The sequence below is a fragment of the Boleophthalmus pectinirostris genome, unplaced genomic scaffold (assembly GCF_026225935.1).
Source record: "Boleophthalmus pectinirostris isolate CB_2022bp ecotype Guang Dong unplaced genomic scaffold, ASM2622593v1 HiC_scaffold_22, whole genome shotgun sequence".
Taxonomy (NCBI): Eukaryota; Metazoa; Chordata; class Actinopteri; order Gobiiformes; family Gobiidae; genus Boleophthalmus; species Boleophthalmus pectinirostris.
The window spans coordinates 22243621-22387799 of NW_026571190.1; the positions used below are offsets into that span (position 1 = coordinate 22243621).

Below are 144179 nucleotides of genomic sequence, written 5' to 3' on the forward strand. Positions count from 1 at the left end.
GTACCCCTTTCTTTGTTGTACTGTATATAGTGTTGTCTATCTCCCTAGCACACTGTCTGAAGCCTCACGTCAGTGTTGTGTAGTAGTGTGTAGCAGTACTTTTTACTCTGCCACCTTCAGTGTCTTGCATGCCATATGTCTTGACATGTCTGTTGTGTGAGTATGTAAAGTCACTCTCCCTGATATTGTTTTGTATCATGCAAAATATAAGGCAATAATGCTTTGAGTTTGAGTGTGTTTCCACAGTTGTATGTATAAGAACAAAGATTAAATATGTATGCGTATTGTATTTATAGATTTGCTGGGTTTTGTTTTGTTGATTCAATAGAAATGAATTAGACAAGTGTGCTGTAGTTTGCACAACAGTACATAGCCAACAGATTTCAGCCATAAAGCCAGAACTCTCAGTGTCACATTTTATTAAATATAAAATTACTGGAAGATCGAGTCACTTATGATATATTTTTTTTTATTTATAACCTACTATGTTACATGTAATGTTAAAAACTGGTCTCTTTGTCGCACACAATAATTCAAAGATCATGTACGTTGGTTGAAGGAAAGTCACATGATATGAAATAAAATGCCATGAGCAATAAAGGGTTGGTTATCTTTTATGATTTTGCCTGAGAATAAATAAAGGGAAATCTTGATCACAAAATATTGCATTTTTTTTTCAAAAATATGCTTTATCTTTCACTGTAAGTGGGACACTGCAGCAGTTCCATTCAGTACATATAGCTAGAAAAAAGTGAATGCCTTTCATAACATTGACAAAAAATTGCAATGTCCACCCCTAACCAGGGGGTGTCACTGTTGAAGTTTAGCGAAGGACACTTGAAGCACTGTCCTGTAGACAGACATAAGACAGGAGAACATGGGTCAAGCAATCCTCCATTTATTGCTTACAAATGTTTACATCCTCTATATTCATCTTAAACAACACATGTAAAACACAAGCTGTGACAATAAATCAAGGATATGTTACAATGTAACCCTCAGTCATGCATCAGAAGTATTGTCTCTCAAACTGCATACTTTGACTGTCATTTGAGCAAATATTTGCTCATTTTGTATTGAGAGTACCTAGAAAAATAAAGATGATAAAATTACCTTTGTTTAACACTTAAATGCACAATGTTCATTTTAATGTATTACCCATGAGTATTTTAAACCACAACTCCAAACATGCATTGATTGCATTAGATCTAGCTGATTGTGACAACAAAAGCAGCACACAGTTTGCTCCAGTAAATTAACACAACAAACCTGCTTTAAGAACAACGCCTATATCAACTCTCGTGGTTGATATACAATTTGAGGATAAACTGCACATGTTACACGTGATGAAACTCAAGTGATTCTATTTTCAATGTTTTCTATTGTATTCTATAGTGCTGTAGATGTTCTGTGCAATCTTGTTTTTGTTTACTAGTTTTTACTTAATGTTTATATGTCTACAAATAAATACACCTGTGTGTGCAGTTTGTGGCACACATCCAAAAGGCACAATATAGCATATTCTAGAGTTGAAATACTTTTAATGAGGCTATGTGAACATTGTGATTGTATAATGGAGAATAAACCCTGCTATGTCACAGGCAATAAGTCAAGTTTTCGCTCCATTAAAATAACTCAAACAATGACACTTAAGTCGACTAAATGAACACTGCACAATACACAAATACAACACTTCTGTGTGCTACACTTAAAGACAATGTTTAAGGCACCGTTGGTAAGTCATCAGAAACCTGGAGAGTTTGAAACATTTGGAAAGAGGTGGCACAGGTCTGGAGTCCTGATTTTTAAACATTTGTCCGACATTTGGGAAAAATGGGTCCTCCCTCAAGCCTTCTCTTTCTTACTGCAAAGAAAATACAAAGACATATTTGGGTAATTAGTACAATCCACATTGTTGACATATCATTTTGCAAGATGACAGGAGAATATAGTGCAGAGAGGAAATATGCAGCACTGTACAAGATTAGATGGTTGAAATAATTAAAGTCTTAAAAGAATAAACAGTGGACGCTCAGGCCAGCAAATAGTTGAAACAGTGAAAAGCACACAACTGCCAAGGCCATATCCTGCAATCGAAGCTTATTCAAATGCATGTGTCCCCGTTTGTGGCTGGAGCTCTACTTTGCTAGTGAACAAAATACTTGGATCTATTTTGGGAGCTGTTCTTTAAACATAAACAAATAATTACTTATATTTGAATGTAATATTAATATTGCAATTATAATAAGAACATTTTGCATACTTTTCTATAGGAAACCAGAGCAATCAACAAATGGCATCATATACTTAGGTTATATACTTAGGATTGAATCTAATATTTGTTTAAAAATGCGAGTCTGATGTGTGTTACCTTTTATGTAAATAGTATAATTTTGAGTTAAAACAAAACAAAAACAAACAAAAAAACCTGCTTCTTGGCACAAGAGTCACCCAGACGCTCAGAGAGAACAGATGGTAGAAAAAGAGAGAAAATCTGTATCATTGTGCGTTGAGGAGAAACAGTAATCTGACAGGGCTGGAGGTGGCAGCAGATCCAGCTCAAGATGTTGGCAGAAAGAGAGAAAAAAAGCGATTTATCAGAATATTTTTTGTACTTAGTTTTAGACTTGAACTTTTTTCCGAAGGCTTTCTCCAGCTCTGGGACAGACAGAGTGAACGTGATGGAGCCGTCTGACTCTGACCTGACGACCCGGGCTTTAAACGACGAAAGACAAATCAGGATGCATCCAAGATAAGACACATTACCTCACTTTATTCTGTCATTTATAAACCCAGCTATTCCCCCTCTAAGTGCTGATGTCATGAGTGGAGAAGGCACTGTTTTGTTGTCTTTGGCTGGGTTTTCTGGCTCAAAACAAAAGTTACAGACCGATGAGATCACTGCTGTTCTTCTGTGAAAAGCTGATTAGGGTGCACTCAACAAGATGTAGTGAAGATTGAGAGTCCAACTTAATAGAAGTCAAGGCCAAATACATTACAACCAATACTATATATGGATATCTGGAGTGAATAAGATCATAATAAGTGTTTTGTAAGAAAGTAGAACTACGTACCCAAGTCATTGTTGTTCATCATAGCATTGGATCCTCTGAGGCGAGGGCCTTGTTGAGTGAAGTGGTAGCCAAACTTTAACAAAGTAGTGTTTTTCTCCAGCATGGCAGCGATCTCCATCTCCACCTTGTTACCTAATGGTTGGCTCTGGTGTAAGAAAGAAAAAAAGAATACACATGTACAATTACATAATGTGACAGAATACGTCCACTGTTACAAAATGCACATAAATGGGTATTGTGTGTGTATTCCCTCTGTCGTCCAAGTAGGGTCCATAGCAAAGGATTTAACAAACCATTGTTTACCATAAATTAAATCCTCTCTTCTGAGACATATTTAAAGTGCCTAAATGACACTTTTACACATTTTCTGATCTGTTATAATGTTGGTTCCTCATCACAAACATACATAGAGTTGTATTTTGTTTCACACATGTTGAACACACAAACCCTGCATATTTAGGCTGTGTCCTTCTTTCAAACAAAACACATTGTTCCACCTTGTGATGTCATGCGGTAATATAGGAAGTGTTCCACTATGTTTTTAAACTCCACAAACCTTCACTAGAATCATGTTGGATAATTTCAGAAGTGGGATTATCAGTCTCTAGTGAACAAAAGGTAAAAGACAGAAGTTAACTTGAAAACTACTACTACTGCTTCATGACATCACAAGATTCCTAACATTCTGAGGGGGCAGTTGCTCTAGAAACTAGAAGTCAAATTAAAACAGCATTTACCTGATTATCTATCTTGAGCTCCTGTAGTGTTGTATTGAACTGCAGTGACTCGACTAGTGTGATGATCCCAGCCCCCGTGATGAAGTTGGATTCCACATTGAGGCTTTTTAGGGTAGTGTTTACTCGTAGCATTTCTGCAAGTGCCTGGAAAAAAAAAAACGCACACACACATTTGAGTTAATAAAGTTCTTAGCGTTTTATATTGGTTAGTGTGTATTAACTGCGTGACCTACAAATGCTACTGGGTCATTACTCCTGGTACCAACGATGCTAAACCTCTCAACTACAGTGTTCTTCATCAGTGCCTCAGCATATGCCTTGAGTGTCGGGATAGGGATATTCTGGGTAAAGAAATAGAATAATAATAACATAATCTTATTAGGTTATTGGCTCTATTTTGAAGCCTCATGCTGTACCACTTACCCTGATGTTGTTGAGGTTGACCTCCACTAGCTCAGGGTCGTTCCTCTTCACTCTCATCAAAGTCTCCTCCACATCAGTCGAGTTGGGTTCCTCGTCTGGGACAGGTTTATACTGAGTGCACTGGATCACACCTACAGACACATTACTGTTAGTCAAATAGAAGCAAAAATATTCAGTAGTCTCACTAGTTCTACTTATCATTATTAAAAGTACTCCAAATTACCTGCTAACTATTAATAACTATGACACTCCAGTCGAGTCCGCCACATGTTGTCTTAATGTTGCTTTACCTTAATGTTCCACAGTATGGCTTTAACTTCTATCTCTATTAATGATTTCACTTCCTTTTAGGTATTTGACCATTCAAAAGATATATAATTTTGTTTTGAATTGTTAATTGCTGTGGCATTGGCGCTTTTTTCCCCATCACTCTGAATTCCATGGATAGAGTCAAGCAAGTGATACCTGGGGCTATTTACGGGCAAGATCTGTGAAAAGTTGAGCTCGTTCACAGTAAAGAATGCATTTTTTTTAAGTTTTTTTTTTTTTAAAGTATTTTTAAACATAAATAAATGCAAAATAATAATAATAATAATAATAATAATAATAATGTGGATTTATATAGTGCCGTTCAAGACACCCCAAACGCTTTACAATGCATTATTCATTTACTACACACTCAGTGGTGGTAGTGGTGTAGCCACAGCTGCCCTGGGGCAGAAGTGTCTTATCTCAGGACACAGTTTTCTGCCACTGGTGCCCCACTGTGGTGGTGTGATTTTCCCAGCGGTCTCCCATCCAAGTACTAACCAGGCCCGGCCTTTCTTAACTTCTAATATCTGAGGAGATCAGGCTTTGATATGCTGGTATGGCTGTGGATAGATAAGTTTAATGCCATATAGTGAAACATTTCAAAGACAAAGACGATAGCAGAGCCCACAAGAAAAGTTACATAGTGCACCTTTAAAAGACAACATAGGAATAACAAAAAAGTAAAAAAAAAATAATAATAATAAGTTTAAGAAATAACAAAATGTTCATAACGTGCAAAATTTTGATAAACATAAAAAGGAATATGAGACTATAAGTACTGCCTCTTGCATCCACTTGTAAAACAGGGCACACACAGTGACTGGATAAAGCTGTAAAATGTGTTTAGATAATCCAGACAAAGTGTTCTGTACATCAATGTTTCTGTTAACGTCACCATCTTTGTTTTTGTATCTGCCAATGTTTACACGAACTGGCCCTGTCGCTCTCCCTGTTTAGACCACAACTAGTCCTATAGCCGCTGTGCTGTGTAAACCAGTGCCTCATTAAAATGGGATGTGTGTGATAGGGCTCACTATTTCAATTCACAATTGCTCTATTTAAAGAATGGGTTCTCAGAAACTCTTCTATTAAGTGGACACAATGTAATTCCCAATAATATGATGTTAAGATAGCCTAGTTTTACCATTTTAACAAGCTGTGTACCTTTTGCTTAAAATACTTAGCTTCACAAATCAGTGTATGCTCCTGTATATGTGAAGATTTATATGATCGGCAAAGACAGCCCCAGAAGAAAAACATGCTGCCCTACAGTCTACAAAGTGTTACCCTGTTTTGGGCAAGGGCTACATACAATTGCCATATATAAGCTTGAATATATGGGTTTTCAATCATACATGTGTTACATACTGTTCAGTCCTTGTTTGTTCACAATGGTGCTGCTGGCCAAGGCTTCGTAGTATTGCTGATTACTCATTAGAGTGTGCATGCCCAGGATGGCTGCAAGAAAGAGAAAATTACAATGTTGTGGACCTAATGCAATATTAATGAAAACAAAGCTTATGTGCAGAGAAAGACCACCAACATATGAGCAAGCAATACATCTATTTCAAATTATCATCAGCTACTAATTTGTGGGCAATTAAAATAACAAATGTTCTCCCCTACATGCAAATGATTTTTGCTAATATGACTATAATACAAGTTACACAAGCAGTTTGCTTACAATTAAAGTTATCATGCTACATCTAATAACACTTTTTAAAGGTCCTATATTATGCAAAACTCTTGTGAGCTTTAAGCTATGGCAGGATGTTGTTACCTCATCAAAAACATACCTGGAGCTGTGTTATATTTCATCCACATATGTTTGAGTAACACTTTATTATCTGTTTCCATCTCCAAAGCTCAAAATACTCTGTTCCACCTTGTGATCTCATGAAGGGGTAGTTTTCAAATTAAAAGCTACTTTTTACATTTTGTTTAGTAAAAATTGGCAATTCAGCGGGTTAAATTATACAGTTGCTGATTCTAATGAAGGTGTATGGCTTTTAAAAACACTGTATTTTTACATAACATCACAAGGTGAAACAGTTTTTTTGCTTGAGAAAAGATCTCAACCTAAATATGAGTTTGTGTGAACATGGGAGAATGAAACAAAACACTACTCCTGGTATGTTTTGGATGAGGAAATAAGATAACATAGGTCAGAAAATGTCATATGGGCCCTTTAAGAATTCAACTTCCCTTGATTCGTGCTGATTCGTAGTTTTAACATTTTGTATAATTATAATCCTTTCTCATGCACATACTAGCATTTAATATTTAATTTACATTCTAGTTAGAGGTGTACATGCAAGTGTGGAGCAGACGGGATGAGCAAGGCTAGGCATGCAAGTGGAGCAGTTGATGTGCAGAGCTGATACCAGAGTGGTGCTACCAAACACAGGAGGGGGGATGGTATGAAGCAGTGAAGGAGGGTGGAGGTGAAGCTGGAGGACATGTACAGCAGGTTAGATCACATGGAGAAGGTGAATTTAACATTAAGAGCTGTTGAGAGGATCTTAATACTTAATACTTGCAATTATAAAAGTGATATGGGGATAAATAGTGGACAATGATTGGTTATTTTCTCTATATATGCAATAATAGAAAGTTGTTTACTTCATGATGTCTAAAATCTAACAGACTATAGTGTTATCATATTGCTAATTACACTTGATTTTGATACTAAGAAAAAGGCTTGATGCTTGATACAGATTTCAGTACCACAATGATAGCAACATATTATTTCTATACATCAGTGTCTTTAATATCACCATGCAGAATTACAGTAGTTCTGAAATAGATTCAAAATCATAAAAACTTCTCATGAAAGGTAAAATTTTGTCTGTAAATAATGTTATTCTGTACTGATACCTTCTCAAATGAGTTCTAGTTTTTGCATCAGTATTTGGGTATCAATTTTTTGACAACCCTAGAACAAAACATAATACGTATTATATTGTACACTGATTTACCACAACCTGTGTAGTATAAAAGTAAATTAGACTGTATATTGTGTAGTTTTTACCTGCAATGTCACATAGTTCTGCATCAGTAGCACTTGCGAGGGCCTCCTCCAGCTCTGGCTCCAGCTCCACAGACTCTATGATGGGATCCACTATTTTCTTTGGAACCCAGGCTTTCCCTGTTCAACCCATTAACACACAAATATACTTTACAACAGTGGCAGGCAAAGCTTGAATTGTAAAAGCACATAGTAAATCCCCAGCTTCTGTTGGCATTGCCCTGTTACATAAGAGTTACATGGTCTGAACACTTCCCACGTTTGACCACTGTCTATTATCACGCCCTGGCTGACAGGACTGCACCGGGTGCCTCTGTTAAAGATTTGAGTTAGGATGAAACAACTCAATCTTGATTTACTTCAGCAATATAATGCACTTCAGAATTTGTTATTGTGACAGGCCTACTGTTTGGGCAGTTTTCCCAAGAATATTAGTGATCACTGTGCCTGATTGGATGAAGTACTTTCTCTATCAATTATTAACCCAAAAAAAAACCTGTAATTTTTCCTCCTTTAGCTGTTCTTACAATACAATGCATGACGTAAAGAGCATTTATATTGACTAGAAAACATTAAGGCTATGCTATAGGCTATACACTATAATATTTGTTCCTCAAAACAATAAACTATATTTTGTTAGAAGAACTTTTTAATGAGCTGTCTCTCCCACTCCCACTTCTTGTTATCCATCATTATTATGTTACTCGGGGAAGATCCTAAGTTTTAGACATTCATTTAATAAACTCTTCCTGCCACATTGAAAAACGTGGCAGGTCCAAATTGAAACTGTATAGTGAGGCATTACTTTGTGAGATTGTCTGCAATTGTTGTCAAAATATTATTTAGCTGGTGACATGCAATTAAATACTGCAAAATTGTGCCTAAATGTGGAAATTTTGTCTGAATTTGAAGGAGATTTTTCAAAACTACAAAAACGTGAATATTTTAGATTCCTACACATTTGCATATAGTATTTGCGTGGTTCTGATGGTCACACCTCTTTTCTCCCCAGTGAAGGGCACCAGGTCCTCTCTGTCTGGATGCTCTTTGGCCTGTTTCTCCAGATGAGCCAAAAGATTGTCTCTCTGAAATGTTCCTGTGGGAGCTTTCTTCGTCTGGTCTTTTTGCCGTAACCCAGCTGGCAGCAAGGCATTCTAGGAAAAAAATAAATGGCTTTGAAAAACTGTTTGTTTTTTCCCATTTTATATTTTGAAAGATGAGTCAGTATTCCATAGTTGATTAAAACAGTGGCTCTCAAATTTTTCCATCTTGAGTCCTGCCAAAGCTTTGTCTCACACTCCAAGTATCCCCTCACTCAAAGAAAATATGCTTTTTAGCATATTCTCATTTACTATTATATATTTGTTGTCATGTCATTGGTGTCAAAAACGTGAAAAAAAAAATTCAAGAATTCACAATTCACATTTTATAACCTGAAACCGCTCAGAGAACCCCCAGTATCCCCATATCCAGTGCCATGCTGCTGGTACTATGCTTCACCTACATTAAATTCATAAGATCCACATAGTACAAAACATTTTCGGTAAGTGCTCTGTCTGTTATGAACCTGTTACAATGCTCAAATCTAAAAGGTGTCACATATAGCTTCAAATCTTATCTGTTCACTCAATACTCTCAAGACAGCTTTTATATTAGTGTTAATGTCTAAGTTTGTTTTTGCTTATCCCAAATACATTTTTTTTTTTTTTTTATGTTTTAAAAAACAATTCATAAGTAAGGAAGTAAAGTAAAGATGTTTTTGCAGCAGAATCTTTGTGTCATGTTGATAATTTCAGAGGCAGTTGTTAAATGTTAAAAGTATAACAGTATACGAGTTATTATTAGCAAAGCCCAGAATACAATCATGTTGTTGCCAAACGTTTCATGTCACATAGTTACTCTATCTCTACTCCAGACAACACTGCCACCATGTTATTTTTAACACGAGACACTTGTAGTTCTCTGACAGAAATCTAGGCTATTGTACTAGCCAAACAATATTTAGGTATGTATTCTATACAACATATCTGTATAGCATAGCATTATGTTTTGTTTTTTTCTACATTTTTTAAATTAATAATTTAAAATTTTAATTAATTAAAACTAAACTAATTAACTAGAAGACATACTTAAAATAATAAAATTATAAGATATCCCACTCCAAACAAAATACTATTACTGACAGAGGATTAGCTTTAGTCTTCTCATTAAAAAAACCTGAACTGATCAATCCTTAAAGATTTGAAAATACTGGATCCCTGAATTGCACAGCTGTAATTAGACTCATAAATGTACAAATACATTCATAAAGGCAATATGCAGTGAAAAACTAAGACAAACCCAAGCACTTCAAGTGAGACCAGTGGATGATGCTAAATCCAGCTATGACTGAACCCATCCTAAACAACAGCAGCTGAATGCTCTGTTCTGAATGACTGGACTGTTTTCAGAGGCTTACTGGAAGTGATGTGGGCCACTCTGCCAAAAAGGTTCACGATGCTCTAAACGAAATGGGCACTTAGCTGTTGTGAAATATAGTATGCATAGCCCATAAACACACACACAGAGGGCACAGCTGGGTTTACTGTATGCACGTCACTAAGGTCTCCACTAGCCCCGCTCAGTGTTGGCATCAGGCACACATATACTATGAGCTAACACATGCACTAGTCCTGCTTTCCCTCACTCATCCTGTTGGCATTGGGGGGGATTCCAAACTCTTCAGAGTGAGTGGGCATCCAAACAAAAGATATTACTACCACCGATTATGAGTTCTGCATTGGACACATCTGAACTACTGAATAACGCACAAAATGACATAAATTTAAAATGTTAAGATTGAGGTTAAGGAAGGTGTACTTATTGTGTTGTATAATTTTATTTTCAGTATTTTTAATCAATTTGGTATCTTAATTTTATTATTTAATGTCCATTTTAAATAGTTTTTTTATCTTGATCTTTGACCAATTTGAAAATGTTTGGTTTGAAGTGTGTAATGTACCACATTCTCTCAGACAACGTTAGTATTCAATATGAAAGCATTAAAACAACGAGGAGCCATGCGTTATGCAGTTTTAGATTTTTTTGTATAACACCATGACGCACAGCAAAATTTATATCATGGCTACAAACTGAATTGTCTCACCTGTAAATGAGAAAAGCCTCACATTGACTGTAAATAAAAAATTATTTATGTGTTTTAAATTAAACTAGTCCCAACCACCTACTCAGAGCCTCTGATCATTTGTGTACCTGTTGCTATGGTGATGGCAGCAGAGCAGTGATATAGAATGTGATTTAACTGTTGCCGGACTACTTGTGCGTTATGCAGTATTAATGCAATTCTCACAGGACCGTGGTATAAATATAAATGTTTATAGTTTAAATTAATTGCCTAAGCAAACTTAAAAAGTGATAAGACATATCTAGTTACTATATTGATATTTCTAAAGATTTGTTCTGGTGGTAAACGTATAGAGAATTAGGGTCAAATGACATATCAGCTGCCACTGCACTAATAGCGGAGAAACTATTTACGCTACTGCCATTCGTTATTAAGGGGCTTTAGGGGAATTAAAACATCTTTCGCCTGACACAGTTTGACAGGCTTTAAATAACCAGCTCCCTACTTTCACAAAATAACAACTCAACTTACTCCATGCAATGTAAAATATTGTTTCCTTATTTCTCACTCACATCAGGATCCAGCTCCTCTAGTTCGTCCTCTAATCTCTGTAGCTCCTCCTCTGACAGTTTCTTCAGCAGCTCATCTTCATCGATATCCCGGTATTTTTCCATCTCCTTCCTCATCACCGACATGATGGACGGTGCACCTGGAAACACAAGGTTTAGCTGAAAAAGTGGAATATGGATCTAATATACACCGCAGAGACCACCTAAGACACTAAAATGATTCTCTTACCTCGGTAACCCCCTGTGAGAAGATAACACTATAAATATGGGGGTCGGAAGAGGGCCCCAAGGATATCTGAAGGTGGAAGAAGTGGAGAAAAATAAATCAGATTTGGTGTAATGGAAAGTATGAGTTGAGAGATGATATAAAAATGGTATGGATAGAACTCACCCCCCTCTCGATGTGCAAAGGCAGCCAAGTGCCTGAAGCTCTACAAAACATAATAAAAACATATAGTGGGCTCTGTGGACTCCAAGGTAATATTTTTTCACGTCTAGTGTTATTTGTTAATAGTTACATGTATTACTCTGTTCAGTTTAGTATCTAAACTTTTTACAACAAAAAGTTTATACACATTTACAACAAAGAGTGTGGACTCTGTGGACTTTGAAGTGAATTAGTAATGAACTAAAATAAAGTGGTATAGCTTGTATTAATTATGCTGTGTGATTATAACTTGAAAACTATCTCACATACATGACATGGTACATTTGTGCAAGGGCGCAGTCATCAATAAAAAAAAAAAGATTCATGAAAAAGGAAGGATGCTTTAGCTATTGCACTGTTTTCAACCTTTTTAGGTATTCAACACACCAGTTGGAAAGATGCTATGGTACACTGGCTAAAACTGCACTAGCAAATTTGCAGTTTGGTGTCTTTTTTGATTCAGAAGTTTGTTCAGGTCATTCAAAAATGTGAAGTTATTACAGAGAATACATGTGTGAATATGTTAACTCAAACAATCTATTCTCTTATAACAAAACAGTTAAACAGTCATTTGCCTTTTACTTTCTCCAAAAGTGACAGGAGCTAGCACGTAGCCCATCCACAATTGGCAATATAAACGAACTCTCCATTCTTTGGGTTGTATCCTGACCTCTTCTCTCTTGAAAAGATGTCAGAGCGTCTCTGCTTATTTTCTCACAACACTTCAAGTCAACCAAAGATAAACCAAATATCTGGTTCAAATGCATACTTTGACTGTTCCAGATTCTCAGCTGCTGGTGTGTATAGATCTGTTATCTGGTTTGTCAATCGCCATTGGTCAAGCATTTGTGGGTCAAAGAATCAAACCCAGGGCAATTACAATGTGTCCAAACAGTCCACAAGGCCTAGACCTACTTTTTCAAATACCAACTCTATTGTGCAATAAAGCCACAGTACGGAACTTGTCTTGTGGAAGGGTCCATCACCTGCTTGTCTCCGTGAAGATGTTGCTTTGCCAAGCTTAACACTTTCACAGAGGCATTAACTGTCCTTGTATGTATACATGTTTATTCAATTATAGGTAATACAGGTAGATTTTTTTTTGTTATAAAAACACCTCAAATCAGTGGGATTGCCTGTTTGTCTCCATGGAGATAGATAATGCTATAGTCTGGAACATTCCAGGAAACATCATAACATCCCCACAGGGAATCAGGTGGCGTTCCCCCCACCTTAAAAGTTACATACTGCACTTTTTAGCTTTATACTACAGAGTTTAAAGTTTGCTTTAGCTCACCTCCTAAGTGGAGAGTTTGCGTGCTGTTGTTGTGCTCTGCTTTGTCTTAGCTTCACAAGAAGACAAACTCAAAAGATGAAGAGGTGGGCTGAGCGCCAGATAGCACAGCAAGTCTTCTGGAAGAACCTCTGATGAAGTCCAACAGACCTGCAACATTTCAACAAGTCAGTGCAGCGTTACAATGTCCACAGGTCACAAAAGAGCACAGCACCCTCACACAGACCCTTACAGATTGGTCTCTAAGAATAGCACACACATTATTCAAGTCAGTGGTGTGTGAAAGGGATGTAAACGAGTGCAACTTAGAGATAAGACATTTGCAGATAAAGTTTAATTTGTGTCCAATGAAATCTATTCTATAAGTACCAAAAGAACAAGAGAGAGAAAATATAAGTGCTAATACACAGAAAGGAACAACTTGGGTCAAATGCAAGAATTTCACTTTTGCCTCCTCTCAAGCATTGATTGCAAGCAAGTTCACAAGCCAAAATTCAAGATCACCTATTCCAAACCATAAAGTAGGCCATTTGTGTAATTTGATTTCTAATAGCCTATAATTCAAACGCTGGTGACACTTCTGTACTGAGATCATAAATTAGAGAAATTAGGTCACATGATATGACAGGCCATAGGCTCAGTGTCATTTGGCTGAAACGCATTCGATTAGGAGGCGGCATTAATCACACTGTAAGGGCAATCTGAGTAAAGGATTAAGTGTGCACAGAGGGCATACGACTTTAAAAGGGAAAACCACAAAAGCCAATAAAACAAAAATCATCCTTTGTTTTAAGCAAATGATGCCTACGCACAAACTTTAGCCCAGAGCATTTGAGCAACTTTTTTTCAACGTTGAAAGTTACAAACACCATGTACAAAAGTCTACTATGTATTTTTTCTTCATTGTAAGTTGCATGCGTTTCCGTACCTCCTCCAGCACTATTTATAGCCGGGCGTCCCGCCGGGTGACAGGACGAATACTTTGACCAGATATGGTTTCCTCCAGAGCCGAGAGGAGTCCGGACGCTAAAGCGGCTCTTCTTCCAGTGCACAAACCAGTGTTTCAAAACTGCGCAAGACGAGTCCCAGGCCGCGCTGTGGTCCGAAATTCAACTAGTAATACCGGTCATATCAGTGCTGTTGTGCTTTAGATGGGAGCGCAAGGACTGAATCTCATCTCCCACTAAGGGCAAACTAAACTTACGGAGGCGAAGATCCTCCTCCCGCCTGCCCCCCGCGCGGCTGCCCTGTCACTCTGCTGATGTCATCGAGTGAACCTACGGCCGAGCAAAACCAGAGCAAAACAACGCGACAGGAACAGCCAAAGCAGGCTGAAAGCACGATAACAGCAACTCAATCAACTTCAACGAATTAGTTTTTTTTTTTTTTAATAGAACGAGTTAATTATGAACTTACATTAAGTAAACTACTTTTAACAATTTTGATTCAAATAGGACTCAAGTATAGGGATTAGTTTAGTTACCTTGAATAACACTATTTAGACAAAATTAAGAGCCACACAATTGCATGCAAAGGACCAAACAAAGTAAACCAAAACATTCAACACACGGGTGAGCAAACATATGCAAAAGTCACAATACTTCGACAATTTACAGCAAATGGCAAAACAGAAAACATTATAACTGGTCTAAGTTTCCAAGGAATAGTAGTAATTACCTTTTTTTTTTAAATAGAACATTAAATTTACAAACAAGTAGCTGCTTATCAGTAAAATGTAGGTCTGAATATTTTGAACTGTAAATAAATCCTAAGCTGCCATGGTCAATTCTCCGCCAATACCAGCCATGACAGTATGAATCCACAGGTCTCTGTCCCCCGCTGTTGTGTCCACCAGGTACACAGTGAGCCTGCGCTCCCACGGTGCCGCCCTAATGTCTGGAGCCTCCTGGACACTCTCCACCTGAGCAACCAGTGCACGCTTCTCCACATGATTTCTGAAAACCATGGACGCCTCTTCAGACCACTGGAGCTGTGACAACCCTGAAGAAAAGAAAATGTATCACAAACAAGGGATGCTTTGGGCCTGGCATACATTTGAGATCCAGTAAAATGAATTGTGATTAAACCGACCTGCCAGTTGAGCTGTTATGGCTTGAAAAGGCAGCTGTCGAAATTCTTCAATCAGAGGTTGAATTGCTGTGCTTCGGACCAACTCATGTTTACCGTGGTCCAACTCATAGATGGAAATCAGCCCGTTTGATAAAATTCCTTTGACAAGCACTCGATGCCAGCTTTAAGGAAAGCAACAAATGTATGTATAAATGTGTGTTTTTCTGTAATGTCAGTATCAAGTGGATAACTGCAATTAACTTACTTTTTGTTAATTTTAGCAGCATAGACCTCTCCTTTCTCAATTTCTGTCTGTGAGCTAGTCTTGGATTTGTTGTAGTAAAGAACCATTTCACCCATCAGCACCACAAGTTTGTGCAGATACTGCCATGGCTGCAGCACAAAGTAACCTGGGTGACAGGCCACAGGCACAAACACATCCATGTTTTGACCACACTAAAAAAAAAGTTTAGCTTGTATTTATACACGTATGCACATTATTCTGTGTACTAAAATGTATCTGTTACCTGGGGAAGGTCCAACAGTGGAGGCATTGACAGGAAGTCTGTTTTGGAACTTGTATACTTTACAGACAGATCCTCTTTTTCTAATCCAGTTGTCGTTTGGTGGGCATTAGCTAAAGCAGGTGAACTGCTGAGAGTCCATCTCTCCACAAGTGCACTCAGCCCTACATGTATATAAAAAAGCTTGACTGATTGACTAAGGTTATTTTCACACCACAGCTAGCTATGTCAATGTAAAATGGCATTAGATTTGAGGGCAGTGCGCTTGGGCCGATGTGAACCCAACACTGAAACGGCCGCTCCAAGAGCACTTGAAACAGGTGTTTACAGAGCAGCTCCTCACGTAATCTGTAGTGGGGCGGGGCGAGTGTTGCATGAAAGACTGAATTGACATACACATTTCGTGGTGCAAGTGAAACTGCTTTGAATGAATATTTGCATGAACAGTCAATGCAAAGTTAGCAATTTGACACATTTGTCTGACAAAGCAATTTGGATCAACTTAATACCAGCGACAGTTCTCCCTGTTGAACAGGTGAGCTGGGGTCTGTCCGCATTTAGACACAGGTGGAGGAAAAAAAAAAAAAAAAAAGACCTCCACATATAGCACCAGTGAAATGAGTATATGTATTCACAGGGCTCTGTTTGCTTGAAGCTTGTTGTCATGGAAATAAATTTGGCAGTCAGCTGATGGTCTCTGTGGCTTATGGTGCATGTTTGGGGTGAATGACACATGGTCAAAGTGAAAAATGACTGACCCAAAAGTGAAGTAAACAGAACTAAGTCTAGTGTGCACTGGGACTACATAGCAGAATGCAGTAATGAGTGAAAACAAACCAAAACATTACCTTTGTCTGTCTTGCAGTTGTTTATCTGTTTCATCAGAAGCCTCTGCCAGAACTCTGACAGGGCGATCTGATTGTTGACACTGTTTTTTAAACCATCTCCAAGGAACAGGTGCATGTAGACAAGTCTGTTTCCATTATGATAACCTAATTTGCGGATCTAAATGTGAAGTAGTAGTCAATAAAGATAACTCTGTAGTATAATTATACATCGCCATACCGTCATTTTAGCAGCTTCGGCACCAAGAACCATTTCCTTTATCCATTTGACAGCCTCTGGATTCCAGCCTCCCTCTGGCACTTGAACATCCTCAAGGCTACATTTGATGGCCTAAAGACCACAAAGTGTCTCATTTTACTGTCTAATGCTAATTAGACAAGGAATGTAACAGTTTCGGTTCATAGATTCAGTGTTAAATCAGCGTCATTTACTTAAAAGCCCTCCTAGTCTTTTCACTGCTATTGGCATGTTTCCTACAGATGACATTTGTGTGTTGGATGTAATTTAACCAAGAATTGTGCAGATAATTGTGTAACATTCTACTATTCAGCTTAATCAGTGTTTTTTAACTCTTGTACTTCAAGCTTTATGTTATGCAGTTACACTCCTGTCACCTCTGTACTTTATCACCATTTTTAGTGCTGATTAAGGAGATGTTTCAACAAACCTGAGGTGGGATGATGATCAAGTCTTTGAGTAAAGGTGTGGGGATCTCTCTAAGCTCAGTCACTTCAATTGTAACAGTCACTCCAAAGTCAATGAATAGAACCTCTAGAACCCTGTTGCCATAAATATTGGTGACCTAAATAGAAACATTTCACATAACCTTTTGTTAAAAGATTATTGCAGAATTTACTTTTTTTTTTTAAACAAAAAATGCTCAATACCTCTACTCTTGACCATTTCCCTTTGTAACTTGCAAGACATAGCTTTCCAGTGAATGGTCTGGAGACCAGAGATTCTGTTGTTACCTAAAAAAAAAAAAGCAGATACATAGGAAAAGTATAGTGGATTTTTAGAGGCATCTACCTGAATTTTGAAGAAAGCTTCAGTTTCCTCCAGTAACTTAGTGAGCCTGGCCATTCCTCTGGATGGTAGCTTGCAGTAGATAATGCCATCAGCACATACATTTGTGACACTCACATCCTGATATGTGTCATTTATCTGGGGATGAACACTTGGTATAGTAAATACATTACAAATTATTTTAATTCAGTTTTGTTAAGTGCACTTTTGATGCTAACAGTGAGAGGGTTGTTCATGGTCTCGTCCTGCAGAGCTTTCAGACAGCTCGAATTTATGTTGATGTCTTCATCCTGTGAAGTGTCATACAACACCACAAGAGGAGTTTTATCGTGTTGACAGGGTTCCAGTGTCTCCATCAGAAGAATCTTTCCAATGGCCAGTGTCTCCAGGCTGGAGCACTGAAGGGTGTGAGCTAAAATGTTCAAGACCTAGAAAGACATTTACTTCAGTGTTTTTCACGGCAGTTTGAAAATTGCACTGATGCTTACCTGCCAATTTAACATTGATAGCTTGAAATGGCAGAGAGACAAAGTCTTGATGTAGCTCGCGGAGATAATGTGTGCTAGTCTCTAACGAGCAGCCATAGTCCAAATAATACACCTAAAATAAAAAATACAACGTTTTAGAAATGAATGTAACATACCATCAAATACTGACCTCGCTAAACTCACCTTAACCTTTTGTGGATTTATGACCTCCATGACCTGTGCTCTGGCCACTTCATCATCATCTTCTCCTTTAATGGCTACAAGCTGCCCAATCATTACCTTATTCAGAGAGTAGCCAGTCAATCTTTCACCATAAAAGCTGCGCATTGCTTCCTCCATGGCTTCCTGGGCATTTGAGTAGTTTTTGCCAACATATCTGAAGAAAGGCATTTTTGAGTGCATGCTCTATAAGTGGAATTTTCAATTTGGTCTAGCAACTTATTTTGATCACTGCATTATAAACTTGTTACAACTGATTTATAGACCAACTGCAGAGGGACATGAAAGTGTATGGATTTATATTCTCTGGCTCTGTCATTATAAACTCTCAGTATTAATTTACATTCTACATATAATCTATGGCTGTCAATGTTAACTGTGATTTATCTTAATGTTTTAAATTATTGACAGCATTAGTTAATACTATTACATTATTAACTAAAAAGTGTTTGAGTTCCTAATTTATAACGAGTATAAATAAGCTGTATCCATTATTTTCTACCTGACAGTAACAGCATTGCTGCCTTTGGCATCAGTAATGAGAACTGATGGGTACTGCTCTGAGGGAAAAGTCAAACGTGGAGGAGCGATGGATCCCACAACCTCCAAGCCTGAAGGGAGAGGGTGGGCTTGCTCTTCTGGGGTCTGCAATTCATCTCGGGCAGAGTAATACAAGATTGCCTAGTACCAAAATAAAAAATAGAAGTGGTTATATACAAGTGATATGAGTGGAACCTGATTTTATCATATTTAAAATTTTACCTTCTTCTTGTCATTGGGAAAAGGGTACTCCACACTGCAGATGTCCAGCCAGAGAGACAAGTCATCAAGAGCATGTTCAGGGAGTGGCATTTTGTATGTGTCTTCAAAGAGCTTTGGCACAGCCTGAACCCAAAGACCACTGCTATACTTGAAGAGAAGTTCCTTTACTTTTTGTCGTACATCTTCTGAAATTGTGCTTGCAGAAGCTACTTGGGGAGTCTGAGGTGGTGGATCTGACTTTGTGTTGAAAGTAGCCTTCAAGAGAGAGAGGATGCCAGGACTAGGTTGGACCAAAGGAGTTGGGCTGGGAGGTGAAGGCCGGGTCCATGAGATTTGGCCAAGAGTTTTAGGTGGAAGATTAGAACAATCCCCCGCACCAGAGTTGATAAATTGAGGAGCCAATGCTGGATTCGGAGGACTGCGTAAACCGACATCATGCAAACCTTCTCTACTGGCCACAGGAGGAAAAACAAAGGTGGGTTTTGCCATATTAATTTTGGGAACAGGCGCTGGAGGCTTCTCTGGAGTTGAAGCATGGGATGAAAGAGGTGTGGAAACTGGGCTTTTGGGTGATACAATTGGAGCATTGGTATTTCTGCATGTTGTAGAAGGAGGTAGTGGGGGGTATATCAAACGATCAGCTCTGTTGTTGACTGAAGGTTTCTCAAGCTGTTGATAAGGGTATATATATATATATATAGATATATAGATAGATAGATAGATATATATATATATATATGTGTGTAAACTGTTATTTTAAAACCTGTGACACTATACTACTACTGAGCTATATTGCAGACTTACTGAGCAAATGTGTGTCCACTTTTCCAGCTCCAGAAGGGTCTTGGGATGGGGAGCCTGATTAAAGATTTTATTGTAGACTGCTTCTAATTTGGACATCCACAGTCCACTGCTATATTTGTTCAAGACTTGAGAGAGTCTGCTCTGCTCCCGCTCCAAGTTAAAATCATTTGGCTGCATGAAGAGATAGTATTTATTATTTAAATGCTTCTTTCAGTGGGAACATTATTTTTCTCTGTTTCTTACATTTATTTCAACAATGTAGTCTTTGTTGACTTGTGTTGTTGAGGTAATTTCCTGAGTGGGAGATTTGACTTCAGAAAAGACAAACAAATAATGGTTTTACAATACAATACAAAAAAATTAACTTAAATGTGTATAAAAGAACTTAGCAACCTGGGGGCCTTTCGTTTACTTGAAAGCCGTTTACTGTGCTGAAAAGGTGATTATGTGTTACATACTAGTTTTATATGCATTTCATTTAAAGTTACCTGTGAAAGTAATATGTCAGTAACTCACTTGTCCATTGAATAATTTGCTCTGACTAGTTGTTCAACAACTGGAGGTCTCTGGTGCACAGGGAAGACTGAGCTCCACCGAGGGTCCTGCTTTCTATCATTAATAGAGTAAGAAAATTTTTTTATAATATGATATGATATATATATATATATGATATATATATATATATATATATATAATATATATATATATATATATATATATATATCATATATATATATATATATATATATATATATCATATTTATTTATTTATATTTATATAAAAAAACAAAACAATCCCTCCACTCAACCTGACATCTCCCGACGTGCTGAAGCCTCCATAACCTTGAGCTGGCCGTCGGTTACTGGTCCAGTTGGATGGCTGCCGAAGAGATGTCTTGGGTTTCACTAAACAATCACAATCAGGTCAGGGTCATTCATTTGATATATTATTTAAGATTACTTAAAATTATATATACCACAGCATAAAGTGCAGAACATCCAGAGAGTAAACACTGCTAACAGACTACCTACCATTGAGGGCGTAAGGGTTAGAAGGTTTAAATCTCATCTTGCAGTTGACAACTTGAGATCGTCCAGCTTTTTTGGAATTTTTTTGCCGTGCCACCAATTCAGCAATATGTGCAGTTTCTTTGCACACAGTTGCAAAACATACAAGCTACAAAATATGTATACATTTTAATATATTTTGTGTTAATATGCATTTCGTTATTTAGTCTTCTTGATCAAGTAAAGCCCTCACAAAGTCCTGACGAGACTCCAGGCGGACTACAGATGGGATGCTGCGGAGATAGTCCTCCAGGTTGGAGAAGCCCAGTCTTTTCAGAGGGATGGTCTCCCCACAGAGTGACCTGTACTCTTCCTGCAGGCTGTTGATGGCCACACCGTTTTTACTGGACTGCAGCACAGACCTCAGCAGTTTCTTTACGGATTCACTGTCCGCCATACTAAAAACACTTATGTTAAAATGACACAAAATACGTTTTTATGAGGGAGAAAAACACGTTATTTTTCAAAAGGCTTAAATAGATTTTACACATTATGGAAATAATTTATTTGTATAAGCAAGGTGTTGTTTAGCATTGCCATGAGTAACGTTAGTACATAAAAAGCACACTAGCATAGGTATGCTAAGGCTATCTTCGCTGCCGTTGACACGCGGTACGGTTTGATCGGCACTTTCAATGCACATCACCAAGCTCATAAAACAATAGATGGAGAAAACAGTTAAATTAAAATTTATGAATTCAAAGTTTTAGATCAAAGAAGATAACAGCAAAAGACTCTCACCTAAAATGATGTTGATATCGCGCCACCCGCTCGAGTTGAGTCGGAGTTCAGACCGCGTTCATTTGACATCGGAAGGACTAGGGAGGGGTACGTGAGCACGTGATCACCCAGAGACTTATTCATTGTATTTCTAATTTGACCAAAAATATAGCAAAAATGATTCTAATCGTATAATTTCAAGTGACCTTCTAATCATATCACCATGTAATTTTGAAACTGCTAAATATATGAGATATGTTTGTGTACTGACAACTGACCTGTGGGTGCTGCTGGAGACAAACAGGGTCAACAACATGCAACATGTCAATCATCTGTAAATCGAAAAGTTATGGTTTTCAAGATGTTTTTTGTAACAGTAAAGGAATTGTAGGGTAGGCAAAACAATACTTTCAAGCTGTATAAATGCATATAAACAGGATACATTTCTATTTTTTATTGAAAGTCTTTAGCCATTTGACCATGAACTGGAGGCTATATATGGCATAGGTCCTGAAAGGTTCTATATTAATTCAATGCATTATTATTATTATTATTATTATTTGAGTAAATTTGTGAAATACTGAGGTCTGCTACAAATTAACTGTAGATTAGACAACAGACAACATCGGCAAAAACAACTTGGCAACATGCTTTATTTAGCTACAGAAAGTAAAGTAAATTAAAAGTGTCTGTAAAATTATTAGCCCATTAAAAAAAAAAAAAGAGAAAAAAAAATCTATTGTAAAATGATGCTCTGCTTTTTGTATCACACCCATTGCTTGTTTGTAAAGCAATGATGCCCCTTTAGACTGATGTGTGACCGACCAGGGAACAGGCCAGAGCAGCTGCATACACGCACTATCAAAGAGCATATAATTGTCTCTGGGATTGGTCAGGCTCTTCAAAAAAAATAAAATAAAAATCCTCTAATTAGGAAAAATGGAATAACAAACAAAACCATGTGGTTAGTTGTAGCGGTGCTTGTGTACTGTATGGATTATCTAGCGTTTGTCTCTGGTGCAGAGTCTATCTGTGTATCAGCTCCACTCTTCTGAGTTTGAGAGGCCAGGACCACGGCCTTCACCACTGTGTCTGTACAGGAGGAGGAGGTGAAACATGAAGCTGTAGAAAGGTGATGTTTCCTCAATAGAATTAGGTGCGGGTTTCTCAATAAAGTATAATATAACGTCCAACGTCTACGAGTCCTGTTGTTCACCAATGGATCTGGAAAATGAACTGATATTTATAGACGCAGGAAGCAATGACAATGGCTGGGTTTCAGATGACATCATACAGTAACTTACTATAGGCCAGTATTATTTAATACAGATGGGGGGGGGGGGCAGCTAAAATGAATGTTGGTAAAATGTAAATTATATTGTAATAAAGTGTTTACCTTTTGGCTATTTCATGGCAAACAATGTAATGAACCGGGACCCCACCCCACCCCCCCATCTGAGACTATGACATCATCATCATGTCATACTTCCAGATGGGGGACAAAAAACTGTTTTTCCTATTAATTATTTTGTATTTTGCCATGAAATATCAGAAAGGTAAATTCCCAAATGTCAAACCTTATCACTTCTATTACTGACTAATCCCAAGACCTTGCTATATTACAAGCAAAATCTGAAGTTCAACAATAATATTTTTTATCTGTATTAAATAATATTGGCCTATAGCATGCTGTGATGTCATCTGAAACCCAGTAATATACCAATATACACGCCCATACAGACAGTACTGACCAGATGGCGTGTTGCTGAATGTGGAGTATGCCGATAAGCCTTGTCTCTCCAGAGTGTGGGAGACCAGCAGCTGACAGAAACATACTATCACTGGGTTGGTGTGGTAGTGATCAGCAGTGATCATTCCAACCCAAGTGCTGTAACCTGTTATTAGAAATCAATAGATTATTAGAAAGGACCCTATAAGCAAAAGGCTGCAGTTTTGGAACTGCCATAATGTCCTCTAGAAACAAAATATTCTGGTTATTATTAGGGATGTAATGATATCCAAATCTGTCAGTATGATATCATCACAATATATTAAAAAGATTAATACAGAATTGTATGTGCTACTTTTTGCTTTTAAAAATGCCTTGATGAGACTTTGTAAATCATTACAGTCATATTCCAAAGAAGTACAATATAAAAGTGCTTAATTGCTGTTGTTTCTTTGAGAAGTCTTTTTTAGCTGATGTTGCAACAAAACTATTCTTTTAAGCCAAAGAAGCTTGTAGTTTGCTGTATTGTGAAGGCCCACCTCATTATTGTGAGATTTTTGACTATACATTATCATGATATTTCAGTTTATAGTTACATCCCAATTTTTACTATATGCATAAAAACAACTAACTCTTTTGTTAGATACAACAAACATGTTCTTGAATGTGATTCTTGTATTAGTCTGTAAGTTCATATTTCATTTGGTAGGCTATTCAGATGAGTCATAACATTATACCATATTTTTTTCTAATAATGTGTAGCCCATCTCAACAATTTGTCATACTCCAAATGAACCAATATAAATTGCTATTCTGATTACTGTGCTTATGTACAAGTTTTCTACCTGGGTCCATATGTTCATATCCTCTCTGCATGATGGTGCGGTCAATACGAGACACTAGCCACGTCCCCACTATCACACTGGTCATGAGTCGGCTGATGCAGTTACCCACTCCCATAATCACGTTATAGAAGAAAAAAAAGTAGTTGAAGCAGTGGAATGCTTTCCTGGGAAAAAGAGAATCAGAAATAGTATTTGATTATTATTGTCCTTGGAGAAAGGCCTTATCAGCTTGAGAGGTATTTTATAGGTGTACTATGTAAGTTTTTGTTGAGAGTCTGTCCCCTGCTTTCTTCTATGGATATGTCATTGCCCTGGAATGTTCCACAGTAGACATTTAACATCTCTACCTTACATTTAGTTTATTACAGGTGGTTTAATAGCTCAAAAACAAACTTTGACTGACTGTGAACATGGTCACTGATCCACAGATCTGATTGATCTAGTGTGGTCTCCACAAAGATAGAAATGTTTAATACTATACTGTGAAACATTCCAGACAAAGCAAAAACATCTCCATGGAAAACCTCCACCACAAAAGTTACACAGAGCACCTTTAAATAAAAATGTTACCCACCTGTTATTTAGTGCAATGGGCTTCTGTTTATCAGTAGGAGACATCTTGTCTTGAAGAAAAAATATTTGAACTAACACCACTTGAATGATCACAAGGAATATAATGAGACCTAATGTCAGCCTAGATGACAGGAAAAAGACAAATTATAGATTTTCAATAATAATTATTATTTAGATCATTTCCAGTATAGATCATTTACAGTATGATTCCAATATTCTTCAGCAAATGCAGAATGTGTCCATGTTGAATGGGGAGAATGAAGATGTAAACAAACGCCAAGGCAAACAGGAAGTGGACAAAATGAACTATCAGGTAACCTGATAAGAAAATGTAGGTTAAAATGGCAAGGCTGGAACTACAAAAAAGATGTGAATGCGAAGATCGTACCCCAAAGTGTGAAAGCAATCTGCCACCCTGAGTATCTCGTAATTGAAGCCTGTACACACCCGAGGCATGTGTAAATAACTTGAATAAATCTTTAGAAAACATCACTTAATCCACAGGACCTGTGTATTCCTCAAACTAGAGTATATCTTACCATGCTTACAGCTGAACCAGGACTGTGGAATTTTTCAGGTAGAAAATTCTTCTGTCCTTTCCATAGTCTCTTCATTTGTTTCCTGTGAATATTCAAGCCAAGGCAAGGCAATTTTATTTGTATAGCACAATTCATACACAAAGTAATTCAAAGTGCTTTACAGAATAAGAAATACATTAAAATCATAATAAAAACAAATCAAAACATAAATAATCATGAAGATTAAAATGAAAAAAGAGAGACATAAATTGGAGAGAAGAGTGCGGAATGATAACCTTTCAGTTATATGCACAGTCACACAGAAATGTTTTGAGCCTGGATTTAAACAGCGTCACAGAAGAGGCCTGTCTCACATGTTCAGGAAGACTGTTCCAGATTTTAGCTGCATGAACCTGAAATGCTGACTCCCCTTGTTTAGTCCTGACTCTGGGCACCAGCAGGAGGCCGGTCCCTGAGCTCCTCAGAGTGTGAGATGGTTCATATGACACTAACATGTCACAGATGTACTTTGGTGCTTGGCCATGGAGAGACTTGTACACAAGCAGAGCTGCTTTAAAGTCTATTCTCTGAGCCACAGGAAGCCAGTGCAGAGACCTGAGCACAGGACTTATGTGCTCGTACTTCCTAGTTCGAGTAAGGACCCGAGCTGCAGCGTTCTGGATGTTCTGCAGCTGTCTCACAGCTCGTTTGGAGAGACCAGTGAGCAGACCATGTAGTCTAATCTACTGGAGACAAACGCATGGATAAGTTTCTCCAAGTCTGATTTAGACGGTAAACCTTTGATTTTTGCTATGTTTTTCAGATAGCAAAAGGCTGCAGATGTTATTGATTTGATGTGGCTGTTAAAGTTCAAGTCTGAGTCCATTATTACCCCTAGATTTCTTGCCTGATTTGAAGGTTTTAGAGACAGAGACTGGAGGTGACTGCTGACACTGTCCCTTTGTTTCTGTGGACCAAACACTATGACTTCAGTCTTGTCAGAGTTTAGCTGGAGAAAGTTGTTTTGCATCCACACACTGATCTGTTGGATGCAGTGACAAAGTGAGTCCACTGGTCCATAGTCTCCTGCTGTCAGAGAGACGTAGATCTGAGTGTCATCTGCATAATTGTGGTAGGACACATTATTGCTGCTTATTTACTGGCCTAATGGCAGCATGTAGAGATTGAACAACAGGGGGCCCAGGATTGACCCCTGAGGCACCCCACAGGTCAGGGCCATGTCATCTGAGACACAGTTTCCAATTTCAACAAAATACTTCCTGTCTTCTAGATAGGACTTGAACCAGTTCAGTACCAGAGATGCCCACCCAGTCCTCTAGTCTCTGTAAGAGGATCCCATGATCGACAGTGTCAAAAGCAGTACTAAGATCTAACAGGATCAAGACTTAGACTTTGCCTGCATCAGTGTTCAGGCGGATGTCATTTGTCACCTTGATAAGAGCAGTCTCGGGTGCTGTGATGGGCTCTAAAACCTGACTGGAAAACATCAAAGGAGTTGTTCATTTGGAGAAAGTTTGTAAGCACAGCTTTTTCAAGGACTTTGCCAAAAAACAGCAGATTTGAGATGGGTCGGAAATTGTTCAGTACTGTGGCATCAAGACTGCTCTTCTTTAGGAGAGGCTTAATGACCGCAGTTTTCAACGCGTTTGGGAATGTTCCAGATTTAAGTGAAATGTTAACTATGAGAGTGAGTGGTGAAAGTAAACTGTTGAGGACGGACTTTAGAAATCTAGTGGGTAACATGTCCAGGCAGCAAGTAGATGAACTCAGACTGGTAACGATCTCTAAAACAGTTTTGTCAGTTACAGGTGCAAAGTGACTCAGCTCTAAGTGTCTCTGTGGCTGCATGCTTGTTATTTGTGTTGTGGAATTGATGGCATTTTTGATGCCCTGAACTTTGTCATTAAAGAAAACTGCAAACTCATTACAATTAGATGTGGAAATTAGTTCTAGTGGCAGTTGAGCTGGAGGGTTTGTTAATCTGTTCACTGTTGCAAACAGGACATGAGAGTTGTTACTGCAATTACCAATAATGTCCGAAAAATACTTCTCTCTTGTTTTACTCAAAGTGTAGTTGTACATATGCATTGTTCCTCTGTAAATCTCATAATGAACCTGGAGGTTTGACTTGCGCCATTTCCGCTCAGCCTTCCGGCACTCCCTTTTCTGTGCTCTGACTGAGTCATCATTCCTCCACGGAGCTTTTTGCCTATCTTTAACCATTTTAACCTTTATCAGGGCGATGGCATCCAGAACATTCAAAACACTCAAAGTCACAGACTTCAACACATCATCAACATTAGAACATGAGGCAATTTCAAAATTGATCATTTCCATGAACAGTGCACCTGTGTTATCATTTAGGTGTCTTCTTCGAACAACTGTAGGAGCAGCCGGTGGTTTGGGAATAACAGAAGACACAGAAATGATCAGACAGAGCAACATCAACCACACTGACATTTGAAATATTTACACCCTTTGTAATGAGCAGGTCCAGAGTGTGCCCTCTGTTGTGAGTGGGCTCACTGACATGCTGAGTCAGACCAAAAGTTTCAAGGACAACACTAAGCTCTTTGGCATTTTTGTCACCCACATTATCCACATGTACATTAAAATCACCTGTAATGACTAAACCATCAAAGTCTGTGCATACAACTGAAAGCATCTCAGTAAAATCATCAATAAAACTTTGACAGTGCTGAGGAGGTTTGTATATGACTATGTAGAGTATGGACGGTGATTGTTTTAGCTCCATTTTGAAGGAAACATACTCAAATGATGAAAACACCCAAGGTCTCTTAAAATCTACCGGCATATATTAGTACATTGGAGAAAACATTAAAATAAAAGTTTACCCACCTGTAACATACAAGCACATGGCAGGTGTAGGCCACTGAGTTGAGACTTGCAAAAATAGTAGTTGCCAGCCAGCACTCTGCCCCAAACACAAAGTTCAATGCAAAAGTAATTTACTGCAGTCACACTTTGACACTCTATCTACTCACTTCTTGAAACATCAATAAGCTCCTCAAATTGTGGAATCAAAGCCCCAAACGAGTCAGTTTCATTGCATGAAATTGTCAAATGCTTCAGTGTTTCTTTCCATCTGTCAATTTGGTCAAAAGCTACATTACTGAGGCCGTAATCTGCTAGCGTCATCTGAAAAATTAATTAGCAAAAACAAAAAAAACAAAAAAAAAACAAAACAAAAAAACAACAACAACAAAAAAAAACAACTATTAATTAAAAAACTAAACAAATAATAAAAAAAACTAAAACAAATCTATAACTACTAACATCTCATATTACCGTGTATAGTCCAATAAGTGATATAATGGCAGTGCCGATAAGCCTGTTGGGAAACTTGAAATGTGGGTCCCACTCATAGACATTTCTCTGGAGCCAACTCAGTGGTTTACTGCAACAAAGTTCAGTAAATAAATGCAACATTTTATCAAGGTAATGTAATAAGCGTTTGTTTGTAATACAATAATGGATGAATACCAACATCTGCCCAGTTGTTTTTCTAAAAAGTCTTTTAACATGCTGCATTTGGTGAAGATGCATTAACTCCTCTGTCTCCTGCCAGAAAAAAAGATTAACAGTGAAAGTTACACATTAAAATCAATTTGACACATACAAATTCAGTGGGAGTAGATACCAGATACCAGAGCAAAAAAGTAAAAGTGTAAAAGTAAAAGTATCATATAAAAAAGTACTTAAGAAAAAGTATTACCTGTTTAGAAAATGTACTTAAAGAAAAAAGTAAAAGTATTTTGTGTAGATTTTCAGATTTAATAAAGTTTCAAATGTAATGATTTTGATAAAGATTTGTGCTGAAATTTGTTCAACAAAAACAATTAAATTTTTTTTTTTTTTTAGATTTTTTTTTTCTAGCTGTTTATTTTAATTTATATGTTTTTTTGTTTTGTTTTTGTTTGCTCACTTTTACTTCTTACTTCATACCTAAAACATGCTACATAGGTCTCCAGGAAGAACAGCTGATAGCTGATAGCTAAGGTTAGTTAAATACAATCAATTTAGCACGGGTGCTATAACCTGATATAATGGATCTGTCCTGTAAAGGTTAATGTATATTGTGTACTGTTCCTGTCTCATTAAATATAAATAAACTAATATTCCACCACTGTACAAATTACACTGAATGCAGGCCAAATGTGTGAAGTTACCTGTTCCATCTTAAGGTGTATCCGAAAAGCTTTTACCAGAATATACACAAATCGTCCCAACAGGAAGATGAGGGAAAGAATGCAAGGCCACTGGATTATAAGATTTTGGTATTTACCCAAAATCTAATGCAAAAACACATGCACAGTCAATAATGATATTTAAATAAATATTAGTTTGTTTTAGAGACCTACCTTGCCATCAGGACAAGTGTATGTGTCCCAAATTGTGACAATAACCCTAAAACATGAGAGTTCAATATTTCTTATCATCAAGTTTTAAACAAGAAATGACAAACATTGTATTAAAGGTGCAATATGTAACTTTCTGGTGGGTTGTCCGCTACTTTCTTGTCTCTGTCATTATTGTAACAAGAAGATATCTTTATTATAGGTGGTTGCTAAAAAAAAATACCTTGAAAAACATTTTTCACAGATCTGACCCGTCTGTGTTCAATGCCTGATGAGCCAGACCCTTCTACATTCTGTTAAAATCCACAAGTCTGGAATCAGACAACAGAGCACAAATAACCTCTGTCCAAACTGAAGACGATTCAAGTGTAAGTAACCATGTTTGTTTTTGATGCAAACAGAGCATGTATCTCTCTGATTGGTTAAACCGCCTGTCAATCGTGCCCTGTGAAATAAGGAGACAGATCCACTAATCTTTGTAAAGTTTTTTCAAAGCGTGTCGTTCTGACTGGTCAGGCAAGTTTAATGCCATACTGTGGAACTCCAATCCAATAACATCTAATGGAGACAAGAAGGTGATGGACCCTCTGCCAGGAAAGTTTCATAGAGTAGATTACTTTTAAATAAAATAGAATTTGTAAATTTTACCAGCTGAGTGAGTAGAGTATTCCAAGTGAAGCCCCCACCGCTCTAAAGTTTGTAGATAAACAGGCAAAGAAAGGAAAAAAGGCCAACCCCACTTCCATGGCCCCAATCAAGTACACTACAGCTGATAGCAAAGAAAAAAAAAAGTGAGAATTGTAAATACTACATTTCACAGCAATGTTAACCATGCTGCTGACTTACACCATCTAGTTATTGATTTTGTCTAATCCTTATGAAATGTTGAAATAAATAGGCCTAATTACCTATGATGGTATTTTGTTTTACATAATTTTGGTTATTAAAGTTATGTAAGAAGGTAGTTTATTGAATTTACAAAACCCTAATAATTAGACCTTTTCCTACCTCTGGCCCAGGTCGGGACAGTAAACGGGATGTAGTTCTCAGAGAAGAGAAGAAGGACACTTGAGGACACAGCACCAAACGCAAAACCATAAGACCAACGATTACTGAAGCTGCCAATGGTGTCCAAAGGCCTGTCACAAAACCCAGAATAATTAACAAGAAAGCAAAATAAATAAATTACAAATATTTTATACTAAACTTACACCACAATCCCAAATCGTCCATCTAAAAAAGGGAGTTTGTGGTCAATGGACAGTTTTTGGGCTCGCTTCTGAAGAAAAGACAGTGCTCCTAAAATTATCACCTATAAAATAAATAATCTTTTAAGCAATCAGATTATCACAGTTCAAAAGATCATCTTAACACAGATGCGTGTCTCTTGACATTTGACTCACTGCTGGTAAAAGAGAAATATGAAGGAAAAGCTGCATCGAGATCATTTTCTGACAATCCTCCATTATAAGTCTGTGAAAAAGCAAAGATTAATTCATTTAAAAAAAACATCTACAGGTATATGTTTGCATGGACTGAAAATGAAAAAAAATAAAATAAAAAATAGAAATGTTGAAAGTGAAAATTACATACAACATACAGAACTATTTAATTACAACCAAGTCTTGACCAGTGTTAGGAAGTAACTAAATAAATGTACCGAAAAAACATATTCTGAATACTAATTTTTAATAACCGCATTCCAGTACAGACTTTGTGTCTCAGTGCAGTTTAACAGGAGGACTGGTCAGGTGTCCCTTCTCTGTGTCCTCTGTTATATACGTTTAGATTAAGATTTATACATTTGTGCATCTCCTAAAAAGCAGATCCTTCTTATTTCTTGTATCAAAATTGGGAGTGTTACGTAACATTACAAATAACAAGCACACTCTAAACTGAGACAAGATAACATAACAAAATGTACTTACACAAGCTCCTCTTTGTTCTTCATTGTGATGGATTGGTAAGTGCATAGGACTTCAGTGTTGTGCGAGTCTACTCTAGAGCTAGAGTAGTAGATGTAGAGGCTCATTTCCTGGTTTTGAAGTGAACTTTGATCCTTGAATCATTGTTTTCCTTCTGTGCGCGGTCTAACTGAACTTCTGCTTTTTGCACTTCCCCTTTGAGTGCACTGTTTGTCTGGATTACATAGTGATACAGGCATGTTCCATTGACCACAGTTAGTGCAAATGTGAGATAACCTACAGTACATTCACCTCAATGGATCTTTTGTCACATGATTGTATTATTATCAATATTTAAACCACACTAATGATGTGGTTGTAGTGAAATACAAGCTTACTTAGAAATACATTTGATTTTGTGGAATAAGAGTGGTTCTAATGGTACCAAAACAGATCATTCTTTTGAAGTAAATAGGGATGTAATAATAACCAGAATATCGAGATATTGTATTGTCCAAAATGTCACAATAATATTGTGGGCCATCACAACATCTTGAATTATAAATCTCTGCTTAAATTCATTATTTTGGTGCAACAATAGCTTACAAACAGATGGAACAACATACAACATGCAGACTACATGAAGAGATAACTTTTACTAACTACCAACTTTTAGACCTCAATTCTTTGGATTATGATAGTAATACAGTACCAAAGGCTTGTTAAGGTATGTTAAAAGGAAAAAGAAGTAGCATATTTAAATCTTTTTTGTCAGCCTCTACAAAATATCTCAATAAATATCATACAGTGAGATGCATACTGTGAAAGTATCATATTTATCAAGATGTGAAATAATCACATTTGTTCCAAAAATTTAGCAATTTCAAACAATCACAAATGCTTTTTAATTCTCTTTATTTTGGCTCATTGTCAGTCATCTTCTGTTGGGAAAAAACTGCCCATCTCTTCTCAGATCAATTGCAATGTAAGTGACCTCAGCAGCTCTCCTCCTTGACAACCAATATCTCCTGCTTTGTCATTCTGTAAAAGTGATGTTATAGTCTCAGACTAATGACATTTATAAGAAATATCAAACATGTTATTTCAAATGTGACTAGAGTTTGCCTAGAAAATACCATCTGCATTTTAACTATGTATAACCTATTTTAAATGCCCCTAATATGTATTATATATCATTGGCCAAATAGATAATGTAAAATGAAAACCAGCAATATCTATTTGTCATTCAATTTAAAATGATAAAGAAAAAACAGTATTGAGACCATGAGGCTAAGGAAGCTTCTCCAACAATTTTTTGAAATAGAACTGTCTGTACAATATTAGTATTTTTAAAGTACACATTGTCCCCTAGAGGGTGCCATTTATCATTCTCACATGCTAAATATAATCAGTATACTCCTCTTGATGATGTTTTTTTGGCAGATTAATGACAACTGCTTTACTCACTGTTTCTCCACACAGAGGGCACACTCATTGGCATAAGTGTTTCCATCGCTGCCACAAACAGGAGCAAGGTTCATGGGACATGCCATGATCTCCTCCATCTCAGGGCACGAGGCCTAAATAACAAAAAACAACATAAACACAGACAGTGGACTACTTTGCAATAATAGTGTCCTACATGATTTGGGTTTCATACTGCAAAACATATTACAACAGTCACCTTTCTCAGACCAGATTTCTTGGCATCATCATCTGGTGGAAACAAGTGAAGTGAAATCTTAGTTAATTAAGGTTTTACATAAAGAACTTTTCAGTCGATATTAAACGACAGGGAAAATATAGAATCGTATAATCTCATACCTGCCGTTGTCACACAGACAAGCAGGAGCCCGAGAAAAACAACCTTCCAAGTCATGGTGGTGAAAGAATAACCCAGAGACTGAAACAGTGCAGCTCTGTTATCAGCAATAAAACTGCTGTGGGAAAAAGGGCAGGTGAAGTGAACACACCCCTATTTAAAGCCTCAATCAGCTGTGCACAAATATAGAGTTATTAGATGGCAAGAGCATATAGGCATACCACTATTTGAAATTATAATGGATTTCTTAATATCTAGTAATTTGTCCACTGTCCACAACAGCTTTTAATGATATTTATGGACTGGTTAAAGTTGGAAAACACAGAAGACAACTCCCTTTTTTGTGTTGTCAGAAATTATGACATAGCTTACTTGAATCAGAAAGAACACAGTATCACTAACCTGGTATTGAAGGCCTATATTTCCTGTGAAATAAAATATACACTTTAATAACAATTAATAACTGTTTATTTGCTCTTTGTACAAAAAGAAATGACAAACCTCGCTTGTAAACAAAACAAAAACAAAATCCCATTCAATATTGCAGGTCAAATTATAAAAAATAAAAAAAATAACTCTGAAAAAATAGTTGTTTCAAAGATTACAACATTGGTATAGCACCATTTACAGCCTTCTGTGCAGTAGAATATTTGGTCTTTCCCCAAAAAAGAAAAGAAAATTATCTTGATAATAAGATATGACGATAATATACTAAAAGTACGAGTTAAGATTCATAAGATCCAAATCTCTAACAGGCAAACAAAGCGTGAGAATGTGTGAACAGAACTATTATACAACAAACATTCAAGTGCAAGTGTAATAGTGCATTTAGGTATGTAATAGTGACTCGATATGCTCCTATCATTTTTTACAGTAGGTTTTCTTGTAAAGCAGGTTTTGGGGCTGGTCAAAATTTCAGCATTTGTCTGAGATCATCTCTGTGGCTGCCTCCGAGCGCATGAGCCAAGCCCGCACCACAAGGTCGGCCTGAGGAGAGGAGGATACCTTCAGAGGAACATTAGCATGGAGGTGCTGCTTCCGGAGTGGGATGAGATGAGGGTTCTTCAGTAAAGTGTAAAACAGTCTCCAGCGCTTCTTAACCCGGCTCTGTGCTGAATCTGAGAGGAAGGCAAAGAAGAAGAGTTGGAGATTGAATATGAGCCACAGGGGAAATGGTAATAGGCATTGTTGTAAATGCAATAATATAATATAGTAATATACAGTATCTATCTTAATACAAAAAACAAAAAAAAAGTGCATACAGATTTGTTTTCCTCATGTTAAACTGAATCTTTTTCAGAGCACTTTGGAGCACAAACAGATGGCTGGACTCTGTGAAGATGAGGCTCTGTAGTTTTGGCCTCTGCTGTCTGATCTACTCTAATTTTAAATGAGCTCTACACAGAGGAAAGTCAGATTTCAAATTGCATGTGAATTATTAAATATATTGAATATAAGAATAGGTATATTATTAAATATAAGAATAGGTATAGTTGATGTCCCTGGGGATGATGTGGTAGACAGCGAATTGAGCATTTGTTGGATCTTGACAATTCCCATGTCAAAACTGATTTAGGGACTTATAATTAGCCAAGGAAAGTCCAGGTGGAATAAATATATGAGCCCCATAAATTTTTAGGCAGAATTAAAATACAAGTCCTATTACATTTTTGTGAATTTGTCAGTTATTTTTTTTATTTGCACAGTTTAGAGTACAAACTGGTCCAGACTGAAAATAAGTGGGTTACAGATTTCCCTTAATGTTTTACATGTCCATGAGATTGAAGGTGGACAAACAGAAGTTCTCTCAGAATGGTAAGGGGTGTGAAATAAAAGCACCAAAAATGTAATCAAAACTTGTCTCTGTTGCGTCATTGGTAGCACTTACCACAGGGGGCGTTGTTGAGTATGGAGTAGCTGGACTCATGTTGCATATACTGAATGTGAGAAAGCAGCATCTGACAGAAGCACACCATCACTGGGTTGCTGTGGTGGTGGTCAGCAAAAATCATCCCAATCCATGTACAATAACCTATGAAAAAAAAAAAACAGGGAAGAGCAACACAGAAAAGGCACATACATTTAAAAAATTTTTATTATTATTTTTGTAATTATTTAAGGTGTACTTTTTAAAATAAAGTTAGTATTGGCAAGTGGGCAGGTATAGGGGTAGACATTTTTTTTAATCACTCAAGCCTTCAAGCTGTATTGCAGGACAACACAGGATTACTCACACATGCATAAATCATTCAAAATAATTGTGAGTAAGCTAATAATGAAGAAATACAGTATCTTTATTTCCAGCCTAAAAGCTCTTAAATATTGATTCTGCATGATGCATCCTTTAAGCAAATTCATTGACACTAAGTATTGGATAAAACTTCTGCCTCTCATTTGAAGCCATACCTATAGTTGTGACATTATAATGATTTTAATTGTACTGCATTTCCAAGTTAAAAGAGTTTTGCATCCTAGCATTATCAATGCACTAACCTCTGTCTAGAGCTGTAACGATATGTAAATCACATGGTATAATACAATTACAATATTCATTTAATGATATGATATTAGATATTAGATAGAGATACTAATAGAAATGAAGAAATGCTACTTTTTACTTTTAAAAAGCTGTGACTTGGGGCTATATTAATATAATAGTCCAAAAAATTGGGATTAAAAAGTTCTTTATAACAGTTATTATCTTGTTTTCTTCATTGAAGTGGAACAAAAGATTGTGGTCTGTGTAGTTTCCTCCATTTTTCTAGCTGTTGCTGCTCTAAAACAATGCATTTAAGCAAAGAAGTATATAATTCAATAAATTGTGACAGCCCAGAATAATATTGTGTGAACTCTGAAGGTACGATATCACGAAATTTTGATTACTGTAACATCCCTACCCCTGTCAAGCGTCTCATATCCTTTCTGCATGATGGTGCGGTCAATGCGAGACACCAGCCACGTCCCCAACACGAAGCTTATCATCATCCGGAGGAAACAGCTCGTTATTCCCATCACCACATTGTAGAAGAAGAAGAAGTAATTGAAGCAGTTAAAGGCATTCCTGTAACAATGACATAGTGTGGATCAAATAATTAAGGACAAATATTTAATATATACATTTCTCTGGTAAATTAACCAAGTTAGTAGTGAGACATTATCTGCATTTATAGATTTTTTTCATGAACAACTTCACCACTATTCATTTATTTCAGAGTTTCTATTGGCCCATGGCTTTCCTCAGGGGACAAACAGATTTGTCACAAACACTGTTTGTCCCCTGAAGAAAAGCCATGGGCTGAAACGCGTTGGGACTTTTTAAGTTGTCCATTAAGACATGCCGTAAACTAATAAAGGCATTTTATTTTGAACCAGTGAGTGCCTTGGGTTTTTTTGCGTTTTTTTAGAGCATTTTGAGTTTTGGAGATATAGACAGACTGATAATACAGGATTACTCAAATGTGAATGAACCAAAACTACTTCAGCTTTTTACTAGGTAACAACATTCCACATGACTAAAAGCTAACTACAATCAACTGGGGATAATACGTGACCTTTAACTGAAACTGGACTTTACTCTAAGTCCACCTGGTAATACCTCAAGACACACTAGTGTCCCCTAGTACACTCATTGAAAATCAATGGATTAGACCAATTTATTTTTATCAGTGGATTGATGTCAAAGTCAAAAACGTTTAAATGTGATAACTCCAATCATTTTAACTGTCATTTTTTTAACCATTTAAACCTATCCAGACTAACAGGTCTTATTTATTTTTATGTAAGTCAAATCACCAACCTGTTATTGAGGGCAAGAGGCTTTTGGTCATCAGTTGGAGATATTTTGTCTTGAAGGAAAAACCACTGAACCAGAAAAACTTGAAGCTTGAGGAGGCCCAGCAGTAAGCCAAACGATATACTGCAGAGTATAAAAAAAAAATCAATATATCAGTATCAATTAGTGTATCAAAACATAGACAAGTAGGAATAACAGTCTTACAGAAGGGTTCCCAATGTTGTGAAAAGCATCCACCCTTTACCATCTATTATTGGTATGACAATTGCATAAGCAATTACAAAGGCAACCAAAAACTGAACAATCCGGATAATCACATAACCTAAAAAAAAAACAACCAAAGGAAAAAAAACAAAAACAGATGGAAATAAAGAATGCACAAATAAATAGTGTACACAGTCTAAACCAGACAGGCTTACCCCAAAGAGTGAATGCTATTTGCCAACCAGAATATTTTGCAATAGAAGCCTGCAAATAAAAAAACAAAAAACATTCTAAACATTGCAATCTAATATCAAATACAGAAAGGTATATTTTATTCATCCCTTGTGAAATTAATTCTGCATTTGACCCATCCTTCAGTCAATACGGCATGGGCATCCTGTCAAGAGCAGTGAGATGCTGTCATACATCTCCATGATCCTGACTAGGCTTGTTCAGAGTTAACTACACTGGAGAATTTGACCTGTGAGGTATATTTTGGCTATTGATCTCTATAACAAATACAGAGAGATATCCTTTTGGATTTCCAAGCAATATTTTGGGTTGTCTGGAGGAAAACCCTGAATGGAAACCAGAACGTTTCTGCTGTACAAAGTGCGAGTGCCTATGGAAATACGCCATTGTGGCCATTGCAATACTAAAATATAAAAAGTTAAGATTTGAGTTAATTTGCCTTATCTCATATATGACATATCATATTCACAGTAACATCTGACTAACAAACAATAGAACCTTTAAGAACTTTTTAAGTGAATCACAAAATAAAATGAAATAAAATTAACTCTAAAACATACCACACTGACAGCAGAACTTGGGTTTTGTAATTTCTTTGGCAGAAAATCCTTGTGCCCTTTCCAGAGTCTTTTCATTTGTTTTCTGCAGAGAAATAAGAAAATAAGACATTTTCAAAAAAATAAAATAAAATCACTCATGCCAATGACCTCTATATTAAAGGTTGTATAGAGGATTTTCCAAGGAACGAGAAATCCAGCGACTGTTTGTCCTTTTTCAAATGTTGCGCATGCGTGAAACCACCCCCCCCTCCCCTACAGCTCCCTACGTAGAAACGCCTTCTCCCGCCTCCTCATACGCCAGAAACAGGTTTGTTTACAGCCGGTGAGCTGCACATGACTTGTAAACAACTAACTACAGTGTTGGTTAGGCACGGAGAAGTGAGGAGCGGGGGAGCGGGTGTGCGACATTTCGTTCGCGGACGAGAAGTGAGGAGCAGGGAGAAGAGCGGAGCAGGGAGAGAGGAGAGAGAGAGAGAGAGGGGAGCGGTGCGCGGAGATTCCGTGCCCGTAGAAGTGAGGAGAAGGGGAAGAGCGGAACGGGCAGCGGGACAGGAGTAGGAAAGGGGAGCAGAGAAGGTTGCGCGGAGATTCAGTGCGAATGAACTAGCTACAACACGCAGCAGCAAGCGGACTCTTTCTTTGCCTTGAAAATTACGTTTTCAGACATAGGATATCGCTTTCGTGTCCTGAAAAACGTTTGACTAGCTCTTGGAAATAAAGTACGTTTTCATAATAAGCAGAAGTTACCTGTCCAGGAGTAATTTGGCGACCAATGCGTCAGTCTTTAGACCCTGCGTCTGCTTCAGTCGCGCCATCGCTGGAATGAATCTACAAGAATCACCTTAGTTTGGCTTCGCTGCTTTTCCCCTTGTCTTCTTCTTTCAGACCTCTCAAAAACGGACTTTCTTTTGCGGCTAACTGCTCCTGGATTCTTGTCTGCCATTGCAACAAAACTTTGTGCTAACTGCGAGGAAGATATAGGTCAAAAAAAGCCGCTAAGAACTGTTGCATTGGTGGAGTAAACAGCGTCTGTGCGTCTTGCGTCTGTGGACTGCGTGACAGGCGTACGTAAACCACGTACCGGCGGCGCGCAGGCAGGTCAGTTACGCTAGAAACGTAGGGAGTTTGATTGATAGCCTGTCAGCTAACAGATAACGAGGCCGTGTCGTTATCTATTGGCAAATGTTTAGCTGGCCCCACCACGTCCAGAGTTGATGAATTTTTATTCTCTTTTTTTGGTCATCATAATTACAAGGCTACTGCACCTCTATAATGCTATCATTGACAACTTGAAACAAAAAAAAAAAAAAATCCTCCATACAACCTTTAACTCGTACCTGTAACAGACTAAAACATGGCAAATGTAGATCACCATGTTGAGACTTGCTGATATAAGAGTAACATGGTGACACTCTATGAAGACAACACAAATTAAGATTTCTAAATTATAGCAATCACTTATAACAAAACCAATGTCTTACTCCAGAGGACATCCAGCCACTGTGGTATTTGAGTAGAGTACATTCCGCTGTTCGTAAGTTTCTCAAACCATTTAAATAGAGCAGAAAACAATCCAAAGTCTATTAGCACCATCTGTGTAAACATAATGACATAATTATAGTTATACACACAGACTGTATATGGAGTGCTGAAACAGATAGCATACTAAAACTATTCAGAAAAGGCTAGATTTTGCCCTTTGTGTTAAAAAATTGTCCAACTTTAAGCTATTTTATTTACAACTATTTTATTTATCATTATGTTAATTTGGAAAATGCTAAAAAACTCTGGGAGGGGCAGGATACGGATCTGGTTTAGTTTAGTTTCCCGAGGTATGGTGACTACTCCCAGTCTGTTTATCAGTCTTCAAGCTTATCAATCACTTTGCACAGCATGCAATATTGAAATGTAAGATATGCGAATCTAAATTTGGTGCATTTTGTTTTGCAGGAAATAGTCCACCTGATGTTTTTGCATTTTAGATTGTTTTCCAAAAAACGCCCCACCACAAGCATAAACTTGAACAGTGCTTGTGCCTAAACATGTCTAATAATTCTTATGTAAACCCTGATGATCTTTCAGTTCAATGTTTTACAGTTTACGGTGCTGCGTTTTAATACAGGAGCAGTGTTGCCAAGTTAAAGTAAAAAGTAAATATCCAAGCACAAGCATTCTAATAGGAGACATTTTAATCATTTTTACTATAACTAATAACCTAATTACAATTACCGTATAAAGGGTTAGGAGAGATACAATGGCAGTCCCAATGAGCCGGTTGGGAAACTTGAAGTGAGGGTCCCACTCATAGACATGTCGCTGGAACCAGTTCAGTGGGTTACTGCAGAAAAAAGTCCCAAATACCAGAATTACAGTAAATGTAAGTTCAACATATTGCAGTGAAAATGTCTTCTACCTGTACACAGCTGGCTTCCTCAGTAGTCTCCTCACATGTTCAATCTGATGAGTGTGCATGAGATTCTCACAGTCCTAGCACAGAATTACACAGAGTTACACAGTTAGAATACAACTGAAGGGCATTATCATAAGACGGAAAAGTGGTTCACCTCCTGCTCATCTTTACACTGTCTGCGCACAGCTTTTACCAGCAAGGAAAAAAAACGTCCCAAGAGGAAGATAAGAGAGAGAACCCGGGGCCACTCGTAAACTGGCTTCTTGTAGTTCCCCCATTTCTGCCAAGCCAATAATAATAATAATAATTACAATAAATCACGTGTTACAAACACACATTTAATCAAATTAAATTCCATAACACTTAAAAGAGAAATGTATCCCACCCAAACATAGAGGCAAGTGAACCAGTCCCAGCCAACAACAGTAATCCTGTAATAAACACACACAATTTCCATAGAAAAGGAAACCAAAAGAGGACAAAGGTCAGGACAAAATCTGTATGCTATAATTTGTGATTCTACACTACAAACATATGCATTTACCAGAATAAGGAATAGCATATTCCCATCACAGCCCCAGTTGCTTTGTTTGGCGTTGACAGACAGGCAAAAAAAGGGAAATATGCCAGACCCACCTCAAAGGCGCCAATCAAATAAGCTATAGCTGAGAAGAAAACAGAAAAAAAAACATGATAAAAGAACTAAAACTGATCTCAAAAATAAAAATAAAGGTTACAATTGGCCTTGAAAAGCAGAATGATATCTCTCTGTATGTTTTAGTCTGGTAACCACTCCCTCGTTAGCGCCTTGAGCCAGACTCAAACATGGCCATGCAATCATATTTGTTCATTTCAGTGACACCTATGAAAAGAAGAAGCTCATTGGTCACCACCTAGTAGAGCAAAATCAAATTCCTCTCACCTCAAATTAATAGAGTTCACTCAGTGATTCAGCAGAAATATTTCTTTTGATAAGGACAAACCATGTGTGTCCCTGGCTAATCTACCTGCCAATCACACCCATCTGAACTCTGGGAGATTCAATGGTGACCAGACTCACATCTTCGTGAAATATTGGAAAAAGTGTGCATTCTGGATCCCTGTCAGTGTTACAATACCTTTGGCCCAATTTGGAAAAAAATTTGGAATATGCTGTTCATAGAAGAGCTCCAGTACACTATAGGAAATGGCCCCAAAAGCAAATCCATATGACCAGCGATTACTGAAGCCCATAGCGTCCATGGGTCTGTTAACAAAGACAATCACAATATATATGTTTTGTATTAAAACTGAAGGAACAAAAGCAATTACTATGAAAATAAATGCATGTTTTTTTTTTTGTTTTTTTTTAATATAAGCTCTTACATGACAATGCCAAAACGTCCTTGTAGTAACGGAAGTCTCTGGTCAATGACATGTTTCTTGGTTCTTCTTTTGAGGAATGAAAGCACTCCCACAATGAACACCTGGAACCAACCATTCAGATCAATGTAGTGGGAAAGTGGTATGTCAGATATTGTTTAATGCTTTGTTGAGTTAAGGAGAGCCTCATAGTCCATCACTTACAGCTGGTATGAGGGAAAAGTGCAAGAAATATTCAGTTGAGAATGAATCGTCACACCCTGACCTGGTTGAGTTCCTGGAAAATAAAACAATTAGAAAAGCATTGTATTTTTATGTCTTAGTTAGCATAAAACATAAATTTGAGAATGAAATTTTGTTGTATGTAATCTTCTGTTTTTACACTTTGGTGAAATTTTCTCTCACTATGTTCATTTGGAAAATGCTAAAAACTCTGGGAGGGGCAGGATACGGATCTGGTTTAGTTTCATTTCCCGAGGTATGGTGACTACCCCCAGTCTGTTTATCAGTCTTCAAGCTTATCAATCACTTCGCACAACATGCAATATCGAAGTAAGATGTGTGAATCTAAATTTTGTGCATTTTGTTTTGCAGAAAATACTCTAATACTCTGTTTTTGCATTTTAGATTGTTTTCTAAAAAAATGCCCCACCACGAGCATAAACTTGAACAGTGCTTGTGCCTAAACATGTCTAATAATTCTTACGTAATACCTGATAATCTTTCAGTTCAATGTTTTACAGTTTACACGTGGTGCTGTGTTTTAATAAAGGAATAGTGTTACCAAGTTAAAGTAAAAAGTAAATATCCAAGCACAAGCATTCTAATCCTTTTTACTATAACTAACTGTTTTCAGCAGGAGACACACATGATATATACAGTATTTTATTTATTATTTACTAATGCAACCCTTTGGAAGTATTTGATATTCAGTTAAAGTTAAAACTCTCGATACAAAGACTTGCCTTTGCTACACTAAATTTGTTCCAGTATCTAAGCACGCCGTTTACAGTCAGTACTTACTGATACACATATTCTTGCATCCAGCCCATTGTAGAAGTTAATCAGGTTACGTTTAATCCTTGAATAGTTCTGTTTTAAACAAAATAACAAAGGCAAATGCATTATACCAGCAACGACACTGATAGTGTAAACGCAGTCTCGTTTTACCCCAGGAAACAACTGTTCTGATGTTTTTAAATTATTTTTGCATGTTGGTACCTCCCCCTCCCTTTCTGCAAAAAACTATTTCCTGTTACCTGATTTAACCCTCATTTAACCCTTTTATTCCCACTTTATTAATGACATTATACGTTCCATTTTGTTAACTACATGGTTTTAAGCAAATTTCAAGAAATAAACTAAACAAAAAGTGCGAATATTTGCACGCGAACTGTTGTTTGATTGACATCGCGTGTCTTGGTCTGACAGCGTGCTTCAAGGAAGAGTACTTCACGTCAAACTTCCGCAGAAATGAACAAAGATTTCACTCGCTATTTTTCACAAATCACTGCTCGTGTTGACATTACGCACCACTAGAGGGCGCACTTTGCTTAACTCAAGGTTATTATGGGTCGTCGTCATTGTTTGCTAGTCAATTTCAAGACATAACTTTGCTCAACTTAAACAGGTTTTAGATTACATGATTTTGCATATTTAGCCGTACTACAGACACTCTCCCAGAGCATCACCCAAATGACACATCTTTTTCAGCGAGGCAGTCAGTAGGCCGTTAGTGCAGGAGGCCCTGGAGCATGTGGAGTATGTGTATTACAGCCTTTGGCCAGCAGAGGGTAATGTTTGGCCCACAATGACCCAAAGTGTTGTATAAAGTAAGATAAACCTTGCCTTAAACTTGTACAGGTTTGCAATTCAAAATGTAAGAACAGTAGGAGAGTAAGAACATGCAATCGAAATCAAGATCAAAATAAAGAAGTAGAAGCCTCTAAGTATAGTTGACAACAATAAATATGGGCTAAGGCCTGCCTCTGTAATGGTGGTGAACTATACATGGCTTTTACCTGCAACAATATTTCATTTTCTGGTCATGTCTGTTCATGGGAGAAAGCTCTACCTATAACAACATTTTAAAAACAAAAAAGACAGAAAGTATGCTATTTCCATAACATATTCTGATGACCAAATATTGATAGAAGCTGGTAACAAGTATCAGTCCTTTCTCATCCTCTTTCACATTCTTTTTCTTTTTTTGTTGTCTTCCTTCCTGGCTAGTTGGCTGTTGCCACACACGCAGATCACCTCCCATTTCTTCAAATGCTACAAAGGTAAAATGAGGAATCTGGGCATCAGACTACAAACATTTACCAAAAGGTTTAGTAGGACACAGCTTTCTCAAAGACTAGTTCTAACTACCAATTCTTTTTCGTAGATGGTACATTGGACATCAGATAAGTATTGTAATTTAAATGTATTTAGTAGTGCTGTCATGTGATTAAAAAAATTGAGAGATTAATTAATTATGATCTGTAATTAATTAATCTAATTAATCTCATTTTAATCTCACCTAAAAATTGCTGAGAAAAGCCTTCAATTTGAGGTATTTTCATTTAAATTCATTATTACATTATTGTGGCAGATCAAAAGACTGATATAGATTAAAAAAAGTGACTTTATAAAGTCATTTATTGTTTAACAAATCTCTTCAATTTGGCTGTTGAGCCCAAGTCTCCATGAATAAGAAACTGTTTGCTGTAAAGTAGCAAAGACAAGGAAATCTGAACATAATAACTTTTGTCTACTTAAAGACAATAAAAAGTCCAGTCTTTCCTTAACCATATTAAAAATATTATTGATAGAGAAATGCTTTATATATGAGATCACTGGTTTTAGTCCTGGTTTAGACCTGCTTTAGTCCTACTTTAGTCCTAGTTTAGTCCTGGAATGGATTAATCCTGGTTTTAGTCCTGGTGTTAGTTCTGGTTTAGTCCTGGTTTTAGTCCTGGTTTAGTCCTGGTTTAGACCTGGTTTAGTCCTGGTTTAGTCCTGGACTGAATTAGTCCTGGTTTTAGTCTTGGTGTTAGTTCTGGTTTAGAGGCTCACAGGAGGAAGCGCGGTTTACGCAGCGTACGCGAGAAAACACGATCCACACGCGGCTCACGGGAGCACGTCGGTGTCCGCGCAGTAACTACGGAAGGAAACGTGGTCCGCGCGTTCTCAGGTTAATGACGATGATGAAGGTGTGTGTTTGTGTTTGTGTGTGTTTGTGTTTGTGTGTGTTTGTGTGCGTTTGTGTGCGTTTGTGTTTGTGTGTGTGTGTTTGTGTGCGTTTGTGTTTGTGTGCGTTTGTGTGTTTTTTGTGTGTGTGTTTGTGTGTGTTTGTGTGTTTGTGTGTGTGTGTTTGTGTTGTGTGTGTGTTTGTGTTTGTGTGTTGCGTTTGTGTTTGTTTGTGTGTGTTTGTGTGCGTTTGTGTTTGTTGTGTGTGTTTGTGTTGTGTTTGTGTGTGTTTGTGTTGTGTTTGTGTGTGTTTGTGTTTGTTTGTGTGCGTTTGTGTTTGTTTGTGTGTTTGTGTGTGTTTGTGTGCGTTTGTGTTTGTTTGTGTGTGTTTGTGTGTGTTTGTGTGTGTGTTTGTGTTTGTGTGTGTTTGTGTGTGTGTCCCCTCATGTGGCAGGTCACTATAGGACAGTAGTGCAGACATCATGAGTCTATGCAGGTTGTTTTCACCAGTGACATTTAAGTTGTAGGCGATTTTATATTTGTTATTTTCTTTTATATTTCACGTCGGGAGAATAATTTCCAAGACACGAATGCGTTTTTACCTGTGCACTGCTGCCTCTGTTCTACTGGCTCTACGACCTCGTCCATTGTGCGACTGACGCCGTAAACGTCGCTCTTACTGCGCGTGTTTTGTGCGGGTTTCCGACAATGAGTGGAATTGCCGAAATTAAAAAATTTATAAATGTGTTTTGTGTGTGTGTGTGTGTGTGTGTGTTGTTGTCCCAACAACACATAAAAACAGGTTTTATAATAAAGCAACTCACATACAGAAACACTAAAGTTAGAGATTAAAAATGAGATTAACGCGATTAAAAAACATAACGCGCTAAATATGACTGTAATTAATTAATCGCAATTAACGCGATAATTTGACACCCCTAGTATTTAGCTGATTTTATTCTGTAATTTTCATTCAGATAATTGGTCATTGTACTGAAGTATCCAACTTTGCAAGACTGAAAAGTCTGAAGAGATCATTGTCACAAAATGTTTGAACTTTATTAAAAGAGTAGCTGTACATAATCAGTAACAGACTTAAACAGCTGTTTAATACTTATAAATGTAAACAAACAATAACAATGACACAATAATGAGCATGAGGAGAAAGAACACCATGTCTGTCCCATATTTTTCTCACAGTTTCTCTGCATTTCAGATTTTAATGTTGTTTCACTTTCAAGTGACATCTGATTATCTGAGTTCCAGTGCAGAGTATTGTACTTAAATATTATTTACTATAACTTATTTGAAATAATAGGCAACTAGGCCTTTAAAGTGCTCAGTACACAATTGAGAGACTGTGACTATGGCCCTAAATTGATGCTAAGCTGAGCCAAATAAAACCCCACAATCTTCAGAACAGAAATGCCTCACTGATATTCCAAGATACGAGCACCTGAAGTGACATGACTATGCCATTCATATACACCCTGAAAGGATTTTTTAAAAACATACTCTAGAGTGCTAAAAGCTATTTTAAGTCTGTGGTCCCTGTGGAGGTTAGCCTGGGTTATCCCTGGAAATGTTCATCTTTTAAATTTGATAGCTGGTTGTGTGTGGTCAATAAACTGAAATATCTGAATTTGGGAACTCACTAAATAACAAAAGTTTCATTTAGAAGAATAAATACAAATGTACAATGTTGTGCTTTTTCAAAAATTCAAAAATGAGTAGGAGGCTAAAATAATGTGTGAGTTAAAAGAAAGTAAAGCACAAATTATAACAGTTATAAGAATGCTCGTTGATACATAGTGAGCTCCATTTGGCACATGTACTAGTTTTTTACTCCACTGTTTTTTATATAGTTGACAACACAAATTTGCTACAATAACTAGAACATCCAAACATCTGAACTGGCTCAGGTCTGCCCCTGCAATGATGGTGAACTGTACAGAGCATTTACCTGCACAACAATATCCCATTTTCTGTTCATGGGAGAAAGCTTTACCTACAGCAACATTTTAAGAAAGAAATAAAGTACGCTCTTTCCACAACATGACCAAATATTGATACAAGCTGGTAACAAGTATCAGTCCGTTCTAGTCCTCTTTCACTTAAACACACACTGACTGTCGTGTGTGTGGCCCATTGCATGCAATATACTCCCAAGATGCATCCAAAATCTCGTTTGAGTCTTTCATCCTGTCCAAGCGGCTGTGGCCGCCGGAGCAGATCACCTCCCATTTGTTCAAATGCAACAAAAGTAAAATGGGATCTGGACATCAGAGTACAATTATTTACCAAAAGCCTGTTTTGTAGTAGGACACAGGTTGGTGTTAATACATTCCTTGGCAGCATACATACATTGTTGTTTAATGGAGTGCTGGATATATGTCTCTCCATGACAGTATAGGCACTGTGCTGAAAATGGGCAGGAGAAAGATTAAGAACAAATAAAAAAGACTGAAAATCTTAGAATAAACAGAAGCCAGTGGCCCATAGGAGCCTGTACAGTAAATAAGAATTGAATATACTAAAAAAAGAAAACTATAAACAAAAAATGTTGCCACAATTGAGAATTCTAACAGAAATCAAACAGATTTTAAAGTAATCCGTGAATACTTAATATAAAATAAGAAAACTTCTTAGTAACAAAAAATTTGAAGTTTGATCCTGAACTGTCTGTTATGTGTAATTGGCAGTGAAACATCACCTAAATTTGCACTAACAAAGTCCCACAGACAAATAGCTACTAAAAAATCCAAATCTTCCTTCAAATCAACCTCCAGATTTGTTTTCCAGAGTGGATAGCTCTGATCTTTCCAGGCAAAAACAGAATTTATGCCTGCTTTTTCTTCAAGTTCCATTCTTCTTTCTCTTCTGCGTCTTGTGAAGGAGAAGCACCAGTCTCCCACCTTCACACATCTTCTTATTTTAAATATATGTTTGCATTGATTTGCATTGTTTCAGTGTCTGTCACGACACCTGCAGTCTATGCCTCACGTGTATCACAAGGCTGTGGCTTTGTGCAGGTTCACTGAGAAATGTTGATAATTAAAAAAAACTAAAAATATAAAAGGAACATAGTTGGCCTCTGAGTGAGTCCGAGGCTCACTGTGTAGTGGTGGAGGCTGGTGAATCTGTAGAGTTCACACACAGCTCTCCTTGGTCTTACTGTCCATGAGGAAAGAGCTGAGTTGTGAAATGTCCACTACTACAGCATCTCGCTTATTCAGATGGACGTGGTCCTCATCACTTTGGTCCTTGGCAAAATTAACAAAAACCTTCAGAGATAAGAAAAGAAGAATTAGGATCATTATTACCCAACATTTCACATTTGTTAAAAGATGTATCATCGTGTTCAAGGGGATTTCAAAATGAAATAAAATGCAAAAACAAAACAAAAAACAAGGACATAGGAAGCAGTGTCTTACTTGGTCTAAAGTTGTCTGGGACACGGAGTAGTCCTCTATGCTGAGTGTCTCCTTGTTCTTGGAGAGTAAGGAGAAGATGCGGGCGAGTGAGGTGAGGGAGGAGGGGAGCTGGTATTGCAGCATGTTGCGATGTTTCTCTTTTAGAGTACTTCCTGGAAGCTCCTGCTCAATAAACTCCATCACCGGCCTAAGGTCGGGGTCCGGCCCCGCCACGCGCAGAATAATAGTGTAACCATCACCGAATCTGTAACATACACGCACATTAAAATTTACATGTATATAGTGTATTTATGGGTACTTAATGAGCATGCACTGGTAATTGCTTACTTGTTTTTAAGGTGTTGCACACTGCCCAAACAGCGGAACCTGCCATTAACCATGATGGCCATTCTGGTGCAAAGTGCCTCACACTCTTCCATACTGTAAAAATATCAACCACAACATGTCAGGGCACTAAGGGCAAGGATAACTAAACTACTTAAACTTAAACTACTAAATGACTTACCTATGGGAAGTCAGGACGACTGATCGTCCTTCTTTGATGATACTAAGTATAGCATTCCACAGGGCTCGACGTGCTTTGGGGTCCATGCCTGTTGTTGGTTCATCCTGTGAAATGAAAACACATTGCTATAGTAACTCAGGACAATGTATGTGATCAGTATGAGCAGAATCATCATTTACCAAAAACACAACAGGAGGCCCTCCAATCAGAGCGATGGCAGTGGAAAGTTTCCTCATATTTCCTCCGCTGTAGCTGCCCGCTGACTTATCCACATATTTGACCAAGCCCAGCTTTCGAATGCCCCACTCCGCAACCTTAAAATGAGAATATTATTTTAATATAGAAACAAGATTACAGCTGTGATATTATGACTTGAATGCTGGAACATGAAAGCATGTTCCAGGTTGAAACACAGACCTCACAAACTTCCTTCTCAGGCACTCCTCTCAGAATGGCATAAAACTCCAGGTGCTCTCTGCCTGTCAAAAGGTCGTTAATGGCATCAAACTGAGGACAGTATCCCATGTTCTGGTGCACCTCGTCAATTTCTGTTGTCACACTGAGAGGAAGATAAAAGACAGAAAAGTCAACGCATGAATACAATACATACACACATAACACACATAAAATACATTAGACAACATCAGACTTCTTACCTCTTTCCAGCCAGGTAGGCTTCCCCGCCAGTGACCTCTGAGTCTCCCGTAAGCATTTTAAATGTACTTGTTTTTCCTGCTCCATTCACTCCCAGCAAACCAAAGCACTGCAGAAAAGATGGTCCCCAAATTAAAACTTGTGATGCCTTATACAAATTCTTGTGTGAAAGTTGTTGAAATAGGCTGAGCTCTACCTCTCCAGGGGGAATGCCCACACAGAGCCGGTCCACTGCAGGCTTCTGCTTTCTCTTGTAAATCTTTGTGAGCTGCCGGAGCTCCAGGATATCTGTTTGTCCTCCTCCACTCAGGATCCTCTGACGCTCCCTGGCCACATCTTCATCCTCTTCTCCAATAGGCTTCAAGTGACTAGTGGATGACCTGTTATGTTAGAGTGGAAAACAAGTTGTTTGAGAGTTAGTGATTCTTAAAACATTTGTCCATATTTGGTTAAGTTAATTATTTTTCTTAATTTAGGGCAATTTGAAAATGTGTGATTATATGTAGTCCAGACTAAAAACAAGTTTCAAAATCACTGCACTAGATAGATGCAATATTGCAGTATTGTGTACCTGGCCTTGATGCAGAAGCGGTACTGTATCAGGACAGTGATGAAGAAGAAGACCACGCCCTCAATAGCCATTGCAAACAGGTTCTTTCCCACCATGTCCCAGGCCAGAGGGGAGCGGAAACGGTTTTCTCCTGTGCAAATAAAATTAAAACAATTTAAATACTACATAAGTACAACTAAATACTTGAGGTGTTAATAGATCATTTGTACTCACCAAAGCGTTCAAGAGCATCTGCCATTGCCTGATTCTTCACCATATCAATCAGACCTCTTCCCAGACAGAAGTGAGGGAAAATCAGGAAGACGTTCTTTAGGACGTCATTAATGCCACCGATTTCCTGGAAGGAAACCACAAATATTTAGTTATGTAAACATTTGTAACACATGTTAGATTCATAAAAAAGAACAAGTACTTACATTGCTTCCAAACAGCTCCAAGACAAAAGTGGACACGCTACCATTGATCCCTATAAGTATGTTGACACTGGTCAGAACTACATAAGCTGTGCTGGGGATCTTGAAGAAGAATGAGGCTGGGTACATCAGAGGAGTGATAGACCACCTGCGTAAGAACAAAAGTCATTTTAATGGAGGCCTAATATCAAACAGTTGTGTGAATAAGAGCAATGATGTTTTAAACACTGACCCATAGAGCAGGAGCAGCAGAGCCAGCACAGGGAGGTTTGTGGAGGAGACATAAGCGTCTTGTTGGAAGCACACAAAAATGATGATAACCAGAGTGGCTGGGACAATGTAGTTACACTGTAAAAAGAAAAATATTTCAACATTTGTGCTTGATCTAATAACATTTTGACTTGAAAAATTACAACAACAAAAAAAAGTATTCTCTACCAAATATGTCTGATTATATTGCTGTAAATCTGTGTAAGAACAAGTAGTAGACCCTTAATTGTAGATAAAAATAGAGTACTTACCATATCCCAGACAAAGTTGGCAAGCCAGTAGAGGAAGGGCTGCACTCCACTGATAAACTGTAGATGTTTAGCTTTGTTGACTCTTTCCTGGATGAGGAAGACCACAAAACTCGCCGGGACGAAAGACATGGCAAAAATGACGCAGATGGACACCAGCACATCCACTGAGGTCGTCATACTGCGAAACAGGAAGAAAATAAAATGTGTGAATTTTACCATTTAATGTAATCAAAATAGTACTTCTTATATCACTTAAACTCACAGTGCGACTTGCGACAGCTGCTCTTTGGTAAGGTTGAGGGGGTGATTGTGGACTGTGATGCCAAACTTGGAGGGGTCTTTGTCCGCTGGGAGACTTGCCCTCAGGATGCCATTGTTCATGACATTCAGAAATGATGCAATGCTGTGCCATCCCTTGTTATTAAACCAGATCTATATAGAGAAAAAAACATGTTAGATATAAATCACAAATGCAAAACACAGTATGTATAATACGGTAATACATGATTTAACTTATTTCTAGTGATTATGGTCAAACAAAACTGTACCCATTAGACTACCTTACATGAATGCAATAACATGAACTGCATATAGTGAAAGCATGTGGGGACGAAGACTGAATGGGACTATTGATTGAGTGGATGAATGATTGCATGTACGCCATCAACCAATCCAGGGATTTAAGGTGGAAATTAGCAATCTGCTATAATCTGGCACAAACACTCTGTGTAGATCAATGTTTTTATGTGCATTGCTCCTTAAAACTAAACAATTAAACTAAACTATCTGATAGTGGATTTAATTAGTTTAGTTGTGAGCTAACCTTGACATTATTGTTGGTGTCCAATCCTCCAATAAAACTGGAGAGACTGTGGAAGAAGCGATCTGCTGCTGTTCCCTGGAGAGAAGTGCGGTCAAGAGGACAGTTAAGGACATGCTAACCCAGCACAAATATCTAATCTAGGTAAATCTAGGTAATCTGAGGTAAGAGCAATAAAAAACATAACTGGGAAGAAAATAAGCAAAAGTATGTGTTGAAAATTGTATTATCTTAGTTTTTCTTACTCTCTCCAGTCGGAAGCGTTTCCTGAGTTGAGCAATAGCTTCATCGATTTCATCTCGCTGTGACAAAAGATGAGAATTCCTGGCACCCAATGAAAATCCACCATATCTGTGTAAAAATAGCAGTGAAGGACGTATTATATTTCACTACTTTGGTGCATAAATATACAATCAAGGTCTCAAAGGGAGAGGTAAGATAATGTACCTGAACTCATTGACCCAAATCTTGTTTTTCAGGCTGAAACAGAAAGTAAATTGTTGATAAACTGTTTCTTTGATTGAAACATCTTAATTTTTGTATTTATTGTAGGAATAGTTGTAAAAGTAGGTTACCTCTTTCCAATGATTTGAGCGTAGGTTTTGACCAAATAGTCTGAGATGTTTCTGCCTGTCAAATTCTGAAGTGTGTCTGTTTCACTGATCTTTGTCTACAAAAGTTAAATAAATTGTTAGTTTTATAATTCAATATAAATAATTTAATAATCAAATAAAATGTTAAAATGTATAACCTGTGGAGGAGGCAGACCCCCAGCACCAGCAGGGCACTCAGGTAACATCCTCTTGCGCCCCCCACAGCTGCAGCTACAAAGAGGAGAGGGATTCTCCATGGTCCAGTTTCCATTCTCAAACATCTGAGAGACACTCAGGGGCACCTCAGGCACCGACCACTCCTCTTCAACAGTCGTACAAGGTGCATCCCTGAAAAACAATAAATGCATTATTAAATGGTCTTCACTTTACTTGCTATTCATATTTTACCAAAACAACTTACGGTATAGGTTCCCCTTCCATACAATGTGTCCCAAACCCTGGTTTCTCTGTCAAAGCACTTTGTAGCTTGTTTATATGAGGATCGTCTGGCATATCATTGCTGCAATAAGAATGCAAAATGGAAAATTAAAATAAGATTTGTTTATGTAGATGGCAACATTGAATGAAATGTGCATCTTACCTGATGAAGGTGAACTGTTCTCCATACATGCTGGGGTGCAGGGGAAGGCTGGGGTACTTTCCAAAAGGCGGCACAATCAGACTAAACACCAGAGCGATGCAAACAAAAACTGCAGGAAGCACAATCTGAAAAATAATATACATATTTGTTATTATACAGGCAACACTTTTATCACATTCATTACTTCACAATTATTAGGGCTACACAATATCACATTTGAGTTCTTTACATAAATCACAACTCTAATCTCAATTCTTGACAGGAAAATTTTAAGAAATTTTAAAAGGCTTTGAAAATACCTGAGCGAAAAATCCCTTTCTGGAGCGTTGAGCGTAGAGAAACCGTTTCCACAGCAAAGCCACAAACTGCTGCCTCTTCAGACTCCATCCTTTGACTTGGTACGACCCTTTGCCATCTGTGCCACTCAGCCAGTCTGTCTCACGGGATTCTGAATTCACATCGAGAATAAAGATACAGGAAATGTGAGCAAGAAGCATTTCTGCAAATCAACTTTAAATCTGGATCTGGATCCTCTATCACCTTCTGAGTCATTAAAATCAAAGTCGTCCTCAGTGAAGGGCTTCAGGCAGCTCTGGTGGTCTCCAAAAGCATGACGACGGCGTGTCCTTGTCGGCACAACCCCGTCTAAGAAGAAAGTAATTGAACATTTAGCTCTGTTCACTTTGTGCAGTCAAATGCTCCAAATGTAACACTGTTAAACCAGTATAATTTTATTTTATAGAATTTAAGAATGATAAAGCATTTACCTGAAAGCTCGACTGCATCCACGCCACTATCTTCAGCCACTTTTAAGAAGATCTGCAGAGGTAAACAAAACTTAAAATACAGAACACTGAAGTGATCATTATCTTAGGTGCTCCTTCATGACCACAAAAGGTTGGCTGTAGGATTGTGCAGTTAATGTAATTTTAATCCTGATTCAGTCATATCTAATTGGCAATGATCAGCGTGAGTCTTTATAATCAAGAGGTCCACAGCCAATCCACTGTCAGTAACTGTGGTTTATAGCAGAACAAACTTTGGAGGAAAAACACTTGAACAAATAAAATGTTGCGCTAAATCAATCTAGATCATATCAGTTTTCCTGGCCTGTACCTCCTCCAGTGTTGTGTCAGATATTCCATAACTTGAGATTCCCAGATCAGTCAGACGATCATCCAGCTCATGGAAAAGCTCCACAAAAGCTCCATCTTTGGCTGATTGGTACGGTAGGACATAGGTCAACTCATGTCCAAGGTCCTCCACCATCCGTGCATCTGGGACATGCTTGAAAATCACATTGGAGATCAAAGACACATCTGCAACACAACAAGACAAAAATTTAAGTTAATGAACAGTGGCAAAGGGTGCAAATGGATTAACTGTTCTTCAGTAAAACTGAAAATATTTTAAAATGTATTCTCACCAATTGTAGTTGTTTCACTCTCTGGTTCACTCCCCAATCCTGCATCTGAACTGCTTTCTGAAACACTGTCCTCCTGAAGAGAAAACGCAAAATTAACAAACATGATGAAATTCAAATATGTATAATTTATAACTATACAACACAACTGATTAATATGTTACCTTTTCCACTTTTTTGGTATAGGACACAGTGCTGGCTGAATTCCTGCAAGACTGAAGGGTTAAGTCATAGTCCCGTTTGACCAGGGTCAGGTAGTAGCCGGTTCCCAGGTGAGTCTTCAGGAAGAGGGAGGAGCCAACACAGCACAGCTTTCCGTGGGAAATAATTGCAATACGATCGCCCAAGATGTCCGCTTCATCCATGTGGTGGGTGGACAGAATGATTGTACGACCTGTGATACAAACAATATAGTAGCAAATATTCCAAAAAAAAAAAAAACATTTTGAAATTCTTCGTTTAATGGAGCTGTTTTTACCTTGTCTGTACTTAAGCAGAAGATCCCAAATGCCTCTGCGAGCGTAGGGGTCGACACCAGCAGTGGGCTCATCCAGGATCACAACCTTTGAGCCTCCAACAAAAGCAAGCGCTACAGACAGCTTCCTCTGCATGCCACCTATATGCAGTACAAGACAAGCAGGTCAACTAACCAAATTTTAAACATGATTTTCTATTTGACCTGATGAAAAAGTACGGTTGTAACTGACCAGAAAGAGTGCTAGTTCTGGAGGTTCTTTTGTGGGGCAATCCGACATCATTAACTATCTGCTCCATTTCTGCCTTCACCTTCTCTTCAGGCAAACCCTTAAGGCGAGCATAGAACCAGATGTGTTCCTCCACGGTCAGCCTTGGTTTAAATAAAACAGCAAAACATCAAATTAGTTATTATATGTCCTGATTTGAACTATACAAAGGTTTAGGAAGCCTGAATACTGAAAATACTTACATGCTGAAAAGAACGTTATGTTGAGGGCACACTCCCAAATTTTGGCGTATGGTGCTTAGTTCATTGCGAATGTCTTTTCCGAGGATGTAGGCAGTACCTGAAGTGGGTGGGAACAGCCCAGTCAGAATGGACCTATTGGGAACAAAACAGGAGAATATTAGCTCATATGTTAAGGTAATTTCAGTGTTTATAAGCCCATCTTAACGGTGCATAATGACAATTTTCAGGTAGATAATCCACGAAATGTCTCATGGAAATGTTATTGCTTTGCCTGGAATCTCCAACAGATGCTTTATTCTCTACAAATCTGATCTAGAACTTGGCCTAATTGCGAAACCTGCTTGCCTCCATGGAAATCGAAAAGTTTTATGCCATACTGCAGAACATTCCAAGCAAAGCAATAATTTCACCATGGTGAAAGTTACATAGTGTACCTTTAAGTAACCCAAAATATACATTGATGTATGAAAAAGCTTACATAGTTGTGGTCTTGCCGGCTCCATTGTGTCCAAGGAATGAGGTGATCTGGCCTTCATAAAATCTCAGAGTTAGTCCGTCAACAGCCAGTTTGTTTCCATGGCTGTACACTTTCACAAGATTTTCAATGTATACGCCAGGTTCAATGTGGCCAGGCTCCTCTTCAATGCACAGATCTGTAAATCAAGAACAGAAATATATAGGAAACTTTAAAAAAAATCATGTTTCAATTTCATTGTAAGATTAAGTCCACTGCTTATACCTTCAGGATTGCTTTTCGACTGAGAGCTTGAGAGGTTTTTGTTTTCTTTTTCTCCACACCAGTATGTCCGAGTGAAAGGGAAGTACCATGGTCTGGGAATACCATATTGTCCAGGGAATACAGCCTCAATGTACCAGGTCATAATTCCATACAGTACAGCATCAAACAGCATGAGGCAGATAGATGTGGTCAAGTTGTAGCTGTCATCCTCCAGGGGACTGGCCAGCAGATTGGACCACTGGATCCCCACTCCTTGCTCTTCAAACAGGGCAAAGTACTCGCAGCCAAAGCCAAAGGCCACAGGTGACAACAGACTCTGCAAAGAAATTAAGGAAGAGTTTATAAATACCTAGGTATTAATCAAAGCCAAAGCACTATCCCAAGTAGATAAATCATTTGGCTTGATCTATCCATGTGTTACAAATTAACAATTCAAAAAAACATATATCTTTTGAATAGAAAAATTTAAAAAGTACATTAAATTCTATAAATATTGTGTTTTTACTTAGCATTGTGGTTTTGAAATTGGTATCAAGTTTCAAAACAGAGAGTTGTGAAAATACCAGTCACAAAGTAAATGGGCTTAATTTTATTCCCTTACTGTTAGTGAAGGATTTATAATTTTGTGATAATTTCATGAACATACCACTACAACTTTGGCTCCAAATCCCACGTAGTCTTGCCAGGCCACACAGAGCACATAGGGAAGGTAGAGGGTGAAGTAGATGATGCCACCGCATGCTGCTGCCAAGTTAGCACGTGAAAACAGGGTGCTAATCAGGAAACACTGCATTATTGTGACCACTCCAAATGATCCCAAGAACAGGAATACCACCCCTGAGTCACTATAGGGCAGCAGGTTTCCCATCTGAACGGACAAAGAAGAATGATGTTACACAAATAGCTTTGTGATAAGTGCATTATGGTGAGATCATTTGTTTGTGGATAAAACAGTCAGATGATGCATGACAACACAGTGAATGCAAAGATAATTGATTTGTTTTAGCTCAGCATTCTTAAGTACTGATCTAATATTTGCTAGTTTCCAATACAAACCTTGAGTAGCATCACCAGTAAACCAGCGCTGATGAGAAGTGGTATAAGGCTGCTGATGAACCAACTGAGCCATAGAATGCCATTGTTCAGCCCCATGATTCGCATAGTCTCCTTAAGTCGTGCCTCTTTCTCATAGACCACTCCTTTGATAATGATGGCCACGGAGTACATCCACGCCAAGGTCATGAAAAGCGGCATAGAGCGGCTCATCACTCGGAGGAATCTGAAAATTAGCAGACAAAAATGTGAAAAAATGAATTTATATTTCAGCACATGTTTTAATACAGAATGAGTGCTTACATGTCATCTACATAACAAGGATAGGGCATCTGCTGAATGTAGATTCCAGTCCTCTCCTTGGTTCCAGTGATTGCTCGGATTATTCCATGTTCAATGACGTCCTGCAAGTAGGAAAATCCGCCCCAAACGTACCTCAGATCCTCAAAGGGATCTGCTCTGGGACCCGGATCCCAATATCTACAGAACAAATAAGATTAAATTTTAATGTCACTGTCAAAGAAAATAATGAAATATTCTTTAGAGCATCCGCATATGATGTAACGTGTAAAACAAAGGTACAAGACCCCATTAAATGAACCCAGAACATGCACGTTATAAATAGTAACAGTCTCAGTAGCAGTATAATGTCAATTATCTTATGAAACAAAAATATGATCAGATTACAGAAAAACAGGTTCTTACGCGTCTTTGATCTTGTTTGTCCTTTCCACGTTGTCAATGTCCATGCGAATTTTGTAGTTGACGTTGGGGGGCAGATCTGAACTGCTGCTACCGTGGGAGATGTCTGGAAACACTATTCCTGCCCAAAACTTTTGGTTGTCAAGGAGGCCCATAGATTTGTTTACCAGCCGCTCCTCATTAGCAACAGGCTCGAGCTTGTCCAGATTCACACACTATTTGAAAAACAAAAAAAACAGATTTTATAAATTAATTATTTTTAACATGTTTTTTTTTTCTTTTTCAAAAATAGCTGAAAAAAGTTATTGTTTACGCAGTCCTGACAGATTAGCTTGCGTATCTAAGTTGACAAAATTGACCTTTTCAATCATTGGTGCCGGAATTCAATATAAACATACTCATAACTCCACACAGACATGACTTTTATGACCCTCTCAGCCTTGAAGCAGTTTGTTGTGTGAAAGCCTTTAGAATATCTTTAGTGAATCGCTGTGAGTCGGTCAGTGGGTCGCTTTACATGGACAGCCAGAGTCATAAACTTTAATTGTAAGGAATTTTATAATTTACCTACACTTAAAAATGTTACTTCAGAAACATGGATTATAACGCATGAGACTATTTGAAGCACCAATTTATTATGAGTTATTTTCAATTTAGGTCAATGAAAAAGATTTGACTAATGTGTTTGAAAAGAGCATGAAAATTGATTAGCACTTGGCAGGGCAATAATAGTGGTAGTTGTTGTGGGTAAACCTTGGCGCTCCACTGACCTACAAGAGCCAGAGTGCTTTGGTACACTGAACACTGCAATAATTAAATTTGAGAGAGAAACAAATTAAATTTAAGGACATTTAGCAGTGATTTAGTCCCATCAAAAACAACATAATACAAGTACCAAGCATACAATTTGACCTGACCTAGAAAGCCAAGAAAAAACATTTAACCTCGGTCACCACAAGGCTTAAGTCACTGTGTCTGTGGGACACAATGACCTAAATGTGATATATTAACAGTATTAAGAAAAGCAAGAATCAAACCTTACATCTTATTTTTCTAATGTAGTATTTTTCACTCTCTTGTATATTGTGGAGTAGAAAACTGACCTCCATGAAGCGGGAAATGGTCTGTATGGCCTGGTCGGTCTCATTGAAAACCTCCTTCCAGGTGTAGCCTACAGACTGAGGACCCTCAGACACTTTGGACAAAAACCGCGCCACATCGGACACTTTCCACTCCGTGCCACTCAGCTGTGTGTTGAAGAATGAAGCACTGGCATTGTTCTGCAGTAATGTCTAAAGATAACAAAACAACCAAGTTATGTACAATATACTCAAATTTCTCAGCAAAAATCTGATATGTATTTTTACTATGATGTGGTTTTCACACTCTTAAGCAGGGGCGGTATTTTTACATGGTGGGGACTAAAATCTGCATACACTAAAAATCTGTCCCCTATAATTTAAATTCTTCATTAGATCAACAGCATGTTTATGAACATAACTTTGCAATTCCGGCTTTGGCCACTAGATGGAAGTTGATACAGTATTATGGAAGTGGTATTATTATGTTTGCCAATGCAGCTTAGTGATTATAAACTGTATTTGCTGTAGCCAAACCAACATTGCATAAGAACATGTATTGTAATCCTTTTGGTGTTAGCGTACACAGAGGGACAATCTATTTCTACTGATTAAAGCAAGTTCAAAATGATTACATTAGTAGATATGTCTTTATGACTAAATACTGTTGAGGCTCCCCTCTGTCTGAACTACTTTTTGTGATTGTGGTCCATCTCATGACATGGATGCATTTTTGTTACACATATTTGTCCATGTAGACAGAGTAAATCCTTTGGGTATTCTGAGTGGTCACTTTGTCTTTGAAGGTCACTCTAAGGACTCTATTACAGTTGAGACACCCAGATACAAAGATAACTATAAACAGGAAAAACATTTAGACAAGTGTTTGTACGTGACGTCAGCACAGTGGACCCACCCTGACTAAGTCCATTTCCTCGCTGTTCTCCATGAAATTCCAGATTTTAGGTCTCATTTCTTCCCACATGCCGCCAAGATCCCGCAAGACACCAAACTCCTGGAATGTCTTATTAACCTGCAAAATAACCACAAGATTGTAGTTTATCAATTATTATTTAGAAAGTAGCCCTTAGTTTTAATAATATATGACTTTACAACTGTACCTCGTGGATTATTCTCTGTGTTGCTGGAGTGTCTGGAGTGTAGAGGATCTTGCCCATCAACAGAGGCTTCAAGGCCCTCCAGATCATTCGAGAAATAGGGCTGGACTCAAGGCTCCGCATCAGGTTGTTGCAATATGGAGCTGGGAAACCAATACCAATATATTCCTTTACTTTGTCCATTAGAGATTCATCATCTTTTAAAATATCTCTGTGTAACATGAACTTAGTTCCAGAGAAGATGTATTAAAGCTATTATGGTAATTCTTAAGTAAAAAAAGCATTAACCCAAGGCAAAATAAATTAGATTTGACATCAACATTAAAATCTAAAGAGTGAATTGGATCAAAAACAACAAAAAATGTGACTATATATAAGATATATTTTTATAATTATTTAGCCCAAATAAAAACCCATAACAGTCAAATAAATGTAACAAAAATAAAATTCAAAAAGTGAACTTACTTGAGGAGTTGTCATACACTGAGACAGGTTCAATCTCGCTGTCGTTGCCATGGTTTCCAAACAAGGCCTTGTAGTTGTTGTCTTCGTACCAGTTGAGGGACTTGATCTTGAGGCCGCCGCCTTCAGGGTGCCCACACACGATTCGTGACACAGCCTGGTACATCTGGTTTGGGGAGCCTGTGGCGTTTCCGGTGAGATACAGGATCTCTCTGCGCATGTCCTTCCAACTGTCAATACTACCGAGCTGAAGGGACAGAACATATATTTAAGCATATTTTTAAATACAAAAATTGACAGTCGAAATTGCCTTAAAGTTCAGCATCAAAGCACACAGGAGTGTGCCTATGTTCCACAGCCATGGTCTCTTAAATGTAAAAGATATTTTTGAAACTAAATCCATAACACCCACACTCACTTTGCCCCCAACCTTAAACACAAACTCAAAACCAGGTCCTATCTTAATCATAAACCTACAACTCAAAAACATGGAAAAATGCAGGTGTGGGAACATAGAGCTCACCCCCATGCCATCCTCACCTAACAATTTTGAAGCAGTGTACATAAAAAATGAGAAAATCAGCTACATCTGGCAATCACAAACATCACAATTGTTCTTATAATAAATGTCTGAAGGGGAAACTGATGTAAAGGCTAAAATATATACAAATCACTGCATACCAAGAGGCCTTTTGTTTTGGCACAGACAACTCAAAACAAAAACAGAAAATGTACAAATATTTCTCAAATCGAAACCCATCACATTCACTTCCAGAATAAGACATCTTTGTATTCTCCAGGACATTGTTACAGTCACTATTGCCATGAGATTAATGCATAAGGTTAAATTGCCTTGAACATATTGTTCAGGTTAAAGGTACAGAGGTTAAAAGCTACACTTGCTGTTGCTTCGCTATTACCTATCACAACACAGTCGGTGTATTTAAACTATGTGAAAGTGGTTGTGTGTGGTGTGGGAGATTTTAAGTTACAGTGTGCTTTTTGGCGTCCTAGACTTCAACTACGTCAGGGTGGAGACAGTTCACACTTAGCCTCCTGTCTCAATGCGATAAATTTAAATAGTGTCAGCTTGCTATCTCAACCTGTTAAGAATTTATACAGGTGTGAATTTTATTTCAGGTCACATAACCTAATGTTGCTAATGTGCTATTGTTACACTTATATAAAATGCATTTATAGCTGTATTACATAAGGTTTACACAAATAGTTATGTATGTTTCATGCTATAACAGACAAAGAATTGCAGATTATAATAAATACTTGTACAATTATTACATTGTGTTGCAGCAGTGAATCACATTGAGGTTATTACGGGTCAAGAAACAAGTCCATACAAGTTCCAATGATAACTGGCCTATGTCACAAACTCATGATCGGGAAGGAATGAAAGTGGGAGGAAATTTTTGTCCAAGTACCGAACAAAAGGCTAAAAATGTGAGTTTGTTTACCATGCAAGATTATGATAAAATACAGTTAAAAGGTTGTTGAAATCAAGAATCTTTATCAGTTTCTATGTATATGTTGTATAATAAGAAGGGGCGCCATGCTGTGTTGTAAGACAGGAGCGAGAGGTGCTACCAGAAGATTCCAGAACAAAGAGTTACTATAGGTCATTCTTCTAATAGGCAGCCTACACAAGTACAGCCATATTATGTTCAAACTGTAGCTGAATACACAGTAACTACCAAACAAAAGGATATATTTACGCTAGGGTGAGCCAAAACAGAGGCTGCTCACAATAAATAACATTCTTGTTGACTTCAAATATTTTTTTTTTTGGTTGTTTTTTTTTGCGCTTTTTGCTTGCAATTGGACCGGTCACAAAGCTTTGATTTAGCTCTGGTTTCAAACTGAAAGAAAGTGAGACTTCTCAGTTCGCTACTGAAAACACTGTGGTTACCTTACAGCTGTAATACAAAACCAGTCACATGTTTCCTGCTTTATAACCCACAATTTTGTTTGCATGTTCAAGTTTAAGCAAGTTTAAGAAAACTAAAAATTGGGCATCCCATCTTGTATTTACTCAAATTACTGTCTCGCATTTAAAACGTGTCAGTGGCTCTGTGTGTCAAGTATGCGGTGTTTATCATTTGCTGAAAGGTGGTCAGTGTTAACAGGAAGGGCCAGATGACTAACACTAAAACATATGCATACAGTACATCCTCAGAGCTGCCAGCAACTAGGTGACATGAAGCTTAAAATTGCCCCTGAGTTACCTCGAGGAGCAGACTGACAGAGGTTACTAGAGTTCATACAGCCTGAGGCCAGAAGAACTTGGTAACACATTTAGGCCAATGCAAAAAAATGGCCCGCAAATTTGTTATTGGTGATGAATTATTGGCAAACTGTGTACTACTACTACTACTACTACTACTACTGTAGATATATTTTCTAGGTATTTCATGGTTTTCAGGTTACATCAGTGTATTTTTGTACTGTGCAGGCCTGAGACCTTCTGGTAAACTGTGATAATCTCCTTTAAGTAAAACTAACAATGTATTAAAAGGGCAGCAATGCAGTAATCATTATGGCGAAACACTGAACAGCGTATACCAGGCACTAATTAAGTAACTGTGTTAGGCTTTATATAATTCACACAAGCCTGCCATGGGCATAGCAGACTTTTAATGTGGTTGGCTAAATGTCTTGAAATATCAAATTACATTATAGATGTTCTTCCAACCACACAGACAGGAAATCCTATCCCGCTATCTCGTACAGCTGGGTCTATAGTTTTGCCAGATCAACAGAACAAGAGTCTAACAGGAGGCTTCTATGTACTGTGAATATGCAATGTGATCCTGAGCTGTGATCCGGGAGCACTGGTTTACATTAGATTACAGCTTTGTAGGAACTGTACTAGGCTGCACACATGTTGTAGTTATTTGGGATTTCAGGGGGTGGATTTAAGTTGAATTATCAGTATCAAACCAAAGCTCAGAATGAACTTTTTAAATAGTGTATAAAATGTTAAACAATGACATTATTATTTCATAAATTGTGTTTTCTTTATGTTTTTTCTTTATATTGTATTTTTCGATATATTATATATTTCTTTTAAAAATGCTGAACATTTAATACAGTAATATAATCGAATCTGTTGAGCTCATTAAATGGTATGTTCTGATTTATTCTTAGAAACCATTGATTAACGGGGCAAATATTAGTGTCTGAACTTTGGAATCAAACAGTGAAGACAGGTGGTCCGATGCGTGTTGTAACATGGAGGATGTTTAATTTACCTCCACGGCCAGAGCACCCAGACTTTCCAGGAGACTGTCCGTCGCAGCAGAGACTTCCTGAACCACTTTGGGATCAGTCTTCACATCTTTCTGTTGAGAAAAATCATTGTAAAATTGTTAATATTACAACTCAAACTGAATAGTTTCCCTGCAGATATTGATGAATAAATCAACATAGAGAAGATGTGATGACGTAAAGTATGTAACAGTACCCCACTATTAAGTACTGATTAAGGAAATTATGTTTAATTTAATTCCATTGCCTCAATAATGTTTACAGTTCTGTGGTGTGTTTGAATAGCATTACAGTCATGCACTTGAAGGGTTTCGTTATCGGTCAATCTTTTCTTAAATAGGCAATGTCCACAAGAACGGCCCTATTATCTTCGGAACACTGCAACCAAACAACAGGATATATTTATTCTGCTGTGAGCCAAATCTGGAACAGCTTACAATAAATAACATTCTTGACAGCTTCCATCATTTCCCAGCAGCGGTGAAATTTTATGTAATTTGCTAAAATAATATGAATTTTTACCACTCTTTTACAGTTTTACAGTAAAAAGATTATATGTATTTTTTGTGGTGGTTAATAATTGAAAGAGTCTAATAGGAATGTTCAGATTAATGATGGAACATATATTTCTACTTAAAGGAAGCAATCTGAAATGACATTGATGAACATGTGACACAAAATACGAATAAGGGGTCCCGTGTCAAAGTTCAAATCTACAAACATACAGTAAAAGCTACGGGCACATGTGCATTTTGACCCCTGCGTGTTCCCGTCAGCATGACCACTTGTGTTTTTTGGCTGTCTGTGAGTGGACGATGGCACTGCGACGCTGTGGCTCTCATATATCACACGACTATGGCAGCTGCTGGAATGTGTGACACCAGATAAAGCACAGGTGCCACAAACACAAACCAGTACGAGACACAGAACAACACAAATTTACCTCTTTAGTTAAAATTGGAAAAAGCAGTAAGGGTTTAGCCAACAATGGTTTTTTTACGATTGCAAAAAGCTTGTTGGGGTTGAGAAACAAAGTGCAAGTTGTGGCCTTAGTCAGTGCCAGGAAGGGGAGGTGGGAGTAAGAATGTAAGGAAAAGGTTATATGAGTTAGTTTCAAGAGTAGAAGTAGTGGAGTTGATTTCAAAAGTAGCAAACGACTCAAGTAAGAGATAAAGCAGGTATTTTCACTGCTTTTTATGAACTTGTAAACACCTGACTTGTTTTCAGATGTCAAACTTCCAAATAAAAAGGAAATGAAAAGCTTTAAGAGTGTGATGTAACTTACTCGAATAGGTTTAAGGAAGTCCAGATTTGAGAGGAAGTGTCTCTGTGCTTTGTTCAACCATTCGCTGGATGATTTGCAGATGATTTCTTGAGTCCTTTTGGATACATTGCGGTCGGCAATATGAACAAACTCCTCTAAGGGTGTTGTGTTGCAGAGATCTCTCAGATGGAATCCAAAACCTTTTGTGAGCACCTAAAAGAAAGTGAAAAAGAGAACATTATTTCACATTTCTCAAAAAATAGTGGAGAATTTGAGGGATTACATAAAATAACAAAATAAATGAATGTTGTAGATAAAATCGAACTTGATAAGAGTGTGGAACTACATAGAAATATGTTGATGAATAACTTAACATAGAGAAGATGTGATGACGTACAACATGTAATAGCACTCTGCAATTAAATACTAATTAAGGAAATTGTTTAATTTAATTCCATTGGCTCAATAATGTTTACAGTTCTGTGGTGTGTTTGAATAGTGTTGCAGTGATACAGTTGTTGAAGTGTTTCGTTATCAGGCAGTCTTTTCTTAAATAGTCACTAGGCAGTCTTTACAAGAACAGCCCTATTATATTCAGAATACTGCTACCAAACAACAGGATACATTTATTTTGCTGTAAGCCAAATCTGGAGCTACTCACAATAAATAACATTCTTGACAGCTTCCATCATTACCCAGCAATTGCAATTTTTTTTGTAATTTGCTAAAATAATTAAAATTTTATATGAATATATTTACATTATATTTAAAAAATAGTGGGGAATTTGAGGGGTGTATGTATGCACGTATGGCGTAGATAAAAGCAAATGTGATAAGACTGTGGACATACATAGAAATATGTTGATAGCAGCTTTTAGATAAAACATTTGAATGAGCAAACAAAGCTGTGAGGCCTGGTAACAGAATGTCCATTTCTTTGATATGAACTAGACGGTTCACATAACTAGTCAAAATGTTACGCACAAGGATGGTGAAAAAAACCTAGTGTCCTTGACCAGTTTGTGTTATTCTGTCATGTTTATCTGACTCCAAACATGCACAGTGCGCTTCTAATCCCTGTAGAATAACAACAGAGGGCTTATGACTATACACTGTACAGTATATCATTCAATAGTCACCAAGCTACTTTTATTAAGCTATGTTGATGTTTATAGATCAAAATCCTAAACCTGTTTTGACAATTCTTTCTTCAGTCATCAAAGCCAACATGACTAATTGGGCATCTATAACAGTTCTAGTTATTTTCAGTGATCAATGGGCGTGTATGGAGTAGATGAGATGTGCCAGACATTTGGACTGAGCGTGCACGTGTTTCAGAACAGAGGAACGGGGGGAGGTGCAGATCATGTGACCACAGCCCACCAACAGCGGAGAGGGATGATGTTATAGATTCAGGGTAAAGCTGCTGCAACAATGTGATGGATGGTTTAAAAATACATTGGGCTAAAACAAGGTAAACCATGTGACTACAGTTATTGCAAAAGTATGAGTGGATTTGACTAAGAATGTTAAAATTTAAGTTGTTATCTACACTGTAAAAATACAAAAAGTGGAACTGAAGAAAGAAAGCATTTGAAAACAAGGGATGCCCATCAGCTTATATGCCTGCACCCAAGATGAATTTCAGCTGGGGTATTAAGGGCTTAACTGTGCCACAGGCGCTGTCAAGACAAGGTCATTACAGTGCTGAATGGTGTATGAGTTGTGCTGTTGCTAAAGCTGGTAATAATAACATATGTATTATGTATTCAAAGAGTAAAGGGATATTTTGAACGACTCACCTTTTCCAGATTGACATCAGCCTCCACGATCTGTCTGAGGTCGTGTCGGGGAAGAGAGGCGTTGTGGTGAAGGAAATGGGAAAGTGTCTCATTATCTTTCAGAAAGTCCTTCAGTTTGAACCCTGTGGGACACCAAGGTTGCATTTAATATTCATGGTTTTAGAAGAAGAATTAAACAAAAGCAAAAAAAGATGACAAAATAATAGGGATGCCACGATATCCAAATCTCACAGTACGATATTATCGCGATATTCATTTCACGATACAATATTTATTGCAATATTTTGCAAGCAGGATACTTTTTGCATTTAAAATACCTTGACAAGGTATTACTTACTGTCATAATCCCAAGACTTAAAGTAAAAAACATATTTCTCCATGTTGTCTGCACTGAAATGAATGATGGGATATGTAGTTTCCTAGGATTTTAGCTGTTGCTACTATAAAACAACGCATTTAACCAAAGGAACTTGTAATTCGATATATTGCAACAGCTCTTGATATTACTGTGAGAGTTTTGACAGTACAATATCACAATATTTTGGTTATTGTTACACCCGTAAAAATAATAATGGTCAAATTTTTATATAGTGCTTTTCCACCTTCAAAACACTCAAAGTGCTTTACATCAAGAAACCACTCACCCATTCACATACACATTCATACACCAGTGTACACAGACACTTGGGGTTAAGTTGATAAACACATCAGCAGTAATCATCTGTGGGAGCTGGAATTGCATTGCCAACCACTCTGTCGACAGTGTTTTTCTTAATGTTAAGAGTGGGATTCGAAGCGCTAACCTCCCCTCTTCCCTCCGAACCCCCCACTACATCCGTGCAGCATTTTATACAGTAATAAATCTGCTGAGCTTTTAATAAATGAGTAGGGAGAACACCCTTCTGAGGACTTCTTGTTCTTTTCCTGAATACCATAGACGCCATAGTGTTTATGAAACTGGCTGGAGTCGGTTTATGGTCTGCAGACTCATACAGACGAGGTTACTCACGGTCATTCCACTTTGCTCTAAATACCACCAACTTCTTCTATCTCCATCCTGTAATTTGTCCGGGAACAAACTGACTTATTATAAAAAAGCTCCAATGAAAGTAGGTTAAGAGGAATCTCACACACAAGAAATGGGCCCACAGGCAGCTGGTGTACTGAGTTATTTTGGTTACAAACAAACCTGTCTTTGTCTTTGTCTCTTATGCAAGTATAGTTTTTGTGTCAGCATAGCCTTTTGCATCATGCTAATCATCTAAATATATATTAATATATAATAAAATAGGGCATGACCAGTCTTCCAATGCCAGCGTCAGCCAATTCCCTGTAATTTAGCTCATCTCCAGTAAATCTTGTATTTTTAAGATTTCACATGACATAGACAAACAGGAAGCACTTTACGCTCCCTTGAGAGGAAATGAAAAAGAACAGTGCATGTCGAGCCAGCACAAATGTGATATGTCTCATGTGTTCAGCCTTCAATGTCAATTAGAAACTCAACACTTTTAAGTCCATTTATCCCAACCATTTGTCTGCATGCAGTTTTTTTGTTTTTCATTAAACACCTTTGTGGCACTAGTTATCAAGGGATAACAACAGGGGAGTGTTAATAAGGTCTAATCAGGGTCCCAGTAGGAAAACTCCCATGATGCTCTTTGCTGTGGGGTTTGGGGAGAGACAACATTGTTCACTCTGGTTGAAAAAAAGAGTTGGCAAAAACACATGTGGAAACTTTAAATCCTTTGTTTGTCTGTTTGGACAACTTAAGTGTGTGAAAAAGATTGTCCAGAGCAAGCAACAGAAGTAACAATTCTTATCTATCAGTGTCAGATTTAGACTTAACCAGGATTTCAAACAAGGACAGTCCCTCTTCCATCATGTGCTCCTGGTCTTTCATATCCTGTTTTAAATCAAACAGACATGAAAATGCAAAGCAAACTTGGCTACTTAACTAAGCTTATTACATCAGTGGCCAAACCAGCGCAAACACTACACTTGTTTGCTCATTGCAGGTAGTCAAATTGCCTGCAATGGAGTTATGAACTTTCCGGAAATATTAGTGATGTAGCTGATAAAATAATGAATGAGGTCACTCACAAACAAATAAACGAAATACACACATTTTCACCAGAACAATCTACAGACTCAATCCTTAAACCTTAACCACTGTCAGGTGTCTATGTAAAGGCCTACACACACTATAAACACTTTTTTAGTCCTGTATATTTTGTACATTGATCATTATGTTCAGTGGCAAATCGTTCACTATACTAGTATATCATCATCAGCAGCAGCAGCAGCACCATCATCATCATCTCAACATGATAAAGATCCATCTCCCCCTCTAATATGGAACCAAAAGCATTGCCTCAAACCAGCTGTTACATGTTGTACTCTATACAGTATAGCTCGCTGTGCTTGACCCTCAACACTTTATCTGTATAAATCTCTCTTCTAACCCCCGTTGCTGGCTGAATTATTAAGCTGCACGTGAGCCCCTCTGCGCACAGCACTTTGATCCCTATAGCACCACGCTCCCTTCTGAGTCCTCCATCATTGTCGCCTCAATCGGACACTTCTCACGTGGCTTAAGAACAAAACAGGCCTGTACATTAAATTACTATAATGATAAACTGCACAGATGTAGCAAAGGTCTGTCTGACCAAGAAAACAGAATCAATGAGCACCATTACATCATGATGAATAACTTCACCCCACCTCCTTGTGCGTAGGCTATTGGGATTTATGATAAATGTCAATATTTTCTTTTAATTTCGCAAATGTGTAATATACAGGCTTTTCAAGGCCATGTAAAGCACAGCGTGTTTATTGCATCATAGGTCACTCACTGTTGATTTAACGCAGCAGAAGGTAACCAAACTAACAAGATCCTTGATTTTGTAGCTGTGTTGCATCATTTGTAAATGTACACCCAATAAAGAGGGCAGAGGGAAAAGACCCAATAGTTCAAAAGTGGTGTGATGATAAAAAAGTAGGTAATGTAAACAAAGCAAGAAAAAAAAATTTTTTTTTAAAATAATCTATCTACCTTTTGACCACATCACCCAGCTCTATTTTCAAGTTTAATTTGATGATAATATTTTATATATTATCATTTTTGTTGAGATAAACAAAAGATAATGTAGCATTTTTTGTGTCAAACCAAGTCAGCATAGGCTAGAAGAATTATGAACGTGCTATTTTTAGTTGGTGACATTTCAGCTTTTCCTTTTGCTGTCAATGTCAAAACCACTTTAAATATCTAAATTCAATGTACAAAGAATACTTGTTAAAGTGTATATCGTATTTATAGTGGTTAAATTTTGATATTTATAAAACCAAAATTGTGCTCTTAGAGGCCATTTTAGATGCAGTGAATTGCAACATTTGACTTTTGGAGATCGGATCATGAGTCTGGCAGGCGCCGATAACAGAGGCACAGGCCACACCCCTCGTCACTGCTATGAGGGGGGAGATAAGTCACTTAGTGGGCTGCAGGGTTATCAAATTATGTACTTGAATTTTTGGTTTTTAGACAAACTTAAAATCAGTAGGAGGTCTCTCTGTTACATAGAGAAAGAAAGCATGTTCAGTTGAATGTTACCAAGTAACTAATAACATTAAAATTGGTTCAGTTAAAGGCTAAAGAAAAAAAAAGATTATGAATGCTCCTATCATATTAGTATTTGTGCCAATGTGGGAGGATTTAACTTGGCTTGCAGTGAAAAATGAAAAAATATGAATGGATGACTCAGTGCCTTTAAAAAATGTGTTTAAAAGATGATATAATGTATTTTTTTCTTACGGGCTGTGTTCTTCTGCATCTTCCTGAGGGCTCTGACCAGGCCCTTGTAGCCCTCATAGCTTTTATCGTTCTGGCTATACAGTAGGATCTTCTTGGCATCAGTGATGAGACGAGAAATTCTGCAAAAAAGGTCAACATTAGATATGCCACATATGTCAGACAGCAAGTATCAAAGCACGCAGCAATATCTATTTAGGTTAAATTTGAACATCTGTACTCACTATTGTACTATTCCTCACTGTAAGTTCAATATTATATGAATGTTTCATCATCCAAACCAGTATTTCTTACATTGAATCGTTGAAGTTTCCCACCATCCCGGGGCTCTCTCCGGGAGTGGAGGATCGGAAGCAGGGGTTGTTTGCGTTGCAGATGATGCCTTGCACCCACGGCAGAGTACCAGCTGAGGGCATGGCCTTGTTGGGAAAATGACCTGAAAAGAAAGGTTTATATTATAGCATGCCATAAATAGACCAAAAAAGAGATACTTTCTTAAACAATACTAATAATTTTATTGTATGAGCAGACAGGGCAAACAGGGAAACAACTTTCTAAACTTCATTGTACACAATTGATCCCTCTGTCTCTGATATTTATGAGGTCTTATCTGTATGATGAAATTTATCAGCTGGCCTTTCAGCTACTGTTGAGGTTAACGAGATTACAATAACTCTTACAGTAAGATAAGAAAAACAGGCCAAGAATTTGACCTACTTGTTTGATGAATAAGGATTCATTCTAAGTTACTGTCTTCGCTCCCCTCCCCTTGATCTTAACATAATTTAAAATTTTTGAACAAAATTAATAACCTGAAGCTTTTAGTTTGCAGGTGACTTTTTACTGTTTAATTTGTCAACAGTCACATGCTCACAGTAAGAACAAATATTGACGCAAATCCTCCCGGTCTATTCTGTACCTAATCTGTTACAACTTGGATGTTCCGAGAAGACAAAAGGTAAATATATTATAGAAAATAAGTACAGTTTGGATAGAAATGTGTGTGTTCGATGGCAGAAGTGTCTGTTACTTACATTCATGCTGCTCATAGGGGGGATAATGTATTCTAACTGCAATCAAGATGAAGAAGATAAACAATGGCCAAATGATCTCAATCAAGAGCTGAAGCTGTTGGAAAAACATACAGAACATGCAATCAGAAACCTTGAGTTAATCAACAACACACAGTGATGACTTTGCTTTTATTTAGATCAAACAAGGTCAGTTTAACTTTGTACTAGTATGGGGGTCTGTCAGCTGTTTGTTGCCTGTATACAGTAATCCCACTGCAGTCTGGGAGAGTACTATGTGGGTTAATAAGGGGAGACACAGACAAGTGCTTCCCTGGGCTATGGGGCTGTCCATCTGCTCCATATGGGCCTCAGCTGCCTGCTCACAGACTTAACTAGTGGCTCTCACATGCGACCAGGATAAAGCATAAGGACAGTGTCTTAGTGGCCTGCTTTCCTTTGTAGTGAGCAAGTGGCCTGGAAGTCAAGTTACCATCGCCACAATTCTGATGGACAAATGACCTAAACCACTGCCAAGCATAAAGGGACACTGTGTTTGAGTCATCAGTGGATTTGATTTACATATGTGTGACTGTGTGGGCTTCAACCAGAACAAAATGGAGGCTGGATAAGAAATCTCATGAAGAAGAGTGTCATTACCAAATCTTTGACTCAAACTACAGTCAGTGTTTAGCTCAAAGGAAAGTCCCATAGTCCCATAGATGCGACCTTCCTACTCACTGAATAACTGCATAATAATAAAGCCACAGCATTATCATAATCTCCAAAGTACAGGAAAAATGGACTATGCTAAATATGTTTGCATGGTGTAATGATCAGATCTACTGACATTAGAGGTGGGAAATATTATAGTGAAAGATTTAACACATTTAACAATGTTCATTTTTAACACATGCCAAGTTATAACATTTAGTATAGCCTCTAGTCTATAAGAAATAAAAGGAATAAAAAATACAACAAATGTACCTGTAACTTTCCAAATAATGCTATAAAATGAGATTTCTACACTTTCTGGGCATAATTTTACAGTCCATTCAAGTCACAACACTTCTGAGCATGTTTTAGCACATTTCAGGTGAATTACCATAATATTATCAGAATATAGTCATTGTGATCATTAAAATAAAACAATTGAGATGCTGCTTTTTATCAGTGTGTCCCACCCTAAGTGACTTTGTTCTTACAGTTTGTCTCCGTCGATACGTGAAGTTTTTCCACAGCAGTAAGCCCAGCTGAGTGGAGACGGCCATGGTGCTGTCTTCCTCACTGAGCCCACTGCAGCTCCTCACTAGGAAACACACAAGACATAGTAAAGGTTACTCAAAGCAAACAACAAAAGGGGATCAGTAACACCCCTGGAAAAGTCAACACCCAAGTCCAAGAACTGCCAACAAAACAGCTTTGAATTCCACATTCTTACTTACTAAAAACTAAATATTACAGAACACACACAGCATAAAGGTAAAATCATACAATAAAGCCAGAAATGAAGATGAAGTGATAAAGAAATTCATACTTAAGGAGTAGTCAAAATTGTACACAAGTAGGAGTAAGTCTGCTGCAATTACAATTTTCATTAAATACAAGAAATCAGTTTGATCACTTTTACAAAAGGAATCATTTTAAACCAATCCTTGAGTAGAGCACAGAAGTAGATATTTTTGCAAACTTAAAATATTGTTTCTTACCAGTTTAGTCTAGAAGAAGAAAAACATATCTTACATTAAAACTGCTCTTCCTAAAGTTCCTCAAATGCAGTTATCAGAGTTAAACAGCAATCTGGAGTCCGCCTCAGCTAAAGTGAAGTGAGGGCGTCATATCTGTCTCAGGTCTACTTAATGTGGATGCATCAGTCCAAAGGTCGACTAACCATGATGACGGCTGAGTGGGCAGTGGGCAGCGTGAATGGGGTGAAAGCTATTTGCAACCCTTTAATCATAAATCTTGTTATTATTCTTTGGTTAATGTTGCACCATAATGCCAAAGCAAGTTCCATGTTTGTAAATTTTGTTCATTGGCAAAACTTGTTTTAATTCTGATAATCTTCACAAATTTCAAAAGTTACAGCCTACATTTTGATGGGTCTTAACAGGTCTCTCTCTGCAATAGGAGATGAATCAGTAGGGAAAGCTTGGTTTTTAGCTTGATTAATCTACAAATATTACCATGACTTTAAATGTGATCACATCATTGTGTAAGACACAAGGATGTAGACATTCTGTTCAAATTTGAAAAATACTTTTCATAGGTTGTTGCCAACACTGCAGGAGCACACTGGAGTACTCACTGTACATTAGTCAGCTCAGTGGAATTGATAGAATACATGGAGCAATAGTGGACATTTTGAAACAACCAACAGTGACCCTTGAACAAGACCTGTTTTTCTCAACCAACTGACCAGCTGACTCCCCACCTGCATCTACTTTATACAAAAAGGCGACAAGGATAATCGCTGTTGGAATATCTATCTAGACTATGTCGCAGTATATCTAGTGTGTGTTCAACACTTTCACTTATTCTTGGCTCATTACATACGCCTATTTATCATGACAACAGAGCAAGTTGATCCCTCTAGTCCTATCGCCTCCATTTTACGTAAACAGTTACACCACGTTACCAAAAAAAAAAAAAAGAAAAAAAAAAAAAAAAAAAGAAAAGATGTTTATACCAGGGAATAGAAATCAATCTTTTTATTTATTTTTTCCGCCATTATAAGCGCACAAACACACTCCCAGGTCCATATGCTTTAATTCCCTTTAAGAGAATAACGCTGTTCGTCGCGGTTATCACAGTCTTCATTGAGATAAAAAGACTCATCAGATGAACTGAATCAGCTCCGAATGGTGCAGTGCCAGTGCGCCTCTAGTGGCCATTCGAAACACTATAATTTTATACTTGTTTACCACAATTTCAGCATCACGTGTTCGATCACATTTATATACCTCTTCGTCTAAACTGGTAGTTTCCTGTTAAACTGGACACTCACTGAGAGAATAAAACCATATTTTCATCGAAAACAGATTAGTCTGTATTAGCAGTGATGGAAAAGACTTACTTGAGTTGTGTTGCGTTTGGCACATCCAGTAATCTAAACCTATGCTGCATGTTGCACATTAATACACGGATTACCCAGAAGATTGATTGGGCCTATGCAGGTTTTAAAACTATAAAACACATCAAGCATTATAACATTTGGTGTATCAATCTTTTTCCAAGTTAAAACACTTTAGTGCTCGCGGTTTCATTGTTTTAACAGAGCCTGGGTTACTGTCGGTCATTGTGTTTTGCGATGCTCAACCACAGTCGTGTCAAGTCGGCAGAACTACCACATAACCGGAAAATAGATGTGATGACAAAATAAAAGACGGCTCAAACATGGAACATACATCTAAAGAAAAAAAAAGTCCATTGCTAATTCTAAGTGATTTGAACAACTAAAATCCAATAGCCATAAGTAATTAACGAAATACATACCCTGCAGTTTTGAAAAGGTATAATGCCAAAAAACTATTTAGTGAACGAGACATGCAACAATTTAGAAGCTTTTATTTTCAGCAACACAAACCGGAAGCTGCTTTGAAGTACATCTATTTTTATGTATTTTTATCCACAAAAGACAGACGGTCAACGGGAGAATAGAAACAAGGCAAAAAATGTAAAAAAAAATTGACAGAAAAGGTAACTGCAGTTTTCTCAAACCATCGCAGTGGTCTTCAACATGCTAAATCCTTTCAGCGCACAACGTGACAATTCATACTTGGCGACGACAAAGTTACACAAAAGATTCGGGGAAAAAAAAATCCGATTTGTAGATAATCTCAAACAAAACTTGCAAAAACTAAAGAAAGACATTTGCCTAGCTTGACTGTTTTATCATAGCATTTTACCATAGCCTAGTCGACGAATCAACATATTTTAATGAACAAAAGAAACTCTCAGATCACCCCGAAAATGACAAAAACTCTGAACTCACCGAGCCTGTGCTGATCGCCTTTTTATTTCCACTCGTTCTCTTTTCATAAATAAATTGTCGAAATAAAAGACTTGATAGCTCCAGTTGTTACGCTCCTGATTGTTGTGCGTCTCAGCGTCTGATAAAACGGTCTTTTTTCCTTGGCCAGGGTTTTATAGTGCGCCTCGGTGCGCAGTGAGAAGAGAGAGGCAGAGAGGTAACCAGCGGTCATCCTTTTGTTGGCGCTCCATATAAGGAAAGCACGTGTGGAGTCAAAACATGTCTTAAAGGGACAGGCACACAATTTCGCTAAAGACACCACTTAGGTTTTATAGTGAATTATAACAATAGACCTGATTTATATAAACATATAGGACTGTCCATATTTATTACACCTAGCCTACTTTGCAAAGATTAAGTATGTAACCAATTGCTGTAGGAAATAAAGGGCAATTTCAATGGCATCGACGGGGTCAACCCTATGTTCCCACAGCCCTACGTTTTCTTTTATGTTTTTTTCTCATTTCTAAGACTTTTCTCAAAATTAAACTACAAGTCAAGTCAATAAAAAAAAAAAAAAAAATCCACATATAAAGAGATCATTCAGACTAATTTCAACCTAGGATCCTTTGCACCATGACCTGCATTACAACTGTAGTCTACTGCTGCTGGATAATAGGTTGGGTGTAACTACCAAACTGGGAGAAACACAGATAAAATCTGATGCAAATTGATGATAAAGGAAATGTGGGAACATAGGGCTTAATTTCGGGGGGAAAAAAGAAAAAAAAAAAAGACCTTCAATGAGGGAACACATGGCTGAGGGAACATAGGCACTCTCCTGGCATCGACTCCTGATTGAATTGATTGGGTTGTCTTCAAACAAAGAAAGTAATACGTTGTAAGAATGATATATTTAGATTTTTTTTAGAGGGCGCCCCAGGTTAGAGGCTTAGAAATAAAATGAATGGATGGAACTTGTAATTTCTTAATTTTCATCTTTTATCACAATTTCACAATGTTCACGACTATTTAAAGTCCAAATAAATAAAGCTCTGAGACCTAAAACATATATTAGGATACAAATAGGCCTATAAAGAAAGCAAAAAGGGGCAGTAACTCAGCTTGCAAGAGTGTTTATCCACTGATCCGAAGGTTGGCGGTTGGTTGAGTGGTCAGATCCACTGACCCACAGGTTGGCGGAGTGATTTCAGCTCCCACAGATGAATGCTGTCGGTATGTCCTTGGGCAAGGCACTTAACCCACTTTGCCCCTAGTGTCTGCGTACACTGGTGTATGAATGTGTGCGTGAATAGGTGAGTGGTTCCTTGATGTAAAGCACTTTGAGTGCCTTGAAGTTGGAAAAGCGCTCTATAAAAATGTGACCATGACCACCAAAATATTGACTGACACTGATACTAATTTAACAAGTTTTGCTTTCAGACTGGGGCATTGTGCATTGCTTGATGAGTGTGAAGTTATTCTGTGAGTGAAATAAAATAAAATAAAATGTAATATGTGAATGAATGATTCTGTTGAACTTGTAAGATGACTATTAAGGTAGATTCAACTATATGAAGAAACGGTTGAGATCAAAATCACTGCACATGCAAAAAGTTTAAGTGTAGCCCAGTTTTTTACATCCATCCATCCATTTTCGTCTGCTTCTCTGGGGCCGGGTCTCAGGGGCAGCAGTCTAAGCAGGGACTCCCAGACTTCCTTCACCCCAGACATGTCCTCCAGCTCCTCCGGGGAACCCCGAGGCCTTCCCAGGCCAGTCGAGAGACATAGTCCCTCCAGCGTGTCCTGGGTCTTTCCCGGGGCCTCCTCCCGGTAGGACATGCCCGGAACACCTCCCGAGGGAGGCGTCCAGGAGACATCCGGAACAGATGCCCGAGCCACCTCAACTGGCTCCTCTCGACGTGGAGGAGCAGCGGCTCTACTCCGAGCTCCTCCCGTGTGACTGAGCTCCTCACCCTATCTCTAAGGGAGCACCCAGCCACCCTGCAAAGGAAACTCATTTCGAGCGCTTCTATGCACGATCTTGTCCTTTCGGTCATTACCCAGAGTTCATGACCATAGGTGAGAGTAGGAACGAAGACTGACCGGTAAATCGAGAGCTTTGCCTTTCGACTCAGCTCCCTCTTCACCACAACGGTCCGATACAGCGACCGCATCACTGCCGAAGCTGCACCGATCCGCCTGTCAATCTCACGTTCCGTCCTTCCCTCACTCGTGAACAAGACCTCGAGATACTTGAACTCCTCCACTTGAGGCAAAGACTCCTCACCCACCCAGAGAGGGCAAGCCAGTTTCTACGTAGGGAGCTGTAGGGGAGGGGGGGGGGGGGGCAACATTTGAAAAAGGACAAACAGTCGCTGGATTTCTCGTTCCTTGGAACATCCTCTGTACAACCTTTAAGGTACTCAGGATGGATCTCGTCCACCCCCGGAGCCTTGCCACCAAGGAGCTTGCCAACCACCTCAGTGACTTCAGCCAGGGTGATGGACGAGTCCGCCTCCGAGCCCCCAGCCTCGGCTTCCTCCTCTGAAGATGTGACAGTGGAATTGAGGAGATCCTCAAAGTATTCCTTCCGGACAAGGTCCCCAGTCGAGGTCAACAGCTCTCCTCCCGCACTGTAAACAGTGTTGGTGAAGAACTGCTTCCCCCTCCTGAGGCACCGGACGGTTTGCCAGAATCTTTGAGGCCGTCCGATAGTCCTCCTGACATGTGGCAGTAATTATCTGATATACAGTCTAGTCCTGAATGCAAAATATATATTGGTAACATTGAACATTCCCTCAGTATATATATATTTATAACACAGTTTGGATTACTCTAAAATTAAAATTACTCCTTAAAAACTTGTGCATTCACCTTCTGTGTTCTTGTGCTCATCGTGTGCAGTCTCTGTAGGATCCCATTAAAATCCTCATTGAACAAGATTAGTCATTAATCCAAGGAAGGACTTGAACTGCCTGCATGGGTGCACACTGAGGAGAATAACTGATCACTGAATGTGTGAATGTTACGCAATAGCTTTCATCAAGAGAATCTAGGCTAGATTAACAGTTAACTAACTTAACTATGAATCACAAGGGACATTCTGTGTTTTGTGAGCTTGTTTGTTCATTTAAAGAGGAGACATTGTGTCCTTTTCATGTCTTGTCAAGTTGGTTGTTGTAGAATATACCACCTATTAGGTGTTGCTACTTGGTGTTTATACCTGTGAAATTGTCTTTGCATTTCTCTCTATGCTCAATGCTCAACTTGTAATACTTTCAAACTGAAGATGTGTTGTGAGCTATCAGGTGCCACTCAGTGGAGAACAATGGCTTTGTTATGGCTGGCCCAGCATGGAGCAGTGTACACACCCAGGGGCTTATGGGAGATCCCCACTGGAGTCCACACGGGTCACTCAGGACATTCTTGGACATTTTTGGGCTTCTAGAAAAAGCATAACATTTTATTGCGGCTACACTGTTTACTGTTTAGCTTCAACATGATGAATTGCAGCAGTGTCCTCTGTGAACCAACTTAACCTATCAGTTTGGATCTGCCTTGACCTCAGATCAAACTCTGTACCCTGAGTGTAGTAGCAGTATTTCAAGTAGCATGCATAAATACACAAATAAATAAATAAACTAATAAGTATAAATATACATACAAAAATACAGTATATATAGATATATTAATAGTAAAATTTACTTTATCATTAACCAACAACTTGACTGAATTAGGAAGGCCATTTGCATATTATGTTTACTAATTAAAAGGCTCCTTTACTATTTCTAAAGTGTTATGGTTATTTAAGAGTTGTGTCTATACTGTTTTTACACAGCATTTCACCTTCTGTCATCGTCTACATTATAACTGTTCTACAATCAGAACCAGCTTCCTTATTTCTCCTTGGCCGATAGTAACCTCGCGCAAACAAAACAGCGACTGCATAAACCACATTAATGAATAGACTACGATTTTGTAGCCTATAGGCTTTACATTGTTATTGTTTACGGTATGATTAAAGTTGTATATTTGGGGCCCTTGTGCAGAGTTGGAGAATGAGAGGCAGAAGTGGAAGAGGATGCCAGATTTGTCCGATAGTAACCCCAGCGCTGAGCGTGGGGGAAGGGAGACGCGTGCCCGATAGTAACCCCGTGCAGAGAGATTGAAGAGAACCAGGTTAAGAAGGAGGAGCTACTGCTCAGCCTTATTTTAACTCAGATGCTCATTACTGTCCTTTGATGTGTATTGTGGCATTAATATGGCCTACTCGGGATTTTGGTTGACGCTCTGTTGTCCCATTGGCTGTGTTAGGGTATTTTAGTCAACATAAAGAAGTCGTTCCTGTTTATTTTTTGACTTTTGGTCTTTGGATGCAGTATGTAATAAATAAGCGAAGCCTTGGCTGAGTCTGACTTGGTAAATAAACACTGGCTTGAAATCTTCCTGCCTACAGCGTCGGCACAACTGAGGCGTTCATGTGCAACTAGAAAACCAAAAGATGTCCATCGAAGAAATGACTATCGTTTCCAGTAATGATGAAAGTGCACGGCTACAATAAAACATAGTCAACAGTATCCCTATACTCTGAATAAAGAGATCAGGATGAGTTCTTCTTCAACACGCTTCAAAATTATAACCAGTGTTTTGTTACAATTTGCTGTTATACATAAGTCCGTGAAAGCAGCGCGCCCTGACCGGTGGTTACCTCTCACTGCAGCTCGAGGAGAACTGGGTGAAAGGGGAATGATGTCACTGAATAACGGAGGACGGATGAGGAGAAGAACAAAGTGCTCCACTTCAGTCATGGGGAACTAGGGTGCCTAAAGAAACAGATGTTGAGATTGTATGCACAAAAATAAATAAATAAATAAATAAACAACACGTTTGTATTCTTTGACAAATACCTTTGATATTGGCAGGTACAGCAGACCGTCAAACTGTCTTCAGGCCACAGTTTTGACTGGAAAAAGTCTCTGATGTTTAGCATGTAAGTCTACTATGTCGTTATCTGGAACTATGCCCTTTGGAGTGTTTTAGTATTCATAAGCTGTTGCTGTAAGAAAAAAAAAAAAAAAAAAAAAAAAATGAGTGAAAGCCATCACAGATATTCATAACATTAAAGAGCTTTGGGTAAGAGATTTGGGCATGATTAATACCTGGTGCATTAAGTGAGCAATGAATCACTCCTTTGGCTGACAGGTGCAGGTGACTATTCATCTGGTCACATTAAAGACACTTTATTGCTTGTTTACAAGAAGTAGTCTGTATTACAGTATTATTTGCTATACTATGTAACTCTGATGGAAGCTAGGCCTTACACCAAATAACTCATATTTAACTTCTTATTAGATATAGGCACTTGTAAAATCCAAATTCACTTTATTTATATAGCACATTTTACAAACAAAACAACTGCCAGCCATATAGCCGCATAGTCATAAGACGACAGTGGGTATAAAAGTTAAATTGGAGCTTACTTGTTTCAAAACAATAAAATCATATAAGACCAAAACAAATCGATGAGTAAAATGTCACAAGATAACCCGCAAGATGACTGTGTATAGTGCAGTATCTCAGCACAGTATTCACAGTGTATGTTTTGCAGGCTCTGTTTTGTGACCTCTGGGTTCATAATGATTTTCTATGGAACTGTAGTGCTGCTCTGGGTATGTCCTCTATGTGCACTATGGCTCAGTGACTCTTTGTTGGATCACAGCCTTCTGTATCATCTCCAACACTCTACCAAATGAAGCGGTACATGTGTGATTCATTTCTGAAGAATAGAGCCCTAAAGCACACAAAAACCAGCATGACAGGTTTCTAACTATAATCATTATTATTACCTAATATTTACCATGAAATTAACTGACAACTGTGCTGAGTGGCAAGTTTTCATTTTCTGTGTTTCTGTGTTCAGTGTGTCTATACCATTACAATGTGACTAGTATTTCCGTATCTTATACTTACTTTACTAAAATGCTGTCACTAACTTTGGGGCAGGTTTCCTGGGACTAAGACAAGAGATGTCAAATATTTTAGGTTTACAACTGCTGTGAGAAGAAACATCACAATTTTAAGATTCCAAACAACAGTGAAATCCATTATTTTCTTTCATCCCCATTATGTAATTATTTAGCCTTGCCCTAGTATGAGACCAGATTTGCAATAATGTTATGAGTAACGGAGATCATATAGGTGATATATTGTCTAGAAAATCCCAGTCATTTTGTCATTGCAGCCTTTGGCAAAAACTGTGCCCTGTCTCCTGGTGCTTAATAGGCCATGGGCTCCTCCTCTCCGGTCTGTTTCAGTTTTGACTCATGGGTGCGTGCGAGCGTCTCCCTATAATTGTGTGGGTTACATCTCAACTCAACAGCAAATAATACAAACTACATTACACAGGGAAACAAACTGTCTTAGACTACAGATCATGATGTGATGATGAAAACTATTTAAATTAAAGTAAATTCTGTGTATATAATATACATTTTGTTGTAACTATCTTTTCCCATCTGTGCATGTAACTAGTATCTATAAATTAATCATAAGTAGGCATAAATATCTGACATCTGACATCTCAATTATGTAATTCATAGTGTCACACCTGAAAGTGAAAGTAAATGGTCCAGCACACCGTTCATTAGAGTTGTGGTATGTTTGCACTTGAGCCTGTACTGTATGCAGGGTCACATGAGCTGCAGCTGGTGTAAAACCTGCTGAGTGTATGCTGTGTATGACTATAGGAGTTTGCTGACTGGCCATCTGCTGCCCTCTGTCCTGCATAATAGACTGTTCATTCAGTCAAACAGCTGCTGGACACCCTGACCCTGTCTGTGTCTGACACGTGCTCTTTTACTAAGGGCTGCTTTTGGAAATTAGTGTGTAATCAAAATCAAAACATGCACACATCTCATTTTTTGGTACATTAAACTGTCATGACATGCTACCAGTTACAAATGCCATGCCTCTCAACATGAAAATGATTCTGATTTATTATTTGTTAATATATGATTTAATCATTGCATTTATATAGTGACACCCAAAGAGCTTTACAGTTCATTATTCATTCACTCCACACTCGATGGTAGAGAGCTACCACCGAGCCAGCCACAGCGGCCTTGGGGCAGACTGATGGAAGCGAGGCTGTCAATCTGCACCATCGGACCCTCCGACCACCATCAACACTCAGCCACACTCCACTTGCTTTCTGCAACTGCTGCCCCACTGTGGCACCTGATTTCACCAGCAGTTTCCCATCCAAGTACTACCCAGGTCTGGCCTTGCTTAGCTTCTGAGATCTGGTGCAATCAGGCTTTGACAAGCTGGTATAGCCACATAACATAACATGACATAACATAACATAACATGACATGACATGACATGACATGACATGACATGACATGACATGACATGATATACTATACTATACTATACTATACTATACTATACTATACTATACTATACTATAATTAGGGGTGTCAAATTATCGCGTTAATTGCGATTAATTAATTACAGTCATATTTAGTGCGTTATGTTTTTTAATCGCGTTAATCTCATTTTTAATCTCTAACTTTAGTGTTTCTGTATGTGAGTTGCTTTATTATAAAACCTGTTTTTATGTGTTGTTGGGACAACAACACACACACGCACAAACAAAAAACACATTTATACATTTTTTTATTTAAACCCGCACAAAACACGCGCAGTAAGAGCGACGTTTACGGCGTCAGTCGCACAGTGGACGAGGTCGAACAGCCAGTAGAACAGAGGCAGCAGTGCACAGGTAAAAACGCATTCGTGTCTTGGAAATTATTCTCCCGACGTGAAATATAAAAGAAAATAACAAATATAATATCGCCTACAACTTAAATGTCACTGGTGAAAACAACCTGCATAGACTCATGATGTCTGCACTACTGTCCTATAGTGACCTGCCACATGAGGGGACACGCACACAAACACACACAAACACAACACAACACACACAAACACAAACACAAACACAACACACACAAACACACACACACACACAAACACACACAAACAAACACCTTCATCATCGTCATTAACCTGAGAACGCGCGGACCACGTTTCCTTCCGTAGTTACTGCGCGGACACCGACGTGCTCCCGTGAGCCGCGTGTGGATCGTGTTTTCTCGCGTACGCTGCGTAAACCGCGCTTCCTCCTGTGAGCCTCTAAACCAGAACTAACACCAAGACTAAAACCAGGACTAATTCAGTCCAGGACTAAACCAGGACTAAACCAGGTCTAAACCAGGACTAAACCAGGACTAAAACCAGGACTAAACCAGAACTAACACCAGGACTAAAACCAGGATTAATCCATTCCAGGACTAAACTAGGACTAAAGTAGGACTAAAGCAGGTCTAAACCAGGACTAAAACCAGTGATCTCATATATAAAGCATTTCTCTATCAATAATATTTTTTAATATGGTTAAGGAAAGACTGGCCTTTTTATTGTCTTTAAGTAGACAAAGGTTATTATGTTCAGATTTCCTCGTCTTTGCTACTTTACAGCAAACAGTTTCTTATTCATGGAGACTTGGGCTCAACAGCCAAATTGAAGAGATTTGTTAAACAATAAATGACTTTATAAAGTCACTTTTTTTAATCTATATCAGTCTTTTGATCTGCCACAATAATGTAATAATGAATTTAAATGAAAATACCTCAAATTGAAGGCTTTTCTCAGCAATTTTTAGGTGAGATTAAAATGAGATTAATTAGATTAATTAATTACAGATCATAATTAATTAATCTCTCAATTTTTTTAATCGCATGACAGCACTAACTATAATATAATACAATATAATATGATATAGTATAATATGATATGATACGATATGATATAATACAATATATGATATGATATTGTATCAAAATATTGTTGGAGATTGAAATCTTTTTTAATGTAGCAGTACACAGAATAACATGTTAATATGTTTTGATGCCCTCTTACCCTTTTGGAGTTTTTAATCTATATTTTCCTTTCTATTTTGCTGTCACTGCTCTCTCTCTCTCTCTATCTGTTTACCGTGACCCTAGTTTGACTCTGCTGATGAGGCAACTTCTCACCTCACATGCTTGTTTTTAATGGTCACCCCTCCACACTCTCCTGTCCAAACACCACTTCTCTAACAGCAGTTTTATATGTTGATTTTGTAAGTTGGATTATCTTATCTTTTCTACATATCTGGTTATGACCAGAACACATTGTTCTGTGCAAACAGAGTATATGGCTAGACCATGGCCATGAAAACCCATCATAACCCAGATGCAAGAACATCATGCACAGTGAATCCACTGCAAACAAGGCCAGAACAATTATTTGTTGCATATTTTTCTCTCTCTTAGAAACAGTATATTGGAGTAAAGGCTGAATATTGCCTCGACTTTATTTAGCACAATTGTTAAAAACAACATAAACAACATCATCATTTGATACCTAGCAGCTCTAGAGTAGTTCCCAAGGGAGCACCCCATTGCTATTTATGACCAGCCCAAATCCTTTAATGTGGATAGAAGAGAGGATGCAGGTAGATTGACTAACACTGGGTTGCCCTTTCAATACTGATGCTTGCAGATAAGGAGAGTAGCTGTTTTTCAATAAAGGGTTAGGAAATATTGTGCCCTGTGAAGACTGTCCTGTCCAACAGCGTCCAAATATATATTCACTCAATGTTTTATTTATGGCCCAATTTATAAAAAGGACAAGAGTCTCTTAGTGCAGATAGCCTGGATGATTGCAAGGGCGATATTGTAGGTAACCTGAAGGCCAGTAGCATGATTTATAATACTGACACTGGAAGGGATTGCAAATACTATATTTTAGCTACACACTAGAATAAAATATAAGGTGAGCAGTAGTGGGAAGAATACTTGGAAAATAAATTTACAGAAAATGTATTTTTGTATTCTGATACATGGTCCAATCAGAGCATTACATTCTGAAGACTTTGAAAACATTAACACAGGGTTGCATTTAAATTACAGTGTAAAGACACAAAATAGGATTAACAGGTTTATATTTTTTTTACCATTTATTATGCATTTATTGATCATAGAATCAAAAATCACATTTGCATGCACCACAAAAGCAGTGTTTTCTAATTTCTTCACTAATTATGCATAGTTTGAAGCATAAATTGTGTGATCAAGTATTGCCAAGTGTATTTTGACGGAATTAACAGAATAGAGTTACTCAAAATTAGCATTCGGCATACATATTCTTGGTACATCTATTCAGTTACTTCCCAACACTGAAGGTGGGCTAAGTCATGTGTAATCATACAATGCACTGATTGCTGACTGTGACAATTGTTCTTAAATAAAAACACTGATCATCAATGGGTCATTATCAGTGTAAAAATAGAATGCAGTAATGAGGCAGTTCTCTTGTATGGATTACAGAGGGAGAGAGGAGACCGCAAAAGTGCATCTGCCCCACTAACAGGTTTTTTTTTTTTTTTTTTCTGAACTCATGCTCCTCTCTCCGCATCCACGTGAGATCCAGAAGGGAGGGGAGGCAGATGGGAGGAAAAGCAAGGGGCATACTGAGCACCGCTGCATCCGAGTATCCATACCAAATATCCCACAATGCACAGGAACAGGGCGTACAAAAACAATGAGTTAATGTTATTGATGAACCTTGAAAACTAATGAAATACATCTTTGGATTTATGCAAGATGCAAAAGGCTAAGAATGTACAGCCACACGTGCCGGCAGTCCACTGGGGTTTATGCGCACTATAAGCTGATTTGGCAATTTTCCCAGTGTAATGATTTGGGGTAAAGATAAATCTGTTATGTCAGGGGTTTTGGCCATTGAAAGAGAAAACACAGGGACTCAAACACTATTTATATAAAGGCAAGGCTATTACTTCAAAGAAATACTCATGTTGGAAAAGGTGAAATAAGATAACTGACACTGTTTTTTGAAATTGTACAAGTATTAGAAATTATAGGCCTACAGCAGATACAGGATTTGTGAGGTAATGGTCTATGGCATGGCTATTCACGAAAACAATTAAAAGAATACATTGTTTAGGGTAGTATTTGCAGATAATAAAAGAAAACAAAAATTTATGTTGATTTTGCAAAAGTATTCTGACTCACATCAATATTTTGAAGGCCGTTTCCATTGGGTGGATGGTTTGAATCGGGAACTGTGAAAGTATACATACAAACTGCCAATACTTGAAGTTATGATATTCCATCAAATCAGCCTGTGTTTGTCCTGGTTACTGTCATGACCATTATGCAATTAAATTCAGAACAGACAGAAGCAAAAAGCCATGGATATCACTCTTGTGGGCTGTGCTTTCACAATAAAGCCCCAAAAGAACAAACTGTCCAGAGCAGAACTTTGTCTTGGTGACATAACTTTGATATTTTTACCATTCACATGTATAATGCATAAGTTAGTGTAGACAGTGTCTGCATGCTGGCTTGGGTTTGTAAACAGTTGAAGCAAGAAGTGCACGTCTAGCTTCCAGTCAAGGACAAGGCCATGGTGCTCTGAATGTAAAATTATGCTCCCCTTTTCTCCCTGTGTGTTTGTGTGTTACAGTCCATGGCTCGTTACATAATATCCTTCTCCCCAAAGTCACCGTGAAGGTCTGTACAGCTGTAAAATGACTCATCCAGCGTCTCCTATGAGGGTACACGATGACTGAAGCCTTGGACTCTGGCTCCCTCTTCTGGGCATTTGTGGTACCTGTCTGTCTTCGGGGCTTTGACGTAACAGTATATGGCAGTCTAAAAATAGATTTCCAGACGTGGACTCGAGGTCACACAGTTGCAATGTGAAGATCCTGAGATAAAATTGGAATGGGATAAGAACCACATGTTCAGTGTATTCTAGCATAGAGTGCATAGTGTATTTTGTGAACTCTCTTCCCAAAATCAGTGGGCTATTTATCAGCTGTTACACTCAAATATTTCACCACTCACACCACTTTGAACATGTCCTGACCCCTGCAGATGGAGATAACCTAATCAATGGTTCTACTTCTAGTACATCAACAAAACGCAATGTTTTCCAGGTGACTTTAATAACACAGATACGTGGTGAAAGATTCAGTTTGTGTTATTTATCTTTGATGCATAACTTGGACTTGAACTTGAGCAACGAGTGCATTCTGGGAAAATGACAGTTTGTACATATTAGCATGTTTATACTTGAAAACATGAACTGCAGAGGTGCCCATTCTTAGTATAAAAAGCTAAATTAATAAATTAAATACAAAATAAAAAAGTGCAAATAATAATAATAATCATCATCATCATCATCATCATCATCATCATCATAATACATATTGAATGCACCTGTGTATACCATTTGACATTACATATACTTCTTAATATAGTTTTACTTGAAACAGTAAAAAACACAACATAAGCAATCGTGTGTATGTAACATCATTCAAATTGAAGCTCTTAAAGGTGCACTATGCAACTTTGCTGACTTGCTTGTGTCCATATACATGCCATTATTATTATTTTTGCCTGAAAGGTTTCATAGACTGGCATCAAATTGATCACATTTATATGACAACGTTTTTTATTACTCCAAGATACTATGAAAAGCATGATTACTGTGAAGGGATCTCTCTGCAAAACTTCCACCAACTTCCCATCTGATCCAAAACTTCCATCAGAAAAGTTACATACTAAGATTTAAGTATATACAACAAAAGAGACATAAAGTTAATAGGCATTTTGAACTGAATTGTGGTTGTCTACGGACTCATTACGAACCAATATACAATTGTTGCTTGTTTGCAAGTTGAAAGTCCACTCTGTCTTGACACTATAATACAAAATAAATATATCCATGAAAAAAAAAAAAAAGAAAAAAAAAAAAACTAGCATCAGAGTCTCACCATCGTATCACTTTTCTCACAGACCCCCATAGTTTGGTGAGCCACAAGTTGCTCCCTAAATCAGACATGTACTGCAGTTCTGGGGTCAGCATCTTCCTGCATAGCTCCTCATATTGTTCATCAATGTTACTTTTCAGATTGTATCCCACTATAGATTTTTCTCCCACTGGTTGCCATGGCTGCAGATCTTCATTGTGAATGCTCGAGGCATCAACTGAGTGACCCCCCTCGATGCATATTTCCATCATTTTGGCATTTCTCCTTTTAAGCTCAGCCACATCTTTAGCCATTTGTTCTCTCCCATACAGTTCCACTTTGTGCCAGAAAGTGCTATTGAAATATTGATATAGTTTCCAATCAATGCTGTTCCACTTAAGGGCTTTTTGCCTTAGTTCAGGAGTCAGTCTTGATACAGGAGATTCCTTGCGAGAATTAAGCTTGAAAAACAGTATTTCATCCATGCTCCAGCAGAGGGCATCCTTGAGCAGTATGAGAGATTCCTCAAAGTGCTCCGTTAACATCACCAGGTCAAAGCGCTCAGCAATCTCCTTGAGGCTCTGTTCCACTATTGGACTGTCTTCATCTAGATTATTATCATATCCAAAATCGAAGAAAAGCAGATTTTTAAGATAGAAAGAGTACAATCCGTTTGGTTTGTAGTAGAGGTTTGGAGCACGAAGGAATTCTGTCATTTTATCCTTGCCTCCAATCCACCAAGTTAATGGAATAATATGACTAAAGTAATGGAAAGATGACTCGAATAACTCAGCTGGGTCTCTTAGGACAGTGAAGTAAACAGAGTCCAGAGGTACAACTTGAGTAACTTCAGAGCTATTAAATCTCATATGGTTGCACATTATGTTAAAGCAAATGCCGGACTGGTATCCCTCCACATATGTGCGTTGGAAAGAAGATGGATAATAGAAATCATTCCTGCTATTTGGAAAGGCAAATTTAAGTCCATGCTTTTGGCCAAAACGAAAGAGGATGTTGATGATAGTGCTACTGGCAGTTTTATGAGTCTTCATGAACATAATATCCACTTTAGGGACACAGCGACTGGAATTCTGGGAAATGGGTGGAGATGGGAGGATCTGCCTAGGATCACATGAAGAAGGCACAGGGAAACTGGAGACAGAAAATTTAAAGTTAGTTCCATGCCAGATAACATTTTAAACTGACCATAAATTAATATGTCAATAAAAAAGAAAAAAAAAAAAAAAGGAGAAGGAATCCCCCCATTGGGATAATAAACTTTATTTCAGTCTTGTGTAACTCTTAATAATAATAATTAATAATAATAAAATTCTGTCACATCATGAAAACAATATAACTTTATAGGGTTTTTAATGCAACAGTTAGTTTTGTGTTTATTAATAAATTAATCATCTAGTAACATAAAAAAAATAATAAAACCACTCCTTATTGTATGGTCATGTCTTAAAATGTGTTCAGTGACATAAATGGAAGGAGAACTTCATGGTCCCGTTTCACAAAGAAGGTTCAATAAACCATGGGTTTAAGAACTAACTCATGGTTAATCTCTCCCTGGGACAGATAACTCAGAGTTTTCAGTTCATTAAAAAGATTTGGAACAGAGTTAGAGATCTCAGAGATAGTCATTTGTGTAAAATAATAGTAAAGTATAAATCATAAATACAAGTAGAGGAATACAACCTGCTCTAGACCAGGTTAGGTTTACAAAGTGACTTCCCATGGTTACTGGCTCAGGGTTTAGTTGAACTCTTTTTGTGAAACTAAAAACTCAGATTTGAGCTCTTTTTAGGGCTAACAAAGTCTGAGTTTGGACTAAACCAAAATAGATTATATGATTAGTGAAACATTTCTATGGCTGCTGCTACTCCCATTTATACCAAGATTACTGCCATATGAGTATTATTACATTACCATTCTTAATACTTCCAATAGTGCTCCTAAATGCTCTTCTTCTTTACTAATGTACTAATAATGTACTTTACTAAAGTATTAATAATATACTTTACTATACTACTAATACTATAACCATTACTCCAACTATGCCACATACAACTAGCTACTAATGATTAAAATGAATAACTGGCCCAATAATCCTGCACAACATTGGGAGGTAGCTTCTTCTTATCATGTTCCTGTTACTCATTTACAGGACTGGCAGTGATGGTCTGTGTACCTATTTTATGTAATTGTTTACTTAAGTCATATTGTTATGATAGTGTGCGGTTTGTGTGTTTCTTACTCCTTGAGGCTGTGCTGGAGGTGGACAGAGGAGAAACAGTAGAACACAGTAGTAGCAGTGAGGACACAAAACACACCCACACTCTTCAGATTGACTTTCAGCCTGAGCATGATGCAAACAGACTCCAAGTTTATCTGATGAGAGGGAGAGCACTGTGAGAAAAAACAAATTCAGCCCAGGTCTAGCTAACTGAAAGTGTGAAGGCTACTGAAATGCAGTTATATGTGCACACGTCAACCTTTCAAACAAGGTGTATATACAAAATGGGCCGTATCATGTTTGAATGTGAAACTATGATGAAATTATGTAGCACTATCTTGAAGTTACATGCCACTATCTCTAAATACATTTTGAGTGTAATACAACTTCTAAATGACCTCATGCTTTAAAAGATTCAAGATGAAGATCGTATTTGAGTAAAATGCTGAATACAACTGACACATTTTCTGTGATAAGAAGCAATGAAGGCTTGGTGGCAGTTTGACATTCAAAGTTAACAATACAGTGTTTCACCTTGCCACTAAGGTATATAAAGCAAAAGAAAATTCTGTTTTGTCAACTGGACAAAATCAGTTTGTCTAGTTGACAGAATTTAATTTTCATTTGCTGTGGTACTTACCTGGATGATTTAAGGATTACACAGACAACTAAGGTATACACTTCCAGGGAAAAAAATTCTTTCAAAGCAAAATAATTATATAGTATTTTTGAGGTACCTACACACAACGACTACTACTACTACTATTTAAAGTCAGATTGCAATTGAAACACTATTTGCATGTACTAGTCTGTTCACCTTGTAACTGCACACGCTGCTCGAAGTCCATAGACCAATGACACAGGAGACACAACATAACACACAGGAATCACAATACAAGGACATTTAATTTCAGACTAAAAAAGCATTAGAAAGCACAACATAAAAGACATCTGCAGTGAAAACCAAGTCTGAATACAAATTTTGATCTAGAGACTCAGTTCTGATATTTGACGCTAATTGCTAAAAAAGTTAAATATTGAAAATACCTCACTCCCAAGTCTACAGAAACTGATACAGGTTCTTTTTGTGAAAGATCTGCAAGATTTATGATAGTTTATGTTTCAGAAAATGTGCCAAAGCGACTGAAACAAACTACGGTAATTACATAAGTCCAGACAATACAACTGTCTTTAGAATCAGTGTATACCATTGTCATTCTATTTTAAAAATGAAGTGTCTGTTTGTATTATATAGATAAAGGACAGTAAGATAGTATATAAAAGACATTTAGTGTACTCACCTGTCTGTGTTGCTGGGCTGCATGGGCTCCAAATGCCATGCGCCCTATTTCCATATCACATCTTTTTATATTACCTGACGCACTTTCTTGCGTGGATGACACCTGGTTATCATTTCTACCAGTATTCATTCACCATCAGAATAACACAGCCTTTCTAACAACTCTCCACAAACCACATCGAACAGTCCAACCAGCATGGAACTTGAAGAGGAATTCAGCTTCACCTTGGATAATTGTTGTTTAATCGTTAGCAGACTACAGGGTGTGTTGGACTAAATGACCTCATTTGCTTTGCCAGGGAACATATTGGGTTTGGGGACTATAAAGGCACAGAGCAAACAACCATAATGTTTCTGCAATGAATATTGTTTTTGCAAGCAAAGAATGACCATATTGAAATTCTTTTGTTACCAAGCACCTACTTAACTCACATTGCAGTTTTAGATGTCACGGTTATGGGGACAAAAATCAGGTCCCAGTGAATTATTTATTTACTCTCAATGTACTAGTTATTAATGAATCTACAAGAGTCAGTTCAAAGTTCAGATGTTAGTTCAGTCTCCAGAAAATGAGTGTAGTCAGTGTAATGTCCCCTAAAAAACATAAAATGCTGCAGGTGTTTTATTGATTCACAAAATATTCAAAAATATTTATAGAAATAATTTCATGAGAATTTATCTAGATTCTGGCCAGTGCATTTGTTCATTTGCTCTGTGAGGCTGCCCCAAAGCACAACTGTCTGATAAGCAGAAGTTGGTTTTGTGTCAGTGGGAGAGTAACCTCAACACTATGAATATAATGCAATATTGGTGCGCAGAAAGATAGAAAGGCATAGAATGCACAGCAGTGATGAAAGAATATGAACCAATGTTTACCCATTTTGAGCATGAAAGACTTCTCCGGCTTTGCTCAAGATTGTCTCACACACACACACACACACACACACACACAACACACACACACACACACACACACACACACACACACACACACACACACACACACACACACACACACACACACACACACACACACACACACAAACACATGCACACAGACACACGAATATCTGACGCAATCCTCATCTCCTTCCCTGTCTCCAGTTCTGACACTCTCTCCTAATTAGTCTCACCATTAGTTTCAATATTCCATTGTTTAGTTGCTGTCCCAAACTTCATTTTTTTTGTTTGGAATAAAATAAATTTCCATGAGACATGTGTTCTCAAGATGTGGTGAGCTTTTTATGTTTTACTTAGTAGGATATAAGTGATAAGACTGAAAGCTAAATTGGTGCTGTCCTCCAGGATCTGCAGTCCAAATTCCTCAGGACAGTATCCTAGGTGTGTGAGAATAAAAAAGCCCCCTCATCCTAATTTATGGTCTCGTGGGCATATTTCTGTATTTTGATAGCCTTCTAGATCCAGCGACGGTGTCTGTTGTCCTCAGTGATCAGAAATGGCTGATTTGAGTTGTTCATGTTCTGATTTGTGTTTTGTTGCTTGTGCGCATGCCTTCATTGTTTCCTTCTCGCATTCAGTATTATGTTTATTTTTTCAAGCATATTTGTATACAATGTATATTTGCATAAATGCACAATTGCATTACATTACATTTGTGCTTCAGTTCTATTTTTATTTTTTTTTACTCTCACACATCTGGGATACTGTCCTGAGGAAGTGGAACTGAGGTCATAGCAACATCACATGCCCACTCAGAGGAAGACCACCAGTGAGCAGTTGAAACTGTCAGGCATGAAAACAAACTCTTGGTCTCAAAAAAAAAAAAAACAAAAACTCATAACATAGGACTGAAAGCTTGTTTCGTATTTTTGATCAAATATGATATGCTAAATTCCATTTTATAATTTTCTTCTAACATTTGTAAAGCAGTGGTAGACATTGCTAACATAGTGATCATGTAAAATGAGACACACATTTCCATAGCCATTAAAACATGTCATTTGATTTATGTTACTGGTAATGTCATGGAATAGATAAACAAACTAACAGAGGGTAGCAACTTTAACTTTAACTTTTTGAGCTCTTTTGAAAGGGTGTAGGATGTGTTATGGTTTTAATCACTTTACATTTTTTAACTTGAATTTAGAAAAAATAATATTCATAATATTAATTCTATGATTGACATTGATCACATGGTTTGCTAGTCTTCAGGTGAACAGCTGCCTAAGTTTAATAATGCAGGAGACACACCCAAACCATCTCCCTTTCCTCTCTTAACTTGGCAGGGATTTTGGCACCAGGTTTTTATGCCCTATTACCACAGGAGTCAACCATTTAATATTTCATCATGAGTGGGCTGTGGATAAGGGAATACAAGTACAAATTCTTAGGGGCCTTGTGTTGAAGTACAGATATTCTCTGCTGGATGAGGTCTGTTTTTCATCTACACAGAACATGAAAGTAGACAAGATAGTTGAACATGCTACTGTGAATGACCTGAAACATTTTTTGCATTTCATCTTTGGCAATGGCTACAAAGGTTTATTTCATCACCATGAATACATCATGCAACCAAGTGCAATAACAGATTTTACCCTAGGGACAAAACTTAGAATCAAAATAATATTTACACTTGAGAGGTGGAAAGCGGTAAAGTAGCCAGTGGAACAACATAATGTGGATTATTCCAACCATAAATGAGAAAAGAAAAGAGAAGAAGTGATTAAAGCTGCAAGTGGTGTCGAATTGCCCTCACCCAGACCTCGGCCGGTGCACATGTCCTCCAATGCGACAGCCCAGACACGCTATTGTCCCTTCCCGAGAACCGCCCAGGCCATCACATTCTCCACCAGAAAGATTACAAAGTGCACCATTAAATGGGGTACAAATGAGTATTTGTATCCAGCTGATGAATCAGGCTAATGGTCCAGGGCTGTGTGTGAAGACAGGGTCTATATATCATAGACTGTATAAAGAAGTCGACTAAGGGAGTGTGAAGTCAGTCATAGCTTTAAAATTGAAAAGCAGTGAAAAGCATAATTCACCTCCTTTAAATAAGTTATCTATTTTTAGTAGTTATTTTACATAGTACTACATCACAACCACTAACACACTATGCTGTGGTCAAAGTGTGCCATGAAGTCTCTACACTTCTGGAAATGAGAATGTGTCTAATTAGTTTTACACTCAGAGATGCTTTACAAACAAGTAGGGAGCATTAAAGCTTCCTCTATCTCAACACAGACCATTTCTCATGAAATCATCCCAGAGCTCTGGCTGTGCCAGTAATCTCCATTTAAAAGTGTGAGCTTCTCTCTACTGCGGTACCACGGACGACCAGCGGGTGGCAGCACTACGCCAGGAGCGCGAGCTCTAAAAACAGTTGCACTTTATTTATGTTAAACATAACATATTTATGTTGAACATGAACATTGTATTAGTACTATAACCTGAGTCTCAGATCAGGCTAAAAGATCCAACCAAAACAAGAACTGAAACACCAGTCAAAACAACAGTTTGATAATGTTCAAAGCAGTTCTGAATCAACTTAGCAATTAGCACGTTTGAACTGACCGTTGGACAGAGCGCTCTTTAACAAGCTGTAACGGCAGCACCACCGGTAACGGAAGAGCGGAGCCGTACACCGGCAAAACGATGACACATGTCCGCAGGGTGGAGAGATTTTGTGGAGGAGCGGCTGAGTGCTGGTGCTGAGGACATATGTGCGCTGCTTCAGAGCACGATAGCGGACTTTGAGGAGGAGCTACGCCGCTCCAAACACGAGAACCAGCGCGGCTCTGAGCCCGAGAGTCGTGCTTGTTAGAGCTGGCAAGACTTATGGATCCCATGAAGCCTATTTTTAGCCTATGGTTGTTAAAAAAACTCGTTGGAAAAATGCTTCATCGCTCTAACGGCAGAAAAACTTGTATGACTCCAAATCACTTCAGATATAGACTAACTTCATGGACACAAAAGACACCCCACTATAAAGTAGACTACAGTAGGATGATCAGACGTCCCTATTTACCTGGGACAGTCCCAGTTTTGTGCCCCGTGTCTCCTGTCCCAGCAGATTTATCCAAAGCCATTCATTAGCCACAGTCTTATACAAGAAAGGTCCCCCATTTATTTAAGTAAAATACAGAAAAGGATACTTAAAAATTACCAAAATTGTACTGACTCACATGTTAGTCATGAATGAACTTAGTACAGTTTTCCTTAATTACACACTTGTTTCATAATTTTATTATTACCAACCAACCTAAACCGGGTGTGTCCCAGTTTTTGGTTTTGAAAATCTACTTACTCTAGACTACAGATAAGTTAATGGAGTGTTCATGTCACAAGACAAGGCACGTGTATGTGTGTATGTGAGGGTTTCTTTCTGCCCCTCCTACCCCTCCCTTCCCTGCTCCCTCTTCCCTTCTCTCACCTTATTTGGCTTTTCCTGGGCGGGTCCCCAATTCATCTCACCTGCTGAGCTCCACTCCTGATCCTCATCAAGTAATCATCTCCTGCAATAAAAGACCTGCTGACCTGCTCTCCAGTGCCAGATCGTTCTGTCAACCAAGTGGTGAACAACTCAGGCTTTTTGTGTTTTTGAGCATTTTTGAAGATTTTTGACTCTTACCTGTTTTCTTTTGTCCGTTCTTCTGTTTTGGAGCCAGCCTCATCCCATTACCTAGTGATGGGCAGATGAAGCTTCATGAAGCATTGAAGCCTTTCATCCAATTGGTTCACTCTGGTGCAAAGCTTCCTGAAGCTTCATTTGCTCTAGTAGGACATCTACTGGATGCAAAAAAATATCAGTTGACATGAATTTGAAGTGTGTTGCATTTTGCAGAAAGCCTGTGAATAAAACTCAGCAAAGTAAAGAAGTATGCAAAACATGTATATTGTAGTGATGTATACTGTGTGTGTATATATATAAATATATATAAATACAAATACTTTTATGTATATATATACTGGCAGTATAGAAAATTATTATTTGGGAATTATGAAAAAGCTAATGATCATTTACAGTGAGGTGAGGGTGGTTGGGGTTGGAGTATGGACATTGATTGTGCTTTTGTAACGTTGGGTGATTATGGTTCAGGGACACATCATTGGTTTTTATTTAAAAACAACAGTTTCTCCACTGTGGGAGGTCTCAGGCCATTTCTTTTTTTGGACAATATTTCTCCTGCTTTCGAAAACACCCGCTCACAGGGCACAGATGAGGCAGGCGTACACAAGAATGCCACTGCTAATTTATATAAATGGGGATAGACATATTTCTGTCTCTCCCAGTATTGAAGGGGGTCCTCCAGCCTTCCAATATTTGGCTCCATCATGTACCGTTGGACCTCAATATTTGCGTCTGCTATTACATTTTGTGTTTGTGTCTGCCTGACTCTGTCATCCAAGCGACACCACAGGTTGTTACCTAAGAAATAAGAGTTGTTTTTTGTGAGTTTAAACTGTCTCCAAACTTCCAAACTCTCACTGATCGCAACTCTCCATCAAACACCCACATTTTGAATGAAGACTGAGCAGTTTATATCGCTGTCAAAACTCGCGGCAAAAACCGAACCACTTCCTGAATCAGTCACGTGGTACAGCCGGGCAGCGAGGCTTCGGACGTCATTATTTTCAGCTCCTCCCCTAAATGAATCAAGCCTCGATAAGCGCTTCGCGGAAACGCCCCCTCCCTACTCGGCACACGCTTCGAAGACTCGACACGGAACGTCACATCACTACAGTTACCACCTGTTCCGCAAGCCTCTGGTCAGCCTCTATCACCATTGCACTTACAGCCGACCTGGACCCATCCTGCCTCCCCTGGAACCTATCCCCCTTTCCACGACTATTTTTGTTAATACTTTTGTTACTGCATATTTGGGTCTGACCAGTGATTTCCTTAACAGTGTATGTGTAAGTGTGTATTCTCTTGGCTCCTGAAGCTGTCCAACTAACCTGAGTCTTAGACACTTTTAAACTGCAATTCTCAATTTTGTTATTTGTTCATTCTTATTACAATTATTATACAATTGTGTCTTATATTTTTCAGGTCTCTCCAAGAGTTTAGTGTTGTGAGACACTAAAGTCAAGACAGAAGAGTCCTCACTGCTACAACAAAGACAACCTAAGCAGAGAGAAGGCACACAGGGACAGGACATCAGAACAGAGACACATGTCCACTCAGAGACTGAGGGAGACACAGAACACTCTTCTGACACTTACAGTGATGTGAACAATGGAGACATGTCAGGAGCTGGTGATGGAACTGAGAGCAGGAAACACAAGTGCTCTGTTTGTAAAGGGAAATTTGGATCGAAATATAAACTACAAATACACAGGAGAAGAACCATTCAGCTAACCTAACTGGTGCCACCTAGTGCCTTCAGTCAATTTAATTTCTCTTCAGCTACTAGGTCAGGAATCGCCAAATGTGGCCCACAGATACATTTTTCTTGGCCCTCAGGCTTCCAGGACAATTGGCCCAAATTACCTTGCAACAATGAAAAATTTACTTTTTTATTGCAAGTTTTTTGATAAAGCCAATATTTAATATTTAGTGTGTGGTTTTGAGGATCTTAGCATGAATGTGTTAAACATGTAATGTGTTAAACATGCACATATTTAAATTATGTCTAAGGCCCTCGATCGACCCTCTGCTTCATCTGTGTTTAGATTTGTGGCCCTTGATGAAAAAAGTTTGGACACCCCTGTACTAAACGGTTTGCAAAACCCTGGAAGTGCGAGTCCAGGCACCAGCCAATCAGCAGAGAACCATTCTGTTTTGGCAACGATTCCCGAGATCGAGGATTTAAAGTTTAAACAAAGAGAATGTTCAGTGAATTTTATCAAGGGGGAAAGACGTTATTGCCCTTCTTCCTATGGGATTTGGAAAAGCTTAATATACCAGTTAGCGGTTCACATATGTCACAGTCAAATAGCAGCGATTGGTTAAATGAAAAAAGTACTTGCCTACCGCTGAGCAAATGGATCCTAATGCTGCGAGATCAGACAGCTTCCACGAAGTGAAACCGACTGATGAATCAGGCTACCATTGAGCTGCCCAATCTGTTAGAATGTGTTTACTGTAAGATCTAGTCTCAAAAGTCATATGAGGACACACCATAGACTGTGTATGTAAATGGACATAGCTAAGTGTTTCATATACGAAGTTCACATGTGGCTCTCCCGGCTCCTACTGACCCAAACTCCCACTGATTTACATTGGAATATTGGGCCCCTCTCCCTGTAACTGCTGTCATGAGCCTTGTCGATTTGGTTTTAAAATGTTTGTATTTTTGTAAATGTTTGTACCCGCTTAAGATGATTCTGGTGTTTTTCTTCTATTTTGTTCATTTAAAAATGTTTGTAGATTTATTGCCGTTTGTGTTTTTGTAACTTTATTGTACATTTACAATAGTTTTAGAGATAAACCTGCGGTTCTGTCAGTGGCATAAATTTGTTTCAGTATGATCGTTTATTGTCTATATTAAAAAAATATATTGTACTTTAAAATGTGTGCATGCTTTACATTACATATGTATAATCTCTAATACAAAATCAGATCTGTTGAATTACTAGACTACTTCATTCTGTTTTTTTTATTTATACATTATATTACTTTAGGGGCTAAGACTGATTATAAATAAATTACAAATTGAATGTGTATTAACTAATAAACAACTAATAAACCTAATCTAGTCCACTGGTGGTATTTTCTTTTCTTTATGTGTCAACATGACCAATTTCTAAATAATAATTGTTCACTACTGGACTACTGGATGATTTTAAACACTTTGTATCATGACATGTTAACCAGGACTCCAAATCACCATTACGCCCTATTTCTATTATATGTTAGTGGTAAAAAAAAAAAAAAAAAAGTACAGGTTTTTTTTGCATTTGGGGGGGGGGGTATCTTTTAATACTGACCTTTTTCACAATGGCCTGAAGTGCAGTGATGTAGGGTTCATGACCATAATGTTAATTTTGCCCAGGAGTAATTCACTAATGCTAGTTGTTGTTCGCCTTTACGTTTTAATCTTTCTTACCTTGATAGTTGTGGATAAATTCTTCATGGACAGATTATATCCTTTGTGGCATGGTGATGGGGTAGATTTTTGAAGCTGGTGGGATTCCACAGATTTCCACAGATATTTTGCTATACAAAACCATTAATTAGGAGTTACAGTTATCCTACATCGCTGTACTTCCAGCCATTGTGAAAAAGGTTATTTCTTGGGTTTAGTCAATAATTTAAAATACCAGGTTCAATATTTGTGACTTTACATTTTGGATATTTCAAGGCAAAGTACAATGTAGTCAATAGGAAAATCTGGCCCCCATCTGGAAGTATGACATCATCTCATTGTAGAATCAGAAAATTACCAATAGAGTCAGTATTTTGACAGTGTTTCCATGCTATCCCTTCCTGCACCACAAGAGGAGCACCATTGCACACTGAGTTATAAATATGGCCTTTGGTATGGGGGCTTGGACAGAGCTTGATGTCAGGAGTGTATTTGGGGGACAGGAGTGCTTCGCACTGTTTTTGTCAATATTGACTCAGTGGGCTCCACCCACTACTTGTTTGCAAGAACAAATATGCATGTCCCATGCCTACTAGGATACTGCTGTTTATGTAGGGGGCGATCAAGGGACGAAGTTGAATGTGAAGACAGTTGACAATGACGATTGTTGTGAAAACAATAATATTAATAATTTGAGCAAAAAACAATATATCGGTTAACTTCGGAACAGCATTTTTTGAAAGCTCTCGACCTTTCCTACGTCACCGTGGGGTTACTGATGAATGAGAAGTGCGTCAGCACCATCTCATCAGGGTCGGCCCCTGACCTCCCACTGACTTCCATTCATTTTAGCAGTGATAAATATGGCCCAGGCCTTGGGCGTGAGTTACTGGGATACTGCTTTTCGTGCAGGGGAGACCGAGAGGATGAAGTTGCATGATGTCATCATCGTTGACCATGTTCTCATTGTTGTGAAAGCAATAGGCCCTATGCCATGTCGGGACTTTGGCCTAATTCATGCTTGGAAATACAGTTAACTCACAAACTATCCAAACCATTGTCCATCCATCCATCTATCCATTTTCTTCCACCTATCCGGGGCCGGGTCGCAGGGACAGCAGTCTAAACAGGGATTAACAGACTTCCTTCACCCCAGACACCAAACCATTGTTCACGTCCAAACATGCATAAAAGAACCAGGTCAAGCCAGTAAGGGTATCTGACATATACTGTAGAGTTGCTAAAGCTGGTGATATAAGGTGATGACCCTCAGAATGGAACCAACCAGAAGAAAGTTAAAATCTGACCAAATATTTTTTACCAATCCAGTATTATTATCATTATCTTGTGATGATGACTATATTGGCTCTTTCACTGTGGTATCAGCCCAAATGGCCAGAGCGAGCCCTGCTATTCCCTCTTTAATGACCATTTATAATTCGAATGAACCCTGAATAACACATCCCAATTGAGACTGAATAATTCCTTACATTTCTATGCATAACTGTCATGGTGTGGGCTGTGTCATTATGCACTACATCGGCACATCTACACAGACAAGTCCCACACCGCCATTATCGAGCCAGTCAAGTGTGTAGTTTATGGGCCAAGTTGAGGAAGAATAAAGTTTGTGTCCTGTCAGCACCATTCTTGTCACCCTTTAGTGGGGGTCAGGGCAGCAGTAAAGACACTTAAGCTGCCAATAAAACATATTGAATGGGGCAGTCTTGATAGAGAAGTGGCGGCAGGAGCAGCTCTAATTATTGCAGTGCCAACGATGAGGGAGCCTGGGCCCGAAGCTATAAGGCTCCTGTGGGACTGAGGAAGGAGGAAGAGCAGCCCTACCTTCATTATCATCTGAGGGGAAGAGGAGAGGAATTCTGATCCAAGACAAAAGCACTAAATTCAAGCACTCTGCAGAGAGACACAGCAGCATCTTAATTAGAGAGGCAACATAGTTTGTAATGGAAAAGATGACTCAAGTACAGCAGTAGCTTTGGTTTACAGCACAAAATGATCTTACTTATAGGTGTAATATGTAGATTTTCTGAAGGGGTTGTCTGCCACCTGCTTAAAAATACTTAAAGGTGCACTGTGTAACTTTCATGGAGAGGGTCCTGCTCCTGCTTGACTGGAATATTTTACAGTATATTCTACATTCTTGCATTCATTCAGTTAAAGTTGTTTTTAATTGCTCAAAAATACCTTGAAAAAAATGCATTATTACTTTGAGCATGGTCACCTCTCCATAGATCTGGCCTGTCACTTAGCTTGGTGACGTCACATGCTTGTTTTTATGGAACTAGGCAAGTCTAAATAATATTGTGGCATATTCCAGGCAGAGCAATAACATCTCCACGGAGACAAGCAATAAAAAGACCCCTCACCAGGAAAGCTACACAATGTGCCTTTAAGTATTTAAGTAAACATCAGTTTAAAGCCAGGGTGTGGAACATTCCAGGAAAAGCTATTTCAGATCAGCTCCATGAAAACAAAAAAGGTGACGGGCCCTTCACCAAAAAAGTTACACAGCGCACCGTTAATTTGTACTTAGCATTTGACCAATTTTTCAGGGTCACTGGAACAGCCTGTTGGGGAGTAGTGGACAATATTATACGGTAGATCAGGAATCAAACCCAGGATCTTTTGCTGTGAGGCGAGAGGAGTACAGCTCAGTCACTGTGCAGGGGCTCTTTCAGTAACATATAGGGAAGGTTCATTTTTTTAAACAGTGCCTTGGTGCAGCCTGGATTTTAAAATGTTGGTTATCTTACACATGAAGATTCCAATATTTTGCAATATATCCACAATGGTTTTATCCGTTTCTCACACATAAGATACAGTTGAGGTGTATACAGTATGTTTATCACCCTAATTCACATGCACATGGTCTGAATTCAGTCAAAGTGAAATCTCTTATCTTGTACCTCTGTTTAATGAATCAGAAACTATAAACTCCAACTTTTACTCAGTGAAGTGATTAAAAAAAAGATTTACTTGGATTTATTACTTTCCATCTTGTAAAGGTGTAAAAGTACCTCTTGTAAAGTGAAGTGAAGGAGTTGTTTAGTTTGGCATAAGCACAAAAACGCAATAGTCAGTTGAATTTCCTGCCATTTAGGCCCAACATAATCCTAGTTTAGTTCAAACAAAATAAATAAATAAATAAATAAATGAATAAATAAATAAAACTTTACTCTGCAACAAGAAAACCACAGTGGTCATGTCATTTGAAAAGTATTGCCAAGTTGCTGTAAATCAAGATTTGGAGTCAAAAGGTAAAGTTTGAGTGGAAAATGTTATACACTTCACTACTGACTGAGACTGTATGAATGTGGTTGTGCCTGGAGGGTACAACAAGTCAAAGTGCAGCTGTAAAACAGAGCGGAACTGAAAAATAACCACAAAATCACTGAGTGAGATGGGATGTAATAAAAGTGTCTTACTAACCCAGCTACTACTACTACTACTACTACTGCTGCTGCTGCTGCTGCTGCTACTGCTACTGCAATACTATGTTTAGTGCTGTTACCTTTCAGGCTTCTCCCATTAGTCTGTGTAATCCCTCAGTCGTCCAGGTATGATCCATAGCAAAAGAAAAATTCAATTCTATCAACTGGACAAAGGTTTGTTGAGTGAAGATGTTTCCCTGCTCATCCAAGCAGCTTCTTCTGTTCTTGTCAGATTGCAGGTGGACGCTGCCTTATATCTGACAGAAAGGACCAGCTAACTACACTGACACACCTATTTGTTTAGTGTTTCTGTTTGTTACCTAGCTCTGTTGAACTACACTGTGTGAACTGTGCCTGAGTCATATTTGAATAATTGCTCAGGCCCCTAATGGAGCCTGATATGCAAACTGAGGAACTGAGATTACACTCTGACCAGCATTTTGTACCATGACATGTTTTTCATTTATTTGTTGATTCATTTATGTTTGGTCAAGGTTTTTAAGTAGCTAGATTTATTAACAGTTATTATTAGTGGCACCTGATATTCCCAGTGGTCTCCCATCAATTTACTAATCAGGCCCAGACTTGCTTCAGATCTTCTGAGATCTGACAAGATCAGTCTTTGGTATGGCCACACAGTTTGAGGTGTAAATCTTCAAGTGAAGGGTTCTCCACCTGCTTGTGTCAATGGAAATGTTATTGATTTGCCTGAAATTATCCACAGTATGGCATGAAACTATATTTATTTCTATGAAGAATCAACACAAAGCAGTCAGATCCAGGGAGTGGTGTCCCCGCTCACAGAAACAAAGCATTAAACACTGCACAGTACACCACAGCAAAACAGTAACATAGTGCACATTGTGTCACTAAATGTATGGCCTTATAGAGTGTGTATTTCCATTGTGGAATATCATGATTTTTCAGATCTCTACATCATGATCCATCACCATAGCAGCGTGTGGATGCTGTGTTCACATGTTTCACAAAGATATCGCCAGGAGCACTATAGTATAACACCATGAGCCTGTATATTGATGATGATGACATGTGCGTTCATAAATTAGGTGAAACTTTACTGACAGCGCAAACAGAAATTGAGTGATTCATCAATTCTGCCATGGTAAGTGCATCCATTCATTTTGGGCCCGCCACTGGAGAGACCTGCCACAGCTGACAAAGGATTGTGGGAAAATAGTGTTGAGATAAAATGGATTTCTAAACGCAGGTGTGGAGACCATGAAGTAGTCCTATATCGAGAAATTCTCTTTGAAAGAAATGAGACAATTTCAGCTCAGTTTAGCTTCCCCATTATGTTGTAATTGCACGGTAATATGAGAAAATGAATCAATTCAAACTTTAAAATTAAATCATATGAACAAAAATTATAGAGTGCACTTGGCTATGGAGGAGTCTGGTCCTTGATATGGGCTGTAATTTTAGAACAGTTTCAGAAAGAAAAACTGATACAATCTGAAACAAAAACACTACACAGATTTGACAAACTTTTCAAAGCTGATTCACGAGAAGAAGTGGTGCAAATCGCCATGGGTAACCTTGGAGGAGCTCAGAGTTCACACTTGTTTTGTGCTGCTTGTTAAAAGTTGGAGAGCTAGTATCTTGTGCACACATTTACACACACCTGGGAACAGCATCCTCAACGTTGCAGTAACAGCCAAGTGTGACTCCTCCAAGTCTGTGGAGCCTGTAATTTTTCTTTTCAGACAGTGACAATAAGTGTTTGTGATCAGCCTGAACCTGTTCTTTTGTCTCTACTCCTCTAGAAAATGACTTTCTCTTTGTATTCAACAATGAACGAGTCAGTAGATATCAAATAAGAGTGTTCTGTAAAAGTGAATTTTTATTAGTGCCATGCCAAAAGGAAAATAACATTGTTTTATACTATTTCTAAACTGAATTTTCTGAACTCACTTCTGAATAAATTAAAACAGCATACAGATAAATATGATATTGAAATCATGAGAATTTATTCTGTCTGTTATTGGTCATTAAGGTGGGTTGTAGATGTGATAAACTATAATCAAAAAAAAAAAAAAAAAAAAAAAAAAAAAGAAAAAAAAAAGTTATACATTTGATTGCCACTAGATGTCCCCACAACTCCACAGGTTTCACGGGCTTTCCCAGTAGCAGATAGGACTGGCCGGGCGAGCAGCAGCGGTATCTTCCATTCTCTCCAAAGCACATCTGACCCAGAGTGACCTGTGTCATGACTTCGGGCTAAATATAGCGCCTCCCATTGTGAGGAGTGCAAGGTGAATTGATTGTAGCCACATGAGGCAGTTTCATAGCTTCACAGGGTGAAATGGACAACAAACAACAACATTTGTTGATCACAACTGGGGGTAAAATGTATATCTTGATGACAGTGTGGTACTTTAATTTTAGTAATTGAAATTTTGACCAAAAAGTTACTTTCTAATAAATGATAAGCCAATGTAAAACACTCAGATTAGCTTCATTTATGAAAAGGGCAAAGAAAGCAATCATTTTTGACTCATTGAAACACTGTGCCAGAGTGTAGCCTAATGTCTTAAAGTCAAAGGAGAATATTAACTTTTAACTGTTTTAACTCTGTTCTTACATACAACACCACTAGATGCCATCTACGTTACTGCTGTCTGATAGTGTGCCAGCTTTGGCCTGACAGAAGAAGATCAGAGACCACAGGTGACCCTGAACAAAAGCCAGGTGGGGGGAGGGGAGATTTTTTGACAACATCTGTCATCTACAGCTTCAAAACAGTCTTCTCTTGAATGCTCCATCTTTAGTACAAAAGCCTCTATAGATGGTGTGTCATGTTTATAGAATAAAAAGAGGTCTGTCCCTGGTGAGTTGTGTGTGTGTATGCCTGATTCCCTGTGGAGAGTGTGTCTGCTGCATTAGTCAGTGAGAGCTTATGTAACGAGGTGTTCTTAATTGCCAAACTCAGCTGGGAGTCACTTCCCTTGGTATCCCATGTGGCCCTGATTATCCGCCTCCTTGATATTTTCTTTTGTGAACCTGCCACTCCTCCCCAGTCATCTCTCACGCTGTTGGCTCACCTCTGCCTTTGGATACGATTGTGAGTGTGAATTCTCCTCAAAGTGGTTGGCGTTCATTTGGGGAGAATTAAAAGCTTAGATATTTCTTTGAGACAGATATAGCCCCAGTACTGGTCTGTCTGACAGATGTTAAGATTGTCTGGAGATATTGTGAAGTCAAGACAGAGGAATGTAACTTGAGCCTGGATAAAAATTGGATTGAGAGTGCGGAGGATGAGAGGGAGACAGTGGCCTCTGGGTGCAGCTGTCAAAGAAACCTTTAAAAAGAATAGTCAAGAATAGTTTTGCCTCGATTTGTTCCAACAGATGTGTCACTGGTCAAATATCAGTATCTTCCAAACTCCTACTCGACTTTAATGGGTCAAAAATGTTAAAGCCAGCGCTATTCATTTGCTTCAGTTTCCTTTTATATGTGACATTTTGAGGACCACGTACTTTATACTTGTTTTAAATTGCTATGGCAACGACCCTACTTTTTTCATCACTTTGAAACCCATGTCGATTTAAGGAAAACATCAACAGATTATTACTCTAAGAAATGTTTGAATACAAAATTAAAGTGCCTTTACCTTACTTAGGTTCATATTCAAGTCTTAGGTCAATATTATATTATTTAGTGCTCTACTCTTCCTTTTTACTTTGCAAATATTTGCCGTAATAATTTCCCAGACATATAAATACTATAACCATGAATAAATCAGTATTTTATAAATAAAGTGAAATATTTATAAGTTCTATTTGAATATTCTGTGACAACGTGGTAATGGTTGATGGCCGCCAACAGAAGGTACATTAAATATTAAAGTTCTTCTGCTGAATTTGTTCATACGTGATCAGGTATAATTAGGTGTAGGAGTATTTTCATAATTAACCATCACCTGTTCACATGGGAGATATCTGGACTGTCACATATCACAGGAGTCAAGAATCTTTGTGCACTTCCTGAATCAGCCCATTTCTTATTGTGTAACTCAACATCGCTCTCGACATAAACATGACTGGTAGAGCGCTCAGATCTTGGTGATGCAATTCCAGCTCCTACAGATGAATGCAGTCGCTGCGTCCTTGGGCAAGACACTTAACTCACATTGCCCCCAGTGTCTGAGTACATTAGTTAATGTGTGTGTGAAAGGTTGAGTGGTTCTTGAATGTAAAGTGAGTGCATAACACATCTTCATTTAGCTCCATCTCAGGCCAGTCTCTGCTTTAACAACTTGTTGCATCACAGAGATTACAAACTAAGAATATCTCTATCATACCTCTATATCTGAGGACTGAAATGGAAATCACAAATAAATAAATAAAAATGTGAAATCAAAATTATATGTGGTGATGATTTCAAGAGTAAAAGAACACAAGAGTTAAAATGTGTTTCAAAAGGTTAACTGGGAACATTTCAGTGCGGGAACTGTGGTATAAAGTCAAAGGAGCCAAAAGCAGATTATTATTAATATTTCATGTTTGATGCTCCACGATTTCATGCCCTCGAGCTGAATTACATTAAAAATGAATTGTGTACTGGAAATCATGACTAGGGTTTATAATTACAAGCTCTTTTTAAGTGACTGTTGGATAGAAAACCATTATTATACTGTTGTGATGAAAACTATTTCTTCATGGTACTCTTCATCATCTTAAAGTGAAGTTTGTCGGGGAGATGACCTGACCTCTGTGCGCTGTTGGGTTTGGGGAATTTGCAGTGGGTTTAGCTGGTCTGTGGCAGTCTTTTAATTGTATTCCCACTCCTCTTCACCCTCCTCACATCTCAATCACTACGCAGCACTACAACTACTTTAGACAATTAGTGGTGACTGCAGTGACTTGAAGACTTTCTCACTCAAATGGCCTCTGTAACTGAAGCTGTAGGTCAGACGCAGAGGGGAAAAGCCAGTACACACACACCTCTCTCGCAAGTCCAAAGAATTGCGACAGCAGCATCTACACTATTTACTAATGAACTCCTAGACCGCAAACCGTCTTGTTCTTCTAAAGTATTAATTATCTTCTCAACACTTTTAAAAAATATAATCCAAAGAACATAAACAGTTTTTAATCACACTGCAGTCACCTTATCACCCCAACTTTGGAACAAACTCATTTACATCACCATTTTTAAATTTAAAGATACGCTGTGTGACCTTCTGGTGGGGAGGTCTGTCCGCTTGTCTCCATCTATGTATTACTTTGCCATTATAGGATGAAGCATGTATAAAATGGACTCTTGTGAAGTTTAAGTCATGTTATAATGTTGTTACCTCCTCAAAAACACACCTGGAGTTCTGTTTTGTTTTATTCACACATGCATAAGTCATCCTTTATTATTAGTCTGCCTACATCTCCCAAGATGCTCTATTCCACCTTGTGATGTTGTGTAATAGCAGTTTTCAAGTTAACAGCTCCTTTACCTTTAGTTCAGTAGCTGAAAATATCAAAATTATTTTAGTGAAGGTGTATGAATTTTAAAAGCACATCCCGTATTACCATATACAGGATTGAACAAAATGTTTTCAGTTTGAGAGAAGAACTCAGCCTAAATATGCAGGGTTTGTGTGTTAAACATGTATGAATAAAATAAAACAAAACAAAACTCCAGGTGTGTTTGTGATGAGGAAACAAGATTATAACATAGATCAGAAATTAGCATAATATGGGCCCTTTAAGTTTACTCTTTTTGAAAGAAGAATGTGCAGAGACAGATGCACTGCACCAAATTATTTCTAAATTAATCATTTCCATCTGTGGTCCTTCTTAACAAAGATGAATTAACATAAAAAGTTAAATCAATCAATCAAAAACACAACAGGCAAAGAATACTATAAGCCAAATTATAAACTTTCCACAATAATTCAGTATCTCACATTTATATGTTTTAATATTGTCTCATGATCAAGAAAACGCAACCATTTCTAAACACACCTCTTCATGCCCTACACAACTTTGAGCATAAGATTTGCAGTGATTCGGGAACAAATACAGCACCATAAAATCATTTTTGCATTACTTTTTATCTCACTTAAACTGAATCCCAAAACAAGAGCTGATAAGCAGGCACAAGTTTGTCCAGGAAGCCCTGATGTTACACACATTATTTCTTAAATGAAAGTACTGTATATATATATTTATATTTTAGAGTGGAACCAAGCAGTAAGTACAAGACCATTTATCTTCATCTACATCTGAATCTTCTAAAACAAGGCTTTCTCTTAAATTGGCCTGAGGGATTGTTCTATGGGAATATCATTTGTAGAGTTAAATGACAATCAATAATAGATTAAGGAACAAATGAGCTTTCCAAATAACCAACAAGATGCACTTTTGCTAAAGAGGAACTGGCAATTACATCTGACATTGTTCAAGGACATTAGAAGATACGGCTTGAACTAAATTTATACACTGCTAAGAATAACCAGAAACTGTTCTCAAATAACCACCAATTACACCAAAGGACTGCATACGTGGCTTACTGGTACGGGAAATCTGTCGAACCAGGCATGGCGACCGTGGTTTTAGCAGGAGATCATTTTAGCCTGGATTAGTGTTAATGAGACGGCGCTTCATCAGGTGTCAGTTGACTGTTGTGATGTGTCTCTTATCAGCTGTTGTTCCCAGGCGTGGTCAGTTTGACAGATCTTTCAGGTGTGCTGGAGAAGTAAGTCCCGTGTGTGAGTCAAAGTAAATGCCCCCTCGTCTCTGTTGATGGTTTGTGTGCACCACTTCTTGATTTCAATAGCCTCTCAACTAGGGGCTGCTGAGGGAGCTGACCACGCCTGGGAACAACAGAGAATAAGAGACAAAATATTCAGCTGACTCCTCTAAATTGTTACAGAGAGGAAACACCCATAAACCACAAAATCAAAAAAGCAAAGAACCATGAAATAACCTCTCCTCTTATATACATGTATAATCAGGCTAATTTACAGTCTATGAGGTGTGATGACACAATCATAATAACACATATTTACCAAATGTTAACTATGTTCTTTGACTTCTTGATCAAGGTTAGTGGTCTCTAATTACCACTTTGTGTATACCTGGGAATAGTATTTTGAAATAACTAGCCCATTCAGTCAGAGATGTTATTTATGCCAATGTGTTGTGGGACCAAATCCATTCACACCCAAAGAGCATTTGATCCTGGCACACACAGCGACTCTTCTCTGGAGACCGCTGTGATGAAAAGAAGACCATTTCTGGCTGTGAAAAATCAGATGATGACGAGTTTACATCAGCCAGATTTGGGCTAAACAAACTGTACCCCATCACCCCTTCGTCTTATTACCATGGCAATGCTTTTAACCAGATTCATTCAAAATTAAGCCATAAAGTGATTTCCAGACTTTTAAAAACACATTTAAAATTTCAATTCAATACTCAATATACATAAAATGCAGCATCTTTCTCACAAATGACCCATGCAAAAACATGGCATTCTTACTTATATGTAATTTGAATTGAAAAATGTGAAAACAAATTTTTATACATTTGAAAAATTAATAAACAGCTAGTATTTAAACCATGAAATAAAATACACACAAACTATTTAACTTGTATGGTGACAGTCCACCACATGCTTATTTCCATCCATAGAGATGTTATTGCCTTGTCTAGAATGCTCCACAGTATGGCATTAAATCTATCTTCAACATAGGTTTACAGGTGTTTTTATTGTTCAAAAATAGCTTGGAAAAACATGCACTTTTACTGCGAGCAGTTGAACCTCTAAACAGATCAGACTTGTAATTTGACCTGGTTGTCTGATAGCCTGATTCATCAGCGGGTTTCACTTCGTAGAAACGGTCTGACCTCACAACATTAGAATTAGTTTGATCGACGGTAGGCGGGTACTTTTTGGTCATGACATATGTAATGCACCGCTAATGGGGCTAACTGGTAAATTAAGCTTTTCCCAAATCCCATAGGAAAATGGACAATAATGTCTTTCCCCTTGATAAAATTCACCAAACATTCTCTTTGTTCAAGCTTTAAATCCTCGATCTTGGGAATCGTTGCCAACACAGAATGTACGGCTCTATGCTAACTCCCGAACTCGCACTTCCGGGGTTTTTTTGCAAACCATCCAGTGTATTCTGATTCCTGACCTAGTTGCTGGAGAGAAATAAAATTGAGCGGAGGCACTAGGTAGCGCCAGCCTGGCTAATTGTCTGCTTCCATGAAGATAAGAATCAATTGGATGATTTCACTCTTGGAATTGCCCATCTCTACTGAAAGTTAAAACTTACTGTTAAAAGGTAATTGTTAACCTGACTACTGCCGCTTCATGACATCACAAGGTGGAACAGAGCACTTTGAGCTTTGGAGATGTAGAGAGAGTAGTAAACCAGAATAACTCAAAACAAGTATGGTTTTGACGAGGCACCATTATAACATGGCAAAAAGCTCACAAGACTCCAATTTGCATAATATAGGACCTTTAATATCCTACTGTGGAACATTTTAGGCAAAGCAGTAGCATCTCTCTTAAGACAGAAAGGTGTTGAACCCAGAAATATTACATAGTGCACCTTTAAATGTTTACCATATTGAGTGTTTGTATGCATCTGACATCTACAGTCATCTGCCTTTCTTAGGAACCTGTAGCGTAGAGAATAGGCCATGTATTTGAGTGTAAGCTTTGTGTGAATGGTTCTAAGGGGAGATTTTAATTAAAGTAAGTGCTCGTTCAGACTTCTGGGAGTCAAAGCAGGTAAAAGGTTATGTTTGTCTAATTGAATGATTTATTGTACCGACTGTACCACAGCGCCTTGGGCAAGACAAAGAGGTGAATGGCAAAGCTCCTGTCTCTGCACATCTTTGGCTCTTGGTGAAGAATAATGGCATCTAAGAAGAGGAGTGTGTAAAAGTTGTTAAAAAGAAGTGATTCAAGAGGATGGTCCTGCCAGTGGCTGCAATGTCTTTCTCCACATAAAGGTTATTCTTTTGTATTAGGCTCAAAATAGTATGGGTCCATAAATCTACCATGTGGTACCCACCCATAACAGACCTAACCTCAGCATAATTTTATCATATTAACTGTCTGGTCTGAATTTGTCCACATTATCACATTTACGGCTTTTTTCTGGTTTTACTTTTACATCAATCATCCCAATCATTCTTAAAGCAGAACTCAATGTATCTCTCCCTGAAGCACCTTATGAGAATCAGGGTACAAACTCCAAAACCCTTGTTCAGACAGTATAATTACATGAAAATGTATAATGTTGCCAAATATAAATAAAAAAGACAGTGTTTCCCAGAAGAACTCTCTTCAGGTCGGGTTCATCATATTTCAAGACAGGTTTTCTGCACAGAGACAGCAGGGGTAGTCACTTCAAACACCCTGAAAATATACATTTACCCATCCAGGGAACTTACAAAGACATTTAATGAGGTAAAAATGGTACTTAATTTAGTTTTAAGATCTCTAGGGCAACAAAAAAAGTCTACAATTATATTTAAGAAAGTCCTTGCTTCTTAGTCATTTGAAGGAGCAGGTTTTTTTCCTCTAAAACTAATTTGATAGACCCTTTTAGAGCAGAAATATTAGAATTTAACCTCAGTCAATCTATTTTTAAATTTTCAATTTTGAGTGAACTAAATTACATGGACATTCTAATCAAATGATGTTCAAATTAAATACATGAATAAATAAATTGAGAAGAATAAGTGACCAGTATCTTCATATTACTGCTTTCCCTTACGTGTCTATGTGCTGCTATTATGAGTACAAGAGGGTAAAATATTATGTGCATTTTTTAATGTGCATCACAGGATGATTTCAGGTTATGTTAGCAATAGTCTTGGGTTTGTGTTGTTTCCACCCTGGAAAAGTAAAGAAGGTGGGTAAGGGAAGGCACCTGATGTAATCTATAAGCAAGAAAAAGAAAAATGCACAAAACATAGAAATACATTGCTAGATTTTAGTCCATATATACAGTACCACATAAAAAATTCAAACAGAAGTAAGAACATATAGAGAGCAGTTTAAAGTCATTGTATTCTGGGATAAATAATAAGTCTCAGAATAACTCCAAATGAAAACAGAAACCGTGCCTCTTCTCCCTGACTCCTGACACTCTGCGCTTGGTGCTGTTGCTATGCTATTTTTGCAGCTCACACCAGCAGCAACAAACTAATGGCAGCAAAAGTTGGGCTGCACTGTCAGCTCTCCACTCGCTCTCCCAGGCATCTGTCCAACAATACTGACACCCATAGCACACGGTTACACATCATATACCCAACCTCCCTGACACCGTTTGTATTAGACGTAAAATACAGTAATAAAATGTATTTTTACTGACAGGGAGGATTTTATTATGGATGAGGAGCAGTTTGATTGACAACTCTTGTGGGTTTTCTGTAAGGGCCACAGTAACCTCTGTGCTCATACATACAATGCATTGACACTGTGCACAATACAAAGACTTCTCACTCTTCTAGACAGATAGACATTATAGACAAACAAAATTTTGATCATTTTTGTGATGTACTGAAATATGTATTCTGGCTTCAATGCAGGTCAATGCAAGTGAGGTAAAGTGTGTCTCTGGTATTGCACTTTACATCAAAACTGGAGCAGAAAAAAATAAATCTTGAATCTCATGGGCCACGTTTACATGATGTTTATTTAATTTCAGGTTAATTATTCAGAATTGATTAATTCTGAATTAAAATATTCTCCTTATTCTTCTTAAATAATAATTCCGAATTAATGTTTACATGGAAAACACGTTAAATCGGCTTTATTTAATTTCGTCCTGGGGAAGGGAGGAACGGAGCCTAAAGATCTATCTGACCAAGCTGCTCGGAGGATGGCACAAGACCAAGGAGGAACTGGTGCTACAGTGAGTGCTCCTATGTCTTTACTGCTGTTACGCAAACTCAGTGTTTCTGCTCCGGGCTGATGTGCGGTGAGGTGGGTAAAGTTATAGGCCACATGCTGCTGTTTTATGAGTTCATGATGATAATAGGGTGTTAATGGGGAACCTCAGTATCTTTTGCAATTACATAGGCACCGGAAAACAGAGGTACGAGGACACAAACATGATACAAACTTTTTTTCACCATATTGCAGTGCATTATCACGTCAGAAGGGTGATCCATGCTCTGAATGACTGCATTATTTTTAAGCGGAATAAATGTTTACCTGATTGTGTAATAAATTAATTCCACTTTAAAATTGGAATAAATCACCTACTTAATTTGGATTTAAGTTTAATTCTGAATAACTTTAATGCCGAATAATCATAGGAATTAAGTGTTTACATGGTCTTTTTAAAGCAGAATACATTTTTATTGAACGCCCATGTGGGCAACAACAGTGACACTTGGAGAGGGGTGATTGTGAGGAACGGCCTCCCTGATCTGAACCCAAGTGGTGTTCTGTTACTGGACTTCTGTGCTAGTCACGGTTTGTCCATAACAAACACCATGTTCCAACACAAGGGTGTCCATCAGTGCATGTGGCACCAGGACACCCTTAGCCGGAGGTCAATGATCGACTTGTGTAGCCGTGTCATCTGACCTCCGGCCGCATGTCTTGGACACTCGGGTGAAGAGAGGGGCAGAGCTGTCAACTGATCACCATCTGGTTGTGAGTTGGGTTCGCTGGCAGAGGAGGAAGCCGGAAATACCTGGCAGGCCCAAGTGTGTAGTGAGGGTCTGTTGGGAACGTCTGGCGGAGCCCTCTGTCAGAGGGACTGTCAACTCGCACCTCCGGGAGGACTTCTCCCGGATTCCGGGGGAGGTTGGGGACATGGGGTCCGAGTGGGCTTCGTTCTTGACCTCTATTTTCCATGCAGCTGCTCGTAGCTGTGGTCGTAAGGTCTGTGGTGCCTGTCGCAGCGGCAATCCTTGAACCCGGTGGTGGACACTGGAAGTAAGGGATGTCGTCAGGCTGAAGAAGGAGTCCTATCAGGCCTTGTTGGCTTGTGGGACTCCTGAGGCAGCTGACAGGTACCGGCGGGCCAAGCGTGCTGCAGCCCGTGTGGTTGCAGAAGCAAAAACTCGGAGCTGGGAGGAGTTCGGGGAGGCCATGGAGGAGGACTATCGAATGGCTTCAAAGAGATTCTGGCAAACCGTCCGGCGCCTCAAGAGGGGAAAGCAGTTCTTCACCAACACTGTTTACAGTGCAGGGGGAGAGCTGTTGACCTCGACTGGGACGTTGTGGTGGAAGGAATAATTTGAGGATCTCCTCAATCCCACCATCATATCTTCCGAGGAGGAAGCCGAGGCTGGGGACTCGGAGGAGGACTCATCCATCACCCTGGATGAGATCTGTCCGGAATATCTTAAGTCTCTGGATGTTGCAGGGCTGTCTTGGCTGACACGCCTCTTCAACATCGCGTGACGGTCGGGGACAGTGCCTCTGGACTGGCAAACTGGGGTGGTGGTCCCTCTGTATAAGAAGGGGGACCGGAGGGTGTGTTCCAACTACAGGGGAATCAAACTCCCTGGTAAGGTCTATGCCAGGGTACTGGAGAGGAGAATCCGGCCGATAGTCGAACCTCGGATCCAGGCGGAGCAGTGTGGTTTTTCGTCCTGGCCGTGGAACACTGGACCAGCTCTACACTCTCCATCGGGTGCTCGAGGGTTCATGAGAGTTTGCCCAACCAGTCCACATGTGCTTTGTGGACTTGGAGAAGGCATTCGACCATGTCCCTCATGGTGTCCTTTTGGGGGGGTGCTCTGGGAGTATGGGGTGTGGGGCCCTTTGCTTAGGGCTGTCCGGTCCCTGTATGACCAGAGCAGGAGCTGTGTTCGCATTGCCAGCAGTAAGTCAGTCCTGTTCCCAGTGCATGCTAGACCCAGGGCTGCCCTTTGTCACCGGTTCAGTTCATTGTATTTATGAATTTCTAGGTGCAGTCAGGGGCCGGAGGGGGTCCGGTCTGGGGACCACAGGATCTCATCTCTGCTGTTTGCAGACTATGTTGTCCTATTGGCTTCATCAGGCCAGGACCTGCAATGTGCACTGGGGCGATTTGCAGTCGAGTGTGAAGCTGCTGGGATGAAGATCAGCTCTTCTGAGTATGAGGCCATGGTTCTTGACCGGGAAAAGGTGGCTTGCCCTCTCCGGGTGGGTGGAGAGTCCTTGCCTCAAATGGAGGAGTTCAAGTATCTCAGGGCCTTGTTCATGAGTGATGGGAGGACGAAACGTGAGATTGACAGGCGGATCGGTGCAGCATCGGCAGTGATGTGGTCGCTGTATCGGACCGTTGTGGTGAAGAGGGAGCTGAACTGAAAAGCGAAGCTCTCAATTTACTGGTCAATCTTCGTTCCTACTCTCACCTATGATCATGAGCTCTGGGTAATGACCGAAAGGACAAGATCGTGGATATAAGAAGTCGAAATGAGTTTCCTCCGCAGGGTGGCTGGGCACTCCCTTAGAGATAGGGTGAGGAGCTCAATCACACGGGAGGAGCTCGGAGTAGAGCTGCTGCTCCTCCACGTCGAGAGGAGCCAGTTGAGGTGGCTTGGGCATCTGTTCCAGATGCCTCCTGGATGTCACCCTCGGGAGGTGTTCCGGGCATGTCCCACCGGTAGGAGGCCCCGTGGAAGACCGAGGACACGCTGGAGGGACTATGTCTCTTGGCTGGCCTGGGAATGCCTCCCCCCGGAGGAGCTGGAGGACGTGTCTGGGGTGAAGGAAGTCTGGGAGCCCCTACTTAAGGGGAAGAAAATGGATGGATGGATGGAATACATTTTTATTCCAAATTAAATTATTTTTAATCCAAATTATAACTCTCATGTAAACAGGGCAATTGAAATGTTGTGAAGTAACTGTTCATAATTTGCCTTGGGTGGGTTTTTGTGCAGGGTTTCTATTTCAGGCCAAACTGATTTTGTAAAAGAAAAATATTGATTTTGAAATGAATTGAATTTGTGTATCATGTTTTTGTTTTTCATTTCTTTCTTAAACTAATATTGCATATTATCTAAAGTATCGAAAATACAATAGCATCACTGCTAATTTTACACATTAATGCCAGTTGACTGAGTCCACTCACAGAAATTCACCAGAGATCCAGTAAGAAAACAAATTTGTTTTGACTCCCATTAAAAATACCATCACCATTTGAAGTCTCAAACATATACCAAGTTGGTGTCTTAGCAAGATGTCTACCCTGAATTCTATGTGTAAGAGGTATAAAACAATGATCAAACATGCTACAACATGGGGTTCAGGACCAGCTGGAGTCAACTGGGTACATATATGATCAAAGACTGATGTAGACCAATTACTAAAAGCCCTGTGACTGCCTTTGTGGAAATCCCACTAGGAGACAGCAACATGACTGCAGAGGAGCCAGTGAATGTGGCCTGTAATTATTTCAGGTAAAAATTATTCTTCTCTTTTCTTCTCTCCTCTCACATTTCCTTTGAGACAACAAGCTCATATTCCCGTTCACTTTGTTGCTGAAATCAGCGGGGGTCCTGCACATTTTTGATCATTTTCAGCACAGCGTGAGTTGCACAATACGTTGCTGTATTAATCATATTCATGTCCATTATGTATCACCTGTGTATGTGGAAAATTGTGCTGTATTGCTTCCCAGTAGGTGTTTTTGTGATATAAAAATTCTCTATTATCCTAACAGGCTTGAGTTTAATGTGGCATTTGAAAATATATCTTTTTTGTGATGGTTGACAGCAGTTTGACATGAATATTTTGGACGTACTTTATGAGCCCGTCCAAACTAAATGGAGAAGGTAGTGTCTAAAAGGGCATCTCGGTTCATGCAGAGATGATGGAAAGCCTGAGGATACATATCAGCTATTCAAGTTTTATGTTGTGTGCTATGTTTCTCTATGCACGGACAATGACAGTATATTTATGGAAAATCATATGGTTGTATTACTAATTTAACCAGCTAACCAATGATGCATTATAAATAATACAGTAAACATTTTTCACAATCCAATCCAATGAGTGAGTTACCGGACTGTGACTTCTTTATGAATGGGCTTCTTTATCCTGGAGCATAAACCAGTGTAGTTGTGTGGCAGACACCATTGTATAAACCAGAGGATCTTACACATTTGAGTGAGCAGCCCATATGTCTGAGGCGCACAGTATAACTGGTAATATGATCAAGATAAATCTGTACCTTAACATCACCTGACATGTATAGTGTGTAAAAGATGTGTGGGGGGTTGGATCTGATAAGACAATATAAGGTTATAGGTTATAGTAGAACGCCAAACAACAAAACAAAACTTCAAATCCAAAAGTGAAGTCAAGGTTTGTATTTTAATTAAATATTCAATTTTGGCTTGTGGTTGTAAGATTAAAATTATTTTATTATTTATTTATTTTATGATTTTTTTGGTAGAGATAGATAATGAGAAAGCACACAATATCATAAACCTTGACTTCAACCATTCAAGCATTAAAAAAGTAAAAAATCAATATCAAACACATCATTCATTGTCAACGAGTAGTGTAAGAAATGCTGCTAGGCAACACAGTCTGAAATTTCTGACGAAAAGCCCCTCTTTTGAACAGAAATAATGAGGTTGCATTATCCAAGTAGGAATGCAAGGAATTCTGCCGAAAATATGAATTTATATTGAATATATGGAAATATCCAAATTCTGTGTGGATTTAAGTTGTTAAAGCAACTCTTTTAGAAGAGCACACAGCATCCACACTCAAAGATAGACACCTGCAGATTGTCAGTCTGAAGTGACATGAGCTCTTTCACTGATCAATGCACTAAATTAAACAGCAATCCAGGGATTAGAGCAGCTCTTCGGACACACCCAGGCACTCACAAACACACTAACTGAAGAAGTGAGAAAACAGAATATCAGGCCTTCTAAACATATGTAGGAGGAAAGTAGGTGCACCAGTGCAGAATGTGATTAAACTCCTGCAGTGAGAACAGCGTCATAGTTAGCTGTAGTTTTGTTAGCTGAAAAGAATATTTGGAATAACATTGTAACATGTTTGATTTAGACTAGAGTTACAGTATTGTGAATCAAGCCAGCCTTTTGCCAGCAGCAGCTATGCTATATATCCCCTCAGCAGCAGTGGATCTCTTTTCTACAAAAGTGTGATTTAACTAATAAAAATAAATAAATAAATAAATAAAGGATAAAATTTACCCCATGCTATCACTCTCTTGTTATCTTACAACATGAGTAGCTAGAGAAATCGAGATATATAGTAATAAATTGAAGGTTATTGACAAAGTCTAGAATCTTACTTGTAAGCTAATAGCCTGCAGTACCACTACCACCTACTTTCTGATAAAATGCAAGATCCAGTGACAGTCACCTATTTGTAGAACTGTCTCTTAAATTCAGTGCTTCACTTTTCACTGGATTCAACATTATTTTATTTTATTTTTCTTGTAGGCTGTCTCAGACTGTGTCTCTGCAAGGTATTGGAAAAGGGCCTGGTCGACTGGCTAGGAAAGAGGGCTAGGTGTGACGATACCATCCTGCCTCTATTCAGCATCAGTTAGTGTGATTAGCTCACAGTCTATGTGCAGTTCTTGTTCAACTTTAAAAACAAGTTGCTTCCAATGTTTGTTTTTACAACATAATGACCATGCTTTTCTCTGATTAGTTAACTGTCCTGTCAATTCTGTCCAAGCCACTGGGGAGTTAGGTCTTGGCTGGAGAGGCTAAAATGTGTTAACTCTTGTCACCATACAACAAGATACATGTCAAAATTTGACATGGAACAATTGTAGCACATGGTTTACCCGCAGACACATCTGCATACACTGGTGGTAGATAGTGTTCGTTAGACCAGATGATCGCTGTACCTTATAGACAGGAGTACTTTAGCCTGGAGCCAAAAGACCAAAATAGGATGGACTTCCCCCAAAAACAGACTAATGGTCTAGTTTGGGACTACTGAATGAGGAACTTTAGTCTTTTCTGAAAGACGGTTATGCACACACACTTACAGACCGAAATAAAACCTTTTTAAACCAACTCATCTCAAACAAGGCTGCCCCTTGCTGACTCTAGATTGTAAGTCTTGCTTCCTTTGTGCTTTCTCTGTGGCTACTTTAATACACTCTAAAGCAGTTTAACAATGAATTTGGAGGACATAAAAAGAAATGTGAAAATTGTTGACTTTTGGTGGCTCGTCCTTTGTTGAAGATAGCGAAGGCAGCAATTATGAGACTACTGCTGCCAGCTAAAAGCATTTGAGTCACCTCATACATGTGAATGAACTGCTGCTACTGATACTCCATAGTAAATTTCATGTTGAGAGACTGAATGCCCATGGATTGTAACTGTTTGTCTCAGCAAGTGGCATAGAGAAAAGTGAGTTAGATACATAACTAGACAAAATATTCTGCAGTACTAAACATACATATTTTATAATGTGAGCTCTGAAATTTTTCGATGCTGTTGTGTTGGATTCAAATAAATTTCTGCTCATTAGTGCTAACCAGCTGCTAGTGCAACTCATCTTCATGAGCAATAATCGCTCAATGATTCTGTTTCTGCACTGTTCCTTGTTTGTATATTTTTATTGTCTTGATGTTTATTTTATGCACACTTTTCTTACTATTTGTGCCTATCTCGTACAAAGAGATGCTAGCGCAGCTCGTTCAAGGCCACTCAGAAGCTGCAGGATTGCCACATTAAAAGGATATTAGTATTACTTTCTTCACTGCAGTAACCCTGTTATGTGGGGCCAGATAAACCCACCACTTTGACACGCACCACATCTCCATTTATGAGCTTGATGCCAGGGGGCTGAGACATAGGACAGCAAACAGTAGACTAGTGACTGACAGTGGAGTTAAGATATCACCCAGGTAAACAACAGAAGGTACAAGATTCTCATTAGGACATTATGCAGGCATTAGGACGCTGGTATACATTTTACACAGCAGAGCTGTACTCATACTGGCAGAGTGGTGGGACTAAAGCGGTGACACCATAAAGAAGACAACATTAGGATTGGACTGTACATGAGACGGTGTAATCCCTCATTCATTCAGGAGTGATCCAATGTAAAACAGGGTTCATCTGGACACTTTTGGAAAAAAGTTACTGTGGCAACATGACTACTTCAAAAAACCCTCCATTGGACAGTATCAAAAAACACTTTTTTAAACACATGACAGGAAGGCAGCAGCAAGTTATCTCCATGAAGTTGGTATTGCTTTGCCTAAAAAAATTCCATAGTATGGCTTTACACTTAACAATAATTGTATTTAATAGCATGTCCTTTTATTGTCAAAAAAGATAATATAAGACAAGGTTAATGCCATATTCTGGAACATTCCAACTGTAGCAGAGGGGGGAGGCTAGATCTGGATCCACACTTTCATATATTTAATTATACCACAGCAAGTCTGGCCAAAACTTAGGACAAAGGCAGTAAATAGTGGACAAAAATACAATTCTTTATTTAGTTAACAATAACATTAAAAAGAGTTCATTTTACAAGAGTACGCATTTGTTGCAATAATTTGGAGCTAAAATCTGGGATCCAATTAAACTAAATCACAAAATTAGTAATGCAAAAAAACAAAAAAACAAATATTAATCAAACCAAAACAAAAAGTTAAATCCCAGATTTCAGTTCCCAAAGTGCTGGTGCTGTGCAAATATAAAAAAGTGCTGTAGTATTCTTTTTAGATGTAAAGTGCTAGGTGCATGGTCTTAAAGTGCTCAGAGAATTTAGATGTTTTAAAGTGCAAGGTGCTACTGCATTGCACTATTCTCTATTGCACAAACTACTCCAGCTGATACATATACACACTATAGCAACTACACTAACTCTACAGATAAAGGAATTTCTAGGCGAAATTTGAGATCAGACTTGCGAGAGAATTCATGAGGATTTAAGAGAATCAAGAGAATTAGAGAGAATTGAGAGCAGGAAAACACAGCAGCAGCGTAATCTGCCACATAAAAATACACTGATGACTGCACAAATGCCATCAAACACCACCACCCCAAATATACACCACCAAGAGCCTCTACCTGGATAAACATAGTAACCAGAAACATCACATTAAGGCAAGTTCTAAAAAAACATAGAGAGAAACAACTCCTGAAACTTACATGCGCTACCTTCACTAGCCACTGAAAGCCCTGACTGTCACCCTATGTGCACCCTTTTCTAATTGCTAATCAGTGACGCCGGGAGCCACACACAGGGAGGGAGCCGGGAGCCACACACAGCGACGCACAGTACGCCTTAAGGTTCAACAGAAATGAATCCCTACTAACCACCCGGTTAGACAACAAAAAAGCATAGTGCACCTTTCAACTTCAGAAATGTGTGTTGTTTATGTCCAATTCAGCACCACCATTTGAAGCTCCTCTTAAAAAAACAAAACAGTTAGTTTTGCAATTAGAGGTATTTTCCCCTGATTTATTTGTGATCTCTGAGGCAGTGATATAAGAAAGTACCTTGGTCCTTTTCCTGCTTCTACTACCTGCCTCTCTGCCTGCAGGTATCTCTCAAAAACACAGACTAAAGCCCAACATAAAGGGAATAACAATACTCTCTGTTTTTGTTGCTTCTGTAGAGAGAAAGTTACAGTGTATGGGTGAAAGTCAAACAAGAAGTAAAGAGGTATTACTGACCTACCTTGTTATTTGCAATGACAAGGAGTATAACTGCCTCAAAGGTAAAAAGCATACTGCCCTCTTCCATACTTTTAATCAGGATTTGACTAAACTTTTATTGACTTCCTATCTTCTCCTTTCATTTTAAATGTTTGAAATTGAGAGTCATTTGGTATTTCTCATTAGCAGATTCAAGGTAGCCTTCACATTCTGCCAACTTGAGCAGGTTTAACTGTTGCCAATACCATCCCAGTTTGCTGCAGTGCTGAGGTGGAATGAAGTGAAGATTAGATGAAATATAAATGATCCCCATGGGCAGCCACTGGAAAAGCAAGAACTGTAAAAATACTGCAGTAGAGCTATGAAAGTACACACAGTAAAAGCAATGAATATAGAGCAATCAATAAGCATTTATTGTCTTTTAAACACTTTAAGGTTCTACTGGGAAATATAGCATTGTTGTAATATAGCAGAGAATGGACAAGTAATATAAACAGAAATGGTTTGGACCAATTCAATTATGAGGATTAAATCGAACCAGTTCTAATACAATGTGCCTGTAGTGCTGTGCAGATTATCAAAAAGACTACAAAATTTACTCTTACTCACTAGCTATGTATACCGATGTTACTGAACCATCACTAATACTACTTCTAAAAACAATATTATTATGATGTGTGTAATCCATTGTGGAGTTCCCCAAGGGTCAGTCTTTGGGCCTATTCTTTATTTATGTTATTAAATCATGTTATTGTTATTGTATCATTATTACAGTGTATTTTACTCACGCAGTTTGCATGTTGTTAAAATCAGATTATAATCAGATTTTGGTGTGCATATAAACAAAGCCACTGTCTTAGTGGCTCTCCAGTGATTTTATTACAAAATATCCATGTTTCAGCCCTTGGCCTGCAAGTGAAGGCTGAAACATACCGCCTGTTGTCTTAATGTATATTCTGTTGATATTCTCTTTGACGCTTAACCTCTCAGAACTTCTATTCAAACTTGAAATAAGGACATCTGGTTGCTACATATTTTCCAAACATACGTGCTATATACTTTGGCATTCTTTGTGAGTTTTCTCTAATGCAGTGGAAGCATATTTCTGCTCACTGAGAGTGTGTAAACAAGGTTATAATTAAAGCCAAATCCATTAGAGTGGGAAGGTTTCATCTGCACAAAGGCACCGCTTAGACATTCTCCTCCTCCAATCCTTTTACATTTGATGAATATGTTTATCCATATTGCAGATAAATTGTGTATAATTTATTTCCACTTCTCTGACCAATGAAAACTGTAATTACAAATGACAACAGTCTTTGACTATTCATGAAGATTAAATTAGTGCTTGCAGTCAAGTATGGTAGAAACAAAGATACTATAAGAGAAAAGCAATAGTGGTGCTATGAACAACACTACATTGTCGGCTTAAATTAGCATGCACACTCTGCTTCTGAGAATAAGTTGGATTTTTACCGTGCATTTTTAAGGATGTTTCCACATGTGTATTTATACATGTCTGTCTAAAACATGAGATAAATCAACCCTGCTATTAAATATATGGATATTTTGTTTGCTGTTGCAGTTATTGATTTGCTTCAGTGTATTTTGTTAATTGATCTTCTTCCTACTGGATGAAAGGTCACTATTTTATTCATTAATATTTCTGACCTTTAGTACTCAAAAGGTGTGTGTTCTTAATTGTATTACTAAAGTCAAAAATTTTATTATTATCTTGTTTTTCTTCAGACCTTGAGCTATGTTCATGCTCAGGAGCACCTACTGCAAAAAGCTGTGACCAAAAGATAATTCATTTCTCTTACAATGGCAATAAAAATAATTTAGAATCTGACAATTTTATTCAGTTGAATATTTTGGGAGGGTAGGTCACGACAGCCCCAGAGGATTATGAGAACTGTGTACACAGAAAATAGAGTCATAGCAGTTGGCAGTCAGCAGGGACAGGTGATCAAATTGGCACTCCTAGATGTGGCTCATGTAATCCCACTGCTTTTCTTCCATAGATCATGTGTTTGATAATCACAGCACCATGGAGAGAGGAAACCTGTTGTAGAAGCGTGACATGAAATGTAAATGCACCCTGAATCATTCAGTACAAACTGCTGACACATGGTGGCGCTTACACAATAATAAAAAAACTAAAAAATCCATCTAACTGTATCAGACAAAATTGTACAACCTAATGCATTTTCTTTCTAAAATTCTCATTTCCATTTATCTAGTGGAGCTGATAAACGTCATTGATAAGAGTGCTTTGCCTTGTCACATCCAGTCCTTATCAGATTGTGTAAGTCATTTGTTGCTATCTTTACATGGCAGCTGCAATATAGCTTTCAGATTTGTGCCACACTTGGCCAATAGCAGTCAGTATTGTGTCCTGAGTGTATTTATGTTGTTCAAGTTATAGGAAAACATAACATGATGATTTGGTTTTATTCGTTTGCATTGTGATTTTAATGCATTTCTTATTGTTATGTATTTCTGTAAAGCACTTTGAATTATTTACAGATTTTTCTTTACAAACATAAAGCCTTGCATCTTTTGTATCTCCCGATCTACAATATAAACTGTGTATGTTAGAAATACCTGGTTGATTCACTTGGTTATGTTTGATAATGAAATGCTCGTGTGGTTGCCGTGGTAACCATATGGAAAGTCCTTGGACAATCTCAACAACATAAACAAACCATTCAGTGTCAACAGCTGCTGACTTTGACTGAAATTCAGGGAGAGCATTTGTTCTGGTTGTGGAACAGTGGACAAGCTCTATCCTCTCTTCCACTGATACTTTGGTGATTACAAAGGTGGTACAGTGGTGGCACATTAGACAACATTTTTTTATAATAGTCTGAAAAAATACAAAAGGATTTAAAGAACTAATTTCCAGAATATGGTCAGGTATTTCATTTTCAACAAAAAAAGGTGAAGAGTGAATAAATGAATAATTGTTGGCTAATACAAGCTTGTGACTGTAAATTTTATGTGTGAGAAACTTGTTTAACACTAAAAATGATTTCACCTGTGGTAGTTCCAACCAAGTCAGCTCCTTTTGGTCAGGTTGTGTTAAAATAAAGCACAGATTAAAGTATAACTGGAGTAACAGAGCTTCTAATAGTGTAGTGCTTTTCACACCCCCAGGAAATGTTGACAACCTCAACTGCAAAGTATCAACTAGAAAAGCAGTCAGAGAGCGCAGACCTCCGCCAAGGACTACCCCCATTTTTTATATAAATTGCGATAAAATCTGTCTTCTGGATCAGATCCGGATCAGCCTTTGGAATATGAAAGAGGATCCCAATGTCCATCCCTGAGTCAAATTTCATGGGGTTTGGTCAATAATTAACCGAGATATTGAGAAACTAAATTTTTGGCCCCATTTACCACAATGTTAACTAAAATTTCAAAGTGATCCAGAATCCAGGATTTCTTCCAGATCACCCCCAAAATGAAATCAGTTCTTCCTTTTCACATTTCCAACAAATCCTGAAAATTTCATCAAAATCGGTCCATAACTTTTTGAGTTATGTTGCCAAAAGACAAACAAACAAACAAACAAACAGACAAATGCCGGCAAAAACATAATCTCCTTGGCGGAGGTAATGAGGACAGGGTTTCCCAAACTTTTTTTCTGGGGACCCATATTTTAAAAGTCACAAACCTTCGTGACCCAAGTCAATAGACATTATTCATAAATCACAAAATGAATGTGGATTTGACCATTATTGAACATTAATGAGGATATTTTATTGTTGACTGTGTGATCGTATCTCTCTGAACAATTAGTATTACTCAAGTTTTAAACAATGAAAAACATTAGGTGAACCAGCAATAAAAGGTATTCATAACTCTCCTATTTGGAGATTAAATGTAGCCCTGTATAGAAAACCTGCATGTGACGTCACAACCTTGCCCTGATCCACTTCTGGCAGTCCAGAGAGCCAGACCGCCAATAGACCACCAATGTTAAAGTTAGCACATTTTCGAGTCGTTCCTTTAATTTTCACATTAAGACACATGCTGGAATAGTGTTGAGCACAGAGCTGTAATCAGCAGAGAGATAAAGCTGACAGATGAGACAAGTGGAGCTGCCGTCAATGTGCGAAATACCCATCAATATTCGGGGGTCCCCATCTCCAAATTGTTCAGCAATACAGACTCAAATGTGAAAATAGAAAAAGACACCTCGGTGGATGCCACAGACAGCCTAAACTGAATAGGCCCTATTCAACTGATTCAACTTATTGTAACACCTGGAATTTACAGGTAGCTTTAATAACAAAGCAAGCCAGTCAGTGTATGGGTCTAACAGCCATACAGCAGCTTTTATTTACAAAAAATATTAAAAGGTGCTTTTAACAAGTGAGGATACTACTGCAGGGGTGCGGCGCCACCCTAAAGCTGGGGTGAAGGAGACATGCTATAAAGTGAGAAAACAAACAAGATTAATACAAAGAAAACCGTTACCACAACTGAAAACACCCATTTACAAGTGCCACCATCACCAATAACTATAAATAAGGTCACCCTCTATGTGAGCCCCCTCCACACCCAGCTACCTCCAGCCCACACCCACTGCAGAGCTGTAATGAATTAACAATCAAAACTAAAACTCAAAAACGGCAACCAGCACTGAGCCTGCAACACAGTGCAGCCGATTAAATACATAAATTAACATTAAACAATAAGATAAAAGTTAAAAGCATACCTCTCTCATCTGGACTGTTAAAACCCTTAAAATAATGTTTACAAAAGTTACAAATTTGTTTTCTAACAAGATTAAAATGTACAAACATTACATTTGTTTGGCTCACCAGAAATAGCCGTGTGTTAGGCCTGCTCAGGAAGAGGAAGTCACCTGGTTCCCCTCTGACCTTTGTAGTCTAGAGACTACATGATCAGCTACCTTGCCACATTATAAAATGAAATGCATTTAGCCTAGTGTGAGAAATGCTAAAGTCGGACTAGATCCAAACCAGAGTCTGCTGCTGTCACCCGAACTCAGTGCATCTGCTCCGGGCTGATGTGCGGTGAGCTGCGTACAAAGTTCTACATGCTGCTGTTTTATGAGTTCATGGTGATAACTTGAGATGACAACAGCTCACAGTTTTATCAGGGAACACATAGATAGATCATCGGGCTGAACCGGTCTGGGTCTGTATGGGATACTGTCTGAACTATTTTTATTATTTATTTATTTATTTATTTATTTTTGAGGATTTTTAGGGGATGTGAGATCCCTATAGGATCTCTATATTGCAGACCTATATGCAGATCATGACAAGGTGACCGCTAAAAAAATCTCTTATGACCCACCTGAGGGTCGCGGTACAGTCTTTGGGAAACACTGAATTAGGTTATCAAGAGTTAAAGGGAGTTCATCCAGGCCTTATGTGTTGAAAATCTAGAGAAGGCATTGACTATGGCCCTCATATGGTGGTTGCTCAGGGTTACCATCCTCATCTTACCTTAAAGCTCAGTGCACCAGAAGAAGTCACATTTGCATTCCAGTCTGCTCTGAGCTGCTCTGCTTTGGCTAGCTCTTTATCAGCTGTTTTTCTCCATGTTGTTTTTGGTCTCATTCATGCTTGTTTTACCTTTTCTATTACCTGAAATAATGTGAAATACAGCAAACAATAAACCTGCAAACTTGTTAATTAAAACATATCTTAAATTTCATTCCTTTTCAATTTGGGTGTTTTTCAGTCAGAGCATGAAGCTGCACTGAAGTAAACACAGCCACAATGAGAAACCAATATCATGTTTGGATAATATGGTAGTGTTAACTTCTGCTGGCACTGCTGATCTGATCAAAGTTGCTCCAACACGCAAACTTTGTGACCACAGCACATCTCTTTCCCTTCTGTACAGTGTTATTTTTCCTATCATAGTCTCAATGTCTGGATTCAGCATTTCAATAAGCAGCACAAACTGAATACAATAAGATCTCAGATGGACTGCACTGTTTGCTGCTGGTGGGTACAGAGACTTCGTTCCTGTGTGAAGTCTCAGTCTATGGCAGATAAACATTCATCATGAGCCTCACCATATGGTATCCACACAGATCAATTCCTAGGGACATGCTGTTCTCTGGCAGGACAGTCCAGCACAGAGGACATATAGGCTGCATAGAAATCCATTGCTCTACACTGCAAAAACTAAAATTTAGCTAAGTTAAAATTACTTGAATTAAGAAAGTTTTATCATGATTTGAATAAATTTCACTTGACATGAAAATCTATAGAACAAGACACAATATAAAAATACAAGATAAAATATAAAAATACAAGACACAATATAAAAATACATCTTCCTACACTTATTTAAGATATAAGATATGAAAAACATGTTTGTTTGTTTTTTTTGCAGTATATAATAGGAAATATTTAAAATAGGAAATACAATCTAATGTTGCTTGAATTAAGAAATACACACAAAGGTAAAATGTGCTTAAGTTAAGTCATTTTAGCCTACCTACCACCCTATTGCTTTCAGTCAAACCAAAGATGCCACATTTTCTGTTGGGTTGTTCTTTTTGTGAACTCAATGGATGAATGATCTGCACGCCAAAGAAGTAATGCAAAAAAAAAAAAAAAAAAAACAACAACAAAAAAACATTTGTATGCTAAATTATTATTCCATCAGACCAGATGACAGATGAAAAAGACAGCACATGTAACATTTCTGACATGCACATTGATGAGTGGTGATGGGACAGTTTTGATTGACAGGTGAGCGGGATAGTGTCCAGCCACTTAAAAGTTACATTTTCATTTTCTAAGGTTTTGTGTTGGTTATGTAGCATGCATCAAACTGAACCTTTTTTTAAACAGTGGTCTTTAAAATTCCACTGTGGACCAAAAGAACCACACAGAAATTTTGAGATGCTGAGCCAAAAGAGGAGAAATAATTCCAATTTAGTAAGACTTTTGGTTTTTAGTGAGCAGATTGTGCAGTATCATTGTTGTCCCAGTCTGAGTTTGTGAAATAATGGATCTTTACAATCTTATTAATAAGTGCCTCTCTCTTATCTTCTCTTTGGGTAAGAGAACGTGTAAGGTAAAATTGTATCTTAAAAGACAAAAGGAAGACTTGAATAGTATTTGGTCTAGTATCCTATTTAACCTGGTTCTCAACATTGTAATTATTACATTTTGCTTTTTTCTTATTTCTATATAAAACCTTGATCACTTTCTAAATAAAAGACACGGTAAAGCGCTTTAGTGTGCATGACCTGACCTATATGCCTGGATCTAGTTAAACAGAAATAGCTACAAGAGCAATAACATCCCTGGCTAAGCGGCGGGGGATTCAATTCCCAAGTCATTTTATAAAAGCAGGGTGTGATTGAGTCGCTCTGCGCATTGAATTCAGTATTTAATTTCCTACAGGTCCCTGGAGCTGTGAGTGTTTGAAAGTGGCTGAGGAGAGGGGGCACACTTGCCCCTCCATCATGTCTTTTCAGAGTAAAACGCCGGATCACATTGGCCCAGAAGACAGGTTAATGAGGGTTCCCTGGTGCACTCATTACCAACACTTGTCTATTCACTTTCTGACTTTTTCTCACTTCCCAGTGTGCGCATTGTATGGTATAGCAGTGTATGAATATAATGGCCTACTGTACAGCACACTTCATTATAGAGCCTTTCCAAACACTGCTCTGCAAATCACTCTTAAACTATCTTGCAGCATTTTTAAAGTTGTAGTTAAGCTAAACTGAAAAAAAAAAAAAAAATGTAAAAGATTGCAAAACTCTGTGGCATTTCTAATAGTCTAGAGGTCATAAAATATATACTTAATCCTCAGCGTCCCAAGCGTTATTCCCAGTTGTGGCAATTTACTGAATGTCTTTCTCTATCCTCACATCTATGTAACCGTGCACAGCAAGCTGGATTCTCGCGATATCTGTATGTTCACAAACTCATGAGAATCCAGCTTGTATGACTTGGGTTATGCAGATTTGTGCAGCGCCCAAACAAACAAACAAACAAAAAACATGGCAATACCGACAGACCTACTTCAGCCTATTTTAGTTTCAGTATGGGCTATTTTATTTTTGAAAAACATGCAGATGGTAAGGGCTTTGTGCATTTGTGGACAGGGAAGATGTCTGTGCTTTTCTTTCAACTGAAATAGTTGTAGTAGTGGTTGTAATTTATTTGGTCATTTTGTAGTACTACAACACAAAACAAAACAAAACAAAACAAAACATAGACTACAACCTCATGGATCATGACTGAAAGGGGTTAGACTGAAATAAAAGTACTTATAATGGCCAACCCTATTGGACAATGATATATTCCATGATGTATTCCAAAAAAGAAAAACAGTGTACTAGATGTAACAAAAGTAAAAAATTTTGGCTTGTTCCGCTGTTGTCATGCTTTCACCAATTAGACTCAAATAATCACTGTGATGCTCAATTTTTTCTGATTGCTTTTGGTGAGAGCCATTCCAGACTGATGAAGTGTAGAACTCAATTCAGAGAGTCTACACATATCAATATGGCATGAGCCAGGTTAATAGTTATGAAAATTATGAATCATCTTTTCAAGTTCTGTTACAGTTTTAAGCTTTATTTTCAGAATTTTGTACTGCAGTATTTTACAGTGGAAGAGACATAGTTGAATAAAACCAAACATTTCTTTCTTTATTGCAGAGGATGTTCTCTGTGTGCATTGGGTCGATATTATTGACCACAAGCCAGATGACTGCTAATGAACCAAAGATGAAAACACAAATGGCTATTCAATCACCATTGGATGTACTTGGGGATGCATCACAAACACTGTTACGAAGCCCGTGGGATTGATCCCAACTCTGCATGAAACACCTTAAAGTCATTACACACCCGTACACCTGCACTCATAATGGGTATTCAATTGCAGCAAGTACTAAGTGAATTACAAGTGGCACCAAACCAGTCACACTCATAATGTAAGACGTACACAAGGGTACAAATAACCCCCATGGAAGAGTGGGTTATCAAAGCAAACTCTGAGATTCAGCTTCTCTGATTGGCCAAATAGACACAAAGAAAAAAGAGCAACAATGTTTTTATATAAGAAAGAATAAGAAAAAGACGGTAAAACAAAAAAACAAACAAACAAACAAACAAAAAAACACTAGGTGTATGTATACCCTGCTTGCTATCTTGTCATTGGATATTTTCAACAAATCACTCTTTATTTAGACTGTAAATTATAAATGAATAAATAAATAAATAATAAAAAATATAGATATAGATATAGATAGAAGAAACTAGAGCAATCCCAAGGGCTCAAGGAAGAGCTGGAGAAGACCTGGAATTTAAAGGTATGTGTGCCTCTGGTGATCAGAGCATTCTGGGCTGTAACCCCCAAACTGGAGGATACCAGCAAAAAAACATCACACATCTCAATCCAGAAAAGTGCAGTACTAGGAACAGCAAAGATACTACGCAGAATTCTTAAGCTCAGAGGCATCTGGTCGAGAACACTGAGCTGGATGAGGGGGAGTGAGACCAACCACTGTGGAAGATGAGGAACACATAACACAGAAAAGATCTAACGATTTTATTTAAAATTTAAATTAAAAATGAATATCTCATACAAAAACATACAAAATACAAAATTAACTGTTAATGGTATATATGACAGCTCTTTTAAATCTAAAATGAAATGAAAAGGTAATTGAGGAAGGCAGGGAAAAAGTCAGGGCACCAGAAAACTTGCAGACTCCACAAAAATTTGTTGACCATCCTGGAAATGACCATTCACTCCAAATTAAAGTGTGTATGGTATCTTCCCAGAAGCTCTGACATGAACTATAAAAGTACAGCTATTTTTGCTGAATATCTGCAAACCTGTGCCTCTAAAACTGCTGAACACGACACTGTCTTCTTATATTGTCATGACCGGGACATTTATTATACGACCAGTCTTCACAGACCCCTGCTGTTCCACCTGATATTTGTTTTTTAACATGGATCAGCATTTTGTATAGTTTTCCATTCACTCTCTAATATTCAAATTTTTATTTGGAAGTCTTTTGGGATCATGATTGTGACTAAAGCCATGGAGAAACTTCAAACTGCACTACTATTTAGTTTTTGACAGTAGCTAATAACTGAGTTTGAACCCATATCTTATCTATGTGTTTTAAACGTCTCAATGTATAATTAGCTAATAGAACTGCAGTGAGTTAAGATGCCTGGATGCCATGACTTTGAAAGTCACAGTAATTGGTTAACATCAGAATTGCGTTTGGGGGCAGTGTGGTTGTTAGTGGTGGCTGCACAGACATGGTGGATAGATACTAATTAACTTAAGGCACACTGCACCCACAGGTGTGCTCCAGGTTGGACAATCTGTTTCCTACACTGAGATTGGAAAGCTTTCTAATTGGCTAATATAGCACACTATAGTGTACGGGGTTAGACTACAAACGAACTGGTAAAGGTGTGTGATGCATGTTACATTAAGTATGGTGACTCTATCACTAAATAGAAAAAGGAAAAACCGACCCTGTCTTCTGTAATGCTCTACTGCTATGAAAAGAAGCACATCTGAAATGTGTAATGTGTTTGGGTCAAATTTAAAGAATGTCTTTCACACTGAAGTATGAATAAGTATGTGAAGCAGTCAACAAAAAAATATACATCTTTCTAGATCCTCCTCTACTTCTCTGAGTGCCGTAGACCATATTTGAAAGTAGAGTGAGTTCATGAGCCTATAGGACAAATTACACTGTGCAAAAGAGACAAAATAGAATACAAAATTCACCTGTTCCGTCATGTCAAGCATTTCTTTGCTAAAAGTTCATTCTGTTTTCACTTTACTTATACTAGGTTTTCTTTTTGCCACACAGGACCTGCTTTACATGCTTCACTTACTTCCTGTAGCCTTCCTCAGAAGCATCACATGCTGGTGTAGTGACATGTTTTGTAGGAGGGTTTACGTGGTTTTGCCAGACAGTAGTGAAGCTTTCGCCCCTACTGTTTGACGCCTTCTCCAAGACAGCTTCCAGTGTGCAATAAGCAGCCTACAATAGAACAGCTAATTCTATGTCAAATATTTGTTGATGATGACTTTTAAGCTTGCATTACATTAGCATTAGGTGAAATATAACTCAGTGAGCTAAATTTTTATAATAAGATGTTTCATCATGTCAGAATTCAAACATTTAAATTAAGGTGACTTTTGATGATACTGTCCCCAAACACAAAGTCCTTTAAAATGTTAATGATCACCACTGATGTCCAGTGTCTCTGATGTCCACTGTGCTCCACTACAGCAACAACAATAACCCTGTTCAAACTGCCCCTCTGTCCCTGACACTGACAGAGCAGTGACTGGAGGGTCATGCTGCTGCCAAAGTGACTCTTCTCCACTGTACTTCTGTGTCATTGCAGCTAAACCTTTGGTCATTATTAGAGTGGTAGGTTCTCCCTGGTTTATTTAGACTCCTCTTTCTTTTAAGAATAATTCATGTTCACAACAGTCCAATAATTCATGTTCACAACAGTGATATATGCCAGAGCTGTACAAGGTTAGTGTTTAATGTTTAAGGTTTAATGTTTCAGCAGATGTTGAATCTTTCTATTATTTGTAAGATATTGGGCCCAAAAATCTTTGCCTGCCTTAAAGACATTCCAGTTGATAAAGAATTTAGTTGTAAGGTAGGCATGTCCAAACTATGGCCTGGGGGCCAAATGCGGCCCTCAGACAAATTTTTCTTGGCTTCCTGACTTCCAGGTGAATTGGCCCAAATTACCTTGCATCAATGAAAAATAAACTTTTTATTGCAAGTTTTTTGAAGATTTACTTTGATAAAGCTAATATTTAATATTTAGTTTGTGGTTTTAAGAATCTTAGCATGTATAAAGTTTGATGTTTCATTCTAAAGTGTTAAACATGCATAAATTTCTATTATTCCCTGTACTGAGCGTCATTCTACAGGCCCTCAATCGGCCCTCTGCTTTGTCTGTGTTTAGATATGTGGCCCTTGATGAAAAAAGTTTGGATACTACTGTTGTAAGGGTTTTATTCAAAATAATCCAAAAAACGTTTCTGAATAAATGGGGAATCGACATGTCCAGGGGTGAGGGAGTTGGATAAAAAGTTTGTTAAAAAGGTTGTTAAGAGCTTGTCCAGAGGTCCGGGCGTTGGTCAGACTAGTGTGGCTCCGTGGCGGGCAATTGACAGCTGGTGTGGTGCCATGGCCCCAGCATGCCCCAGTTTCACCCACAGAGTGGCTGACAAGTCTTAGCACTGCATGGGGACCTCGTCGGGACAGAGCGACAACAGGGTGTGAAAGAGAGTGTAACAGACATTTAGTTAAAAAAACAAAATGAAATCCAGTCAACATTCAATCTAACATTAGCATCCCCTTAACATTTACAATGAGTATTATAAGTGCAATGTGTGAGCTGCTTCCTTCTGAGCTGGACAGAGAGTCCAGCAGAGTTTGAGTGAAAGTGAGGGAGAAGGTTCACAGGGTTTTTAAACAATAAGCACTGCTCCTTTCCAACTGCCAATTACATGGCCACTGGCCCACACCAAACAGAAAAACAGAAAAAAAAATAAAATAAATCACACAAATAGAAAAAAACACATCCATTTAATGTGGCAAAGGAATGATACACTGTTACCCCGTTACACTTTTTGAGATCAATAGAAAAAATAAAACACATTTCATCTTAGTTTATTAATGTTGACAAGAAGACATGAAACAGTAGATGGAAATTAGAGCTATAGTCTGATACTAAGCATATCGTCTGTGTTCATTGATTAATGCTCCTCAATGGTCCCTGTAGACTAAACTAAGCTAAAAATAAACTGCATGGTATTTCTTGTTTCATGTAAGCAGACCAATTAATTACAGATATTTTATAAGAACACCAAACATGCATTTTGACAGTTAATACTTTGTTAATAACTCAAATTTGAGGTAGCGTTACATAATCAGTAATCTTTTTTAACATAAAAAAATTTACCAAACAGTCAATACTCCATATGGCCAATAGTTTATTATTAATAATTAAAAAAAAACATATAACATAACAAAAAAACAAATAATACACAAACTCATTGCAGTGATTAGTCCATTATGTATATCCAAGATGGCACTGGCACCACTGAAAACTATGACTACTGCCTGTAACATTTTAGTTTGATGCTTGATTCTGTGGCTTGGTGTTTTAACTGATTTTCATTACATTATACAAATGTTTCTCAAAATGATTTCCCCAAATTATATGGGCAATTTTAAATGAATGCAATTGTCTCAAAGCTTGACACCAAATGCAGTGATGATTGATTCTCATTTTTAAAAATCTATTGGACTAGAGGAGCACATGCTCCAATAGAGCCCCTGTCCTCATTCATTATTTATCATAAATAGCTTGTGCAACATTTCGGTATGATGTGCCATCATGTTAGATACAAAATACAGTTGTGGTGTTCTTTCACTGTTTTTCTTTTAGATTTTGGCTTTCTTGATCATTCGTGCATGTTTGAGTGATTTTGCAATCTCTCACTGACACTATTCAAACTCTTTTGATTACACGAGACCACAGGTCTTGTCTAAGGTTCTGCCCTTAAGCCTACATAACCAGGAAGGTCTCTTTAGCTCCCCCATGCTCCCAGCACACAGCCCCTCACTGCTCAGCCCTCCCCTCTCAGAACAGCAAGTGTCACAAACAAAACATGAACTAATTAAACACTCTAAAGGCAATATTGATTGAATATTGATCTCATGTTGGGGATTCACAGCTCACACTCTACTGTAGTTGTAACAGAGAGTACAGGGAGGCTGTTTCTTGGATGGTTGCGTATTGCTCATTGACATAAACTGCATTGGAGTTTTGAATATCATAATTGACGTAAAGAGCATCCAGGTCAAGGTCATTGAAGGTCAGTCTGATGGAGACTGGGGGGCATGTTTCAAGTGGGTTATGTGGTACTGCTTCTTCAGCTGTAATATCTTCAATTTCCTTAAAGCAAACAAAAAGCACATTGCTTGAAAAGATAAAGCACTGAAATGCAAGAAATACATACAAATGTGTTCTCTCTCTCTCTCTCTCTCTCTCTGTATATATGTGCATATACACACACACACACATTTATATAGGAAGTAGTGAAATTAATTGAAAATAAGGAAGCTCAACTCACTAGCTCTGCAGCTGGTTGGTCCTCGTGATTTTGTACAAAGGCTGAAAATCATTAAATAGTTTGTTACATGTTTCAACAGTGTGAATATGAGATATGAAACTATACACACATCTGTTCTTCTTCCTTTTAAAAATCAGCAAAGTTGTCAGTGTAGACAATAAGATCACTCCAGTAATCAAAAATGGAACACTTCCTATACCAAGGAAATAAATAAGAATACTCTATATGAATTGCATGCAGTACAGTAGGAACAACAACAACAATAATAATAATAATAATAATACAAAAAAAACAAAAAAAAAAAAATTAATAATAATAATAATAATAATAATAATAATAATAATAATAATAATAATAATAATAATAACTGTGATACTGTGAATTACTGTGAAATTAAACTATGGCCTAGGGTCCAGTTATGGCTCTGAGACCATGTTATTAAGTTATTTTCTCAGACCAAGAATTTGAGCTGATTTATACAGGTTTTGGTGCTGTCTTCCTACCAGAGAAGGCAGGATGACAGCGCCATCTGCAGGACCTGCTGTGACCGGATACGGCAGCAACATCACGTGATCACTCTGAGGAAGATCACTAGTGAGCGGTCAAAACTGTCAGGAATGAAAACAAACTCTTGGTTGGAAAAAAGAACCTAATAACATAAAAGACCAAGTGAACCTCATTGGAGTATTGGGCCTCAGGTTTCCTGGTGAATCTACCATTATTATCCTGAGAAGTACTTTTAACTTTTTTAGCAACTTTAAAATAATTTCCATTACAATCTAAATGAAAATAACTTGATGTAATCTTATTCAGGTAATCATGGCACAAGTGATGTTGGAAAGTTCTTTGAGGTTTCTGAGGAAACTTTTGGTTCCTGGAATTTGTATCCAAATAGAATGAATGAGATGCAGAAAAGAGGAGATGGTCCGAGGGGCACAGGAATGGTAGAGAGTGCAGTGGGGTAAATATGCACCCTAAGTGAGAAAAGTCCTCTCTTGGTCATCTATTTCATTCTTACCATTGCCTTTTTCAAACACAATGTTTGGACTAAAGGTGCTGTTCATTGTTTTGTTGACAAAAGGTGTGACTGTTTGTGTTGTGGTAAAACCTGAAGGCAAAAGATCAACCATTTATCAATTATTTAGCCATAAAAACACATAAACTATATAAATATTCATACAAACTTACCATCTGACACAATAATTTTCACTTCTGTGTAAGCGTCAAAGCCATATCGCTCCAATCCACAAACATACACTTTAGAATCTGATTTCTGCAGATTAAAGAAGGTCACAGTCAGTCCGCTTTCTCTTTTGTTTTGTATAAATATTCGATTCCATGTTTTGTTTTGTCCAGGTTCGGCTTTAACAATGTTGTTTTTTCGGTTTAGGCATGGACTTTCACAAATGTACTTGGCATTAGATGCTATTGTTGTCCAAACATCCCACATTGGACAATCAAAAGTCAAATTGTATCCAACTGAATGAGTAAAGGTCTGCTGCTTTCCTGTTGTCAGGACTGCACATGGAAATACAAATATCCATCATCAGATATTGTCATACCCAACAGACCCTTTAAAATCTGAATGTTTAAAACTGGAATGAAGACAACTGGAGGCAAAGATTGACTTAACATATTTTCAACAAATAAGTGATTTACAGATGTAAATGCTAATGACATTATAACAAAAACAAACAACATTTTTAGATTTCCAGGTACACATATAAATTAATTTGATTATCTGTTAAGAATATATTGTCCTGACCTAAAATTGTGTTTGAACTACACAAAAAGTATAATTTATGATGGGATGTTTAAAATATGTAGAAATTGTAGTGGGTAGTGTAGTTTGTCCATAATGCTGAGTGTCTATCATAATCTCTTCTTATATGAACAAATAATATAAAACAAAATTGCAATTAATTATAATAGTTTCTGGGTGTTTTTTGTTTGTCAGATTTCCCTGGATTTTTTCATATCTTGTGATATTCTGTGATTAATCCCAGTTTCCCCATTGAAATCACATTATGTTCCACTTCATTTTTGCTTCCGGTTACCTCCATCCCAGAATTTAAAATTAATTTAGAAAAAGTGAAAAAGTCCCATTATCACTTACCAGGCAGAAGACACAAGTAGAGGGGAATCAAACACATGTTCACACAAATATAAATACAAATACATACAAATAATTGTACTGCTCTTCTTTCCACATTCTATCCACATTCACCCCTAGCTCTTCTCCCTAAACTTGTTAACTCATTAGCTCCACCTCTTTCCTGTTGACCTCCAAACTGCATTCAGATCACTCATGCATAAGTCAAAATGAAAGTGACACTTTTAACCTGACAGGGTTTCACTTGAGTTTTTCCATACAGGGGTATTTTTCATCACTCATACACACATTACATTTCATTTAGAACCATATCGTAACCTTCAATTATGTTCTTCACCTAATAATATAAGGATGTGGTGCAGAGACAACTACCTCCAATGTCAGCAAGACTAAGGAGATTGTTGTCGACTTCCAGAGAGGCCACACTCAACACCCGCCACTGACCATCGACGGTGCTGCTGTGGAGAGAGTGAGCAGCACTGAATTCCTGGGGGTGCACATCAGTGGGGACTTCTCCTGGACCAACACAACATCACTGGTGAAAAAAGCCCCGTGGTGCTTCTACTTCCTGCGAAAACTCAAGTGGACGAGTGCCTCACCACCATCATGAAGCCATTCTACCGAAGAACCACTGAGAGCATCCTTTCCAGCTGCATCATTGTGTGGGGCAAAAGCTAAACTGATCACGACAGGATAGCTCTGCAGTGCATAGTGAGCACAGCCAGGAAGATCATTGGTGCACCTCTCCTCTCCCTGCAAGACATATACACCACCTGCCTCACCCACAAAGCCATCACAACTGTGAGTGATGCTCACATCGCACACATTCTGTTCAGCCTCCTGTCCACTGGGAGGAGGTACGGGAGGCTCTGATCCCACACCAGACTTACTAACAGCTTTATCGACCAGGCTGTTAGGATGCTGAACTCTCTCCTGTCTCTAACCACCAGGAGGTCAGGAAGCTAGGAATTTGTGTCTCCCCAAAAAAACACTTAGATTTTTCCATTTATTATTATTTATTTATACACTTGGGAGTGAGAAACACAATTGTGATTCTTCATATGTTTTGTATGTTGAAGAATTGATAAATAAACTTTTTGAATCTGAATTTGAATGTACATCATGATATTATCAACTTTGTTTAGTATATGAAAGCTGGAACAAAATATTTTAGGGCTCAAAATGACTTTGCAATAGTGGGAAGAGTTTTGTCATTTTTATATAATAAGGTGAGATTTGAGCTGTAAAGAGAATAAATAACTTCTATGGTTATTTATTAGCTCATTCTACCATATACTGTAAAGGATAACCCTATTTTGTGTCAGTGGCAGGCAGTGTTTTCAATATTATCAGTTATTGCAATATTTCTGTGTTATCGTGACAGGCCTGTAGTGGAGGCAGGAGCCCATGATGTGAGTGCACAGATTTTAGTCCCCACAGTGTGATATATGTCTGTCCACACACACACAGCATCTTACATGTGTTAAAAGAAATACCTTAGTAAAGAAAACAAAAAAAAGTTTTGTTTTTCCAAGAACAATTATGATTTGGAAGAGCCTGTGTTTCTTTTCATCAATATTCAATTTGTCTTGTAATTCACCAACCATAGCATACTGAATCACTTTCCAAAATCACACTGTTGCCTTGTTGTTATATTTGTACAAACAGTTTCATCTCTTGGTAAAATGGTACTTCTGTGGCATTGGCTGGTAGTCTTTTTGTTGTGAGACATCTTCACTCGTGGGACTGGCTTTCCTCTGTCAGTGCCTCTGGCTGCTGCCCGTTTTCTTCAAACTCACTTTGTCCTCACAATTGATTTACACATTATCTTCCTATTCTGATTGCGTTGCTCTCCTCCACTTCACTAGCTGTCTCAATCTCTGTGTTATTGGCTCCAAGGTCCTGTGAGCACGCTTTTGTCCCCAAGACGCTGGATTTGATGATGGTGGGGAAATTTGAACATGATACTATATTTTGGTGTGTGATCACTGGCTTTCCTCTTCTTCTTTGTAAAAGAACTTGAACTTACAAAATTAAATAACTATTTTTTTCATAAGGCAAACATTTGAATCATGATCAGTTACTCATTTTTAGAGACTAATCAACTCTACCGAGGCCTATGGGAACCATATGAAGAGGTTTTTAAAGATAGAGCTTATACAAATACAAGCACGAAGGCAGTGGAGTCTGAGATTCACCAGGGGGACAGCAGTTCAGTTGGTTGAGTTTTTGTCCTCTCATCCAAAGGGTGTCAGTATGATGTCACATCTAATAATTCACAAGTTGGTGGTTTGATTCCTGCTTTCACATACGATGCTGTTGCTCTGTCTGAACTGCAGTGCACTCTGGTTTATGAATGTGCGAGTGGTTCCTTGATGTAAAGTGCTTTGAGTGCATTGAAAGGTAGAAAAGCACTTCTGACCATTTACCAAATATCAGATAGTCAGTGATGGGAAGAATACTTCGAAAATGTATTTAGTTACAGAATACTAAATACCTGCATTAAAAGATATGTTGTAATGTATTCCAATACAAGGGCCAATCAGAGTATATTTTGAATACTTAGAATACCTTTACATCGAGTTGCGAGATTTAAGCCTAAATTATATGATCAGATACGCATTCCTTTCATTTTTGACAAGTAACTGTATTCTGAAGACCACCAAATGAAAAAGTAACTGTAGAGATATACTGATATTAAAAACTACTATTCAGAATAAGTATTCTCAGTACATGCATTCCATTATTTCCCAACAATTTTTTATTGTCTCTCACTCATTGTGTTCAAATAAGCATGGAATCAACAAGGTAGTATTTTTAAAAACAATATGATTTTATTTATTTTATTGATATTGTTATATACATGGCATAATTTGTGCTTTTTAATCATCAGGAATTAAACCAAGGGACACATCAGAAAATAAATCATCAAAACAATGAATCGCATCCTTTTTTGTCTCCGAGAGTTTTACAAAAACCAAGGAGTAACCAAGGAGAGGGAAGGTATAGGACATCAAAATGAACAGATAGGTAGATTGTAAAAAGAGAGAGAGAGAGTCCAGAGAGTTGCAAACGGTCCACTGAGGGGTGTGTGAATGTCCAGACGGTGATGTGCTTTTACCAACATCAGCAAAGGCACCTGTGTTTCGCTTTGTTTTTAAAAAAGAGAGTTCGCCTCAGGGCCAGTGTCCACGATATTCAATTATCATCTAACTGCATCTGTCCAGAGTTTTATCCAGGAGAGAGAACCACGAAATCGCCGCTGGTTTCTCACAGAATATGATTGAACTCATCAAAGAAAACGATTGCTGATATTATATTTGATGATTTTCTGATTGATATTATGTTAAGGTTGGGTGGTAGAATATGGCAAAGATTAAACCAAAAAGACAAATTTGGGCAAACGAACTATTGCCCCAGAGTGAGATTGAAATTGGCCTCATATTACATCCATGAATAGTTTTTAAGAGCTTTTCAGTGGCTGACTCAAGGGACATGTGGAAACAAGTTTTTAACCAATTGTAAAACCAAAAACGGCTTTTCCAAAACAATCTAAACAATGTGGCTGAATTTAAGTGTTCAGCAAGAATTGTAATGTACCGAGTAAGTGGGGCATAGAAAAAGCAGCAGAAGGATGAAAAGGGCTTAAATGAATGCAAGTAAGAACATTTTGCATCAGGTATCAAATGGATAGGAGTTATATGTGTGCTGTGAAAACATAATTGATTTCATGTAAAGAAACAAAACAAAGGGTTTAGTTAAGTTTAGGTTTAGTGAAAGAAACAAGAAGGTGATGGATGACTTGTGAAGGGGTAACGATGTGAAGCGGGGGAAGGCCGTTCTGGTATAGATTGGTCCATTAGCGAATCCTAACTTCCACCTACAGGCTACACCAAGTTCACTTTTACTTACTGCAAGGTTGAACCACAGCCCTCAATCAATGGACAAATAGTAGTTTCTTAACGCACATCTCGATGCCTCAGATCTTTAAATGGGTAGTTTCCAGTACATCTTCATCATATGGCAAACACTAAATATATATATTTTTTATTGCGGGGTAATTCACTGTTGTTTTTGCACAAACTTTGCTGTGACTCCCATGAACCATCATGGCAGCAATAACAGCATGAAACCTGGAGAGTGACAAAATGCACTGTGTCCACTCTGTACTTTCCATCATTGCCTGAATTAGTTGACCCTTCCTCTTCCAAAAGCACTAGCACAAGCTTTCGACCAGTCCAGAGATAATTTGGTCATTGAGCTGGCACACTGCCCCGCTCTAGTCCACGTTGAGTCCTTCAGCTGGAGCGAGCTCAACAAAAAGCTTGATCCTTTGAGATTTGGTCTCTTAGCAAACACTTTGTGATCCGCGTACAGACATGAGCCTCATTTGCTTTGCATCAAACCAGCATCTTTGCTGATTGTGTTCATTGGCTAGCAGTAGCTTCCACATGTCCCAGATGTTGGGTAGCTGTTGGGTCAGTTTCAGCTCCAGAGACAAAAGTTACTGGTGGTCTGACATGTTGAACCTTTCTCCGCTGGGGACAGGTAGAGTTTGCCGTTAGCACAGGAGCACAGCT

The 144179-nt window shown here is 38.2% G+C and overlaps 7 protein-coding genes across 9 annotated transcripts in view; all 7 read right to left on the bottom strand.

Annotated features, from left to right (window-relative positions):
- Window positions 1–882: 882 nt before the first annotated feature.
- Window positions 883–14206, bottom strand: tmod1 (tropomodulin 1). The gene is made up of 14 exons (XM_020931368.2): window positions 13917–14206; window positions 12992–13138; window positions 11659–11698; window positions 11497–11562; window positions 11271–11407; window positions 8572–8728; window positions 7578–7694; window positions 5915–6004; window positions 4235–4365; window positions 4045–4152; window positions 3812–3955; window positions 3075–3219; window positions 2616–2715; window positions 883–1864 (listed from the first exon to the last, which is right to left on the bottom strand). Exons 5-14 carry the CDS (start codon window positions 11391–11393, stop codon window positions 1846–1848), a joined length of 1134 nt encoding a protein of 377 aa, XP_020787027.1. The 5' UTR covers window positions 11394–11407; window positions 11497–11562; window positions 11659–11698; window positions 12992–13138; window positions 13917–14206; the 3' UTR covers window positions 883–1845.
- Window positions 14207–14359: 153 nt separating this feature from the next.
- Window positions 14360–21995, bottom strand: tdrd7a (tudor domain containing 7 a). Its single transcript, XM_020931307.2, is given in 24 exon segments — window positions 14360–14989; window positions 15080–15240; window positions 15324–15514; window positions 15586–15746; window positions 16431–16587; window positions 16648–16758; window positions 17096–17230; window positions 17316–17399; window positions 17458–17592; window positions 17673–17844; window positions 17846–17882; window positions 17943–18054; window positions 18126–18318; window positions 18664–18842; window positions 18924–19592; window positions 19728–19898; window positions 19971–20038; window positions 20121–20158; window positions 20244–20336; window positions 20537–20633; window positions 20760–20904; window positions 20989–21202; window positions 21537–21666; window positions 21794–21995. Coding segments are annotated over 22 exon segments (3546 nt in total). The 5' UTR covers window positions 21193–21202; window positions 21537–21666; window positions 21794–21995; the 3' UTR covers window positions 14360–14756.
- Window positions 21996–22148: 153 nt separating this feature from the next.
- Window positions 22149–32412, bottom strand: stra6l (STRA6-like). The gene is made up of 18 exons (XM_020931432.2): window positions 31509–32412; window positions 30984–31053; window positions 30792–30892; window positions 30589–30719; window positions 30229–30349; window positions 29584–29629; window positions 29392–29514; window positions 28710–28783; window positions 28511–28619; window positions 28207–28360; window positions 28061–28136; window positions 25202–25283; window positions 25051–25099; window positions 24863–24980; window positions 24664–24783; window positions 24090–24253; window positions 23267–23410; window positions 22149–22739 (listed from the first exon to the last, which is right to left on the bottom strand). The coding sequence occupies exons 1-18, from the start codon at window positions 31610–31612 to the stop codon at window positions 22513–22515; spliced, it is 2013 nt and encodes a 670-aa protein (XP_020787091.2). The 5' UTR covers window positions 31613–32412; the 3' UTR covers window positions 22149–22512.
- A 1339-nt stretch (window positions 32413–33751) lies between these two features.
- LOC110166222 (stimulated by retinoic acid gene 6 protein-like) lies at window positions 33752–43079 on the bottom strand. Its single transcript, XM_055157767.1, has 18 exons — window positions 42911–43079; window positions 42092–42164; window positions 41891–41991; window positions 41644–41771; window positions 41070–41190; window positions 40911–40956; window positions 40680–40805; window positions 40529–40602; window positions 40345–40453; window positions 39597–39708; window positions 39453–39528; window positions 38116–38197; window positions 37519–37567; window positions 37304–37421; window positions 37103–37222; window positions 36204–36367; window positions 35195–35338; window positions 33752–34424 (listed from the first exon to the last, which is right to left on the bottom strand). Exons 1-18 carry the CDS (start codon window positions 42937–42939, stop codon window positions 34222–34224), a joined length of 1875 nt encoding a protein of 624 aa, XP_055013742.1. The 5' UTR covers window positions 42940–43079; the 3' UTR covers window positions 33752–34221.
- A 3019-nt stretch (window positions 43080–46098) lies between these two features.
- On the bottom strand, window positions 46099–76012 carry LOC110166147 (phospholipid-transporting ATPase ABCA1). Of its 2 annotated transcripts, none has more exons than XM_055158770.1 (48): window positions 75853–76012; window positions 73064–73167; window positions 71883–71976; window positions 71143–71284; window positions 70852–70970; window positions 67041–67162; window positions 65260–65451; window positions 63959–64048; window positions 60699–60942; window positions 60237–60376; window positions 60032–60148; window positions 59140–59328; window positions 58040–58251; window positions 57638–57814; window positions 57338–57560; window positions 56928–57149; window positions 56282–56597; window positions 56021–56195; window positions 55543–55674; window positions 55304–55443; window positions 55075–55212; window positions 54761–54990; window positions 54600–54672; window positions 54290–54492; window positions 53941–53992; window positions 53714–53818; window positions 53473–53621; window positions 53174–53298; window positions 52994–53092; window positions 52731–52920; window positions 52555–52649; window positions 52427–52459; window positions 52225–52330; window positions 51983–52057; window positions 51422–51591; window positions 51160–51337; window positions 50871–50986; window positions 50642–50786; window positions 50439–50562; window positions 50226–50355; window positions 49851–50034; window positions 49657–49763; window positions 49418–49559; window positions 49180–49314; window positions 49001–49104; window positions 48823–48915; window positions 48496–48739; window positions 46099–48345 (listed from the first exon to the last, which is right to left on the bottom strand). In XM_055158770.1, exons 2-48 carry the CDS (start codon window positions 73127–73129, stop codon window positions 48211–48213), a joined length of 6792 nt encoding a protein of 2263 aa, XP_055014745.1. In that variant the 5' UTR covers window positions 73130–73167; window positions 75853–76012; the 3' UTR covers window positions 46099–48210. The 2 variants fall into 2 exon arrangements, with proteins under 2 accessions (XP_055014745.1, XP_020787007.1); XM_020931348.2 differs by lacking the exon at window positions 75853–76012 and adding an exon at window positions 73602–73731.
- Window positions 76013–88740: 12728 nt separating this feature from the next.
- Window positions 88741–91806, bottom strand: LOC129410447 (galactosylceramide sulfotransferase-like). Its single transcript, XM_055158706.1, has 3 exons — window positions 91777–91806; window positions 90981–91114; window positions 88741–89872 (listed from the first exon to the last, which is right to left on the bottom strand). The coding sequence occupies exons 2-3, from the start codon at window positions 91088–91090 to the stop codon at window positions 88741–88743; spliced, it is 1242 nt and encodes a 413-aa protein (XP_055014681.1). The 5' UTR covers window positions 91091–91114; window positions 91777–91806.
- Window positions 91807–142482: 50676 nt separating this feature from the next.
- LOC110166247 (zeta-sarcoglycan) overlaps window positions 142483–144179 on the bottom strand; it is a 209428-nt gene continuing 207731 nt past the window's right edge. For both annotated transcript variants that reach the window (XM_020931474.2, XM_055158707.1), the window contains one exon: window positions 142483–144179. This exon is cut by the window's right edge and continues 112 nt beyond it. In XM_020931474.2, coding sequence (XP_020787133.1) covers window positions 144085–144179 — 95 coding nt within the window. In that variant the 3' untranslated portion in view covers window positions 142483–144084.

Excerpts from the sequence above, each read along its gene's own strand:
- stra6l (XM_020931432.2), bottom strand. The coding sequence starts at position 31,612 with ATGAGCCTCTACATCTACTACTCTAGCTCTAGAGTAGACTCGCACAAC. Across the intron at positions 28,137-28,206 it reads GCTTATTGATGTTTCAAGAA|AGTGCTGGCTGGCAACTACT; the intron begins GTGAGTAGATAG and ends TGTTTGGGGCAG. Across the intron at positions 24,254-24,663 it reads CCCATTGCACTAAATAACAG|GAAAGCATTCCACTGCTTCA; the intron begins GTGGGTAACATT and ends TCTTTTTCCCAG.
- LOC129410447 (XM_055158706.1), bottom strand. The coding sequence starts at position 91,090 with ATGCTCAGGCTGAAAGTCAATCTGAAGAGTGTGGGTGTGTTTTGTGTC. Across the intron at positions 89,873-90,980 it reads CTCCAGCACAGCCTCAAGGA|TTTCCCTGTGCCTTCTTCAT; the intron begins GTAAGAAACACA and ends TTCTGTCTCCAG.
- LOC110166147 (XM_055158770.1), bottom strand. The coding sequence starts at position 73,129 with ATGGCCGTCTCCACTCAGCTGGGCTTACTGCTGTGGAAAAACTTCACG. Across the intron at positions 53,093-53,173 it reads GAACAGTTCACCTTCATCAG|CAATGATATGCCAGACGATC; the intron begins GTAAGATGCACA and ends TTCTTATTGCAG. Across the intron at positions 52,331-52,426 it reads ATTTGGGTCAATGAGTTCAG|ATATGGTGGATTTTCATTGG; the intron begins GTACATTATCTT and ends ATTTTTACACAG.
- LOC110166222 (XM_055157767.1), bottom strand. The coding sequence starts at position 42,939 with ATGGGCTGGATGCAAGAATATGTGTATCA. Across the intron at positions 40,957-41,069 it reads ATATGCTATTCCTTATTCTG|GATTACTGTTGTTGGCTGGG; the intron begins GTAAATGCATAT and ends TGTTTATTACAG. Across the intron at positions 36,368-37,102 it reads CCTCTTGCCCTCAATAACAG|GAATGCCTTTAACTGCTTCA; the intron begins GTTGGTGATTTG and ends TCATTGTTACAG.
- tmod1 (XM_020931368.2), bottom strand. The coding sequence starts at position 11,393 with ATGTCGGTGATGAGGAAGGAGATGGAAAAATACCGGGATATCGATGAA. Across the intron at positions 3,220-3,811 it reads AGCTCAAGATAGATAATCAG|AGCCAACCATTAGGTAACAA; the intron begins GTAAATGCTGTT and ends TTCTTACACCAG. Across the intron at positions 2,716-3,074 it reads GATGAACAACAATGACTTGG|CCCGGGTCGTCAGGTCAGAG; the intron begins GTACGTAGTTCT and ends CGTCGTTTAAAG.